Source organism: Castanea sativa, chromosome 8, assembly GCF_040712315.1.
Source record: "Castanea sativa cultivar Marrone di Chiusa Pesio chromosome 8, ASM4071231v1".
Classification (NCBI taxonomy): domain Eukaryota; kingdom Viridiplantae; phylum Streptophyta; class Magnoliopsida; order Fagales; family Fagaceae; genus Castanea; species Castanea sativa.
The window spans coordinates 44926446-45070624 of record NC_134020.1 but is presented as its reverse complement, the minus strand read 5'-3'; the positions used below and the strand labels follow the sequence as shown (position 1 = coordinate 45070624).

Below are 144179 nucleotides of genomic sequence, written 5' to 3'. Positions count from 1 at the left end.
GACTTAAGAGCCATTGATTTGGATTTGCTAGTCTTAGGTAGGTCCTACTCATAGGATTGAAGACATCCTACAAGTTCATCAACAGGGTTGGAGTCCACATCCTTGCTTTCAGTGATGACAGTTACTTTGGGTAAAAAATCTTCACTTAAAGATCTAAGCATCTTCCTAACAATTTTAGGTTGATCATGGATTTCACCCAAATCATAAGCAGAATTAACAATATCATTAAACTTAGCATAGAATTCATCAAAATTTTCATCATCAGATATCCTAATGCTTTCAAATCTAGTTGTTAACTGCTGCAGCTTATTAATCTTAACTGCCTTTGTGCCTTCATGCACAGTTTGGAGAGTATTCCAAGCAGTGTGAACAACCTCAATATTAGAGATCCTCTTGAATTCCACCATAGAAACAGCATTAAAAACAGCATTCATAGCTTTGCTATTAAAAGCGGCTGCTTCTTTCTGAGAAGTTTGCCATTCACTCACTGGAGTAGTTGGCTTCTCCCATCTGTATTCAACGAAGTTCTAAACTCTCTCATCAATAGATTTCAGGAATAATTTCATCCTTACTTTCCAATAAGCATAATTATTCCTATCAAAGTGAGGTGGGATCACAAGAGAGTGATTGTGTTCCATGACAACAGGGGTTAAAGATCAACTCTTAGATCAAAGGATCTAAACACAAGAGCTAACCCACTCTGATGCCACTTATACGTTTTTAGACCCCTTAAACACAACCAGATTAACCTAGTTAATTAGCCAAGTGATTACTTAGTCAAATTGAATAGATCTAGGTTAACACAAATATATCATATCATTGTAAAGTGCAGAAAAATAAAGAACACAACAATATGAAAACTCAAGAAAGCCAAACCGGTAAAAAACCTAAGGAGGATTTAACCTAACTATCCTCAAGGTAAAACAAATACACTATGAAAGAATTGAAGTTTACATAATAGCGACTTAGACCACTATAATCCTATTGCTACCTCAAGTAGGAAACTTACTACCACGACCACGTGATAGCTCCGAGTCCACGGACTACTTCTTTCTTGGATTCCTAGCAGGCACAAGCACTCCCGCTTGTATATCTTTAAGCTCTTGAATGAAACTGAATTGATCACCAAGCTCTTGACATCAATTTAGATCTTGATAACCCTAAGTGTATGTGAAGGCAAACATCTCTAGATCTCACAAGAGATTCATACATACAGCATAAAGAGCAACCTTAAAACGTGGCTAGAGTTTTCCCTTTTATACTTAAGAAAAAACATAAAACCTTACACGTCAAACGGGCTTGGGCTAAGTTGAAAATTTCTGCAGAAAAACAATCTGCACGAGCTTTGATCGATCAAGTCTAATTTTCGATATATCGAGCCAGGAAAATTTACACAGTAAATCCTACAAAACACTTGATTTCAACTTTACACTTAAACATACTTTGAGCAAGTCTAAAACAAGACTAAATGTTTTGATCATGATTTTCCAAAATTATAAATTGAAATTCTAATACATTTAAACCTAAAGTCTTAGAACCCAACAACTACTTTCATTGTTTCCTTCATTTCTTTATTTTTTTAGTCATCATATTTTTATAGGAGTAATATTTATACACTAGTTAGGGCAGCAAGTGCAAAGCACGTGCTTGCCATGGAAGAAAAGCAGTAATTGAGATCAATTTTAGATTTTATTTGTATTACAAAACAAAGATATGAATCATTTGATTTTTAAAGTATATATAGATTTACATTAATCAAAAGAGAAATTAATTTTAAGAATTTTGATAATTATGTCGCAAAAAGTTAATCTCATTCACTTAAGAATTTTGATCAACCACAAAGTTAGGGTAGCTATTTAACATATAAATATTTATTTAACTATAATAGTTTTTTAGTATCTACTTGCTAAAGACAATATATCTACTCTCTAAAAACTTCTAAGAATGATAACGAATATCATCATCTTCTAATAATAAACAACTGAGTTTTACTAAATTTAAAAAAAAAAAAAAAAAAAAGATAACAAAAGGCATGTGTCATCGAATTTTTCATTAGATGAATTATAAGTTTTGAAAATTTAAACCTAGAAAATCAATGTTCTTTAGATAACAAATAAAACACCTAATATCATCATTCTAACTTTCTAAGAATTTTTATTATTTAAAACTCAAAATATGTAAAGAAAATTTTTAAGATGTTAAAATTTAGCGGGACTAATTTAGAAATTACACAATAAAATATTTTAAGAATCATAAGCTTTCATTAGGGTTTAACTGAGAGAATAACAATATGACATATTGGCTCTTTTCCAAAATATTAAGGGAAAAATTGCTTGATTTTAAAGTTTAAGGAAGAATTGTAAACTACCTCAAACATAAAGGATGAAAAATGTTTTTTTCTAAGTTAGCCCAAGAAAATTCTATGTGGAATAGTGAATTTTGGCTCAAAAAAATTGATTAAACCAACAAAAAATTTCTAAAAATACAACAGAATGACGCAACATTTTCATAATACCTTTATAATTTTGGTATATTTTATTTTAACTTGTAAAGAATTGACAGCTCAGCAATTTTGAAAATATTGTGACAACATCAAGATGCCTTAACATTTTTCACACAAAAAAATATTATGTCCATGACATTTTCACAACAAATCTTAAGTAGTAGGTTACTACAAGTTGTTATTGGTGGGCAAAAAAGTAGTTTTATTGGTAAGTTTAAATTAGAATCAATAACAATTTACCATATTTGATTTGTTATGAATGTGTAGTAAAAATTATTGTGGATATAACACTTTTCTTTCACAATACTTTTATTTTTAGTTGTAACTGGTTATAGAATGATATTTTATTATTTTATTTTGACCAATAATGAATTAACATCTTAAAAATTGTGAAAATATTGTGTCGATTTGTGATGTTAATATTTTATTATAATATGAAATAGTGTGAATTGGACAAACCAAAAATAATATAGCAAATATACTACAACTTTATGCATTCACAAAAAAAAAAAAAATGGCCAGCAAAATAGTGAAAGTTGAACAAACCAAAACTACTGTAGCGAAAATACTGTAACTTTTCTCATTCACTCTTTATATATATACACACACATTGCACTTATAATGTAAATTTATATTGTAAACACATAAAAATTGGTAAATGCTGCACACATTTGCAAAATTTGTATATATATATATATATATATATTTGCAAATGTATATAATATTTGTTACTTTTTGTGTGTATATAATGTAAGCTTGCATTACAAGTAAAAAGTAAACACATAAAGATCTTTTAAAAGAAAAAGAAAAAAAAAACTCAAACCAAGTTGGTGAACTTGAAGAAATAAAAAATAAAATAAAAAGGGAAAGAGGAAACTCACTAAACCAAAAATACTGTTCATAAAGTAAAGGCGAAAAACTCATTTTAGTCCCTACATTTTCACGCGATTCCCACTTTGGTCCCTAACGTTTTTTCCACCGTTCTTAGTCCTTATCCTGGAAAATGCGTCTCATTTTAGTCCTTTCCGTCAGTGCCTTAACGACAAATTCCTACATGGCAGACAGAACAATTAAAAAAATTATACAAAATTTTATTTTGGCATTAAAAAATACCACATCAGCATCTAAATTAAAAAAAAAATTTAACTAAATAAAAAATTAAAAACAGAAATAAAAACTAAAAATCATACTAATTGAGATCTGTGTCTTGAACAAAAACAACAAGAACACAAACCCAAATCTTAGAACACAAAATTAAAATCCAAAAATCACAAACCCATAAAATAAGAAAAGAAAATTAACCCATTACCACGAGGAGCGAGAACCATACAAACAGTAACGGAACCACACTTTCTAGTGACCTTACAGGGCACCGTATGAGGCCTACCGATCTTGTTACCCCAGTATCCTCTCCTGACAGGAATGACAAAGAGATTAGCCAAAATGATAGCGCCATGAATAGCAATATCAACCTCCTTGCTGCACTTGACACCACAACTTTCGCATCAAAATCAAAACCAATTCCAATTTCAAATCTCAAATCCCAGAAAACTCTTTTGTTCTTTCAATTTCTCAAAAAATGTCTAGGTGTGGAAAGGGAGGCAAGGGTTTGGGCAAGGGAGGAGCAAAATGACACCGTAAGGTTCTTCACGATAACATCCAGGGGATCACAAAGCCTGCGATCCATCGTTTGGCTCGCAGGGGTGGAGTGAAGTGTATCCATGGTCTAATCCACGAGGAGACACGTGGCGTCCTCAAGATCTTTTTGGAGAACCTGATCCACGATGCCGTGACCTACACTGAGCACGAAAGGAGGAAGACCATGACGGCCATGGATGTCGTCTATGCCTTGAAGAGGCAAGGAAGGACTCTCTATGGGTTCGGCGGTTAAGAATCTTGAGATTATGATTAGATTTGTGTACTTAGTTAGTTGTGGTGGTTGTTGTAGATCTTGCCTCTAGATCTGGATTTCGTTCCTTGTTTTTAGGTTGTATTTCTGTAATTTGGCACTCTCTGATTCAAGTAATGGAATTTGCCGTTTTTGTTTTTTTTTTTTGTTTTTGTTTTAATTCTGTTTGTGTTGTAGTTATGGTTTTTCCTGTTAGAAAATCTGTTGCTTGGAAAGTGGACTAAATCTCTGATTAGAATAATTTGAATTCGGAAATTTTGGAGCTCAAGCTAATATATTGAATGTGTAATTCTACCTTTTAGTTTGGTTTATGATTTTCTTAGTAAGCAAGCAGAGAACTGGTTTATGATTTTGATCACCACAACTTTCTCTTTTTTGGGTTTGTGATTTTTGGATTTTAATTTTATGTTTTAAGATCTGGGTTTGTGTTCTTGTTGTTCTTGCTCAAGACACACTTAGATCTCAAATAACATGATTTTAGTTTTTATTTCTGTTTTTAATTTTTTTTATTTAGTTAAAATTATTAAATTAATTTTTTTTTAATTTAGATTCTGAAGTGGCTTTTTTAATGCCAAAATAAAATTTTTTATTATTATTTTAATTGTTCCATCTGCCACATAGGACTTTACAATTAGGGCACTGACGGAAAGAACTAAAACAAGACGTTTTTTTCAGGATAGGGACTAAAAGCAGTGGAAAAAAAAAGTTAGGGACCAAAGTGGGAATCGCGTGAAAATGTAGGGACTAAAATGAGTTTTTTGCCTAAAGTAAACATATAAAGATCCTATTAAAAAAAAAAAAAAAAAAGCTCAAACAAAGTTGGAGAACTTGAAGGAAAAAAAAGGGGGGGAAAAGGCAAGTCACTAAACCAAAAATACTATTCATAACATTATTTATGAGCCTATTCACTCTTTTTATATATAGAAAAAAGAGCACAAATCGGGAAAAAAAAAAAACGATGAACAGTATATATTGAACAAACCAAAAGTACTGCAACTTTTACATATTCACCCAACAAGTGTCACAACATTTTCACAAAACATTTATTTTCAGTTTTGGTTGGTCATAGTTTCGTATTTTATTATTTTATTTTGACTTATAAGAAATTGACACCTCAATAATTGTGAAAATATTGTGAAATTTGTTGTACCAGTATAACAATATGCGGGTTCTTATAAATATTTAAAAGGAAAAAAAAAGTACAAATGGAAGACTAAAAAAAAAATTGTTGTAGCTACAGTGCCACTTGAACAAACCAAAGTGGCATTGTAGCAACTGTTCAAAAAAAAAAATGGCTCACTAAACCAAAAGGGCACTATATAGGCATTGCCTCTTCTTATATAGTTAATAGATAAACCAAATTTCCATGGTTTTTTCCATGCATCTTCACATGCTTTCCGAGTTTCCGTGGTTTTTTTTTTCTTTTTTTGGAATGATTGCCATTCTCGTTTGTACATTACTAATCCAACCATAGGATGTGAAGTATTTGTAACAATTTCTAACCATCCATTGTACATAGATTACACTTATAATAGAGTACGGCTAATTTTCCTAAAACAAATTGTAAGGAATATTTTTCGTATACTGATTTCTTTCTTCTAATTAGAATAAATTCAATAAGAATATTTTATAAACCACACTTCATACGAGAAGGTATTTAGTATCAAATAATGTCACATCAGTTATATCAAAATACAATTATAATAAATAAGAGACATGTACTCGCCCTATCAACACCTTTGTCAGAGACATATTTTATGTAATTGGCTAATCTTTTGACAAAATACATTTTACTTGTAATTGGGTAGATCTAGGATGAGTTTAGGACTTTTTGAAGTTCTTAGTGCACAACAGAGGGGTTGAAATCAAAAAAAGGATGGATAATGGGATAAATCAATGGCAAGGTGTAGATCGGGGTGGGGGACCTGGGGAGTGAGGCTAGTCGCAGATGGTATGTTAGTCGGGACAGTCAGTTGAGAGAATGGGCCTAAAGAAGTAGGGTAAGTGGGTTCGGTAAGATTAATCAGAGTCCACACCAGAGGGAGGGACTAAGTGGAATCCATTTAAGGAGGCAAGTCCTGTAGTTCAAGTCAAGTGTTAAAGCCATGAAGATCTGACTAAGAAACAAGTGAAGAAAAGATGTTCATTAAATCTCGACAACAATCTCGATAGATCTACTTCTCTCTCGACCCAAACACTCTCCTCTCACTTTAATCTCCACTCCTTTCAAGATTTTGGCCTAATCAAGCTTCAATCTTATGGTATGAACTTCACATCCTTCCTCTATCTCATGCTTTTCACGCATTAGACCTAGGTTTTAGGGTTTTTGCTATTTTTGGGAGGGTTGTTGAGTTTTTTTTTTTTTTTTTTATGTGTGAATATTGTGGGTTGGGTTTTGTGTATCTGATCTTATATGACCTTGCATTGCATTATAACAATGTTTCATGCATATTTAGATGTGTGTGATTGATTATTGTTGTTGAATGCTGTTAGGTTTGAATTGGGTGACCCCCATGATGCTCTTAAATTCTCATGTCACATGTTCATGCATTTTTCATGCATACGTTCTTTACTTTCTTTCTATTTTGAACTTGGGTTGTGTTTTTACTCTCTCTCTCTCTCTCTCTCTTAGAACCTCCTTATGGCACCCAAACAGAAGAAATCACTCTAGCTCGGAACCTTCGTCAAGGTTCTAGGTCATCTTCGTCTCTTCCTTCTGTTCCATCTCACATCCGATTCTGTGATGAGAAGACCAAGACAGACTTCTTAGAGAACTTCCAAGCCTATGGTGTTCATCTGGAACGCCAGGTCATTCTATCAAATTTGTTCGATTTGAACTCGGGAATGAGAATCTCTATGCAAGAAACCCGTGCGTTGTCCTGTCGTGTTTATACAGAAGTTCTACTCCAATATACACGACATCGATACCTCTGTGCCTCAGTTCGCTATGCGATTCAGAGGTACACGTATAGTAGTTACCTCGGATCTTGTTGCTGAGGTATTACAAGTCCTTAAGGTAGTGCATCCGGATTACCCTGGTTGTGATCATCTCCGAACCGTATCTAGAGACGAACTTATCTCCCATTTTTATGGGACTCCTTCCATATGGGGTGGTAAGCTAAACACTCCATGCTTGGTTTTTGCAAAAGGCCCGAGATTTCTTAACATGGTGATGACTTTCACTCTCACACCATTGTCTCACTATAACTCCATCACTAAGCCGCGTGCTCGTTTTCTTCTTTCATTGATGGAGGATCTTTCCATTGATTTTCCCTCTCACTTCATCACATCTATTCTAGATGTGTATTTAGATACCGCAACTCATGATAAGCTCATCTTTCCTTCAGCTATCACACGAATGCTTCAGCACTTCTCCATTCCCATTCCTCTCTCTCTCCTTTCTTCACCATCATAGGTGCCATATATGATGGTTTTTTCTGGTGGAGCGAGGCTCAGCTTCGATCGAAGCGGCCACGAGTGGAGACAATCGATCTTGTAGCTTCCGTTGTTCCACTCTCTTCCTCGACTCCTTCTACCTCAGCTCCTTCCTTCTCTGCAGCTAGTGTCACTTTCGATGCCATCATGGAGCAGCTACAGCGGATGCATGCTGATTTTGGTGGTCGTCTTGACTCTCGCACTGATGAGATGTGTCAGATGAACACTAGGATAGGACACATTACACACCGACAGGCTCGCATTGAAGGATATGGACCTTTTCCCTTTCCTTCTCCATAGCGTCTTGTAGTTTCTCCTTCTAAGGATGATGAGGATGATGCTGACTCTCCCAATGATTACAAGATGACGACCTCTTAATGACTTCCCTTTGTCATTCGTGACAAAAAAGGAGAGTAGTTTTGGGTTTTGAGAGTAGTCTTGTACTTAGGGAGAGAGTTAGTATAAGAGTTTTTTTGTTAGGGGGAGTGTTTATAGTTTTTTTAGGGATGTAGTGAGGTTTACATGTATTTTTCTCTTTCTTTTTACATTAGCTTCTTGTACACTGGTCTTGTGACTATTTTATTACATACATTGTACTTCATTTTCATATATATGATGATGATGATGATGTATTTTTTTCTTCACCTATCTCTATATGTGTTCTTTCTTTTTTCTCTTTATACACATGTTTCTTTATGTATGCAATCTTTATTTCTGTTTCACACACGATGCTTTGATGAGTCTTGTTTAAGTGTTTCAGAAAGATAGGTTGTGAAAGTCCATCATGCCATGAACTCTTGTCTTGCAAAGTTTTTCAAGAGTTTGTAGTAGGGATAGATTTCTTATGTAATACAACAAGTGGTTATGAGTTTAGTGATTTAAGACTTCTCTCATGATTATTTGTTTTGTTTTGGTTTTGTCATGGATTGCCAAAGGGGGATATTGTTAGAGACATATTTTGTCTAATTGGCTAATTCTTTGACAAAATACACTTAACTTGTAATTGAGTTGATCTAGGATAGGTTTAGGACTTCAAGAAACATGTTGTTCAAGTTAAGTGTTAAAGCCATGAAGATCTAACCAAGAAATAAGTGAAGAAAACCTATTCATTAAATCTCGATAGCAGTCTCGACAAAAAGACTTCTATCGAGGTTTATAGTCTAAGCTCGATAGAAGCTCTACACAAGCTATTTTCGTCTAGACTTATGAAATTAGAATTTTTAGATCTAATTTTCGGCCCATGCTTGTATATTTTTATAGGTTTTATTTTCTCATAACCCTAGACATATATAAGGATTATTTTAAAGGTTGTCGTGCATGTAGAAAGTGTCCTAGTTCATTATTCTCTCTGAAAAAACTACTACGTCTTTACGCCTTGGGTTTTGTGACCAAGGAGCTTTTTGATCTCCTTCATTAATGAATTGAAGAACTTTGTAGCAAACAACCTCTTCAAGTTGCTGGAGTTAGTCACATATTGGGATCCGTGCACATTGGTTAGTCACATATTGGGATTCGTGCAGAGGAGTTAGTCACGTATTGAGATCTGTGCATCATTGGTTAGTCACGTATTGAGATCTGTGCATCATTGGTTAGTCACGTACTGGGATTCGTGCATTGAACGGAAAGATTGCAGCTACTGTGGGGAGTAAAAGGACTCAAATGGGCATATGGGCCTTTGGGCTATAACATGGAGGGCCAACCTGCTCCAGGATTAAACTCTATGAGTTGGCCCATACGCCGAGGGTCCGAGGATACAGCCGAGGACGAGTTTCTCCTCGGACAAGCCCTAGAGAATTCAAAGTTTCATTATGAAGGTCAAAGCACAACTCTGGAAAGACCAGTGGTTAAAAGGGGACATCCTGAATCTTCTAGATGCACCAGTATTAAAGAAAATATCAAGAGTAAAGGCTGCCACATCCGCATTAAAGGCTCTGCACCTACCTCCCTGGCCACATTAATGGGGAGGTGACCCCTGAACAGTGAGGTGGAAACTTCTAGTCACTGTTCAAAATGTATCAGGGAAGGAAGTATAAAAGGGGGGTAAAGGCCAAAGAAAAGGGGGGATCAGAAAACTAAGAAAGAAATTAAGAAATTGTAATCTTAAAGGAAGAAAGAGAAATAACAAAGAAGTAGTCCTCGGCTCGAGTCCGAGGAGATCCATTTGTCATTGTCGTTCGTTATTTACTTGTGTTTATTTACAAAAGCCTGTTGTTAAGCTCCTAGTACTTCTAACCTAGGTTCTAAGCCCACGCTCTACAAATTTTATTGTTTAAGGCTCATTGGGCCTGAGCCCGTGATTGTCTTTGGGTCCAGGTGCAATTGTGCACTTACAGCTACAATACAAGTCCAATTGGGTATTGAAGTAAGGTTTAACTGTTGGTTGGTATTTCGGGATAGGCCAAAGGATTTGGTAAAATTCCTTATACTTGTAATCACTTGTGATTGATAATAGTGGATTCTTAAGAGTAGTAACTTTAAAATCACCTGGTGGGGTTATTGCCTTGGTGATTTTCCCCATTCATAAATAAATCACCGAGTTAAATTTAATTTTCGCTGCATTTAGTTTAGTTGGTGATTTTTTGGTGCTACCACACCATTGCATGTAATTGAACCTAATTAATTAACTTGGGCAATTAATTAATTTGTAAGGGGTCAATTCATTTTAACCCATCACCCTTGAAAGTGATGATGGAATGTTAATATGGTTACTTTGCATACGCCTTTTAATTATTGAATTTTGATACAATTGATGTGGTATCATTTGATACTAATTATTTTTTCACTATTTTTCGTATATCAAAATACACTTATCCACATGTAAATGGTGGCGTATCTATTAAAGGATAGAGGGGGGTCTGAGGACCCCAAAATTTTTGAAAAAATAAATTTTTTTTTTTGTTGGAAATATCATAATTAATTTAAAAAATTTTAAATAACCTTATCATTTTGGCCCCTCATACTTGATAATAAGCATTGTCTACCCTTGAAAAAAGATTTTTGACCAATCTAAGTTTTTTTTTAATTTTTTTTTATGCCCAATAAAATTAAACTTTGGTCCATAATTTGGTCAACTTAACAATATATTAGGGCATTTCAAGCAAAAAGAAAAAGCCCAAAAAAAAAATTGCACATTACTATTTTACATTTCATACAAAAAAAAAAAAAATTACATATGGCCCTCCAAAGATAAATTTTTGGCTCCGCCACTGCATGTAAAATTCCCTCTTAAGTTTTATATCTTCTTAAAAAAAAAGGAAAAAAAAAAAGATAGGAACCCATAGATGACTCAATTCACAGTTCCCCAAGACTCAACTCTCTCTCTCTCTCTCTCTCTCTCTCTCTCAATTGGGTCATTAACTGGTTTCTCATCTCTTTTGTATTTTACATCAAGTATACTACTTAAGAGAGAAGTTTGCATGTGGATGAATGCATTTTAATAGGTGAAGCTTAATGATGTGGCTAGTGGAGGAGCAAGAAATTATATATATAAATATATATATATATATATATATATATATATATATATATATATATATATATATTCACGCTTGTGACGAGACTTTTTATATTTTGGGTTTTGTGTCATAACTTTTTATTAATCCCAATTTAAGATTAGTGAAAAATTATAATTCTAAACCTAAAATAAAAAAGAGCCTTATCACATGAGGCTAGTATCTATAAATAAACTATTCCAGTAAATTAAATCCTAGCAAAAAAAATTCTATGACTTGTAACAATATAATATTAAAAGGAAAATTGGAATAGAGAAAACTGTATAAAAAAGAAACACTATTTCGTTCAAGGTGGAATTCTAGTTCTCCCCATGATTTCCTCCGTTTGTGGAATAAAGAGTAGGAATAATTGATCTTATACTCTGTTGTTGTTGGTCTAGAGTTTCCAAGTCGGCAGGGCTTGATCGTAGCATACATTTTCAAAAGAACTAACCAAAAAAAAAAAAAAAGTGTTGAGGATTAGAAAAGAACCATATCAAATTGTCTATGTATTGAAGAAAGTAACTAGTATTTAGTGGGCCAAATTGGAAGAGTGCATCATTCTTGAAAGTGAAAAATAAGGAAAAATTAAAAGAGTGCATCATTCACAATTTTGCAAGATGACCAAATACTCACTCAAATGAACTATAAAATAATTAAGGCAAACTAAAAAATAATCGAGAGTTAAATGTGATGAGTAATAAATAGATAGTAATAATAGTACTAGAGGTTTGAAGTAATTAATTAAAAGTAAAAATAATATGAAGAGTGTAGATTTTATTTATGAAATGCAAAAGTACTTGAAAAAATTAGTATTCTCAAAAGAAAAAAGTACCTTAAAAAATTATTGTGTAGTACAGATCTTATTCTTCAAATTTCTCTAGGGAGAAATTGAGAGAGGAAGAAATGTGAAGATATATATTTGAGGCTTAACCATAATTCTTTGAATTTAAAGTTTTTATTAGAAGTAAAAGATAATTGAAGAAGAGTGGTGGTTTTTTTTTTTAGTTGTAATTGCACTAGATGATTTGGTAAAAAAATAAATAAAAATAAGAATAAAATATTTGTATTACCTCTTAAACTAAACGTGACAAAGTGGAGCTAGAATGGGGTTAGACTTTCTAACTTTTTATTTTTTGTAGAATTGAACGTGCATATGAGAGAGAGGTGAAAAAGAGTGGTGGATAAGCGAAAATTTATTTAACTACATGAGATAATTTAATAAACAAGTAAAAATAAAAACTACATGGATGATGGGATTAGGATCAAGGGAGTCAATCTCATACCGGAGGTTGTACTAGTTTGACCAGTAAAACGATATATTTCGGTACCCGTCAATACCGGTGTACCGTTATTTTTTATATTTATAAATATAAATATAAATATAAATATAAATATGTGTGTGTACATATATAAATATATTATAATAAATATAAAAATTTACCATAGAACATTACCTTAATTCAGAACAAATTATTCATGATTTTAGACTTTAGCATCAATTAAAAGAAAAAAAAAACATAATATAAAAAATAGAAAGCTTAATAAGTTAATTGTTCATTGCATACTAAGAAAACAAATAATACTAATAAGTTAATGCAAGTAAGTTACTATTCTGTTTTTACAAAAATTCAAAAATTACAAAACCAAAAATAAAAAAAAAATAAAAAAACTTTTTTTATGTACATAATAAATATAAAAGTTTACCATACAGCATTACCTCAATTCAGAACAAATTATTCATGATTTTAGATTTTAGCATCAATTAAAAGAAAAAAAAACATAATATAAAAAAAATAAAAAGCTTAATAAGTTAATTGTTCATTGCATACTAAGAAAAAAAATAATACTAATAAGTTAATGCAAGTAAGTTACTATTCTGTCTTTACAAAAATTCAAAAATTACAAACTAAAAAAAAAAAAAAAAAACTTTTTTTATGTACTGGATAGTATTGTACAGATACGGTACATACTGGCCAGTACCAGTACGGTATCGACCACATTGATATATATGTAGTCTGTCTCCATCAAAAGAAAATGTGTGAAATAAAAACCATAGACTAGAAGACCATTTTATATATACTATCATATAGTGAGTCTTTTTTTTCTTCAAACACTTAAAACAACTATTATTGTAGGTATGCTTTTTTTTTTTTTTTTTTAAATTCCGTAACTCTAAATTTATCTTACAAAATGTGGCACCTAAAATGAAGATTTAAATTAAAAATAAAGCGACGGAATAAAATTTTAATCTTCATTAAGTCTTTAAATATTGCAGAAGAACATTGAAATTATCCCAAGTTACCCTATCATCACAAAAAGAAAAAGGAAATGAGATAGGGGCGTGGGAGAAAAGGTAGGTAATAATGGTAGTGCACGATGGAGACACAGATATTACTTAAAATAATGAATATTTTTAGGAAAATGTTAAGTGGGTGATTTTGGGGCGAAAATGGGCAAATGCCCATTTCGCGCAAAAAAAAAAAAGGGCAAATGCCCCATTTTCTAAACAAATTAGGGAAATGCCCCTCTTTTGAAACTCGATTTTCTCAAAATTAAGTTTAAAAAAAAAACAATTTTTGGAGCCTTATAGCAACGTTTTAAGGAGCCTATAGTGACGTTTTAAGGACTTATAGCGACGTTTTAAGGACCTATAGCGGCATTTTGTAACTCAAGCTCCATGAACTCGAGCTCCATACAAGTTTTTCTTTTTCTTTTTTTACATATAAATCGAGCTCATGGAGGAGTTCGAGTTATAAAACGCCGCTATAGGTCCTTAAAAACGTTACTATAGGCTCCTAAAAACGTTACTATAGGCTCCTTAAAACGTCGCTATAGGGCTTAACTTGATTTTGAGAAAATTGAGTTTCAAAAGAAGGACATTTCCCTAATTAGTTTGGGAAATTGGGTATAATGCTATTTTTTTTGTGCGAAAAGGGCATTTGCCCATTTTGGCCGTGATTTTGGCAACTAAAATGTCTAAAACAACAAGGTGGGTGTCCCTACGCTCTGGTCTCGACAAGATCTACATTCTCCTCCTAATAAGATAGTGCTTCATTTGGCTTGACCTCTCTATTCACATCATAAAAGCAAAATAAAATATATCAAACTATTATTTTAAGTCTTACATAATATTTTCTATATAAATAAAAAGTCTTACATAATATATTATAGTTTAATTTTGTTTTTAAATTATTGATTATTTCAAATTTGACCATGAAAGTTTAGAAACAGTTTAGTAGGACTCTTGTCCTTACTTCTTACCAAAGTTAACTATATAAAGTTGTATAAATAATGTAGCATGTTTAGTTATTATTGTTTTTAAGATAATTTCAAATTATGGCATCCGCTTTTGATTATTGTTCTTTGATTTTATAGAGTAAATAAAATTAACTATATACATTACAATGATCATGAAAATTTTAAAATTGATTCGAACATTCAAATAACAAAATAATTTAAGTATAGCAATTTGATAGATATCACAATCACCACAATCGAATGCAATTAAGAAAAAAAAACACAAGGATTTAGGTGACAAATGAAAAGATTTTTAATAACTCTTTAGAAGAAAAACTACTCCAATGATAACCCTTCTCGTAGGAAATTTCACTATATATATAAAAAAACAATTACAAGTTGTCCATTGTTATGGACCCAAATATTTTAGTGGTTGTTTCGAGGTATTTGCGATCTCTAAATTGATAAATGGACTACTCTAAGGGAGTTTGAACCTTCACTAGCTAACAAATCATAACATAGAAATTCATGATTGTTCATTATTATTATTATTTTTTATACAAGATAGAAATTCTACTCTAACCTAATCTAAGTGTATATATGTGTGATGCTCTTTCTTAGAGACTTGAACCCCGGCCCTTGCCACCCACAGCCCATAAGTACTTATACTCGTAGAGTGACCATCGCACCAAGGATGTGCGGTGGTATGATTGTTCATTGTTAACTTCTTAATTTATACAAGACAGACTTTCAAATAAATAAAGATAAATAATGACTTCATCCAATCTAATGACTTCAATAAAACTAATTTTAATCCAAACTAATATAATTAATTAGTACCATAACTTTTGTTATAATCTTGATGTGACTGATTGTGAGTGGTGGAGAAAAAGTGATGGAATCTATATAAAAGTGTTAGTCTGCCACGTCAGAGTTGTGGCACAAAAATTGTTAGTCCAAGAAGAACTCATTTACATTTTAGGAAGTAGTTGCATTAACATGATGAAAGGAACCCAACGAGAGTAGCTCCAAGGATAAGCTAAAGCAACTGTTTAAAAGGTATTGGTGCAAGCACGATAAGGGCTTCAAAATTATTTTGTTAATGAACAAGCTCACAAAAATAGTACTCAGGGTTAGATGAATCATCCTTACTTTTAGGACATATGTGAATCATGTTAGAAACATATGTCATTTAGAATTGGCTAATCCTTTGAGATAACGTACTTTACTTGTAATTTGGTAGATTTAGGATGTGTTTAATACTTCAAGGAACAAGAGTTCAAGTCCAAGTATTGAAGCCATGCAAATCTGTCGAAGAAACAAGTGAATAAGTGCTTGATTTTAAAGCTCGACAGCTAGCTTGACAAATAGCATCTATCGAGGTTTAAAAGACTGCTTTTGTCTGATGCTCGACAGCTACTCGATAGATACCTTATCTATCGAGATTTATGAAAATCAGTTTTTCAGATTTGATTTCACTCCAATTCATGTGTACATGTTTAGGATTTATTTTCTCACAACCCTAAACATATATAAGGATTATTTTAAGGGCCGTCAAAAGTTGCGTGATTATAGAGTAGAGTTTTGTTCATGCAAATTGTGACAAGAGAAAGAATTTGCCCTAGTTCATCTTTCTCTTGAAGAAGCTACTATGTTTGTACGCCGTTGGGTTTTGTGACCAAGGAGCTTCGTGATCTTAATTGTGTTGATAAACTGAAGAACTTTGCATCCAACATCTTTCCCAAGTTGGTGAGTAAGCCACGTACTGAGATCTGCGCATCGATTGGGTAGTCACGTACTAGGAGCCGTGCATTGAAATGAGAGATTGTCACTACAGAACAAGTCCAATTGTGTATTGGGGTAAGGGTTCAACTGTTGGTATAAGGTACTGGGGTTCCTTTACTTGTAACCACTTGTTGTGATAATGGTGGAATCTCGGGAGTGGTGACCTTAAATTCACCCGGTGGGCTTTTGCCTCGATGGTTTTCCCCATTCGTAAACAAATCACCCGTGTCAACTTTATTTTCCACTGCATATTAACTTAATTAGTGATTTGTTTGTGCTAGCACACACTTTGCATGTTAATTGGATTAATTAATTCACTTGGCTAATTAATCGATTAATTTATCACAAGGGGTCAATACATTCTTGGCCTATCACTTATGTTCAACTTAAGCTTGATAATAAGGCTTGTTATGGACTAGATACAAAAACAAATTACAAATATCTAAGCACAGAACTCATTTCAGCTCATTTACAACTTCTATTTATGTGGAAATTAACTTTATATTTTATACCCTTAGATCCATTTTTTATTTTTTATTTGTCCCATTAACATGATTTTTTTTTTTGGAATTTTTTTTACACAAGATAATGGTTAGTCAAGTAATTTAGTTTGGGCTTAATTTGAGTATGTGTTCAACTTGATGGCTTAACTAATTAAGCATGTTAAGCTAATCTGAGTTTAAGCTACTTGAATTTCTAATGAGCCAAAACTTCAAAATTATAAATGAACTCAAATCAAAGCTTTGAATACCCTTTTAATCTTACCGAGTAGAGTTCAAACATTCAATAATCGACTCAATTACAACTCTTACATAATTGACTCAATTACAACTCTTACAATGTGTTTGGATTGAGGAGGAGGAGAGGGAGTAGAGGGAAGGAATGAGAAGGGCTTAATGACCCCTGTTTAAATGCTTTTTAAAAGTAGAAGGGGAAAAGGTTTGGTTGGATTTTGAGGAGTAAGATACCTCTCCAAACCCCTCAAACATTTTTAATTCTCCCAAAATAGGATATTTAGAATTACATTTATATAAAAAAAAAATTAAATATATATTCAATTTTGTCCTAATGGTGTCAATTTATATATCTACTTAATTAGAAAGAAAGAAATAATATAGATTTCAATTTATATGATGTCTTATCATTTTTTCTCATTCCAATTTTAATTTTTGAATTATCAAAAAATGGAGGAATATTTGTTCCATTTATTTCTCCTTAATTTTTAAATGATAAAGTTTAGTTACAAAATTGGTTGTAACTTAATACTACAAACTCACTCAATAAAATAAATATTACAATATTTTTTCAAAATCTAATTGTTGAATTGCATGTTCTTTATGCTCTTAATATACATGTCAAATTTTATGTCAATTGGATACTATTTACTATATGATCTATAAATTTATATTTTGTGCATAATTTTAAATTACAAAAACTTGCAATTTAAAAATTTGTTGATGACATAGCTATTGATCTCTAATTTTCTTGAAATTTTGCAAGCATAGAGGATATAAGAAGAAGATGTAATTCAGTGGTGAATTTGTCAAAATTCATCTCAAATAAAAAGATATTAAGTGAGTTTGTAGCCTTAAGCTACAACCAATTTTGTCGCTAAGTTTTGTCCACTTTTAAAACATCCAAAAAAGGAGAAGGTGTAACCATTTCCTCCCTCCTCTCCTCCTCCCCCTCCACCTACACTTCCTTTCCCATATTTATCAAGGTAATAGATTGTGATTAATGTAAATATGTAATTATTTTCACATATAAACATCATTAATATCATTTTTATTTTACACTAGTTACAACCTACCATCTCAAATCACAATAGCCATAAACAAATATTGAAATTTGTCGAAATTAGATTCATTGAATTCTTAAGGGTCACATAATAGTAAATTAGTCTCTTTTAGTTGTGTACGAATACGATGAACCGCTTGACAATTTAGGAATTAATAGACTTATGCCTTGTTTAAAGTCTACGGTTACATGAACTAGATCTCCACCCACCTGTTCACCAGAAGACAAAGTTCTTTTTCCCATCACAGAAGCTCAACATAACAAGTAAATAATGTAATGTGTATATTACTCCAAAAATTACCAAAGAATTTTGGATTTGATACCTGAAATTAGGGCTGTACACGGTGCGGTGTGGCCAGTTTTTGTGGCCGTTTCTGCACCGCATTGAAATCTTCGGATTCCTAAAAACCCAAGTCGCCGCCGCGCCTGAGGAACGGTTCTTTGACAACCTCGATGGCGGTTTGAGTCTTCGCGGTGGTCAGTGTCCACCTGTCTATCACACACAGAGAGGAAGAGATATCTAAATTCTAAAACCAAAATCAAACCCAGAAAACTCAAGGATTCAAACCACAAATCAAAACTTAGATCAAATCTAAATGTCAAAAGATTCAAACCCATTACAAACCCAAATATTAAACCCATTACAAACCACCTGTCTAAGTCTGACTGAGCTGAGTGATGGAGTGAGTGGAGTCTAAAAGACTGAGAGCAAAAGTCTAAAAATAGAGAGAGAGAGAGAGAGACAAGTTAGAGTGTTAGACAACTGGATACGTGTGTGGCTGAGAGTAAATAAGAAAAAAAAAACTTATACAGTGACTTTTTTTTTTATACTGAAGAAGTTAGAATTTTATTAAATAAGAGTAAAAGTACAAAAGTATAAAGAAGTAAAAAAAAAAAAAGAAAAAGAAAAAGAAAAAGTCCTGAGCCATACATGCCTACAACTGACTGGGCTCTAGAACAAGGACAAGCTAGCCAATATAAGATACTCCAAGCCAACTGTGACTTAAAACACTAACCAAATACGACACTAGTTTTTATTTTTTTTTATTATTATTTTTTTAAATGCTAGATAATTAGACAAGACCTGAGTGAGACTATTTAGACTTTAGGACTGACACACGTTAACATTTTTAATTTATTTATAGGCTTATTTCTTTTGACATCTCATGCGGGTGAGAAAGAAGCTAAGTCCTCATCACAAAAAAAATAAAAATAATAAATAAATAAAAAAAAATCTGAGAGACTGAGCACAGCGTGCTCAAGACGCCATACATTTTTAAACAGAGCACAGGCCACGACATGAGAAGCTGAGAGCACATCTCAGTTAAAAAAAACAAAATTATATATATATAAAACATACTCGGTGCAGTTCTGTTCTCGGCAGTGTGCACATCTCGGAGTGGACAGCCGCACTGGTCCAACGTCAAAACTAAAAAGATGCCGTCGACCACCGTGCCGAAAACCATTAGCGGAGCTCTGAAGGGGGCGGATCGGTGTGGTCAGATTGGTTTCAATCGATGTCGGTAGATTGTTGAACAGGCCTACCTGAAATGATCACCAAATGAATCCTTAATGGTTTTATATATATATATATATATATATATATATATATATATATATATATATATATATATATTTGTATGTTTTTAGAACCTTTAAACACAAACAGATTAACCTAGTTATTTAGCCAAGTGATTAACTTAGGTAAATTATTCAGATCTAAGTTAATACAAGTAAATCATATCATTGAAACAGTGCGAAAAATAAAGAACACAACGATATGATAACCCAGGAAAACCAAACTGGTAAAACACCTGGGGAGGATTTAACATAGCTATCCTTAAGGTAAAACAGATCCACTATGAAAGAATTGAAGTTTTACAATAGCGATTTAGACTACTAACATCCTATTGCTACCTCGAGTAGAAAACTTACTACCACAACTACGTGACAGTTTCGAGTCCACAGACTACTTCTTTCTTAGATCCACAACATCCACAAGTATACCACTTGTTTTTCTTTAAGCTCTTTATGCAGCAACTGAAACGATCACCAAGCTCTCGACATCAATCTCGATCTTCATAACCCTAAGTGTGTATGAAGGCAAACATCTTTAGATCTCACAAGAGATTCACACACACGGCATAAAGAACAACTACAAAACGCGGCTAGAGTTTTTCCTTTTATACTTAAGGCAAAACATAAAACCCTACATGTCATATGGGCTTGGGCTGAGTTGGAAATTCTACAGAAAAACATTCTACACGAGCTTCGATCGATTAAGTCTAATTTTCGATCAATCGAGCCTTGCAGAAATTGAATAGTAATTTTTTGCAATTACTTGATTCCAACTTTACACATACATCACTTTGAGTAGCCTAAATCTAGACTAAACGTTTTGATCATGGTTTGCCAACATATACAAATTAAAGTTCTAATAAATTAGTTCCTAATTTCCTAGAACCTAACAATCTCCCCCTTTGGCAATCCGTGACAAAACACATACCAAAAACAAAAATGCTCAAAGTTACAAAACACAGCCCATTACAACAAAATGCCCAAAAACAATTCAACCTAACTACTATGTATTAGTTGCCATTGTAGACAGTAGCACGACTGAATCAACTTGTATATTCCTGAAACACTCAACAAACACATAAACGCATGTGTGGAAAAATACAAGTAAAACAAAATAAATTCTTGACTTCACATAAAATAAAATAAAAGACATACATCATGAATAACCTCATAACATAAATCAATAGCCAATGCAGCACAATGTGAAACAAGAAACAGAAAAAAAAAAAAAAAAAAAAAAAAAAAAAAAAAAAAAAAACATAATGTCTCCCCCCTAACATATACATTGCATAGAAACTAAATACATTAGGATAAATACATCATAAGCCAAGAAAAATTACAAAACGAAGCAATTAGATACAATCTAAAGCTCCAAAACAAAATAAAAAAAAATCTCCCCCTATCTCCATCCATATGTACTCCCCCTTTTTGTGACGAATTGCCAAAGGACAATCAAGACTCATCATCAAAAGGAGGTGGTGGAGGTGACCGTCTAAAGCTCGCCAAATCTGCACGCAAAGTCTAAAGCTCTGTATGCACGTCCACCAAAAGCTGACCATGAGCCGCTTGAACGGTCATGATAATGTCCAACATACGACGAATGCTAGAATGATCCGAAGTAGAAGGTGGAGGAGCAACAGCAGCAGTTGGATCAACAAACTTCTCAGCAGTGGGATTGCCTGAAGAATAAGGAGAAGTAGGAGCAACACTCGAAGAAGACTCAACTCTAGGGCATTTAGAGTTAGCTCTCATCTGAGAAGCTCTTCGCCTAAGGAAGGTGGCACCAATATGAGCAATAATGTGTACGGGCTCAGAAGCAGGAAACTCATCTAAACCTAAATGTAATAAAATCCGATGAATAAAAATGGAAGAAAAGAGCATGTGTAGAAGAATTACTCCTATGAACCTCAACCAAGGATCCAATGAAAAGATGAGGAAAACTCATAGGAGCATCTGTCACAAGGGCATACAAGAATGCATAGCGCTTAATAGGAATGGTGTGAAGGTGAGAGATAGGCCAAATGGAATGACACGAAATCTGGAAAAACAAATAATGAATCTCAGTCAACTCATGAAAGGTAATCCAAGGATCAGTACCCCATTGAATGGAAGAACCAGTGATATATGATATAATGTCATCAAGTGGAGGGGTCTCAGAATAAGGGTAGACAGGCTGATGTACCAAGGGCACCCCAAGAGCAAAGTCCACTACCGAAGGAGTAATGACATACTCGTCACCCCGTATTAGTGGAGTGGACAAAGAGGTTTGAGTAGAACTCTCTTATCAAGGTAGCCAGAGGAGGATGATCTATATCCAACAAATGCAACCAGCCCCTATGCTCAAAATTCCTCCTAATTTTCAGATCAAGCTCATCTAAAACAACTTTTCTCTCAGCCCACACAGACCTGAGAATGTTCAGCTTCTCATAGGTCTCTTGGTTTTTCTCCCTGAGAGACCTCTCACTATCAAAAGCTGGAGTAGAGGAGGTGGATTTCCTATGGGCTCTAGTCTTCCTAACCATGATGCTAAGGTTGGAATAGGATATATATATAAATAAAAAAATAAAAATAAAAATAAAAAAAGAGAACCAAGGAAACAAAAACAAAGAAAAACCAAGGACAGATTGCATCAGACATGGTTAGAGCAAAAACAAATAGAAAAGAACAATTTAAATGATACATGAACAGAATAAACACATGATGCATGCTCTAATGCATTGAGAATAGTTCAATTATACTTTATAAACACAGAATTGGCTTGAACTCAGAGTTTTAGAACAAAAACCCAAACTTTGAAAAACTCAATTTCAAAAATCCCAACAAATTGATCAATTTATCATTACACAAGTTAGATAACAGTATATAATGACACAATTAATCAATTACACAAGCCAATTTTACAAAATTAAGCCCAATTGAACAAAATCCCCAATTTCCTAAATTTTCAAGCCCTAGAAATTTCAATTTGTTCCAAATCACAAAATTAACGAAATCAAAGCATGGGAATCATGTTAATAGCATCTAAGAACAAAAATCCAATGATTAATTTTGAAAGAAACCAACTCAAAAATCAAAATCCCAAATTTCTATAGGTTCGAAAATTACACCTAAAATGCATGAGAAATGCATGAAAAATGGAAATAAAATGAAAAAAGAAGGGGTAATAAGGTCCTACCAGCACTTGAAGACAAAAACCTTGAGAGAATTTAGGAAGAAAACGACAAAAAAATGCTGAAATTGGATCGGTCGAGCAAGAGAAGTAAAAGAGCTTTTGACAAAGGTATGAATAGTGTGATGAACACGTGAGAGAAAAACCTTTTTAAAAACTCATTGACCGATTTTCAATCGGTCAAAGAATAGATTCGATTGATCGAAAATCACATTCGATCAATCTGGCATCAATCGAGTAGCGATCGAGCCAGACAGATTGTAACCAAAATTTTTTATCTCAATTTCATTTGGTCAAGAGACAAATTCAATTGATTGAAAATCTGGAAAAATCAATTTTTTGAAAAACAGAGTTTTTAATGCAGAAACTCCTCAAAGCACGTTGTTTATGAACAAAATGCATGAGTATGAGATAAAAAGTTTTTCAAAAACCCTTGAATTTAACCCAGATCTTCCAAAAAACAAGATTTTCAATCAATTTGTCCTCAAAACACAAACTTTAAACATATTTTGCATTAAAATCTTGGAGTTTTTAATCTTGGATGGCCACAACAAGATCACACACAATATAATGTACTAAGTTTAGCAAAGAGTAACTTATGTAGTGTATGCAACTAGTAAAAACTTGAGATACATATGAGGTGATATGTAGATAGTAATTAATCACAATTTCTACAAAATTCATCACATAAATTTGAAAGAGACTATCACTTAAAGAGTTACATCATATAACTCCCACATATCATAGAAAACAAGCTTGCAATCATGTAAGTTTCTTATTTTTCCTCATAATGTACACACTAAATTTATTAGATTTGGAAATTATTGGAATAGTTAAGATAATGTACACACCAATTTTATTTCAATGTGAATTGATTATAGCCCAATAATGTACACACCAATTTTAACATTAATCCGATACTATACCTTATGTTTTTTTTGTGCATGTGCTACACTTTTTCGAGCACAAAATCTTACGATATGTACTAAGGTGTTCATGATTGACTAGTAAACAGTGGTGAGATAGTTATTTATGCCTTTCTCATTAAGTTTAAGTCCAACAATTAAAAGCATGTGACTTAAAGATTAAGATGAAGTGATCAAAAAACTATAAACATCTCCCTCACAACATGCACTACAAAGCTCAAACTAATAAAATGCAATAAAATAAGCTCATTTGAGCTAAACAAAGTACATAAACAAGTTATGTAAAGTTAATATAGCCAACCTTGATTTCAAATCCAAGAAAAATGACGTAAAACACCATTTTTCTCTTTTTTTTTTTTTTTTTTGAAAAGAATAACAAAAACAACCTAGCATGAAATGCATGAATGTTATGCAATGCAAATCCTAAAAAAAAAAACCAAAACAACAAAAGAAGAATGGTCACAAAGAATAGAGAGATAAAGCACAAGGACCATGTCAGAAAGACTCAATTAGATTGAGCCTTTTGCATCCAAAACTTCTTAGATGCAACTCTAACATTGGAGTTATTATTCTAATTAGAATGATGAGCAACTCTAGGATTGGAATAAAGGTTCAACACCTTTACTAACTCACCAATAAGTACCATAGGATCTTGTGCTTGAGGCATAGGTACTTTTGGCTTATTTGCATGTTTAACAGCTTAAAACTTGAAACAGTTTGGATGAATGTGCCCAGTCTTTCCACAAAAATGACAAACCCAAACAAGTCTATCATGCAACTTATCCTTAGGAGAGTTAAGGGTCTTAGGCTTAGATTTTTTAAGATCAACCCTAATCTTCCTAGGAGGTATAAATTCTATTGGTTTGACACTCTCTCTCACGGGAGGCTCAAAAGAAGGAACAAAATTTGTGGAATGAGTTTTAGACAAAGAGATGCTTTCTACAAAACTTAGACCAATTTTGTTTAAAGGAGACTTCTGAACACTCAACATGTGATCAAGTTTAGAACTAGCAGACCTATTAGTTTTTCTCTAGCAACAGATAATTCAAGTTCCAAGTTCTTAACTTTATCAAGCAATAACATGTTCTCAGTCTTCACCTTATGAAGCAATTCATTAGTATTAAACAGTTTCAACAACAAAATTTTCTTATCAAGTTCAAGAGAGTAATTTTCTTTAAGCCTAAATCAACATTCATAGCATCTTTTTGCAGCAACCTTGCAAAGCTTATTATATGCTTCTTGCAAATCAGCATTCTCAAAGAGTTTTCCATCAGAAGGGTTCTCATCAATCACAACGTTTTTATCAACTACAGCAGTAGCTATGAAAGCAATGAAGTTTCCATCCTCATCACTACCAAACTCATTATCAGAAACTTCATCATTACTAAGGGTTACAGCCATAGCCTTGCCCTTTGATCTCAAGAATGTAGGATATTCTGATTTCACATGACCATACCCTTGACAATTAGAACATTATTGACCCATAGAATTATTAGAGGATTGACCTACTTTTTCTTTAGGTTTTTCAGTATTGTTCACTTTAGTGGGATTATTCCTCTTAAAATTTCTAAGTTCAGTATTGTTTTTACCTCTTGCCCTTCTACTGTTGTTCCTAAGAAAATTTCTAAAGTTCTTGGCAAGATATGCAATATCTGTAGTAGAGAGTTTATCATCAAATTCATTCCCATCTACATCATCAATTGACTTAAGAGCCATTGATTTAGACTTGTTTGTCTTGGGTAGGTTTAACTCATAGGACTGGAGAGATCCTACAAGTTCATCAACATGGATGGAGTTCACTTCCTTACTTTCAGTAATGACGGTCACTTTGGGTCTAAAGTCCTCAGTCAAGGATCTAAGAATCTTCCTAACAATCTTAGGTTGATCATAGATTTCACCCAAATTATAAGTAGAATTAACAATGTCATTAAGCTTAGCATAGAATTCATCAAAACTTTCATCATCAGACATCCTAATGCTTTCAAATCTAGTTGTTAACTGCTGCAACTTATTGATTTTAACATCCTTTGTGCCTTCAGGCACAATTTGGATAATATTCCAAGCAGTATGAGCAACCTCAATATTTGAGATCCTCTTGAATTCCTCTATAGAAACAACATTGAAAATAGCATTCATGACTTTGCTATTAAAAGCGGCTACTTCTTTCTAAGAAGTTTGCCACTTGCTTACAAGAGTAGTCGGCTTCTCCTATCCGTATTCAACGAAATTCCAAACCCTTTCATCAATGGATTTCAAGAATGTTTTTATCCTTACTTTCTAGTAGGCATAATTGTTCCCATTAAAGTGAGGTGGAATCACAAGAGAGTGACCGTGTTTCATGACAACAGGGACCAAGGATCAACTCTTAGACTAACGGATCTAAACACTAGAGCTAACTGGCTCTGATACCACTTGTACATTTTTAGACCCCTTAAACACAAACATATTAACCTAGTTATTTAGCCAAGTGATTAACTTAGGTAAATTATTTTAGATCTAGGTTAACACAAGTAAATCATATCATTGAAACAGTGCGAAAAATAAAAAACACAACGATATGATAACCCAAGAAAACCAAACCAATAAAAAACCTAAGGAGGATTTAACCTAGCTATTCTCAAGGTAAAACAAATCCACTAAGAAAGAATTGAAGTTTTACAATAGTGATTTAGACCACTAACATCCTATTGCTACCTCAAGTAGAAAACTTACTACCACGACCACGTGACAGATCCGAGTCCACAGACTACTTCTTTCTCAGATCCACAACATCCACAAGTATACCACTTGTTTTTCTTTAAGCTCTTTATGTAGCAACTAAAACGATTACCAAGCTCTCGACATCAATCTCGATCTTGATAACCCTTAGTGTGTATGAAGGCAAACACCTCTAGATCTCACAAGAGATTCACACACACAGCATAAACAACAACTACAAAATGTAGCTAGGATTTTTCCTTTTATACTTAAGGCAAAATATAAAACCCTACACGTCATATGAGTTTGGGCTAAGTTGGAAATTTTGAAGAAAAACATTCTGCACGAGTTTCGATCAATCGAGTCTAATTTTCAATCGATCAAGCCTTGTAGAAATTGAACAATAATTTTTTGCAATTACTTGATTCTAACTTTACACATACATCACTTTGAGCAGCCTAAATTTAGACTAAACGTTTTGATCATGGTTTGCTAACATATAAAAATTGAAGTTCTAATACATTAGTTTCTAATTTCTTAAAACCTAACAATATATATATATATATATATAATTTAGGATCAACTCTATGTTACTTTTAATCTCTAACTTCTATTTATTTTTATTAGTTTAACTCTTAAACTCAACGTGACAAAGTGAGAATAGGGATAGAGTTTCCAATCTTTTATTTATTTTTTTTTATAGAATTGAATGTGGTTAAGAAAAAAAATAAAAGAGAAATATTTTATAACTTAAAATTTAGGATTTAAAAACTTAATAATTTTACTTAAATATGTAAAAAATAGTGTTGGATAACTAGAAATTCTTTTAATTATGGAATAATTTATTTAAAAAATTTACATGATGGGATAATTTAATAAAAATTACATGAACAGTATTTGGGCCAAAATGGACTTTTACCCATTTTTCACAAACTTTTCAGTAAAATGTCTCATGTCTGAAACTAATTAGGAAAATGCCCTTATTTTGAAACTCGATTTTCTAAAAATCGAGTTTTAAATGTATAACTCGATTTTTAGAATATCGAGTTATAACAAACGTGGACTTAGAAATTGTTTTTCTGAAACTCGAGTTCCACTTGAATTTTTTCAAGGAACTTGAGCTCCATGAACTTGAGTACTTCACATGCAACTCGGTTCCAGAATTTTTTTTTTTGAAATTTTCAATTCACTATAACTTGATTGTCCAAAAATCGAGTTTTAAACAAGGGCATTTCTCTAAATAGTTTCAGAAATAGGGCAAAATGCTGGATATATATATATATATATATATATATATATATATATATTTTTTTTTTTTTTTTAAAAGGGCAAAAGCCCATTTTCTCCCGGTATTTGTTTTTGTTTTCTTTTGCTTTTTGAGAAGGTGAAGAAAAAAAAAAGATTTTGAAAGCAAGTTTCTATCTTGAAAAAGAGATTTAAAGGAAAAAAAAAGGGTAGGTTATCATTTTTCGATATGAGTGATTGTAATAAATTTGAATTTTGGCAATGATTTAGTGGACAAAGAGGAATTCTTATTTTTATAAGTTGAGTTAGTGGAAGAGTAGTCCTTTTTTTGTAAGCACTGTTTTAAATAGAGTTAGATATACATTTTTATTAGGTTGTTCTTAATTTTTGTCCCAGCTTAAATATAGAGTGTAAAGGGTATTTTTAAACTATATAAAAGTCCAATCTAAGAAAAGAAATTTTATGGAGAATCTTTTGACCTTATTGATCCTATTCTCAAAACACTTGTAGGAGAAATCATTGATTATTGGATGAGATATTATTTACCTTGAAGAATATTCTAGATCAAAGAGGCGAATCATGTTATAGATAGTATAGAATCTACACACACACACACAAAGGTTTTTCCAATAAAAGAAAAGGTAGGTTTTTTCATTAAAAAAATGTAAGTCTTAACATGTCTAAAAATATGCAAGTCAATTTAAAAATCTATTATTATTATTATTGGTATACATTAAATACACTTTAATTTAATGAACTATGTATGATATAAGAATACTTAGAAGAAATAAAAATATATTAGTCAATTATGTAAATGTATTACATGTTTTTAGTAAAAATCTAGAGTGCCATTATTTGAAATTTGTGTTCAAATTTTTTCTAAACCAAAAATACAAGAGAGAGGGAGGATTTCAAAGTCAAGTCCCCTCTCCCTCCCTCCGCCCCTGAATGTACATAGTACACTAGGTGCTTATTTAATTTAATTTATTATCTTCTTCTAAATAAATTTAATTTATTGTCTTCCCACAACATATATTGACTTTCAGAACTCAAAAAGTCCAATTAACAACTACAACAACATTAATACTAAACAAATAAATAAATAAAAATTAGAATTTAAACGAATAAATGAATAAAAACTAGAATGTCAAAAATAGGGGCAAGGCACTAAGGCTTCCTAATTGCTTCGATCTCAAATTCTGTAAAAATAAAATTTAAGTAAATTTTTTTATATAATGGGTACAAACTTGATATTGGTATGATATCTAAAGGAAAATTATCAAGATTCCATAAATAAATTTTAAAAAAAGGGGCAAATTTCATTAGCATATCCTGAGGTTTGAGCTAATACCGACTAGCTCTAAAACTTCTCAAATTGACTAATTAAGTCCTTAGTACCTAAACAGCTAAACACGCTGACTCTCTTCTCTCTCATACCTCTCTCTCCAATACCTCAATTCTGATTACAGGGCTTCTAGCATGTGGATAGTGGATCACACCTTACTCGGTGGACATGCATGTAGAGCAATGGTTGGAACTGTCCTTGCCTTTTGGTCTTTGCTTTGACTTTTTTGCTTTTTTTTTCCCCCTGTGCTGGGTCTCAGATCATCACACACATAAAGCCTCACATCAAAATCCAATTTTGAAGAATGCCTAGTTGGTTTTTGCATTCAAAGACATGAAAACTCACACACAAATCATTGGTTTTAAATTTCTTTTTTCCACTAAACAACCGAAAAGTAGAGACACCTTAAATAAAATTGTTTCTTTTCAATTTTCTCAGGATATTCAATTGATTCTTGCATTCAAACACAATGAATCATTGATTTTAATTTTAACACAAAAACCAAATAAATGTTCCAGAATAAAAGACCCTTCAAATTTTTTATTTTTATTTTTAGATATAGTATTTTTCTCAAGAACCCAGTTGATTTTTGCATTCGACCAAATAAATCAGTGATTTTTTTTCTTTATACACAAAAATTCAATAAATGTCCTAGAATCTGAGACCCAGTGAGGGAAAAACAACAAATTTGGGAGAGACAGACTAGGGAATTGAATTCGTGTGAGAATTGTTCTAAAGAGAAGAAATTGTAGCTACAGTCTACACAAATTGATAGAACTTTGAAAATTTGGGGTAACAAAAGTATAAACAAGAAAAAAAATTTTCTAAAATTGAGAAGTAATTTATAGGCCTGAATGGAACCCCAAAAAATTTCAAAGGAAGAGGCTAAAAAACTGACTTGGTATTGCTGGAGAGAGAGATATCTTTGGATTTATTTCAATGAGAATTACTTTCCTCTTTCTCTTTTTTCTGAGTGAGAGAGAAGACTGTCCAAGAGAAGAGAAAGAGAAGTAACGGCGTGTTCAACCGTATAGGACTGTTAGCTTAAGGGACTTGATTGGTTAATTTTGAGAAGTTTTGGACTTTGTTGGTATTAGCCTAAATCTCAAAGCATGTTAATGAAATTTACCCTAAAAAGAATTTTTAAAAAAAATGATAGTGTAAATTCGGATGGAGGGGAAGGGAGAGGGCTGCAGAAGTTTAATTAAGTAATCACATGAGAGACGTACACGTGATCTGCTGGAGTGTGATACACCTCTCTACACATTGACTAAATTAGACTAGGTATAAATAAAGTTGTTAAATTTATATTTCAGCCTCCTAATAACAAACGGCTAGTTTAGGAGTTAGTTTAAAAACTAAATTTGGTTATTACTACTTATATATAATAACAGACACTTAATTTGTACATTTCTTTTTTAATTTTGAGGAATTGTACATTGTTTAATTAATTCAATAGAGAAGGGACTTCTCTAAGATAAATTTAGCAGGTGGCCAAGCTAATTATAATGAAGTTACACCTAATTAAACACCTCTTCTTGGAATAGGTTTTTGCAAAAATCTAACTATAAATTGGAAAAAGTCAAAGGCTACATTTTGGTCACACATGAGATAAACTAGGGATGTTTAAAGAAAAAAATCTGACTATAAATATAGGGACAAGAGAGAAAGCCAGAGAAGTACGCATACAATGGAAGAATCAAAAATGGTTCCAATTTGTATGCTCACTCTCTTCCTTCTGGCTACGCAGCTTCATTGGTCATTCACTCATGGTTCTAGTGACCAAGTTAGAAAGGTGAATAAATTTTTATAATTTGTATGAACACAGTTATTAAGTATATTATTTAAATTTTATAATTTCCATTCACTAATCATATATTTATTTTTCATTATCACATAGGCGTACATTGTGTATTTGGGAGAGGCACCGCGGTTAAGAAGCAATGCTGTTGTTCATCAACACAACTTGCTTTCTTCAGTAATTAAAGAGTAAGTTGGATGATAAAGTAGGGTTAGCTCATACATGGGTCAACGATTTGGTGGTAGGGGAGGGTTCCATAATGGTTAGCAACTAATCAATATGTATAGCATTAGGCTATTCTATGCATATAAAATTAGTTTTTAGGATATAATCCATACATGATATGAACTCACAGCTAGAATGCAACAAATTGTAACATTTGCTAGACAATTAAACCATCAAGTACTTTCATTTTTCAGTGAGAGTATTGCCCGACAAGCTAGAATACATAGCTACACCAAGAGTTTTAATGCATTTGCAGCAAACCTATTGCCAGATGAAGTTCAAAAACTAAAAGGTGCACACTAAAAACATCATGTTACACAACATTTTCTTCCTTTCTTTATCTTTTTTGCTCTTAAGGTGGTTGTCTTATGTAATTTATATATGTATATGTATCCTCTACAGAGAACAAAAATGTGGTGTCAGTATTTCCTAGCAGAGTACGGAAACTTCATACAACAAGATCATGGGATTACTTAAAAATGCCTCTCTCAGTGAAGAGAAATCTTAAAATTGAAAGTAATATTATTGTTGGAGTATTAGATACAGGTAATAAATTAAGACTTCTCAAAGAGTTTTGACTTTCTCTTCGTTACATGGAAAAAATTTCTTAACTTTCTTGATCTTTCCTTTTTCCTCCCCTTATTTTTTGGCAATTTATATGGATGCTAAAGAGCTTTGACTTTCTCCTTGTTACATGGGGAAATTTTGATAACTCTCTTAATCTTTAATTTTTTAGGAGTTTATATGGGTGCTCCAAGTTTTAACGACAAAGGACTAGGACCGCCTCCGTCAAAATGGAAGGGTAGATGCCAAGTAGTAGGCAACTTTACCGGCTGCAACAAGTAAACAATCTCAATCTCTCTCCTTGATTGTGACCAACCACAAAATATTATGCCTAGCAACACAATATTTGAATTTGCAACCTTCTTTTTTGCAATAGTTAATTCGATGGTGCACCATAAAAGTATGTCTAGTTGATTCTGAGAGTGACATTATTCCAATCATAACAAATCTTATCAACAATTTTAAAAAGAAAATATTATGTTTTTAACATTACTCCAGATGAAAATTAATTTTGAATACTACTTCTCTACATGCACGGATCTCTCATTTAATTTCCAAGCAATTCACCCTTTTATGCAGCAAGGTAATAGGTGCAACTTTCTACAACAACGACCCCAATTCTCCCCAAAGAAATCCATCCCCACTAGATGATGATGGCCACGGCTCTCACACTTCATCCACCATAGCAGGTGCCACGGTAGCAGGCGCAAGTTTGTACGGTTTAGGCAAAGGCACAGCTCGAGGTGGGGTTCCATCAGCACGCATTGCAATGTACAAGGTGTGTTGGGCCAGAGGTTGCAGTGATATTGACCTTCTAGCTGGATTGGATGATGCCATTGATGACGGAATTGACGTGCTATCAATATCTATCGGTGGGGCTGGAAATAGCTTCTTTGACGATCCCATTGCGATCGGTGCCTTTCATGCAATGAAGAAGGGGATTCTCACAGCATGTTCAGCGGGAAATAGCGGCCCATATGTGTATACAGTGCAGAACGCAGCTCCTTGGATAATGACGGTTGGTGCTTCTAGCTTGGATATGGAGTTTAGGACTCCAATTAAACTTGGAAATGGCAAGGAAAATGCTGTAAGTCGCTTCTTTCTTTTTGGGACGGTTTACAAAGTTTTGATACCGTTGAAATTTTAAATGATATAGCACTAGATTTATGATATTTAATCTATCCAAAAATATGAAAATATTTCAAAATGGAGATTATCCTAAAGCAACTTGGGGCATCAAATATGATATCCTTGCTTAGTAAAGGAGTGCTTCCATCTAGGAAAATGATTATTTTCCATTTCACTTGAAACAGATGGAAATCATTTCATAGTTAAGATTTTAATTTTTTTTATCTAACCATGTATAGAGTGTTACAATATTAAGATCTCAAATGGGGATGATCCTATATAAAACAATTTGTCTCATTTAGAATGTCACAATATTTAGTAAAGGAGTGCTTCCATCTAGGAAAATGATTATTTTCCATTTCACTTGAAACAGATGGAAAACATTTCATAGTTAAGATTTTAATTTTTTTGATCTAACCATGTAGAGAGTGTTACAATATTAAGATCTCAAATGGGGATGATCCTATATAAAACAATTTGTCTCATTTAGAATGTCACAATATTTAGTAAAGGAGTGCTTCCATCTAGGAACATGATGCCTTTTCATTTCACTTGATCATAATCACATTACATTTACTGGTGCATTGAATAACAGGGATTTTCCATCAACACATTCGCACCAAATAAGAAGCTGTACCCTATAACCAGCGCGGCAATAGCAGCCAGTAGTACTTTATCGCCAAATGTATCTCCCTGGTAATTAGAGAGCATTTTCTATTTCATGATTTATACTGTAATTGAAGATCACCTAACCTAATATATATTCAGAATATTAATATTAGTAGCACTAATCAATTAAAGAATTGGGCAGGGGTTGTAATGTAGGGTTGCTAGACCGGAAAAAGGTCAATGGAAAGATTGTGGTATGCAAAGAAGCAGCAAATGAAACTTACATCAAGTCTTTGGGTGGGATCGGGGTGTTGATATCTCTCATAGAGAAGACAGATACGAGCTTTACAGCTACCGTCCCTGAAGCCTATATTGATTCTAGTTTTGAGAACACAACTCTTACATATGTCAACTCAACCAAGTAAGTAAGAGGAATCAAATTTGTTATATAAAATGCCCCCCCACCCACCCCCCAATAGTGGGCGAGGAGAGTTGTCATTGATTAGGTTTTTCTTTTTTCTTTTTGTCATGACCAAATTAAACTATAATCTAGGCTCATACTAACACAAAGTTAGCATAGCTTTTACTTTTATACGTACCTTATTTACGGTTCATTATAACATGCAATTCTTCTATAAATCAAAAAATGGATTATGTTAACAAGCACCGTAGAGTGCCTGTTAACAATCAACTTTATGTCAGAATCTTTGTTAGCCATTCATTTTTATATTAGTATTTTGTTAGTTTTATAGGCTTTAGGGTTAGCTTTATACAATTTTTTCATTTATCCAATTTTTTAATTAATTGGACCCATATTATTTTAATCTTAACAAGCATTACACGGTGCTTGATGACATTTGCCTTAAATTACTTGATATATTAAACATTCTTTATGGATTTTTTTTTTCATTGGTAAAATATTCAGAGCCCCCCAAGCTGTCATATACCAGTCCAAAAGAATTCCCAATGCTGCTGCACCCTTTGTGGCTTCCTTTTCATCTCGAGGTCCGAACACGCAAAGTAGTGCAATACTCAAGGTAACCCTTTGCAATGATAGCCATTCTAGGCATAAATTTGTATGCTTTTTTTCTTAGCATATATAATAGTATGATGGTTTTAAATTATGTTTGATTTGCAGCCGGATATTGTGGCACCTGGGATAGATATACTTGCTGCTTACTCTAAACTTGTATCATTGACTGGGGATCCTGATGACAACCGGTTTGGTGTGTATAATATAATCTCTGGAACTTCAATGGCTTGCCCTCATGTGGCTGCTGCCGCTGCCTACGTCAAATCATTCCACCCTGACTGGTCTTCTTCTGCAATCAAATCGGCCCTAATGACAACTGGTTAGTCCCCTAAATCTCTACCATTTTAACTCATGATACGTTAAAGATTAGTGCCATTTTACAAGAACAGCCATTTGAATGGTGCCAATTAGAGGTTGTTAGTGTTTATTTCAAATTCTCCAAGGCCATCACATTGCTCATGGTTTACCAGCAATGTGGTTAATTTGCCAATTGGTTTAGACAAAATATTACCCATGTTAATATGTATCCAATGTCACGCGACAATCTGTAAACTTTTTGATTCAAAAATAAAATCTTAACTACGAAAAAAAATTTCTCCATGATTAATGGAGAGAATTACTTTCTAATAAGAAATGTTTGACATTTATATTATGAGTAATATTAGAGATATTACAAATTTTATTACATAACTCTTACAAACCTAAATGTCATTATTCACAAAAAAAAGTAATTTAAATATTTATTCATTAGTTATTGAAGTTCACCAATTGAAATCATATTGTCACTTTAGTTTGTAAGAAGTAAAGTTTATAATAATCTTAACATTTTTGTCTTCCTTCTATATAAACATATTGATCAAGATATCATCTCATATTTCCCTAAAATAACTTTAATAATATGAAAAAAAAAAAAAAAAAAAAAACGAGTCTTTTTGAGTGTTTTATAATGTATCTTTTTGATTGATGATCAGCAACTGAAATGAAAGTCAAGGATGGCCTTGCTGAGTTAGCCTATGGTGCTGGCCAAATTGACCCGACTAGCGCACTGCAGCCTGGTTTGATCTATGACTCGTCAACGTTGGACTACATCCGCTTCCTATGTAATGAGGGTTACACTGGGACAATTCTAAATTTGTTCACTGAAGATAACACCACTTGCTCAAGTGTCCCTAAATTTGGAGGATATGATTCCCTAAATTACCCAACATTGTATTATCAGTATGATGACCCTAACTCTACTATATCAGCCATCTATTATAGGACAGTTACAAATGTGGGCTTTAGAAATTCTATATACAAGGCAACTGTCACGGCACCGAAGAATCTCACGGTCACTGTTGTTCCAAACAAACTATCTTTTACTCAGTTGCACCAGAAAAAATCTTTCAAGGTTACGATAAAGGCGCCACCACAATTCCTCCAAACTTTCCAATATACCCATCGATCAGCATCATTGGAATGGAGTGATGGTAGACACAGAGTTAAGAGTCCCATATTGATTTCGCTATCTGCACCACGATAGGTGAAATTTCTTAGGCCTAATGTCTAATAATGCAGGTGTTCTGCTTCCCCCCCCCCCCCCCCCTCCCCCCCAAATGCATTTGTTATTTGTTATTCGATGGTTTTTATTTCAATGAAAAAGAAATAAACATACGAGTATTTGCTGTTTACCATTTTGTTGTGATATATAAACTAATTGATCGAAGAAACTAAATGAAATGGCCAGAAATATGTCATTGATGATGACCCTGACCTTATATGACAAAAGAGTGCTCTTACGAGAGCTCACTAGGTAACTCAATAGATCACTAAAAAGCAAAATAATTAATTATATCTCTCACAAACTACTCCTTGGCCGTTCATCCCAATAGAGCAATTTAGATTGCCATACTAGCATGACAACTCCCATCTTTACCTTGCTTACATAGTTGATCGCAGAAGTTTGGCACAAATCACCTTTAGCTTGGCCACTCAGTGCATAAAACTTGAAGCTCAAGTCTAGATGAGCAAAGCAATCCCCTTGTGTGATCCCATAATCATGAACACGTGAATCTTTCTTGGTTATAGGCACATGTTACTTTGATCTTGAAATTTCCTTCAACCTCAACTTGTATCGAGTTAGTGTCGTGAAGCCTTGTGATTGCAACACTTGGTATTATTTGATATACACCCTTCAATAACATTAAAAGACATCAACATTGTTCGCATATCAAAATGCACTCATCCACATACTCTCTCTCTCTCTCTCTCTCTCTCTCTCTCTGAATCGGGTCGGTGACTGGGCTCCCATCTTTTGTATTTTACAGAAAATATAATACTTAAAGAGAGAAGTTTGTAGGTGGATGAGTGCATTTTGATTGGTGAAGCTTAGTGATGTGGCCTGATATTATTGGAGGGTGTAAATAGGGAGATGTACACAGTACACCAGTTCCTTATTTAATTTATTATCTTCTTCTAAACTACCTTGTGTTGTGTGCATGCATTGATCTTTCCATAATAGATATTTACTTTCAGAAGTTAATAACAATAACAATAATAATAAATAAATATATAAATAAAAACTAGGATGTAAAAAATAGTGGTAAGGCTAATATCACTAATCTCAAATTCTGTGGAGTAAAGTTTTTGTAATGGGTACAAACTTGATATTGGTATGATATCTGAAGGAAAATGATCAAGATTCCAAAAAAAAAAAAAAAAAAAATCAAAAGAATGGTTCTGTCAGTTTGGATGGAGGGGGAAGAGAGAGGGGGCTATAGAAGTTACACTAGGTAGCTTGTCAATAAAGCGTGCGATGCATGAAAAATCTATTAAATATGAGTTAGAAGAGTGTTCCAATCACAAATACAATCTTCTCTTTTTTTTACACAATTTTCATAGTCTGCCAAACTCTGCCTCAGGCTTGAATTCAATATAATTTCATTTAGTTGAATTCGAATAAATGTATTTGTTTCCTATGTTAAGGCTACTTTGTTACTGTTAGTGTGCATTTCTAACAATTACCATGTTGTATTTTTAAAATTTGTCTATATCTGCCTTTATCCCATAACATTTACCACAAACTATATGATACATGTTAAAAAACATATAATTCATTGACCAAACATCCATTTAGCAAAGAAGAAAACAGGACCAAAAATCCAGAAAAAATCTATAATCATATGGGCAATCCAAGTATTTCAGCAATACAAATATTCACTCACCTAAAACCAATTCGAAAACCTTTTTCAAAACCCAAGCCCGTTCTTTTATTCAATATCATAAAGGTTGAGTGTTATTTCTGTTATGAAGAGTTTATTACAATCATATTACACTTCTAAGCTAAGCTGCTCGAGTAACAGACAGTTTGTTAGCCTTAACCATTTATGCTAACTACCTAACTCTAAAAATCAGACACGTGCTGGATATAGTACTAGATATAATGAGAACACGCCTAATTAACAATGGCAGCAACTGGTAAGGCAAAAACTTTTGCAAACCTGCCAGCCAATTTTTGAAAATCAATTAGTCCATGAAAGAATGATACCAAAAATCAAATAATTTACAATATAAATGTTTAAAAACCTAAGAATAAGTTTATCAAAAAGAAAAATAAAATAAGGACCACAAAAAAAAAAAAAAAATACCCAATTGAAATTAGAAGGAAAAGTTTCATGTACCTAGCATATATCTTATCAATCGCAAGTTCATGTTGTCTTTCCCACATTGCCTCTTGCATTTGCACATCCTTCTCAATACTCATTCTAAACTTGAAACAGAAGAAAGTTTTCAAAATTATTGCAGTCAAGCCAATAGCAATTGTTTTGTGGAAAAAAAAAAAAAGCAAAAAAACAAAAAGAAGCTAAACACTATGCTGGAACGGAACGAAATTCAGAACATTGTGCTGGATAATCAACCACTAATGGCTAACCTAGGCACTTTCTAAAGGGTAAGGGAGAGAATATTTTATTCAATTCAAAAACATATCAACACTAAAACCATCACCTATCCATGCATCTATACATTTAAGATTACAAAATTTGTTCAGTGAGAGAAAGAGTATAAACTTTGAGAAGAAGAAATCTCACATTTATATTATAGGGAACTTGCTTTTTTATTTTTCATCATGTGGTAAAGAAAGTACTAAGAAGAGCACTGGGATTAATAGGGTAAAAAAAAAAAAAGGCTACTAACCACTATGATTAGTACTATATGTAACATTGATGCAATGATTTAATCCAATGATGAGATTGGGGTGTGGAGATTAACGGGATTCTATGGCAACCCTGAAACACATAAGAGAATACAGTCACGGGAGCTATTAAAATGTCTAGGGCAACAGATTGACAAACCATAGGTGTGCATATATAGGAGATTTCAATGAAATTCTAAGTGTCAATGAGAAGGAAGGGGTGGGTGGACCGGTTTAGTAGACAAATTACGAATTTTAGAGATTGTTTAGAAAGTATGGGGCTGAGAGACTTGGGCTAAACAGGATCTTGGTTTACTTCAGCCGTGGATAGGAGGGATTATGGACGCATTAAAGAAAGAGTTAATAGACCTCTGGTCACAACGAAGTGGCGAAGGAAGTTCCCTAGAGCAAGGCTGTTTCATCTAGCAAATTTGGCCTCTGACCACTGTCTTATTGTTGAGATTAGACTTGCCCACACAAAAAACTAAAGGAACTGCCAAACTTTTTTGATTTAAACCTATGTGGCTTAAACATGATCAGAGCGAGGAGGTTGTAAAGGAGGTGTGGGAGGCGGGGATGCACATGGGAGGGGGCAAATCCAATTGAAGGTTGTTTGGAGAATTGCAGGGCTGCCTTAACAAGATGGAACTCACGGGTCTTTGGACACATGGGGCAGAACATATAACGTATGCAAAAGGAATTGCAAACATTGGAGGTACATGTTGTTGGTCTCTCAAACCAAGAGCAGATAGGAGAGACAAGAAACTAATTGAACCAATTGAAATTATATGTGATGGAGGAAGATATGTGGCATCAGAGATCACATAGTTGTTGGGCATAATTTAGGGATAAAAATACTCGCTGCTTTCATGAGCAAGCATCAAGTAGGAAACAGAAGAATACATGTCACACCTCAAACCCAAAAAGGTTTAAAGCATGAAAAACCAAGCCTTCGAGAGAACCTGTATGAGATTTTTTTTTTTTTCATTTACGAAGTAAATAAATATATGGATTTCTCCACAATACAAGTCAAAGCTCTATGACACATTTACAAGCAATACATACTACAAATCATGTGTCTCCCAAAACACTTAACAATCCAATGCTCCAAATAAAATAAACACAAGCCACAATCCTCTCTAAGGTATGCAACCTCAACAAAAATCTAGGCCTACAACACCCTAGGCTAACAGACCTCAAGTATCCAACCTCCAATAGAATTAATTATGATTTCTTTGAACTTTGTAAGATTGAGTCATCAACCATGAATGGCCCAAGTCTCCCAATTTAATATAGCACTCCAATCACCACCAATAATTAAGCTCCATGCTCGATGTGTAGCTAATTTATCTGAAAAACTATTGCAGATTGGGATAAGCTAAAGCTCAGTAAGTAGCATAATTAATGGGGGTAGGGGAAATGCAAGTTTCATGATTATAAACAATTTACAAAACATGTTTTAGTTTGGAAAATTGCTAACTGAATACTGCAAGATCTCTTTCAATAATAATGTAACAGTTTCTCAAAGTAATACCATGAAACTATATATTATAATCTGTGAGCACTAACAATATAATCTCCAAAGCCATAAAATCTAACATACGATAATTTTATCACAAATATACTATACTACCACATAGACTGGTCAGGGGATCCACCCATTCACAACTGGCATGATATTGTCCTCTCTGGTATGCAGACTCTTGGCCCCATGGACAGCAACCTCACACATACCCTCAAGGTTTTTCTTTCCCTCCATAGGCAGCAGAGAGAGCGCGTCAAATAGGACCTCTCTTGCATATGGTCTTTTAGCCCCATGGGTAGCAGCCTCACCCACATACAATCAAGGAACCTCTTCCCCCCATGGGTAGCAAGGAAGAATGCGTCATCCAAAGTGAAAGGGCACTGACCTTGATTTGATTCCATTGTCACAAAGACTACGAAAACCAAATCGGGTGATCACCAGGAAATCACACATGGCATAGGGTTAAAACCACATAAAGCTCACAGTATACATTTCCTTTCAAATACAGTTTATATCCAGGTAGTTTCAGAAAAACACTACAAAAAAACTGGCCTATTGTGGCGGGTGCGAAAACTGCCACTATAGGTCACCTATTGCGGCGCTTTTTCGGCCCACCGCTGTACATGAGATCTATTGCGGCAGGTCAATGGCCCGCTGCAATAGACCTAGTATATTGCGGCGTACTATTGCGGCGGGTGCAAAAACTGCCGCTATATGTCGCCTATTGCGACGCATTTTTGGCCCGCCGCAGTAGATGAGATCTATTGCGGCGTTTTTTGTGACCGCCGCTATAGGTAAAGTTTTTGTATAAAATTAAGTTTTTGTAGTTTACAATAACGCATAAAAGATGAATTTTGAACCCAACCTTATATTTCGTTATTCGATGTGAATTTTGACAAATCTACCGTTAGATTACATTATATTCATATAGTTTTCATGCTTAAAAAATTTCAAAGTGATCAAGAATTAATAGTCACATCATCAATCAATTGTTTAAATTCAAGTTTTTGTAATTGAAAAGAACACATAAAGGATGAATTTAAAGATCAAATGGTAAATTACATCCGATTGACATCAAAATTGGCATGCATGTTAAGAACATATAGAAAATATGATCCAACGGTTGAATTTTCAAAATATGAATTCAATAATAAGTTATTGGTTGGTGTAACATTTTTTAGAGTTACATCAAGCGTAACTTGAACCCAACCCTATATTTCGCAATTCGATGTGAATTTTGATAAATCTACCGTTAGATTACATTATCTTCATATAGTTTTCATGCTTAAAAAATTTCAAGGCGATCAAAGATTAATAGTCATGTCATCAATCAATTGTTTAAATTCAAGTTTTTGTAATTGAAAATAATGCATAAAAGGATGAGTTTAAAGATCAAAAGGTAAATTACATCCGATTGGCATCAAAATTGGCATGTATGTTAAGAACATATAGAAAATGTGATCCAACGGTTGGATTTTCAAAATATGAATTCAACAATAAGTTATTAGTTGGTGTAACATTTTTTAGAGTTACATCAAGCGTAACTTGAATCCAACCCTATATTTCGTAATTCAATGTGAATTTTGAAAAATCTACCGTTAGATTACATTATCTTCATATAGTTTTCGTGCTTAAAAAATTTTAAGGTGATCAAAGATTAATAGTCATGTCATCAATCAATTGTTTAAATTTAAGTTTTTGTAGTTTAAAATAACGTATAAAAGATGAGTTTAAAGATCAAATGGTAAATTACATCCGATTGGCATTAAAATTGGCATGCATGTTAAGAACATATAGAAAATGAGATCCAACGGTTGGATTTTCAGAAAATGAATTCAACAATAAGTTATTGGTTGGTGTAACATTTTTTAGAGTTACATCAAGCGTAACTTGAACCCAATCCTATATTTCGTAATTCGATGTGAATTTTGACAAAAATACCGTTAGATTACATTATCTTCATATAGTTTTCATGCTTAAAAAATTTCAAGGTGATTAAAGATTAATAGTCATGTCATCAATCAATTGTTTAAATTCAAGTTTTTGTAATTGAAAATAATGCATAAAGGATGGGTTCAAAGATCAAAAGGTAAATTACATCCAATTGGCATCAAAATTGGCATGCATGTTAAGAACATATAGAAAATGTGATCCAACGGTTGGATTTTCAAAATATGAATTCAACAATAAGTTATTGGTTGGTGTAACATTTTTTAGAGTTACATTAAGCGTAACTTGAACCCAACCCTATATTTCGTAATTCGATGTGAATTTTGACAAATCTATCGTTAGATTACATTATCTTCATATAGTTTTCATGCTTAAGAAATTTCAAGGTGATCAAAGATTAATAGTCATGTCATCAATCAATTGTTTAAATTCAAGTTTTTGTAATTAAAAATAACGCATAAAGGATGAGTTTGAAGATCAAATGGTGAATTAAATCTGATTGGCATAAAAATTGGCATGTATGTTAAGAAAATATAGAAAATGTGATCCAGCGGTTGGATTTTCAAAATATGAATTCAACAATAAGTTATTGGTTGGTGTAACATTTTTTATAGTTACATCAAGCGTAACTTGAACTCAACCCTATATTTCGTAATTCGATGTGAATTTTGACAAATCTACCGTTAGATTACATTATCTTCATATAGTTTTCATGCTTAAAAAATTTCAAGGTAATTAAAGATTAATAGTCATGTCATTAATCAATTGTTTAAATTCAAGTTTTTGTAATTAAAATAACGCATAAAGGATGAGTTTAAAGATCAAATAGATGAGTTTGAAACCATCCTATCCAATATATTAAATTAGTTTGAAGTATTAAATTAAATTAAATTTTGTTAAATTGAATTATTGAAAAATATTTTTATTAATTAATATATTTTATTTTATTAATTTGTAGTGTTAAATTATATTTTATTAATTTTAAGTATTATATTAAATCTTATTAATTATTAAATTATACTCAATTAATTGTAGTATTAAAATATATTTACATAATTGGAGGTATTAATTATATATTTATTAATTAGTAAATTATATTTTATTAACAATTGTAGTATTAAATTTTATTTTAGTAATTTGAAGTATTAAATTATATATTAGTTAATTTGTAGGATTAAATTATAGACATATACAAGTTACGTGTAACTTACGTGTAACTGATGTAAGGATATATTTCTCAAAATATTTTGTCAACCTATATGCACCTGAAACTTAATTTGTAGCATAATAATATTAAAATTTGAAGTTAAATTATATAACTAAGCTTATATTATATATATATATATATATATATATATATATTACTTACAAAATTTTAGGACTAAGAATAATTATTACGTCAAGAATATAAACTTCTATTATCAAATTTTTTTATAATTTTTTAAAGGTAATAACAACGTTGCCACAAATGGGTTGATTGAAACATTAGGTATTAAATTATGTTCTTATCAAAAAGGTATAAGAAAGAAAAAAAAAAGAAAAAAAAGAAAAAAAGAGCATGTCACTCTTTAGGAAAGAAAAAGAAAAAAGAAAAGTAGAAAACAAAGGAGGATCAGCACAAAAAAAAAATAAAAAATAAAAAATAATTAGAATTCAAAAAAAAAGATCAACGGATAAAAACAAAACATTAAGAAAGATCAACGGATAAAAACAAAAGGCAAAAGTTCGGGTTTTTTTACCCTATCAAATTTTCAGCCGCCCACTCTCTCTTCCTCATCCTCACCTTTGGGTCTCTCTCTCCCTCGCTTCGACAGCTCTCTCTTCCTCCCTCAGCCTCGCCTTGCCTCGCCTCGCCTCTCCCCTTCACCTAGCCGCACATCTCTCTCTCCCTCACCCTCGTATCTCCTGCTAGTATCGCCGCCGCCAGTGGTTTTTGGTATTTTTTCTTCTTAATATACAAACTGACCCCAAAACAAAGAGGGTATTTTTTCATTTTAGCTCACACACTCACCAGCCGCCCCACTCTCCTCTCCCACTCTCAATCTCACCCCCAGCCCAAGCTGTCACCGCTAGTATGTTCTGTAACTTCTGTCCTTTTTTTTTTTTGGGTGGATAAAATGGTCTGTTCTGTTCTATTCTTGCTTTCTCTTAAATTTTTTTTAATATATTGTATTCATTCTGAGATGTTTGTTTCATATGAATCCCATTTGCCAATCAAAGGTATGTTCTCTAAATTTTTTTTTTCCAAAACTCATCAATTTTTTATTTTGTTGATTCATATTATTTTTGTACCCAAACTGAGGCCCTGTATTCATCAAAGAGGGGCTTTGTTGATTCATATTATTAAAAAAAAAAAAAGATTAAATACGTTGATTCGCTAGCAAATTTGTAGAGGACCCGGAAATTTTCCGGGTCGGATCATTTTTTTTTTCTTTTCGAATATTTAGTAAAAGAATACAGGGAATACATCACCTTTCTACCCAAGCAATTTGTGGTAGAAACTAATAGCAAACTCTTGAACTTTGAGGATCCTTCACTCACTATCATACTTTTTTAGTCATATAAGCACCTAATTTGATTTTTTGCATTCCTAACTTTTAGAATTCTGTGGAAGTATGTTGTTTTGGGCCCAGCACTAGCAGTACTTAAACCTATGAAACAATGAAGCTTCTCCTTATCTTTCAGTAATAGTGCCTGCTGACCTGGGAGGAGAAGTCTTCTATGTACATCCTCTAGATCCTCTCTAGCTTTTTGGAGTTTTAATGGAAGACTCAACATTAAGCAACTTCATCTTCCTGCACAATCTAAACATGGGAACACCATTAATTTCTTTGCTCCAAACAGCTCTAATTATTTGCTTATGCTCCCTATTCCCTACTCCCTTAGTTGCTGTTTGCTTTTTGGTGCAAGAAACTTAGGATGATCTGTCCAGAAATCAAAGAACTTGAATGGCATAACTGATGACATTATAAGCAGAAGCATAGTTTCAACCCTGGTTTGGGGAAGATAGTCAAACCAATAACAATTAAGAAACACTTCTAGCCACTGAAATCCTTGACAAAACTCATCCTCAAACAAAAAAGATTTCTAACCCCAAATCTCTCCCCTGCACCCCTTACATTGTTTAAAATCACCACCAAGAACCCAGGGCTTCTTGCACAAGACATTTCGGGTTACATAAATCAAACCACAGTAGGCTTCTAGTATCTCCATTATTAGAACCATAAATGAAAGAAGCAGAAAAAGACCGATGAAACATATACAAGACCGATGAAAACACACACCAAAAATTAAAATTTGAAAAGAGAATCTAAAATGCTCTGAAATTCACATGAAATGGAATAGAACCATGATGCAATCCTCAATCACTCTATTTAGAGTACCAGATTTCTAAAATCAACCCCATTAAAATTTGTATGGGTAGGAATAAAATAGACAATCCACCATTCTTTTTCAATCCAAACACTCCAGTATCTCAGTGTCTCACTATTTCTGTTAGCTCCAACATTATGACACCAATAATTTGAAGTACCCACCAACCTTTTACCACTTCAGCACCAAAAACCAAACACAAATATTATATTACCTCAAGATAGGTAAAAACTAAACCATTGAAGTTTGCAAAGATCCTCAATTGATACAAACCCACCACTATAAATCTTTATTACCCTCTTTGTTTTATTAGAAAAAGAAAAGGAAAAAAACGCTTAAAATTGTTATCTTTGTTATTTTGTGATTTTCTTTATACCCTTTTTGTATTTGTTTTCGATTGAGTTCCATTTATGTTTTAATTTTTTATAAGGAATGTTGGGGAATACTTAACCCTTATTGATGCTTTGGTTTTGTCTCCTTATTATTAATTTCATATCATTGCTTTCTTTTGAGAATTATTGTGGGGGTATCTACTTCAATCTATGTTATAGATTGTGTTTGAAAACTGATCACGGTGAAAATCATGTAACATTGTAGTATCCGCTGAATTATTAATTCTACTATTTTCATTATTCTATTTTTTATTTGTTATGAATGACACAGTTGGTTTCATTGGGTTGAGAGAGACCTACAGATGATCTCCTATTGATTATTGTATCATAAAATTTTAGCATTGCAAAAGTGAATTTTTTTGAATAATTTAATGATGTAAGATCTACATGGTGCTTTTGTGGTCCTTTTATTTTTCTTAAGTAAATCAATCGATATGCTTGCATATTGCAGAATATTTTGAACAAAATTTTATGCAGTAGTATCTTGGGGGGGGGGGGGGGGGTGTGGAAAGAATACATCTTGGGGAGAATAAAAAAATGTCGAAGGAAATTTAGGTAGTTGGATGAGCAGCATTTGAATTTTTCTTGTCTTGCTCTGGATACAAAGCATTTTCAAGAAGTTGGGTTTTGGCTGCAAATCTAATCCTATATGTATCATCATGATAATATATCATATAATTGAATGGATTGGGTATATTATCCAGTGGTCTTGCTCTTGGTTGTAATGTGTAGGAGCTTTGTAAACATCACATGATTGAGTCTACAATCTTTGTAATATTAATTGCCAATGAGTCCCATTATTCTTGTATTTTAAAATTTTGAAGGCCATCCCTGATGAAGTGTGGGCTTGTGGACCTTCTGCAAGAGTCCTTGATTTGAGCAATAACTCTGTTCAAGATGTACCTGCTCAAGTTGGTTGTTTGAGTTCCATTCAAGTAAGCATCTTATTATTTGAGCAATAACTCTTGCATTCTTCTTATGTACTTTCATTATACCCCCTTGTTGCGTTTATGTCCCTTTGACTATATATGATTAAATTACCAAGCAATATATACAAAAGGATGGAACTTGCTGGATTTAAAGATTTGAGGTACTTTGTAACTTTATAATTGCTCGAATTTGATCTATTTATATTCATTTCAGCAACTAGTCTGCAAGGTTTTGTTTAGAAGGTCTAGTAATTAGTCTGGGTCAATTTTAAGCTGCAAGATGCTTATTCTTCTTTCTTTTTTTCATTTTTTTTTTTTCATTTTTTTTAATAAATGAAACTTACAAAAATTCCATACTAAATAATGTGGTAACTCTTTTAAAACACACCTAACACACGCTTCACCCCTGCATTTGGTATACATAATGAACTTTTGGTACGATTTATTAGCATGTATAACCGTGCTCACTTAAGCAGCCTTTCACCAGTCCCAAGTCTTAGCTTCACTAAACTAGCAAGATTGATTAGCTTCCCAGTTTTCTAAATCTCCAAGTGTTTCTTCTACCTAAATGATTGATTGGCATATTTTTAAGCACAAAACAATGACAAATTGCTTGATCCTTCTGGTACATTAGAATGATAACATGCCACACTTGTGTAAATACATCCTCCTTCAGCGTGAGGCCCAACAGTGTGTTGAAAGTTTGGAGGGAGCGTACCACATCAGCCATGTGAATGTGATAGCACCAAGGAATCATGCATCTTGCATGTTTTACATCTGTCACATTTCCCCACTTTTTTTTTGTTTGTATTGCAGAGCTAATCCTTTATTAATGACTCCTTATGTATATTTTTATTTGTTATATGTGGGTGTGTGTCTTGAGGGTGGTGGTGGGGTTGTGAAGGGGGTGCTCAATTATGTTTCTTTATTTGTTAAATTGGAAGTTTTGTGGTAGACAACTTGTTGAACTTGATTGCTTGGAACACACCTTGGTTAGTGTTTTATTTTCCTCCCTAAGAGCATTAGTATTGGGACTTGTATATGGTATATGTTGCCATATTTTAACATAAAAACACAAAAACAAGCATTACCTGGCCTCTCAATTGTAAATTGTTTTACAATTGTGCTATAGTAACCTCTTATATGTATGAGGGAACCGTAGCACAATTGTGCTACAATTGTGTTTTTTGTTTAATGGTGGTGGTTGAGTTTTTTTGTTTAATGTTGGAGGTGAGTTTTTTGTTTATTGTGATGTAAAGTCAAGGCAGGAGGAGAAGATAGATGAGCTCCAGGATGCAAAGTTAAGGCAAGAGGAGAAGATAGCCTTACAAAATATTCAAATAGCTAGCATCATACAATTTTTGAGGAGCAAGGGTTTCAATGACATTTGTGGCAGTGGGGGGGAGCTCATCTACTAACTAGAACACACCTTGGTTAGCATTTTATTTTTCTGCCTAATAAGCAATGTTTATTAACCTCTCATTGTCTTGGATATTTGTGGAATTTTGAGGTCTTACAAACATTTTTTGGTTGCAAATGGTTTAGGTCCTCTTGGATATTCTATAGATTTTCTTTATTTTGGACTGTTGAGGTACTATATTTCTTTGTCTCTATCTCTATTTGATTTTCGTTGTTTGGGTCATGTTTGTGTAGTATAGTTAGTTCTTGTTTCATTTGGTTATGTAATTTAGATAGCATAACTAGTTACGTTATTTAATTGGGTTTTCTATGGACATTTTCGGCATTGTCTTACTAATAGTTTCGGCTCTTTTTTTTTTTGGTACATCTTATCAGGGATATAGGTTTGCAATATAAATGGACTGAACTGTAAATCTTTTGTTGTTATCGGTAATTTCTCTAATCTTTTGTTGTTTTGGAGAACTTAAAGGAATAATGAACTTTGAAGCCATTAAAGGCATATTTGAATTCTTCTCTATAAATAGATCACTTAGTAGAGTTTTAGTATAAGCTTAGTGTTTGCCACACTAGTGATATTGAAGCTTTTAACATGTTGGGCAACGTATTCCTTGTATCAAACTTTATTTTTAAATTGGATTCATGATAGTAATGTCAATATATCAAATTTAGCTAAACTTTGGGCAATCTTGTGATTAGTTGTACAAGTAGTTGCTTCTTCCAATAGATACGGTATTTGATAATATATTTATATATTAATATTATGTTAGTTTGGAGACATTTGTGGTGCTGTTAATTACATTTGTGATATTGTGTTAGTAGAGCTAAAATTATTATAGGTTATTTGTAACAGGTCTGAATGAAAAGAAAAAAAGAAAAAGAAAAAAAAGAACCTATAGCGGCGGTCAATAAGCGCCACAATAGGTGCATATTTTATGTATTAAATGAAACTCTATAGCGGCACTTATCGCACGCCGCTAAAGGTACAAACATATTGCGGCTTTTTTACCCGCCGTTAAAAGTGCAATTACTCCGTTTTACTTGATTGCCTATAGTGGCACCATGTACCCGCCGCTAAAGGTAGACACCAATAGCGGCAGGCACAACCCACTGCTAAAAGTCATTTGACATGAATTTGAATGTTGTATGGCGGCGGTTTTATGCCCGTCGCAATAGACCAAAACCGCCGCTAAAAGGCGTATCCACAACGACGGGTTTTTGTACCGCCGCAATAGAGATACTGCGTCGCGACAAGGCTGGCGGGTAGAACCGCCGCAATAGCTCTCGCTGCAATAGGTGAAATGTACCTATAGCGGCGGTTTTTGGGGCTTTAGCGGCGGTTTTGGCCTGCCGCAGTAGGCCAGTTTTTTGTAGTGAAACCTTAAATAATCTAACTTCCACAAAGTTTGTAAGGTTTTCAACTTGATTCTTGTCAAAAAGATTTTTTTATCAATTTCCCACATAACAAGACAAGATAAGCATCTTAAATTTTCTAATATACCATAAAATCTATGATTTCCTTATCAAAGATTAAATAAAAGATGCTCATTTTTCCATATTAACAATTCATGCATTTTCCCAAATGCAATACCAAATATGATGCATTTTTATATATAATAATATATAATAGGGTCACAACACAACACTTTTAAGAAAACATATATCCATATATAATTTTCCAAAATGTGTTTGACCACTACATTATATATGAAACATGGTTATCTTAAAAAATATTCTATTAGGAAGCTACTTACCTCAAGAGACTAACCAATTTACCTCAATCGGGCACCACCACCTAAGCAAGCAATCCAATTACTAGGTCCATTACCAAGAATCTCGAAACCTAGAAACACAACGGTCAAGTCTATCAATAACAAGGCCTATCACAAAGTACCCTCAAACTTGTCTCCATAAATTGAAAATGGTCTACTAAAATCAAATCGATGGCCTAAAACCTAACTTGACTACCCCAAGGCACCAATTCCGAAGGGACATCAAACAAGCATCCAAGAACTCACAGTGCTGACACAACCAAAACATTTCAAATTCACTACCGTAATAATGTGCATCAAAAGATAATATAAAATACACATGAATCTCTTTGATTACTAAATAATATATATAAGCCAAGATAAAATCAACCGAGGTTTAGGATTAATTTCACAATTTCTCAACATTTTAGTCTTGCTTTCAGATTTAGTACATAGCAGGGCAGCCATTTTGTAAAAACCGTTTGATCTATGAAAAGTTATCCGATCAACTTGAAATTAAATAGGGATAAGCCGTTATATGTCTAGTATGTACCACCAAAAATTCAGCTTAAAATGATTTTTCTATAATTTATTAAAAATCATGCATTTCGGCTGACTCAAATCTATCATGACAGTTTTAGAAAATCGCTATAGTTGTAAGACTAGCACAATTTATTTGAGAATTTACTCACATTAAAATCACCAGATTTAATGCATATTAAAAATAAGGAATCAAACCCAAAATCTTATATAAACAACTAGTATTACAACCCATAACCTAAAATGACAACCATCACAACACAATTCAAAAAATTCAATCCCATGACTCATATAGGCAATTTATCAAACACTCGGCATGCAACAAGCATAATGTATATATCAATTAAACAATTTCATAGTTAATACCATCAACTATCTCATGTCAAAATCTTTCCCCAAAATGCAAGGAACTCACTTTCAAAAATAAATTCCAATCCTCAACATAAGTCAAAAACCATATGATTTCTCAAGAAACCCAACCCACATGGTTGCCAAACAAAACATCCAATTCACCTCATTAAATTAATAGCCTCCAAATAAACTCTTAAATGTCCCAACAACTCAATAAAACAACCCCCAAAACAAAACCCACAACATCAAAGCGCAATACATACAAAACAGGATAAATACCCATAGTAAAAACCAAATCATCCCATTAAAGCAAAAACCCACCAATGAACTGAAATTTTCGGATTTAAACAAAACAATTGCTACCCAAATCATCTTAACCCTCTAATCTTCCATTATTCACCAAAACCTATCAAGTATTCACCATCATAATCATTAAATAGCAAAACCCAAGGAATTTCATAGAAGAAATAGAGATAAAAGCTTAGGTTTTTACCTTGGGTTTAATCTCCACTTCAAAATCTCATGGAGTTTTAGCTACTAGGAAAACCAATAGAAACATAATCCTTCCTAATAGAGAGATTTCGACTAGAGAAGGGAAAGAAATGATGAAGGAGATGGGAGCTAGAGTGTGTTGTGTGTGTTTCGGTGGGTAGGTCAGATAGAAGGATAGAGAAATAGAGAGAAGAGGCAGCCGGTCAAGAGGGAGAGGGATTTTAACGTGAAATGAGGAAGAAAAGAGGGAGGGGGCTGACTTAAGTTGAAAAGCATAATTACCATTGTGCCCCAAAAATATCTTGAGTTTAATTACCACTACACCCTTAAGTTTCCTCCCATATTTCACCTAGCCCCATAAATCACTTAAGTATTCATAAGTCCTCCACAAAATAATTAACCACGCTGATTAAAAAAAATAAAGTCCAATTAGATATTATTTCTCTTCGGAAAAATTGCTTTAAAAATATTTGGGGTGTTACAATACAATCTTTTGCAGCTATTGCCAATATTATTGTAGGTACCATACATCACATGCAGTTGTTATGCCAGTTTGAAGTACGCCACACTTGGGAGAAGGAAATAAGGCAGTGCATGGATTAGCCAAGTATGCCCAATTTATGGATGATTTAGTAACATGGATGGAGGAAATTCCACCCATTATAAATTCTGAGACTGCTTCAGATGTAAACCAAAATTTCCAGTCATGAAGTAAATAGCTTCCACTAGATTTCCTATTAAAAAAAGAAAAAGAAAATGTAACATGCATGCTCACCAACTATATTTGAATATCTACCTTATCTACCACCGTCTAGATAATGATCAAGTTATTGATAAAGCTGTAGTTTCTGATGTTGCATGTTAACGTCTAAGACAATGATCAAGTTATTGGTAAAGCTATAGTTTCTTATGTTGCATGTTAAGTTCTAAGACAATGAAGATGAAAACTATCCAAGATGCAAACCAGTTTTCCATAATCATTTAATGGAACAATTTGAGGGGGGTTGATAAACCAAAGGTGAAAAAAAATTTTGGATTGAGAAACCAAGTAATATATATCTACCAAAACTCAAAATCCAAAGAAAAATAGAAAACTGAATTGCTGGTTTTCCAATGAGAGAAAGAATGAGAAAAGAAGGTGCTTGTGAAAGGGGAGATTGGTGGTGATTGTTGGACAGGCCTTGAAATTTCTTTGTTTCATGGTATCAGTATTGAGCTCAGGATCCAAAACCACAAACACAATCAAACTTAGCAGCTAAATCGATCCTCCAAATCAGACGACCACAAATAAAAAAGCTATGAAGTACAGAATTAGAAAACAAAAAGAGGTATGAGTGAACAACAAAAGCATAATTAGAATAAACATAACAGCCCAATATAAATAAAATACCAAAACAATTAATCTAGAAAGCTAACATACCTGCAAAGATTTCATCACGTTTGCAATTGATCATTTCATGCAATTCTTCCTTGTTCCAAGAGTTATTTTAGGATCACAATTTTTCACAGTTATCTTATGTTGTTGTGACTACCACATTAGAGTTGTGGCAAACACATTATCTTATTCCATTTGAATGGAAGAGTATAACATTGCACAATCAGGTTGGCCAAAAGATGTATTCGTGTGGCCCACCTGAGGAAGCAAAATATGCAACCCAAGCCAACCCTCAGTGTCACTACTAATCCTATTACTTGGCAAGACATGAAACTGCAAGATGATTGCCATGAGAACAATTCATTGGGCTAGGCTCATAGTTTAATTTGAAGCATCCTGAGTTGATTGGCCTTGGGGTTCTTAAATTCAAACTAATAGAGCTCATGTTTCCTAGAAATTTTAACAAACGTTTTCAGAACACATAAAGAAGCCTACTTGGAAGAATGAGTAGATCATATAATCAAATTTAAAAGGAATTTCATCGAAAATATGTCATGAAAAAAAAAAATCATGTTGTTTAAGATTTAAATAAATTTTATCAAAAAAATTTCTACTATAACCATAATATAGCTACTCAGATTGATCACAACATGAGGAGAAAAAAAAAAAGCTCAATGAAAAGATCTCATATGTCATGCAACATCAAAAGAACATGTATGGAATAAGTTAATACAAAGCAACCCAAAAAGATGATTCAAGGAAAAACACTCACCGTATCATCATCCCATCTAGCAATCAAGTTCCCAACAGATATGCCCATGAGTACAGAATGTTGGCCAACAGCTTTGATGCCCCCCTGAAACTGAAATTCTGCATTTTGATTCAACGATGAGAAAAACAGTATGAGACCCAAGATTTAAAAATAAAAAAACAAATTTCATCGAATAGTAGAGAGAGAAACCGAAATCAATCCTAAACAATATCATAATTAGAACACATGTAAAAGGAGGCAGAAGAGGTTTGAAGCCTACAAATGAATTGAAAGGCGATGAAGATTCGGGGTTCGAACAAATCTGACCATGGTTGCGAGGCTGAGGGAGATCTGGGGCGTTGCAAGATCTCTGACATTCTGACCCGCAACTGGAGATGACAGGGGACTGAGTGGAGACAGAGAAGGCTGGCATTTTACAATTTGAAAGAGCAAAGAGAGAAGCAGATGACAGATTCTTATGGCGAAAATGGGAAATTAGTAATAATTTCCAAACAATATAATTAATAGGCACTGTTACAAAACTATATTTTTTACTAACATCTCGAGTTTAAAAGACTTGATTTTGGGCCTAAAAATAGAGTCTTTGAGGGTCGATTTTAGTGTTCACATGACGTTTGCCTAGAAATCGAATCTCTGAGACTCGATTTATATTAGTAAAATACACTTTTCTTATTTTTCCTTTTTTTTTTCCTCCTCTGTGCCTTATTTTCCTTATTTTTTCTGCGTTTTTTCCCCTCCTCTGTGCATTTGTTCTCCGTGTCTCTCTCCTCACTACCTCTTCATCTACTTCTTTCTTCCTCCACACTGATCGGCACAGCCGCCATAGACCCATCGCCGCCAACCCACGCTGACCCATCTTTGTCACTCCTCTTTCTTTTTCTGTTCAGTGACTTCAATCTTCACCATTTCTATCTCCCATTTTTGTCACTCTGTCTTCTCCCTTTCTTCTTCTTTTTTTTTTTTTTTTTTTTTTTTGTGGGTTAACTTCGTGGTTCATGGGTGGCTCAGCTCGTGGGTCTCGCAATGGGTTTCGATGGGTTTTTAATTAGAGTTGCGGTGGTTTCTGGCAGGTGTTGATGGTTTCCGGCGGATGCGGCTAGGTCATTAAGTGCGTCACCTACGAGCAAACCCAAGACCATTCGCTGCCATACCTAATCTACTACGACCAGAGCACCGTCGTACCTGATGTGTTGAATGATGGGTTTTTTTTATTTTTTATTTTTTTTAAAAATCTGGATTTGAGGTGGTTGTTAGGGGTGGATTTGGTTGGATTTATGCTGAGTTGTTGGATTAATGCTCGGATTTGTGGGTTGTATTTTATAGTGGCTGGTCTGTGCTTATAGATGGTGGCTGATCTATGTTTGTGTTTTGTACTCCAACACTTGTGAAAATCTGTTAAGTGTGTTTTACAGATAAATCAAGTCTTAGAGACTTGATTTCCAGGTGGACGCCACGTGGAAAAAATGACACATCAAAAATGATTAGACCATGAAAATCGACTCTCAAAGACTCGATTTTTAGGCCAAAAATCGAGTCTCTTAGACTCGAGATGTTAGTAAAAAAATATAGTTTTGTAACAGTGCTTACTAATTATATTGTTTAAAAATTAATGTTAATTTCCCATTTTGACCGATTCTTATGGGTTTGAGAGTAAATATGAAACTTTACGTAAAAATTTTTTAGAAAGTGATGCGTAAAAACATGGGAACTTTACTTTTGGACAAAAATGTATTAAATTTTGCCCCGATTAGTTACGTGGAAAATTGGGGGAGCTTTACTTTAAACAAAAATTTAGAGGCACCTATCTAAATTAGATTAGGTGCAAGCTGTTTGGAATTATACTAGCATGTTCAATGAGGCATTTAAAAAAAAATTATTTTAAGTTTAGTCATAATTCTTCATTAATGAAAAAAGAAGAAGAATTTAATGAGTAACAAGATACAATTTATAAACATACATATTCTTAAAACACTTGTAGGATAATATATTGATAAGAGAAGCCATGCAGAGCGATGAGGTTTTAGGCCCCTACACCGATAGAAAGTGGTGTCACCAACTACAAATATATCGATATTCTCCCAATAGAATTCGGGCATGAAATGAACTTTATTTTTTGGTACAATGAAGTGGGAGAAGTGAGAAAGAATTGAAATGTGGCAACTAGTAACTGATCATTGATTATATTTTCTTCTTTCTTTTTTTTTTTTTCGTGATGGAATTATGGATTCATGATTTAGTAGGTTGGTAGTTTTTTATTTGTGATTTTTTTTTTGAAAAAATATTTGTGAATTTTTTAACTTTGAACAAATACTACTAATTGGAATAGTCATATCTTTAGAAATTGTGATTGAGATAATTGGGAACTGCCCAAAAAAATAAAAATAAAAGATATGCGGTAATGCCTGAATTTAAGGAATATGGATGAGAAGTTATAATAATGGTTTTATAGTAGAAGTGTTTTTTTTTTTTCCCTTTAGATTCAAAACTAGTCTCATCGCACGCGCTTTGCGCGTACAATGAGACTTTTCTTTTTTAGTGGTCTTATTTTGTAGAAAAAAATGTATTTAATTATTTTATATATATATATGATTTTTATTTTAAAAATCTAATTTATAAATGAATAAATCAATTTAAAAATTAATAGGAGAGTGGTCCTATTTTTTAGGCAATATTTTAGTGGGAGTTGGAGTTGCATTTTTACCGAATTATCTTTTAATTTTGTCTCTACTTAAACATAAAACTGTAGGGGCATCTTTGAACTAAAAAAATGAGTTTTACTGGATTATCCTTTAATTTTATCTCTATTTAAACATAAGACTGTAGGGGCATTTTTGAACTAAAAAAATAAGAATCCAAACAGGAGAAGCCCCTTAAATAGTAGTATAGATAAAGAAAATGAGATTTAAAAAAAAAAAAAAAAACCATCTAGTGAGAATGAATAGGGATTAAGGAAAATGAAAATTCAAAAAAACAAAACAACAGAAACCGGTAAATCTTGTTGATAATTTTTTTTTATAAGTGAGATATGGTGATTTTTTTTTAGTAGTCTTTTTAAAGACATGAGGTAATGAGAGAGTGGTCATATTTTGTAGGGAAGTTCTAGATGAAGTTAGAGATATAATTTTACTATGTTGTCCTCTAGTTTTGTTATGCTTAAACTTAGGATGTAGGAGTATTTTCTAAAAATATAAAAGTTTTGTTCAAAAAGGAGGATTTTATGGGGAATTTTTTGATGTTATTGGCCCTATTCCTAAAACATTTGTAGGAGAAATCATTGGTTAATAGATGAGGTGTTTTTGACCTTGATAAAAGTCCAAATCAAAGAGGGAAATCATGTTATAGATAGTTGTTGTGAAAAATAAACTCATTAATGCAAGATTAAAGAAGAGAGAAGAAAAATAGACATTAGAAATTTACATAGCACATTTACAAAACCCAAGCCCCAAATACACCATACACCCTTGGCTCTCTCACAAAGAATAGAGCACCTATTGTATTTGCGCTAATCTTGTACTATTTCTCCTATTCGGCTAACCCTTTCTCTAAGATACAATTAACTGAATACAAGAGAACCTATGCATATATATATACACTAGCATAGGTCGGATACAAGTCCTAAACCAAGTAGGACCTGGTTTCTAGTGCATATCATACATTGCCAAAGTAGTCCTATTACTACTAGGACTATGCATGCAAACTTACTTTGACCAAATAAATGCCACCGACTCAAGAATGGTATAGATAGATTTCAGGGAAAAAATCGAGCCAGTACACAAATCGAGCCATCATAACATCCTAGGAGTTGGTTTTAACACTAAATTTAGTTATATAAATAACAGACTCTTAATTTATACATTTTTTAAAAGAAATTTGAGGAATTTTACATTGTTTAATTAATTCAATACAGAAGAAACTTCTCTAAGAAAAATTTTAGTCTTTAGTCTCTGTTTTAACAGGTTAAAAGGCTAATAAGGAAACCGCTTGTAACTAATTATAATGAAGTTACATCTAAACACCTTTGCTTGCAATTGGTCTATGACTCTATGCAATAATCTAACCGAAAATTGGAAAAAGTCAAAGATTGCATTTGAGCACGAAAATTTCCACCAGATTAAGAAACACACATTAGAAAAACTAGGGATGTTTTAAGAAAAAATCTGACTATAAATATAGGAGCAAGAGAGAAAGGAAGAGCAGTATCGCATGCAATCAAAAATGGTTCGAACTTTTATGATCACCCTCTTCCTTCTGGCTACGCAGCTTCATTGGTCATTCACTCATGGTTCTGGTGACACATTTAGAAAGGTGAATATATTTTTATAATTTGTATGAACACGTACAGTTACTAAGTATTTTATTTAAATTTTATAATTTCCATTCACTAATCATAAATTTATTTTTCTTTATCACATAGGCTTACATTGTGTATATGGGAGAGATACCGCGGTCACGAGCCAGTGCTGCTGCTACGGGAGAGGGAGAGGGAGAGGGAGAGGGACTGCGGTCAAAAACCAATGCTGCTGATCTTCAACACAACGTGCTTTCTTCAGTAATTCAAGAGTAAGTTGGATGACTAAATATCTAAATATTGCTAGGATTAGCTCAATACTATAGGCAACTAAGGTAGTGGCCTAAAGGCTTCAAATTAAATAAAGCCCCCTTCATTACCCAGTAGAATATATTCTGTTAAGATATTCCTACCTTTCCAAAAAAAAAAAAAAAAAAATCAAGGCCCCAAAAATGGACTCAGCCAAAAGATTTCAATCAATAAAAGTTAATTTTTAAAACTCTCCCATATTAAGAAAATTTTTGAAATAAAATTTTATAAAAATAAATTAATATTATTTAATTAATGTTTAAATATAAAAAAAGGAACTTAAAATCTTGGCCTTAGGCACAAAACACATGTAGCTGTCCCTACACATTGCATGCTTACATCTACACATATTCAATTTTATACAATACTTGTTTTCCTTTTATTTCTTACATGAAATAGTTCTTTTTTTGGGTTGTAATTTATACATGGAATAGTTTATATATAAATTTATAAATAAAAAAGAAAAGAAAGAAAACATTAGTGTTTTCGTGGTTCGGCCTAATGACCTACATCTACAAGACAAGAGCCCAACTACATTTTCTCATACACCTTTCACGATGGTACATTACAATAATGGAATCTAATCCCAAGATTTTTCTAGTAATCAAACCCTTGATTTGTTGACCAATACCAAGATTTTCTATAGCAATCAATGTCTTGATTTGGTTTTCATTTTTATGGAAAATAAATTGTGTAGAGTTTAATTTATACATGGGTCAAAGATTTAGTGGTAGGGGAGGGTTTTATAATTGTTCGCAACCGATCAATATGTATAGCATTAGGCTTTTCTATGCATATAAAGTTAGTTTTTAGGGTATAATCCATATATAATATGACATCAGAGCGCATGCAACATATTGTAACATTTGGGTACACAATTAAACCATCGAGTATTGTCGTTTTACAGTGTTAGTACCGCCCAACAGTCCAAAATTCATAGCTACACGAAGAGTTTTAATGCATTTGCAGCAAACCTATTGCCAGATGAAGTTCAAAAACTACGAGGTGCACACTAAAAACATCACGTTACAAAATATCTCTTTCTTTTCTTTTCTTTTCCCCTCTTGGGGGTGGTTGTCTTATGTAATTTACATACATATATGCATCTTTTACAGACAATGAAAATGTGGTGTCGGTATTTCCTAGTAGAATACGGAAACTTCATACAACAAGATCATGGGATTTCTTAAGAATGCCTCAAGCATTGAAGAGAAACCATCAAATTGAAAGTAATATTATTGTTGGAGTATTAGACTCAGGTAAAAAATTAAGACTTCTCAAAGAGCTTTGACTTTATCCTTATTACAAAGGACAGTTTTGATAACTTTCGTAATCTTTTCTTTTTCCTCCTCTTATTTTTTAGGAATTTATATGGAAGCTCCAAGTTTTAACGACAAAGGACTAGGACCTCCTCCATTAAAATGGAAGGGTAGATGCCAAGTAATTGGCAACTTCACCGGCTGCAACAAGTAAACAATTTCAATCTCTCTCCTCAATTGTGGCCAACCACAAAATATTTTGACCAGTAACACTATTTGAACTTATAACTTTCTTTTTTCACAATGGTTAATATGGTAGTGCACAATAAAAAGTAGGTCTGGTAGATCTAGTTGAAAGTGATAAGATTCCAATCATAACAAATCTTACAACAAAAAAAAAAAAAAATCTATTTTTAACATTACTCAGGATGAAAATGAATTTTAAATAATACTTCTCCACATGCATGGCCCTCTCATTTAATTTCCAAGCTATTCACCCTTTTATGCAGCAAGGTAATAGGTGCAATGTTCTACAACAACGACCCCGCCACAAGCGAACCAAATCCATCCCCACAAGATGAACAAGGCCACGGCTCTCACACTTCATCTACCATAGCAGGTGCCTCAATAGCAGGCGCAAGCTTATACGGCTTAGCCCAAGGCACAGCTCGAGGTGGGGTTCCATCAGCACGCATTGCAATGTACAAGGTGTGTTGGCCCAAAGGTTGCAGTGATATTGACCTTTTGGCTGCAATGGATGATGCCATTGATGATGGAGTCGATGTGCTATCAATATCTATTGGTATGGAATCGAATGGCTTCTATGACAATCCCTTTGCGATTGGCTCCTTTCATGCAATGAAGAAGGGGATTTTTACAGCATGTTCAGCGGGGAATGACGGCCCAGATTTGTATACAGTGCAGAACACAGCTCCTTGGATAATGACTGTTGGTGCTTCTGGCTTAGATAGACAGTTTTTGACTCCGGTTAAAGTTGGAAATGGCATAGAAACTACTGTAAGTCACTCCATTCTTTTTGGGACGGTGTACAAAGTTTTGCTACCGTTAAAATTTTAAATGATATAGGACTAGATTTATAATATTTAATCTAACAAAAAATATGAAAATATTTCATAATGGAGACGATCCTAAAGCAACTTGTGGTATTGAATATGATGGCCTTGCCTAGTAAAGGAGTCTTCCATCTAGGAACAAGATTATTTTCCATTTCACTTGAAATGGATGGAATTCATTTTATAGTTAAATTTTTTTTTTTAATTTTTTTTATCTAATCAGAGTTACAAGATTTAAAAGATTTTAATTGGATGATCATATATAAAACAACTTGTCTCATTTAGAATGTCACAATATTTAGTAAAGAAGCGACTTTTTTTGTTGTTGATAAAGTTAATAAAGAAGTGCTTAGTATTTATGTGTGTGAAACTCCCTTCTGGAGATTTAAATTCTGGTCTTTGTCTACCACATCTCACAAGCATTTATATTTATGAAATGACCACTATACTAAGAGTATACGGTGGTAAATATGATGTCTTTTCATTTCACTTGATCATAATCATTATATTTACTGGTGCATTGAATAACAGGGACTTTCCATCAACACATTTTCACCAAAAAAGCAGATGTACCCTCTAACCACCGCGGCAATAGCAGCCAATAGTGCTTTATCGAAAGATTCAACTCCCTGGTAATTAGAGAGCATTTTCTACTTCAAGATTTTCTATTTCATGATTTATATATTCAGTCTATTAATATTAGTAGCACAGTTCAATATATTAGTAGCACTAATCAACTAAAGAATTGGGCAGGCTTTGTGATGAAGGGAGTCTTGACCCGAAAAAGGTCAATGGGAAGATTGTGCTATGCCAAGGAGGAGCAAGACTTAGTTACATTAAGGGTTTGGGTGGGATCGGGGCGATTGTATCTCTCCGAGAGAAGAGAGATACGAGCTTTATATCTGCTATCCCTGCTACCTATGTTGATTCTATTTTTGGTGACAAAATTCTTGCATATGTCAACTCAACCAAGTAAGAGGAATCAAATTTGTTATACAAAATGCGCCCCTCCCCCCCCCCCCCCTAATTATGGGCTAGGAGAGTTGTTATTGATTAGATTTTTCCTTTTTCTTTTTGTTGTCACCAATTTAAAGTATATTTCTATATACCTTATTTGGGGTTCATTATAACATGTAAGTCTTCTATTAATTAAAATATTACTTGATATATTAATATTCTTTATGGATTTTTTTTTTCCATTGGTAAAATTTTCAGATTCCCTCAGGCTGTCATATACAAGTCCAATACAACACCCAATGCTGCTGCACCCTTTCTGGCTTCCTTTTCATCTCGAGGTCCAGCCATGCTCTCTCGCACATTACTTAAGGTAACCTTTTGCAATGATTGCCATTCTAGGCATAAATTTGTGTACTTTTTTTAATGTTTTATACCATATATAGTTATATACTAGTGTGAAGGATTTAAATTATGTTTGATTTGCAGCCGGATGTTGTGGCACCTGGGGTAAATATACTAGCTGCTTATACTAAACTTTCATCAGTGACTAGGACTCTTGACGACGATCGGTTTGATGTGTATACTTTAATGTCTGGAACTTCAATGTCTTGCCCTCATGTGGCTGCTGCCGCTGCCTACGTCAAAACATTCCACCCCAACTGGTCTCCTTCTGCAATCAAATCAGCCCTAATGACAACTGGTTAGTCCCATGAAATTTTCCCATTTTAACTCATGATGTGTTAAAGATTAGTGCCATTTTACAAGAACCACCATTGGAATGGTGTCAATTAGAGGTTGTTAGTGTTTATTTCAAATTCTCCAAAGCCATCACATTCCTAATGGTTTACCAGCAATGTGGTTAATATGACAATTGGTTTAGAATAAATATTAGTCATGTTAATGTGTATCCAATATCACATGACAATCTGTTAATTGTTTGATTAAAAAATAATATCTTAACTATGAAATAAAATTTCTCCATGATTAATGGAGTGCAATACATTCTAATAAGAAATGTTTGATATCTATTTTTTGAGTAATGTTAGAGATATACTAAAATTTTTATTACATAACCCTTACATTAAATTGATGTATCATTATTCACAAAAAAGTAATTTAAATATTTATTTGTTAGTTATTGAAGTTGCACCAATGAAATTCATATTGTCACTTTAGTTTGTCAACATCTGATAGTCAAATTTGTAATAATCTTAACATTTGTCTTCCTTTTATATAAACACATTGATCAAGATATTATCTCATGTTTCCCTAAAATAACTTTTATAATATGAAAAATTAGTATTTTTCATGAGTGTTTTATAATTTTTCTTCTTGATAAATGATCAGCATCTGAATTGAAAATCAAGGCCGCTGTTGCTGAGTTAGGCTATGGTGCTGGCCAGATTGACCCTGTTAGCGCACTGCAGCCCGGATTGATCTATGACCTGTCAAAGTTTGACTACATCCGCTTCCTATGTAAAGAGGGCTACAGTGGGACAACACTACGCTTGTTCACTGAAGATAACACCGATTGTGCAAGTGTCCCTGACATTGGAGGACATGATTCCCTAAATTACCCATCCATGTATTATCAATTTCAAAACCCTAACACTAGTATAAACGTCATCTTTCATAGGACAGTTACAAATGTGGGCCTTAAAAATTCCATATACAAGGCAACTGTCAAGGCGCCGAGGAATCTCAAGGTCTCTGTTATTCCGAACGTACTGGCTTTTAGTCAGCTTAACGAGAAAAAATCTTTCAACGTTACGATAGAGGGGCCGCCATTGTTGCTCCAAACTAACCAAATTACCCATTTATCAGCATCATTGGAATGGAGTGACACTAAACATAGAGTCAGGAGTCCCATATTCGTTACTTTGGCAGAACAGATGTAGGTGAAATTTCTTAGGCCTAATGTCTAATAATGCAGCTATTCTGCATACCACCCCCCCCCAATTCATTTGTTGTTTGTTATTTAATGGTTTCTATTTCAATGTAAAAGAAATAAACATATTATTTTTTAGACAATGTTTAGCTACAAAATTGATTGTAACCTAAGGTCAATTGGATTGCATATTCTTTACGCTCATGTTAAAATTTGTGCTTAGCATATATTATTTACTATATAATCTATAAGATTATATTTATGCAGTTTTTGTAACTTACCATTTTGTTGTAATATATAAACTAATTGAACAAAGACACTAATTAAATGGCCAGATATATGTCATTGATGACTCCGACCTTATTTAAAATTTTATGACAAAAGAGTGTTCCAAGGAGCGCTCATTAGGTAGCCAGATAGAGCACTAAAAGCAAGAGATTTAATTAATTATCTCTTACAAACTACTCCTCAGCTGTTCATCCCAATAGAGCAAATTTAAATTGCCATAATGGCATAACAACTTCAATCATTACCTTACTCACATAGTTGCTCACATAAGTTAGGTACAAAACACCATAACAACTTCCATTGTTATCTTACTCACCAGTTGCTCACATAAGTTTGGCACAAAACACCTCTAACTTGGCGACTCAATGCATAAAACTTGAAGCCTTGAAGCTAAAGTCCATATGAACAAAGCAATCCCCTTATGTGATCCCATAATTATGAACACGTGAATCTTTCTTGGTTATAGGCATGACAGTCACTTTTATCTTGACATTTCCTTCAACCTCAACTTCTATTGAGTTAGTGTGGTGAAGCCATTGCAACACTTGGTGGTGTCATGGACTGATGTAGGTCGAGACCTACACGATAGGCTAAATAAAAAATTTAACCTAATGATACGATGAATAGTTTCGGGATGTCACTGAACCAAAGGTAGAGGATCTCACTCAATGCTACTAATCATGAATGTCACTCAACACGATCAAGTCACACACTTGATTGTTGGGAGGAATCACTCAACTCCAAAGCAAGGATACTTGCAAATAATTTTTTAATAGAAACCTTTTTTTTTTCTTTTTCTTTTTCTGAATAGAAACTTTTTTCCTTTTGATTTCTTATTGATAATTATAGGTGAATACATTGCATGTGAAATAAATGTAATTTACTAAATGCTTGGCAACTTTCAATACAGATGACAACTCCTTAGACTGACTTCATATCACCCTATGATCAAATTTATTAGGCTGGAACAACTACCAACAAGAATTATAATTAATTTTGACTAAATAATAAACATAAATAAAAGACAAATGGGCTCATAAATAAATGATAAATGTCACCTATGTGGCTATCACATAAGTTGCCACTTTGTTCCTACATCATTTGGATGTCCAATCATTCCTTTCCATTCCTTTTTCTTTAGCAATACAAATAAAGCCAACATGCTACTGAACATTCTTTTCTCGCTCATGATAAACATTGTTGAAAAAATTTTGATTGTAATTTGTTTTGCCAAAGTGTAGCACATGAAGCCAATGCTACAAACAAATCAACATACTCACCCATTAATCCAAGATTTCTGTCTTCACAAAATTGTTGTGGTTTTGTCCTTGTGAGTGTTGAACCCATTTTTATTACTTCACGTTGCACAAAATCTTCCCAAATAAAATCACCCATATTTTCTAGATAAGGAGCATTAGTGTTACTCCATTTTCAACATTGCTTCCGCCATCACAGCAGCCGCCGCAGCCTCTAGCCATTGAACCTTCGACGTCTTCCAGCTGTCGTCCTTGGGTTCCGGACCTATAGCTGTCGTCGTTGAGGAGTTTCACACTGCAAAGAACACTGCCCATTGCATCACCGCCGTGAATATTGCTCCGATTAATTTTCTGCAGGTACCACTGAGATCGTCTTGCGCCGATCTACAAACTCGTGGAAGCCTCGAAGTCATCAGAGACTACATGAGCCCCCATGCCCCGCCCAAAGGTTCTGTTTCGCAGATCATGCGCCCCACACACCTCCAAGTGCCACTGCACAGCTGGGTTATTGATCCACGTGCCTCCATGCGCTCTCATGCACTTTACGCGCCTCAACCCTCATGCTAACGTCATTCTATCACGTCATTTGTAGTTTACGTCATTGCTGACATCACTTGCTTTTGTTAGCCGCTGACGTCATCATTTGACTTCTGGTGGTTTGACCATTGACTTTTAGCTGCTTTGACAGTTGACTTTTGCTAGAGTTGACTTTTTTGCAGCCTAGGTACTCCTTACCCAGTTTTTCGCATAGATTTCATTTTTGCATATTTTGCTTCTAAATGAAGAATAAGAACATGTCTTCTTCCTTTTGCAACAATTGTCACCGATAATCCAATAAACGTTTTTGCAATTTTTGCAAACGTTTTGGCCATAATATTGAAACTTGCTATCAGCGCAATAAATCAGTTGTTTCCATTTCTACTGCTACTATTGCTAACACTAAGAGTGTCCAACCAATGGCTCCCGTATCTGCACAGTCTATGTCTTCAGGTCGCACTTTCATTATGACCACAGATAACCTTAAAAACATCATCGATAATGTCATTCGTATGGTTGGTAATGCATCTTATTCCTCTTCTCTCTCAGCTTTATCTGGTATGTCTCCTTCCTCTTGGCTTATGGATTCTGCTTATTGTAATCACATGACACCTCACTCGTCCTTATTTTTTGACCTTAAACCTGCACCACACCCTCTTAATATTTGCACAACAAAATGGTTCTGCAATGTCTGGTCATAATATAGGTTCCGTTTTGACCTTCAACCTTTCGATTCCTGGGGTCTTTAATGTTCCTGACCTTTCTTACAATTTATTTTCTGTGGGACAATTAACTGAGTTGGGTTATCACATTATTTTTTATTATTCTGGGTGTATTGTGCAGGATTCGAGGACGGGACAGGAGCTTAGGACTAGTCTTAGAGTTGGGCGTATGTTTCCCGTGGACAACCTTCGTCTTCCACTTATTGCTCTTGTTTCTGTTGCTGTTGCTGTAGCTGTTGCTGTTTTTTTTATTCCTTCCCTTGCACTTTGGCATGCTTAACTTGGTCACGCATCTTCTTCTCGAGTACAACAATTGACTTCTAGAGGTTTGTTAGGTTCAGTGTCTATAGAAAATTTTGATTGTATTTCATGTCAGTTAGGAAAACAACCAGCTTTGCCTTTCAATACTAGTGAATCAATATCCATTGATATCTTTGACCTTATTCATTCTGATATTTGGGGGCCTTCCTCTGTCTCTAGTATTCGTGGATCTCGATATTTTGTTATCTTTGTTGATGATTACTCTCGCTATAGCTAGATTTTTAATATGAAACATCGTTCTGAATTATTGCAAGTATATTCTAATTTTGCAAAAATGGTTGAAACTCAATTTTCCAAACGTATCAAAATTTTTCGATCAGATAATGCTTTTGAGTACACTCAATATGCTTTCCAAGCTGTTTTGCATTTCTATGGCACTGTTCATCAACTAACTTGTCTAGGTACCTCTCAGCAAAATGGTAGAACCGAACGAAAACTTCATCATATTCTTGACAATGTTCGTGCTCTCTTTCTCTCTACTAAAGTTCCTGCTCTTTTTTGGGGCGAAGCTGCTCTTCATGCTATTAATCGCATTCCTAGTCCTATCATCCAAAATCAAACTCCATATGAGCACCTTTTTGGGCCACCTCTAAACTATCACCACCTTTGCTCCTTCGGTTCTGCTTGTTTTGTTCTTTTTCAGCCATATGAGCATAAGGGGTATCGATGTTATGGCTTTGTTGTTTTCTTAAGCCTCGGTCAAGGCTTTGTTGTTTTCTTGGCTATGGCGAAACTCAAAAGGGGTATCAGTGTTATGATCTTGTTTCTCATCGTCTTTGTATCTCTCGCAATGTTGTCTTTTGGGAACATCTCCTCTTTGTTGAGCTCTCTTACTTTCGTGCTTCCCTATCTTCCTCTTCTGTCTTAGATCTATTTCCAGATGAGGCACATATTCCTTCTGTAGCTGCTCCTAATCCTCCTGCAACAGCTCCTAATTCTCCTGTAGACTTCTCTGTCCAACCTCGAGATATCCTTGATCCCTTTCCTAGTTCACCCTTTAATGAACAGGTGGAAGATGAACAAGTCGAAGACGAGCTACCCAACCCTGAGCTTGGGTCCCCTGCTCCTGCTCTACTTGAAGATCTTGCACAAGACATTCCACCTTGTCACTCAACTCGGGTAAGATCTATTCCTGCACATTTACTCGATTATCATTGTTACACTGCCCTTGCCACATTCCACGAGCCTCACACCTATCGTGAGGCTTCCACTGACCCTTTATGGTAGATTGCAATGAAAGAGGAACTTGATGCATTATCTAAAAATCATACTTGGGATTTGGTCACTCTTTCTCCTGGAAAATTTGTGGTTGGTTGTAAGTGGATCTACAAGATTAAGACTCGCTCTGATGGGTCCATTGAGTGCTACAAAGCTCGTCTTGTTGCAAAAAGTTTTACACAGGAGTATGAGATTGATTATGAAGAGACCTTTGCTCCGGTTGCTCGTATCTCACCTGTTTGTGCCCTCTTAGCTGTTGCTGCTACCAAGAAATGTGACCTTTTTCAAATGGATGTCAAAAATACATTCCTTAATGGGGATTTAAGTGAATAAGTTTATATGCAACCTCCTCATGGTCTCTCTGTTGAATCAAACAAGGTTTGTCACCTTTGACGTGAACTTTATGGCCTTAAACAAGCTCAATGAGCTTGGTTTGCCAATTCAGCTCTACTATCTCTCACTTGGATTACATGGCCAGTCATTATGATTCTACCTTATTTTTTCGTCGCACTGACAAATGTACTATTTTACTTCTCCTGTATGTAAATGATATGATCATAACTAGTGATGACCTTAGTGGCATTCAAGAACTCAATGATTTTCTTAGTCAGCAGTTTGAGATGAAAGATCTTGGACATCTCAGCTACTTCTTGGGTCTTGAAATCATTCATTCTACACATGGACTTTACATTACTCAAGTCAAGTATGCCTTTGAACTCTTGTCTCGAGCTGGACTCACTGATAGCAAGACTGTTAACACTCCAGTTGAGCTTAATGCGCATCTGACTCCCTTAAGGGGGAAACCATTGTCTAATCTCTCTCTTTACAGACGCTTGGTTGGCAGCCTAGTTTATCTCATTGTTACTCGTCCAAACATTTCCTATGCTATTCACCAGGTGAGCTAGTATTTGTCTGCTCCACGATCGACTCACTATGCTACTATTCTGTGTATTCTTTGATACCTAAAGACACTCTCTTTCATGGTCTTTTCTACTCTGCTTAGTCTCCTCTTATTCTCCATGCATTTTCTGATACTGATTAGGCAAGAGATCCCACTGATCACAGGTCTACCACTGGTTATTGCTTTCTTCTTGGTTCTTCTTTGATTTCTTGGTGATGTAAGAAACAAACTCATGTGGCCCGCTCCAGTACTGAAGAAGAATATCGTGCCCTTGCTGATACCACATCTAAGATCATTTGGCTATGATGGCTTCTCAAAGACTTAGGTGTGTCTACATCCTCTACTACTCATCTTTATTATGACAGCAAGAGTGTCATTCATATTGCTCACAATGATGTCTTCCATTAATGGACTAAACACATCGAGATCGATTGTCATTTTATCCGTTGTCATTTTATCCGTTATCATCTTATCCATGGTGCTCTCAAGTTGATCTCAGTCTCATTTACAGATCAACTTGCAGATATCTTCATCAAGTCACATCCTAAGGGACGCCTTTGTATTTTGGTTGACAACCTCAAGTTGGTCTCACATCTACCTTGAGTTTGAGGGGAGGCTGTTAACCTGTATAATGTTATGGCCTTTAGGCTCAACTAGATTACTTGTATAACACGCATTCTTGTACTACACTCTTACTTATACTGTACTCTTATGCCTCTTATATAAAGGCACTCATATATTCTTTCAGAAGAAATACAATACAATTATTTAGTATTTCTAATAGTCCCAAATTAATTTATTCTTGGCCCCAAGTGAAATCCTGATTCATGTTTTAATTTCTTTTTCCAAGGAAGTGTGCACTGATATGGAGGTTAGAATAAAAAATAATACAGAAGTCTTGGCCTGTTTTGCTATGGAAGCTCCATCTCCACCAACAAATCGTGGATCTTGGCACACGGGGCCATGTGGCCATGTGGGTTGCAATTTGATCAAATTTGCATGCATCAATGTTATCAAAATTTACTCACCTCATATTAAAATTTAGTATGCAACAACTTTTTAGCGTTGGCCAATTTTAGGATCTAGTTGAAATGATAAAAGTCGCACCAATTACATGCATGCATGCCAATTCGTGTGTTTTTAACCATCAGTACTTAATTCACAGATGCCCAAAACAAACAGTATGATGTATTACTTATTATTATTATTTGGACTTCTCAAAGTCAAAACACCATATTTGTTATAAGTAGACCCATAATCTGCTAGAGTGTGTTACAACTGTCTGTGTACACGTCTATTAGATTTTTATTTTAGGAAACACCCGTCTATTAGATTCGGTGTAAATAAAGTCGTTAAAATTCTATTTCAGCGTATATGGGCTAGTTTAGGAGTTGGTTAGTTTTAACACTCTGTTTAGTTATATGTATAACATATTCTAACTTTGTACAAAGTTTAAATAATTCAATACATAAAAATTTTGGGTGTTTATTCTCGGTTTTAACAGGTGGACAAGCTAATAAAGAAACCGTTTGTAACTAAATATAATGAAGTTACACCTAAACACCTCTGCAAACAATTCTAATTTTCCTATCATACCAAAGAAAGAAAAAATAAAACATTGCTTCTCTTTTATTTAAGTCTTGCACAATTAGAAACTTGTGAGATGGAGTATCTTTAATTAATTAGTCTATGCAAATTTTTTAACTGTAAATTGGAAAAAGTCCAAGATTATATTTTAGCATGAAAATGTTCACCATATTAAGAAAACACAAAAAAAAAAAAAGAGAAAGAACAACTAGGGATATTTAAAGAAAAATCTGACTATATATATAGGAACAACAGAGAAAGCAAGAGCAGTGTTGCTTGCAATACAAGAACCAAAAATGGTTCGAATTTGTATGATCACCCTCTTCCTTCTGGCTACGCAGCTTCATTGGTCATTCACTCATGGTTCTGGTGACGTAGTTAGAAAGGTGATTGCATTTTATAATTTGTATATTATTTGATCCATGCACCTCATATAATGGAGTTCATTCACTAATCAGAAATTTATTTTTCATTAACACATAGGCGTACATTGTGTACATGGGAGAGGCACTACAGTCAAAAACCTCTGCAACTAATCTTCATCACAACTTGCTTTCTTCAGTTGTTGGAGGGTAAGTGGGATGACAAAATATCTAAACATTGCATGCTTATATCTACTCATATTTTAATTTAAACAGTACTAGTTTTCCTTTTGTTTCTTACACGGAATAGTTTTTTTTTTTTTTGTGGTAATTTATACTTGGAATAGTTCGTGTATAAATTTGTAAATGAGATACAGAGAAAAGAAAAGGGAGAAGAGAGAAAACATTCGAGTTTACGTGATTTTCTCATACACCTCTTATGAAAGTAAATTACAATGGAATCCGAATTTATAATAGAATTACATGCAAAAGTAAAAATACATTCGTCACTGAAAATACATTTTGTTGTAGTGTCAATCTCATGATTTTTTCTAGTAATTAGTCCCTTAATTTGTTGACTAATCTCAAGATTTTCTCTAGAAATAAATGTCTTGATTTGTTCTCTCTTTCATGGAAAGTAATTGGGTGAAATATAATTCATACAGGGGTCAGAGATTTGGTGGTAGGGAACGGTTCCATAATAGTTAGGATTTTATTAATATGTATAGCATTGGGCTTTTTTGATGTCGTGGAAGCTACAAGAAAACAAATATTTTGCTTTCTGGATGGAAAAAGAAACTAAACATGTTATCTTTTGAATGAAAACCTCAAATCACAAGGTGATAAATGTCTAGAATCCACGAAAGAAAAACAATAGACAAATTCTGTATTTTTATAAAACTGAAAACTAAACTGTCTTGGAGGCTACAATATGTTTAAATAGTAAAAAGAAAACTCAGGACAACTAGCAATATGTTCAAAAGCCTAATTTGTGTTAATCACATAATTAGGTGGTAAAAAGCAAAATTTTTCCAAAAATAGAAAAATTGAGATAATTATGGAAATTGAAAATATTGTTTCTAAGAGACGTTCCAAATTAGACGAGACATTATTCTGATTTTTAAACTAAAAGTTATTAAAGAAAAATAAATATTACTAAAAATAGGAAAAACACTGTTTTTGGGGCCTTAACAAAGGAATTTACTTAAATTTAGGCGACCCTCAAGGATTAAGGCTCAAGTCTTTATCAAAGTGCCGTTTCCTTTCAACTTGTCAAATTTTATGCAATTTCAACATAGTCGCCCCAGTTGCTTTTACTAACACTCTCTTGATCTTGCTCCATGACTTCCATCGCTCTTGCTACTCTAGGAATTCCTGTACTATCTATTCTACATCATTTTCTATGTATATAAAATTAGCTTTTTGGGTATAATCCATATATGATATAACATCACAGCATGCAACAAATTGAGTCATTTGGGTAGACAATTAAACCATCAAGTATTGTCGTTTTTCAGTGGCCATATTGCCCAAAAGTCCATGATATATAGCTACACAAAAAGTTTTAACGCATTTGCAGCAAACCTATTGCCAGATGAAGCTGAAAGTCTACGAGGTACACATTAAAAAATTCATGTTACAGAACATCTCTTTCTTTCTTTCTCTTTTTCTTTATTTCTCTTGGGGTGGTTGTCTTATATAATTTATATACATATATGCATCCTTTACAGAGAACAAAAATGTGGTGTCGGTGTTTCCTAGTAAAATTCTAAAACTTCATACAACAAGATCATGGGATTTCTTAGGAATGCCTCCCTCAGTGAAGAGAAATCATCAAATTGAAAGTAATATCATTGTTGGTTTATTAGATACAGGTAATAAATTAAAACTTCTCATTGAGCTTTAACTTCCTTCTTGTTACATGTCATCATGGTGGAATTTTGATAACTTATTTAATTTTTTATTTTTCCTCCCCTTATTTTTTAGGAATATATATTGATGCTCCAAGTTTTGACGACAAAGGACTAGGACCTCCTCCATCAAAATGGAAGGGCAGATGCCAAGTAGTAGGCAACTTCACCGGCTGCAACAAGTAAACAATCTCAATCTCTCTCCTCAATTGTGACCAACCACAAAATAGTATACCTAGGTGCATAATAAAAAGTATGTTGGTAGATCTAAATGAAAGTGATTTTATTCCAATCATAACAGATCTTATCAACAATTCTAAAAATAAAATGTGTTTTAAACATTACTTAGGATAAAAATGAAATTTAAATAATACATCTTGTTGTAAAAGCAAAAGCTTTGACACCAATTTGTTGAGAGTAGAGAAAGTATAAAGATCTATTTGTTGTATGTATATCCAAATAGCAATGGGGTTATGAAAAAAAAAAAAAAAATCACACAAGTAACACAAAGACTTACATGGTTCGACTTTTGGCCTATGTTCACAGGCTGGGTCAAGGAGAAAGTTTCAATAACAAAGGAGAGTACAAAGGTGGTACCAAATGTACTCTCACAAAATCTAAGGCTCAAATACACCCAAAGAACTCATAGACACCAAAAGCACAAACAAAGTCACGACTTAGAACTCTACCAAACAATAAAGGAAACTTTTCTAATCACAAAAGTTGGTGCTCACTTTGATTACCACCCATCAATTCTAGAGGATATTTAGTATCAAATAATACCATATCGGTTATATTAAAATCTAGTGAGATACATTTGCAAAAAATAACTATCATGATAATAGTAAAAGACATGTGTTAATGAGTAATTATTTTTATATACATGTCTCTCGTTTACTGAATTTTGATATAGATGATGTGGTATTATTTGATTCAAAATACTATTTCCATCAATTGCTATTTATACAAGTACAAGTCAGTTAGGGTAAAAAGCAAAACCTAAGTCGGCAACCACAAGTCCTAATTTAAGTAAGACAAGTTCAATGGGATATTATTCCATGTGGCGCACATAAGGTGGTTATAAAGCACATGATTCAAGCTATTCACGCATGGATCTTTCATTTAATTTCCAAGCTATTCACCCATTTATGCAGCAAGGTAATAGGTGCAACATTCTACAACAACGACCCCGTCAGGGCCAAATTAGATCCAAATCCATCCCCAATAGATGATGAGGGCCACGGCAGTCACACTGCATCCACTGCAGCAGGTGCCTCGATAGCAGGCGCGAGCTTTTACGGTTTAGCCAAAGGCATAGCTCGAGGTGGGGTTCCATCAGCACGCATTGCAATGTACAAGGTGTGTTCGAACGGAGGTTGCAGTGAGATAGACCTTTTGGCTGGATTGGACGATGCCATTGATGACGGAGTTGACGTGATATCAATATCTATCGGAGGGGCCTCAAATAGCTTTTTTGAGGATCCCATTTCGATCGGTAGCTTTCATGCAATGAAGAGGGGGATTTTCACAGCATGTTCAGCGGGGAATGCTGGCCCATTATTGGGTACTGTGCAGAACTCAGGTCCTTGGATAATGACTGTTGGTGCTTCTTCCATTGATAGGCAGTTCAGGACTCCAGTTAAAATTGGAAATAACCTACAAACTGACGTAAGTCGCTTCTTTCTTTTTGGGATGGCATACAAAGTTTTGCTACCAAAAAAAAAATTTGATATAGCACTAGATTTATAGTAATATTTAATCTAACCAAAAATATGAAAATATTTCAAATGGAGATGATCCTGAAGCAACTTGTGGCATTAATTACGATGGTCTTGCTTAGTAAAGGAGTTCTTCCATCTAGGAACATGATAATTTTCCATTTCATTTGAAACAGGTGGAATTCGTTTATAGTTAAGATTTTTTTTTTTAAATTTTTTTTATCTAACCATGTACAGAGTGTTACATTATTTAAAAGATTTTAAATGGGGATGATTGTATATAAAACAACTCATCTCATTTAAAGTGTAATAATATTTAGCAATGGAGTGCTTTTATCTGGGAGCATGATCCTTTTCCATTTCTCTTGATCATAATCACATTACATTTACTGGGGGCATTGAATAACAGGGAATTTCCAGAAACACATTTTTACCAAGAAAGAAGATGTACCCTCTAATCACCGCGGGATTAGCAGCCAATAGTTCTTTATCTCCAAGTTCAACTCCCTGGTAATTAATTAGAGAGCACTTCCTATTTCATGATTTATACTGTAATTGAAGATCACCAAACCTAATATATATTCAGAGTCAGACTGTTAATATTTGTAGCACTAATCAATTAAAGAATTGTGCAGGTATTGTAGTGATGACAGTCTGGACGCGAATAAAGTCAAAGGAAAGATCGTGCTATGCAATGAATCAGCAAGTCAAACTTACATTAAGAGTATAGGTGGGGTTGGGGAGCTCATATCTCTCGTAGAGAAGATAGATACCTCCTTTACGTCTACCATCCCTGGTGCCTATGTTGATTCTAGTTTTGCTAACAAAATTCTTGCATATGTCAACTCAACCAAGTAAGAAGAAACAAATTTATTATATAAAATGCCCCCCCTCCCCCCAAATAATTGCTAGGAGGGTTGTTATTAATTTGAATTTTTTCTTTTTCTTTTTCTTTTTGTTGTGACCAAAGTATATTCTAAGTTCATACTAATATAGAGCCTAGTTACCATATTTAGGGTTCATTATAACTTGTAATTATTTGATTAATATTAAAAAAATATATAAAAAAAAAACTTGATATATTAACATTCTTTACGGATTTTTTTTTTTCATGGGTAAAATTTTCAGAAACCCTCAGGCTGTCATACACCAGTCCAAATCAGTACGCGATACTGCTGCACCCTTTGTGGCTTCCTTTTCATCCCGAGGTCCGGCCAAGATATCTCGCACAATACTTAAGGTAACCTTTTGCAATGATAAACATTCTAGGCATAAATTTGTGTAATTATTTTTAGCATATATGCTAGTATGATGGTTATAAATTATGTTTGATTTGCAGCCGGATATTGTGGCACCTGGGCTAGATATAGTAGCTGCTTTCACTAAACTAAAATCAGCGACTGGGTCTCCTGAGGACGACCGGTTTGGTGTGTATAATATACTCTCTGGAACTTCAATGGCTTGCCCTCATGTGGCTGGTGCCGCTGCCTACATCAAATCATTCCACCCCAATTGGTCTCCTTCTGCAATTAAATCGGCCCTAATGACAACTGGTTAGTCCCTTGAAATTCTCATGATGTGTTAAAGATGAGTGTCATTTTACAAGAACCACCATTAAAATGGTGTCAATAAGAGGTTTTTAATGTTTATTTCAAATTCTCCAATGCCATCACACTGCTCATTGTTTACCAACAATATGGATAATATGCCAATTAGTTTAATAGAAATATTACTCATCTTAATATGTTTCCATATGTTACGTAAACAGTTTGAGTCAAAAATAAAATCTTGACCATGAAATGGATTTTCCCCATGATTAATGGAGATGATTATTTTGTAATAAAAAATGTATGATATTCATTTTATGAGTAAAATTAGAGATACTAAAAATTTTATTGCAAAACCATTACAAACTGATGTGTCATTATTCACAAAATATATATATATATATATATATATATATATATATATATATATATATATTAGTTGTTGAAAATGCACCAATGAAATTCATATTGTCACTTTAGTTTGTAAATCGCTGGTAATAAAATTTGTAATAATCTCAACATTTGTATTCCTTCTATATAAACACATTGACCAAGATATCATCTCATATTTCCCAAAAATAAGTTTTATATAAAAAATTAGGCTTTTTGAGTGTTTTATAATTTTGCTTCTTGATTGATGATCAGCATCAGAATTGAAAACCAAGGATGACCAAGCTGAGTTAGCATATGGGGCTGGCCAAATTGACCCCATTAGAGCACTGCAACCCGGTTTGATATATGACATTTCAACGTCCGACTATGTCCGCTTCCTATGTAATGAGGGCTATTCTGGGACATTGATACGCTTGTTCACTGGAGAGATCACCAATTGCTCAAGTCTCCCAAACATTGGAGGACATGATGTCTTAAATTACCCATCCATGTATTTTCAGTTTACCAACGCTAAATCTAGTATATCAGCCATCTTTCATAGGACAGTAACAAATGTGGGCTCTAGAAAATCTATATACAAGGCAACTGTCAGGGCGCCGAAGAATCTCAAGGTCACTGTTATTCCGAATAAGTTGACTTTTAGTCAATTGAACCAGAAAAAATCTTTCCAGGTTATGATACAGGGACCACCACAATTGCTTAACCAAACGGCAGGTTTATCAGCATCATTGGAATGGAGTGACGGTACACATAGAGTTAAGAGTCCCATATTCATTACTTCGATTCAGTCAGGATAGGTGTTGGTGAAATTTCTTAGGCCTAATGTCTAATTTCTTTTTTTTTTAGAAGAAACGCCTAATGTCGAATAATGCAGATCTTCTGCTTACCCCTAGCACCCCCCCCCCCTCCATTCATCTATTATTTGTTATTTAATGGGTTTTATTTCAATGCAAAAGAAATAAACATATTTTTATTTGCTGCTTACCATTTCGTTGTATTATATAAATTAATTGAACAAATACATTAATTAAAAATGGCCAAAAATATGTCATTGATGATGATTATGACCTTATTTAAAATTTTATGACAAAAGAGTGCTCCAATGAGCGCTCACTAGGTAGCTATATAGAGCACTAAAAAGCAAGAGATTTAATAAATTATTTCTTACAAACTACTGCTCGGACGTTCGTCCCAATAGAGTAAGAGATTTAATAAATTATTTCTGACAACTCCCATCTTTACCTTACTCACATAGTTGCTCGCATGAGTTTGGCACAAAACACCTTTAACTTGGCCACTCAGTGCATAAAACTTGAAGCTCAAGTCCAGATGAGCAAAGTTATCCCCTTATGTAATCTCATAATTATGAACACATTAATCTTTCTTGGTTATAGGCATGATTGCTACTTATCTTCAAATTTCCTTCAACCTCAACTTCTATCAAGTTAGTGTTGTGAAGCTTTGTGATTGCAACACTTGGTGATGTCATGGACTCCCACTTAGTGCCTTCACCATCAAGTTATGAGTTTACCATTGAAACCTAGGGAAAGGTGGTCATTGGAGTCGTCCCAAATTAACGAATTCTTGGCGCCAATGAAGAGAGGGTGGATGTCAAAATTTTGTCTTCTTTTTATTTTTCTACTTCTTTTTATTTTTTATTTTCAATATGTCAATTTGAATTCATTATTTCCGTAAAAGCCATAGTTACTTTACATTATATTTAATTATGAAGTTTCTATGGTATGTCATAAATTTGATGGATGATTTAAATGATTTATTGACAAATTTTTTTTTAATAGTTTGATAAATTATGTTATATATCTTTAGGTTATTATTATTATCTATATATTTAAAACCAAAGCCTCTGAAGTTCTTACAATTTTCCACGTCATCACTATTTTCTTTTTCTCTTTATTTTAGATTCTTTTTATTTTAGATTTTATATCTTATATATTTATTATTTCTTTTCAATATGCTCCTACTTTTTTGCTAAGTTCTACAAATTTCCACGTTAGCATTATTTAAAAAAAAAAAAAATCTGATTTTATATGATAGATATTAGAAGATCATATTTAGATACATATAGTTAGATTAATGCCCCTTAGCAAGTTGCCATGTATTAAGAGTCCCATTAGGAATTGGATTTTTTTGGTGTGGCATGGAAGTCTCCAAATCATTTTTGTATGCAGTGCGAACTCCTTCACAGTGAAGGAGGTGCCGACTTACTCTCCTATATATGTATAAACCTATGTGTGTTGCCACAAACTATTCTTTTGTTACAAACACTTATTTCTCAACCTCAAGGTACGAAAATTTCTCTTCATAGCATTCTCTCTTTAGTTTTTGTATTCTTTCTTTAATAGTAGTTTGTGTATGTTTTTCCTTTAATGGTTTGTGTTTGTGTTTGTTTTTCCTTTGATAGTACCTGTGTGAGTACATTTCCTTCATATTCTATGTTTCCTTTTCGTTTGCTATCTCTTGGCTTATATTATAGATTGTATTGTATATATTCATCAATCAATTTAGTTAATTGGTTTTTACATCCTTAAACATCACCCGTTCATGCATGGAGATCCCATGCAATATACCACTAGGTTATTGCAAAATGAAATTCTCTCACAACAATTTTGACATTTTTACTTTTTTTTTTCAATTTTTTATATTCAAGGGTTTAGATTCAAAGTTTAAGAAGCAACTTTCAATCCAAACCTTTCAAAAAAAATTTCTGTTGATGAATTAAAGAGCTGGTGACTTTATTTCATAAAGACATTTTTTTTATTCTTAAGTAGAAAGGATAAGATTAAGAAAATGCAAAACTATTTTATAAGCGAGCTAATTCAATTGGATTTAGGAGAAGAAGCTACAGGTCAAATGGAAACCTAATTCAATTAGAATTAGGAGACAAAAGTTACCACATAGAATAGAAACCTAATTCAACTAAAATAGAAACCTAATTCAATTAAAATTAGTAGAAATAAAAGTTACCACATAGAATAGAAACCTAATTCAATTAAAATTAGTAGAGATAGCTAAGAACCTTGTATAATATAAAATCTATAATAGTGTTCCGTATTATATGTTAATATATTTATATTTGGTTTTGAAATTTGCTATTATTGTTTTAAAGTATGAATAATAATGGAAAAAATATTCCAGATTCAAAAGATACGCTTTAACCCTCTATTCCAAATGTTAGTTTTATTATTTTTACAGTTTTACTTAAACTAAGTGGTATTTGAATGTCGGTGGAATTTTCATAGTGAGGTTGTGTTTGAAATTGTAACTTTTAAATCAGTCTGGATTATAATAATTTTTCAATTACTAGTATTGTTTGGTTCCTTAGCATAATAGTTAGAACTTAGAAGCTATATGGGCTTGATCATAAGAATATGTTTGTCCTATTCTCTGCCTTGTACAACACTTCAATATATAACATTAGTTACACATTTTTGGATTGAATATTCACTTTAGGATGTTGATTATAATGAGAAGAATTTTGTGTAACAGGTCGCCTTCTTTGAACTCTACCATTGGGCCCAAATATTGGAAAAAAAAAATTTCTTATAGTACCTTTAATCCTTCCTTAACAATTGTAGTTGCTCTTGCATGTACTAAAATTTCCGACTTTTTAAATCAAAATTGTTTTCTTCTAAAGCCTGTGTTATTACCCAATCCATTAAATATCATTATCTTTGTTTTCATACTAAAAGTTTGTGTTATGATAAATTTATATCTTTGTGATGCGGAGTTTAATTAAAAGTTTTTAAAATCTCATATTCAATAGTTTTCCCGTGCATCACACGAGTTAGCGACTAATTATTATTATTATTATTATTATTATTATTATTATTAATGGTAGTTTACTAACTTATTTATAAATTTGTTACTTTCAAATAATTAAGTTTAACCATAAAATAATCATTAATAATATTCCAACACATTGCATGGGTTTGCGACTAGCTATATATATATATATATATATATATATATATATATATATATATATATATATATATATTAATAGGTAAAACTCAAAAAAAGTTCAATTAGAATTCTAAATTAGAGTCCAATTTTGCAAAATGCATCTAAATTTATGTGAGGACCACAACATAATTATCATTCTAGGTGTTTAATTAAAATTTGAAATTGAACTCCAATTTTGCTCCAGTACCTAAATTTATGTGGAGACATGCCATAAATATCATATTCAAATCACATACAGAATTAATTGTCTTAGAGGAACATATATAACAAATTTGCTTGACAGATTTTGAATTTTACCCTTTAACATAACATGCACACACTCTTTTTCGAGTATATATTAATAGACAAAACTCAAAGAAAGTCCAAATATATTTTAATTGGATTATTAATTTTGTGTCACGTGTTGCATTTAATTTTTAATTTTGTGCCAAGTAAATTATTAAATGTAAAAATTGAAGAGTCCAAATTCAATTTAGTTCTAAATTTGATTTTAATTAAAGTCCAATTTTCTGCCTTGTGTCCATTTAAGTTTTTAATTTCTGTAACAAGTGAATTATTGGTTACAAAAATCAAAGAGTCTAAAACCAATTAAATTTTAAATCATATATATATTTTGAAATTATTATATATTTTAAAAATGTATGGTTTTAAAAAAGTGTAAGCTAATACCATGTATAATTTGAAAATCTTCTCAAAAAAATATATAATTTGAACCATATAATTGTGATTATTTTTTAATTGTACCCCGTGTATATACACAGTGCTACACACTAATTTATATAAATAACAAACTCTTACTTTGTAAACTTTAATTTTCCGGAATTATACATTGTCTAAATAATTCAATACATAAAAATTTTGAGCCTATAGTCTCTGTTTTAACAGGTGGACAAGCTAATAAAGAAATAAACCGTATATAACTAATTATAATACCGTATATAACTAATTATAATGTTGTTACACCTAAACACCTCTGCTGGCAATTCTAATTTTCCTATCAAGCAAAAGAAAGAAAGAAAGAAAGAAAAAAACAGGAAAAAAAAAAAAAAGAAGAAGAAGAAAGAAGAAGAAGAAACATTTTATCTGTTTTTCAAGCCTTGCACAATTAAAACTTGTGAGATGGAGTTTCTTTTTTATTTAGTAACCTGCATCTAATCTCTTTACTCGTATCTTTGATTAATTAGTCTATGCAAGAATCTTAAATGTATATTGGAAAAAGTCAAACGATTATATTTTAGCATGAAAATGTCCACTATATTAAGAAAACACAAAAACAGAAAAACTAGGGATGTTTAAAGAAAAATCTGAATATAAATATAGGAACAAGAGAGAAAGCAAGAGCAGTATTGCATACAATGGAGGAATCAAAAATGGTTCGAATTTGTATGGTCAACCTCTTCCTTCTGGCTATGCAGCTTCATTGGTCATATACTCATGGTTCTAGTGACACAGTTAGAAAGGTGAATGTATTTAATAATTTGTATGAGTTGTTATCAAGTATATTATATGAATTTTATAATTGCCATTCACTTCAGATAATGGAGTTCATTCGCTAAGCAGAAATTTATTTTTCATTAAACATAGGCATACATTGTGTACATGGGAGAGGCACCACAGTCAAAATCCTCTGCTACTGATTTTCATCACAATTTACTTTCTTCAGTTGTTAGAGAGTAAGTGGGATGACAAAATATCTAAACATTGCATTCTTACATCTACTCATATTTTATTGAAACAATTCTAGTTTTTCTTTTATTTTTTACCTGGAATAGTTTCGTGTTGAAATTTGTAAATGAGATATTGAGAAAAGAGAAGATAGAAAAGAGAAAACATTAGGGTTTATGTGATCTGGCTTAATGGCCAACATCCCCAAGACAAGAGCTCAGAAGACTATATTTTCTCTTTAACCTTTCATGATAGTAAATTACAATGGAATCCATATTTATAATAGAAATACCTACAAAAGTAAAAACTAATCTTAATTTGAATTGCATGTTAAATATTTATTGTCTCAATCCCATTATTTTCTCTAGCAATCAATGTTGATTTGGTCTTCAATTTCATGAAAAGTAAATTATACATTCCAACAGTTCAACTTCATATGTAAATGTAACAAGGGTCAATGATTTGGTGGTAGGCGAGGGTTCCATAATGTTTGGGAACTTATCAATATGGATAGCATTGGGCTTTTCTATGCATATAAATTAGTTTTTAGGGTATAACCATATATGATATGACATCACAGCTAGCATGCAACATACTGTCACATTTGGGTAGACAATTAAACCATCAAATTGCCCTTTTTCCAGTGACCGTATTGCCAAACAGTCTAGAATATATAGCTACATAAAGAGTTTTAATGCATTTGCAGCAAACCTATTACCAGATGAAGCTGAAAGACTACGAGGTGCAGACTAAAAACATCTTGTTACACAACATTTCTTTTCTTTTTCTTTATTTCTCTTGGGGTGATTGTCTTATATAATTTGTATACATATATGCATCTTTTACAGAGAATGAAAACGTGGTGTCGGTGTTTCCTAGTAGAATGCGGAAACTTCATACAACAAGATCTTGGGATTTCTTAAGAATGCCTCTCTCAGTGAAGAGAAATCATCAAATCGAAAGTAATATTACTGTTGGTGTATTAGATACGGGTAATAAATTAAGACTTCTCATGGAACTTTAACTTCCTCCTTGTTACATGTCATCAAGGAGGATTTTTGATAACTTTCTTAATCTTTTCTATTTCCTCCCCTTATTTTTTTAGGAATTTATATTGATGCTCCAAGTTTTAACGACAAAGGACTAGGACCTCCTCCATCAAAATGGAAGGGTAGATGCCAAATAGCGGGCAATGTCACCGGCTGCAACAAGTAAACAATCTCAATCTCTCTCCTTGATTGTGACCAACCACAAAATATTATGCCTAGTAACACAATATTTGAATTTACAACCTTCTTTTTCACAATTAATAGTTAATACCGCGGTGTACAATAAGAAGTATGTCGGTAGGTCAAAATGAAAGTGATATTATTCCAATCATGACGAATCTTATCAATAATTCTAAAAATTAAATATTGTGTTTCTAACATTACTCAAAATGAAATTGAAATTTAAATAATACATCTTGTTGTAAAAGTGAAAGCGTTAACACCAATTTGTTAAGAATAGCGAAAGCGTAAATATTTATTTGTTGAGTGTGTGTATCCAAATAACAATGGGTTTATATAATATAGAAAATTGAAAAAGAAACAATCACACAAAGAACAAAAATAGTTACGTGGTTTAGTTTTTGACTTATGTCCACAAGTAGAGTTGAGAAGAAAGTTTCACTAATAAAAGAAGGTGATTACAGAGGTGGTAATAAAAGCACTCACAAAACCTAAGCCCCAAACACACCCAAATAGCTCTCCCACACCAGAAGCATGTGACTAGAGAAGCCTGAAAATCTCTAAAACAAAGTTAGAGCTTAAATCTCTACCGAAGAATAGAGAAAACCTATTCTAGTAAACAAAGTTTCGGCTCACTCTAATGACCTCTCATCAATTTGCCACATAACATATATATTTATACAAAGTAAAGTCAGCTAGGGTAAGAAGCAAAACCAAAGTGGGAGAATACAAGTCCTAATTTATGTAGGACAAGGTCAATGGGATATTATCCCATGTGGATCTGATTCAAGCAACTAATAACAAATCTCCACCTTAGCTTGAATTTAGTCAAGCTCCACAAATGAAACTTCTCCACTGCCAAACCAAAGGCCCCAAGGGCTATCACAAACTGTAAACACCAATCAAGTCCAAGAAATACTTGAACTTATGTTAAGGAACTAGGTTGATCATCATATCCGTTGGATTATTTGATGTAGCAACCTTTCTAACTGCAATGGTGCATTAAAATACAATCTCACTAATGAAGTGATATCTGACATCAATGTGTTTGGTTATCTCATGATACATCTGATTTTTAGTGAAATGTATGGCACTCTGACTATCACAAAATACAACTATATCATCCTACTGTAAACCAAGATCACCAACCAAACCCTTTAACCAGAAAGCTATCTTCACTGCCTTTGACACTGTCATATACCCTATCTCTATAGTTGACAAAACAATCATTGATTGTAATGTAGCCTCCCAACTGATGGCACATCCATATAATGTGAAGACATAACCTATCCAAGATCTCCTGTTATCACCAACAAAATCAGATTCCATAAATCTAACATTGCTATTACTATCTATAGAAACCCTTTTATACCAAGCCAACATCTGTAGTACCTTTCATATATTGAAGAGACTTAATCTTCTCACCCAAAGCAACAATCCACAAAGTTTTAACCTCAAGCTCCACTTACTCACCGACAACGTAGTCTTTGACTGTCCCAATAATCTCTTTTGACTGGTCAACAATATATAGCAGACTTATCAAATTTCGCATTTCCACTAATAATTAACACTTGGGATCCTAGATCTATACACCACAACCTATAACATTTTATCCCCAATGCGTAGCCTAGGAATATGCACTTATTTACCCTTGGTTCAAGTTTACCATCATTCACATGAGTATAAGTAGATTAACCAAATACTATCAAAATATATGAAAAAATGAGCCTTACATTCAATGACAGTTGATAAAGACCTATTTACCAAATAAGATGCCATATTTATTGCTTCAACCCAAAAGTCCTTAGACAAACCAAAATTTGAAAGCATACAACAATCCCTCTCCAAAGGAGTTTTGTTCATATGTTCTACAACCCCATTTGGTTGTGGTGGCTCATGAAGTAAGTTCTAGCACTATTGATATATGAATATAGTAGAATTTTTTATGTGCAGTGTCTCACTTTACCTTCATTCTTGCAGAACTCATCAAATTCACCTGAGTAATATTCTAAACCATTACCTATCCTGAGACACTTAATCTTTTTATTAGTCTACTTCTTAATAAGAGTCTTATATTGTTTGATGGTTACAAAAGCATTACTTTTAGATTTCAGAAAATACACCATAAATTATGCACTAAACTTAACCCTACACTGCTTGCCAAAGATGCAATGATCACAAAAGTCCAGCTTCCCAATTGTTTGACCATTCAACAAACCTTGCTTTCTTAATATTGACATGCTAGCCTCACTCATATGGCCTAATTACATATAAAGGAAGCGAGTATTATTTGACTCTAGATCTATGGATGAAGATATAGTTGCAACACCAACATATATGTTTCCCTATAGCATATAAAGTCATTCACCAATTTTCCCTTAATGAAAATTAGGGCACCCTTACTAATTATCAAAACTCCACCTTCACCGGTGTATTTGTACCCTTAAGAATCGAATATACCCAAAGACATTATATTTTTTCTCAAATCTGGCATATAATAAACATCAAACAAAGTTCTAACAACACTGCCATAAATCTTAATTCTCACGGGTCTTATCCCCACAACCTTAAAGGTCACGTTATTTCCTATTAGAACTTTACCATCACTAATTGACCTATAGGTAGTAAACCAATCTCTTCTAGGAGTCATATGATAGGAGCAAGCCGAATCGAGAACCCAAGCAATGCCAAAGCAACCAGTAGAAACTGATAGAACTATATCATCATCACCCTTAGAATTGACCTCTGCAAAACTAGCTACATTAGTAGTATTAGAAGTACACTCTTTCTCCTTTTTCTCTTTGAGTAGTGTGCATTCATTTGTCCAATATCCTTCCTTTTTACAGTAGTGATACTATCCATCTCTAGACTTTGATCTAGATTTTTCTCTATTACTACTAGAATTTTCATTGGATCTACTTCTGGCAACAAGATCATCAGCCCGATTTTTGCCCCAATTTTCATAAATCTTCTTTTTCAATTCCTTAGAGTTTAATGCATCTTTGACATCATCAATTGAAATAGAATCTCTTCCAAAACCATATAACGTGGTGTTGACAAAGTGCTCAAAAGAATGAGGTAACAAACAATTAAAAAAAAAAAAGGTTTGATCCTCATCATCTACTTTGCATTCAATATTTTTGAAATCAAGAAAAATTCTATTAAATTCATCAAGATAGTCAAAAACAAATCTACATTCTTTCATTCAAATGGTGTATAGTCGTTGTGTCATATACAAGTGGTTTGTAAGAGACTTGGTCATGTACCAACTCTCCAACCTAAGCCATAATCCTACAATTGTATCTTCCTCCACAATCTCTCTAAAAACCTCATCTGCAAGAGACAACAAAATTGCACTATGTGCCCGTTCCAAGAGATCTTATTTCTCTTCATATCTAATAGTGTTGTTGGCAAAGCATTATCACCCTTTAATGCTTTCCATACTCCTTGCTACACTAATAAAGCAGGCATCTTCACATGCCATAGACTAAAATGATTCTTCCTGTTGAATTTTTCAATCTTAAATTTTACTGTCGACACTACACAACCAAATACATCTAATGAACAATCTCGACCCAAAACAAATAACCCAGTTGCGGAGCTAAGATTTCAGTTTAGAGAGGGCAAAATTAAAAGTAAATCTAATATGAAAACTATTAGTCAATATTTATAACAAAATAAATAAACAATTGTAATTTGTAAACTAATGTAACTATCAAACAAGATCTAATATAGATGTAAATTGTAATATTTTTTGTCAATCAAAAAGTGTTAAGAGTATAGCAATATAACTACAAAATAGTATATAGGTTCACTTTTCTTGATTTCTTTATGTTAGTTTGCTTAGACCCCTAAATACACAAATTAGTTTAACCTAATGAATTAGCTAAGTATTCACTTAAGTTAAATATGAAATCTAGGTTAAACACATGCAAACATATTACTTGGTGCAAAAAGTTAAAGAATACAGTAATATGATGACTCAAGAAAACCAATAAAACCAACCGTTTTAAGGTAAAAACCTGTGGAGGATTTAGCTATCCTCAAGGTAAACAAATCCACTATGATTGAATGAAAGATTAGAAAAGATTTAAACTCTAAATCTAAAATTACCTCAAGTAGAACTTACTAACACGACTACGTGCAGCTCCGACTCCATGGACTCTTCTATCTTGGATTTTCTTAACATAAACTCCCCATTAATGACTTTGAGATCCCAGTCAAAAGCTTCAAATCACCATCAGTTGTTGATCTCGTAGTAGCAACTTTAGATCTACCTGTTCTAATGATGTGAGAATAATTTCTGGTAGTGACTTTGAAAGGAGAAAGTATGGTAGCTTTTAGATCTCACAAGAGCACCTCCAAAGTCTTCCAAGAGCTTCTAAAATGTAATTAGGGTTTTCCTTTTATACCTTGTAGTGTTGGAATGAAACCCTAAACATTTTCATGAGCTTGGGCCTGATTTAAATTCTACAGAATTAACTTATCTGCGATTTTTGATCGATCGAGTCTAATTTTTAATTGATCTAGCTCTACAGATGTCACACCCTAAACCCAAAAGGGTCCAAAGCATGAAAGATCGAGCCTTCAAGAGATATTGTAGCGATTTTTTTTTCTTTCCATTTGATAAAATAAATAAATATATTGATATTTTCACAATATAAGTTAGAGCTCTATGACACACTTACAAACAATACAAACTACAAATCACGTGTCTCCAAATATACACGAAAATCCAAAGCTCCAAATAAATAAACAAAAAATGACAATCCTCTCTAAGATACGTAACCTCAACAGAAAATCTAGGCCTATCATGCCCAAGGCTACAAACTCAAGAGCCCAACATCCAGTAGAATTAGCTATGGCCTCGAATAATTTAGTAAATTGAGCACCAACAATTAAGCACAAATCTCCCACTTAGCATAGTACTCCAATCACCACTAGTAACTAAGCTCCATGCCCGATGTAAAACTAATTTATTTGTAAACTATTAGAGGGTGGAATAAGCTAAAGCCTAGTAAGTAGCATAATTAGTGGGGGTGGGGGGAAATGCAAGTCTTATGATAATGGGCATTTTACAAAACATGTTATACTTTGGGAATTTCAATGAAGATCCAGCAAATTCATTTTCATTGGTAAAATGACAAGAATGATTAAAACTATGCAGCACAAAGCTTTCTTAAAATATCTCAACATGAAACTACATACTATATACTGTGAGCTATCAAAACACCATTCCAAAACCTGAAAATCCAACCCAACGCCACGTGACAACGCCATCACAAAGACGGAACTAATCTGCTGTCACAAAACTAGAACTCATCGCCGACACACAGCCAGAACTACTCTGCAGTCACAAAGACAGAACTATATGCCATCACAAAGATGGAACTAATCTGCTATGACTAAGATGGAAATCATCACTGTCACAAAGACAGAACCCATATGTCGTCACAAAGAAGGGTGCTAAGATACTAATGTCACACAAACTATAGTATCTAGCTAGGTAATCACCGGGTAATCACATGTCACGACACAAGGGTAAAACATAAAAAGCTCACAGATTACATGAATTCAAAACATAATTCTTTTCCGAGTAGTCTCACAAAACCTTTTAATATCCAAAGATATTCACAAGCTTCTCAAAGTCTTCAAACTCATTTCTTGTGAAGAAGTTTTTGTATCAATTTCCCCAAATATCACAAGTCAAGATAAAGCATCTTTAAATCTTTCAAATAATACACTAAATCCATAAAATCTACTCTTAAGAATTTAATCAAAGATGCTAATCTTTTTCATGCTAACAAATCATGCATTTCCCCAAATTCAATAAGAAATATGATGCACTTTCATATAAAATATATATAGTAGGGTCACAATACAACACTTTTTAAGAAAATATAGTTCCACAAATAATTTTCCAAAATGTGTTTGACCCAAAAACAACATTTATGCATCATAGTTATTTTCCAAAAAATCCTACTAAAAAGCTACCTACCTCGGGAGGCCAACCAATTTTACCTCAACCGGGCACCACCACTTAAGCAAGCAATCCAATTACTAGGTCCATCACCAAGAATTTTGAAACCTAGAAACACAATGATCAAGCCTATCAATAACAAGGTCTATCACAAAGTACCTTGAAACTCATCTCCATAAATCAAAAATGGTGCCCTAAAATCAAATCGAGGGCCTAAAGCCTAACTTGACTATCCCAAGGCACCTATTCCCAAGGGACATCAAACAAGCATACAAGTGATTCAAAGGACCATAACACAACCAAAGCATTTAAATACACTATTGCAAGAGATTAAACCAAACCATTATTAAAATTAACTAAGTAAAACACATGTCGAAGATAATTCAAGAATTTACAAGCCAACCCACTCAACTAAGGTTTCAAGTAAATTCCACAAAATCCCAACATACTTGTCATACTTTCAAATTCACTACACAACAGGTCAGCCCATTTTGTAAAAATTATTTGGTCCATGAAAATTTATCTAATTAACTTGAAATCAAATAAGGATAAGATCTTATTTGTCTAGTATGTACCATCAAAATTTAGCTCACAATAATTTTTCTATCATTCATTAAAAATCCTGCAGTGCATCTGACTCAAAAGAAAAACACTAAAATTTTAACACTATGCCAAAAACTTTGAGACTTTATTAACCATGTGTTAGCTCAAATTAGCAACTGGATTATAGCCCATAACCTCATGTAACAATTATCATGAAAACAAATCAAGCAATCCAACCCTAAAACTCATAGAGGCAATATACCAAACACTTGGCATGCACAGGCACATCCTCAAACCACCACGGCAAGTAATAGTTGACAATTCATCAACTTCTTACACATGACAAAAATCATTCCAAAAACTCAACTCAAAATAGAAATATCATCATAAAACACACAAAAGTAAGCTCCTCCTTCCTCCAATAAACCAAGTGCCCAAAGCCTCCATGGTTGAATACCATAATACCAACTATCACATACCCACACCTCAAAACCACACCCAAAAATAGTAGTTAACACTACCATATTGCTATTCCCAACCATTGGATCAACTCCACACAATCATTGAGCCATAAACGAAATAATCAAGGAAGTGGGTCAATGGAAAACTCACCTTAAAATCATATTTTAAGGTAGCCAAAGCTCATGGAAGATCATACTTGTTGGATTCAAGTTATTGAGGAGGTTATTTGAAGTGATGGTAAAGATATAAAATCTTCAATGGTTTGGCCATGGAGGGCGGTTAGAAACAAGTAGAGAGAAAAATACAAAAGAGAAGACAAGGGGGAGGAAGAGAATGTGTAGGCTTGGGAGGGGGGGGGGGGGGGGGTGGCTGACTTATGAGAGGGGCTTAATTACAACTTTGCACCAAAAATATCTTGTGCTAAATTACCACTTCACCCTTAAGGTTCCTCTCATATTTCATTTGGCCCCATAAATCACTTAAGTATTCATAAGTCCTCCATAAAATAGTTAAACACACAAATAAAAAATTAAATAAACTCCAATTTAGATATTATTCCATTTCAAAAGAAAATTGCTTTAAAGAAAAATATTCGGGGCGTTACAACAGAATTTGAGTTCTCCTTTCTGTAGCTTGAATGTTATTGAATCTTGATTTATACAATCTTGAGCAATGTCTAACACCTAATATAGACATGTTTTTGTTCTCGGTTTGCCAATATACACAAAATAAGAATCTAAACATTTAATCCAAAAATATAGAGAACCTAACACTTAAAATATATATATATATATATATATATATATATATATATATATATATAATTGAACATTTATTTCTACTCTTAATTACTAGTATTAAAATTTGAATTTATAATAAAAATTCAAAGTTTGAAACCACAAAAAAACCAAGATATGGAAGAGGGAAAAAAATAGTGATGGTTTTAGTGTCTTAAAGACCATCAAGTAACAAAGCCAAAAAAATAAACCATCAAGTAGTTTATTACTATTATTTATTATGTAAAAAATATGGGACCCACTAATTAAAAAAGTACAATAATGCTAGAGTCACAATTTTTTTTTAAATTTTTTATAATTGCTTAGGTGACTAGATGTTAATGGTAAATAAAAATAAAAATAATTAAAAAAATAAAAATACTATGTCCACAATATTTTCACTGTTATTATTGACTACTACAGATGAGCAAAAAAAAAAAAATTTCAATTGTGAGTTCAAATTAGAATCAATAACAACTTATCATATATGAATATAATTTGTTTTAAAAATATTATGGATATAACACTTCTCATAATAAATGGTGGATGAAAATAAGAACACTAATATTTACCAACCTTCTATTTAAATAATATTACCAACTTAACTACTATGATATAAAAATGGTTGTGCCTATAGTATTAACAAGATGGGAAAAGCAAGAAGTAGCGTGACTTTTAGTGAGAAAAGTAAAAAAACTGAAACCAACTTTTGACTTTTATGTGAGCTTTATGCTCCTTTTGTGTGGTGCTATTGCTAGCTTAGTTTTGTTTGATTTAACTTAGAATTGGAGAGTGTTGCTTTGTAATTATTTTATGTTAGGAGGGGCAAGACGTAGAACGAGGCATACATGAATAATGTTTTTTGAGCAGTCAGGGGGGCAGTTGCCCCCTCTTGCCTCTCGACTCCACCGTTGAAATAACCCAAGGCTTTGATACTAGTTTGTAGTAATAGCTGAAGCTTTAACAACAATTTGTTGAGAATAGCAAAAGTGTAAATATCTAATATTTGTTGTATGTATCTAAATAATAATGGGTTTAGACAAAATAGAAATAGAAAACAGAAAGAACAATCACACAAGTAACGCAAAGATTCACATGTTTCGGCTTTTGGCCTATGTCCACATGCAACATCAAGGAGAAAGGTTCACTAACAAAAGAAGGAGAGTACAAAGGTGGTACTAAAAGCACTCTCATAAAAACTATACCTCAAATACACCCAAAGAGCTCACAGACACCAAAAACACAAACAAAGTCACGGCTTACTCTGACTACTACTGATCAATTGTAGAGAGTATTTGGTATTAAATAATACCATATCAAGTCTAATAAATGAGAGATATATCTGCAAAAAAATAACTATCTCACAAACAATAAAAGACATGTCTTAGTGGATAATTATTTTTCCATATATGTCTCTTGTTTATTAAATTTTGATATGAATGACATGATATTTCCATAATTGCTGCATAACTTATATATATTAAAGTTACAAGTATAAGTCGGCTAGGGTAACAAGCGAAACCTAAGTCGGCAATCAAAAGTCCTAATTTAAGTAGGACAAGGTCAGTGAGATATTGTCCCATGCAGCGCACATAAGGTGGTTATAAAGCACCTGATTCAAGCTACTGACACTTCTCTACATGCATGGATCTTTCATTTAATTTCCAAGCTATTCACCCTTTTATGCAGCAAGGTAATAGGTGCAACATTCTACATCAACGACCCCATCAGTGCTAGATCAAATCGAAATCCATCCCCAATAGATGATGATGGCCACGGCAGTCACACTGCATCCACCATAGCAGGTGCCTCGATAGCAGGCGCGAGCTTTTACGGTTTAGCCAAAGGCACAGCTCGAGGTGGGGTTCCATCAGCACGCATTGCAATGTACAAGGTGTGTTGGAACGGAAGTTGCAGTGACATAGACCTTTTGGCTGGATTGGACGATGCCATTGATGACGGAATTGATGTGCTATCAATATCTATCGGAGGGGGCGCAAGTAGCTTTTTTAAGGATTCCATTTCAATCGGTGCTTTTCATGCAATGAAGAGGGGGATTTTCACAACATGTTCAGCCGGGAATGACGGCCCAACTTTGTCTACTGTAGAGAACACAAGTCCTTGGATAATGACTGTTGGTGCTTCTTCCATTGATAGGCAGTTTAGGACTCCAGTTGAAGTTGGAAATGGCTTACAAACTGATGTAAGTCGCTTCTTTCTTTAGGGACGGTGTACAAAGTTTTGCTACAGTAAAACTTTTAAATAATATAGCACTAGATTTATAATATTTAATCTAACAAAAAATATGAAAACATTTCAATGAAAATGATCCTAAAGCAACTTGTGTCATTAATTATGATGGTCTTGCTTAGTAAAGGAGTTCCTCTAGGTGGTCATTTTCCATTTCACTTGAAACATATGTGGAATTAACTTCATAGTTAAGATTTTTTATTTATTTATTTATTTTTTTTTTTATCTAATCATGTACAGAGTGTCACAGTATTTAAAAGATTTTAAATGAGGATGATCCTATAAATAAATAAATAAATAAAGAAAATTGTCTCATTTAGATTGTCACAATATTTAGTAAAGGAGTGCTTTTATCTAGGAGCATGATCCTATTCCATTTCACTTTATCATAATCGCATTACATTAACTGGGGCATTGAATAACAGGGACTTTACATCAACACATTTTCACCTAAAAGGAAGATGTACCCTCTAACCACCGCGGGATTAGCAGCCAGTAGTACCATATCTCCAAATTTATCTCCCTGGTAATTAGAGAGCACTTTCAATTTCATGATTTATACTGTAATTGAAGATCACCAAACCTAATATACTTTCAGAGTCAGACTGTTACTATTAGTAGCGCTAATCAATTAAAGAATTGGGCAGGGAATGTATTTATGGAACTCTGGACGCAAAAAAGGTGAAAGGAAAGATCGTGCTATGCAATGAATCATCAGATGAAGCTTACATTAAGAGTATAGGTGGAGCCGGGGACCTCGTATCTCTCGTAAAGAAGAAAGATTACAGCTTTGTGACAGTCATCCCTGGTGCCTATGTTGATTCTAGTTTTGCTAACAAAATTATTACATATGTCAATTCAACCAAGTAAGTAAGAAGAATCAAATTTGTTATATATAAAATGCCCCCCATAAGTGCTAGGGGGTTGTCATTAATTAGAATTTTTTTTTTCTTTTTGTTTTGACCAAAGTATATTCTAGGTTCGTACTAATATAGAGTTCGCCTAGAGCCTGGTTTTTACTCCTATATATACCTTATTCAGGGTTCATTATAACTTGTAATTCTTCAATAAATAGAAAAATAACTCAATATAACTTTCTTTACTGATTTTTTTTTTTCATTGGTAAAATTTTCAGAAACCCTCAGGCTGTCATATACAAGTCCAAAACAATACCCAATGCTGCTGCACCCTTTGTGGCTTCCTTTTCATCCCGAGGTCCGCCCAAGATCTCTCGCACAATACTTAAGGTAAGCTTTTGCAATGATAAACGTTCTAGGGATAAATTTGTGTTCTTTTTTGTAGCATAAATACTAGTATGATGGTTTAAAATTACGTTTGATTTGCAGCCGGATATTGTGGCACCTGGAATAGATATTCTAGCTGCTAACTCTAAACTTAAATCAGTAACTGGGTATATTGAAGATGACCGGTTTGATGTGTATAATATACTCTCTGGAACTTCAATGGCTTGCCCTCATGTGGCTGCTGCCGCTGCCTACATCAAAACATTCCACCCTAATTGGTCTCCTTCTGCAATTAAATCGGCCCTAATGACAACTGGTTAGTCCCCTGAAATTCTCCCATTTTAACTCAAGATGTGTTAAAGATGAGTGTCATTTAACAAGAACCACCATTAAAATGGTGTCAATAAGAGGTTTTTAATTAATGTTTATTTCAAATTCTCCAATGCCATCACACTGCTCATTGTTTACCAACAATGTGGATAATATGCAAATTGGTTTAGTATAAATATTACTCATGTTAATATGTTTCCATTGTTACATGACAATCTGTAAACTATTTAATTTAAAAATAAAATCTTAACTATAAAATAGACTTTCTCCATGATTAACGGAAATAATTATTTTCTAATAAGAAATGTATGATATTCATTTTATTAGATATGTTAAAGATACTAAAAATTTTATTTCATAACCATTACAAGCCAATGTTTCAATATTAACAAAAAATAATAATTTAAATATTTATTTATTATTTATTGAAGATGCACCAATGAAATTCATATTGTTTAGTTTGTAAACTTCTGGTAGTAAAATTTGTAATAATCTTAATATTTGTATCCCTTCTATATAAACACATTGATCCAGATATCATCTCAAATTTTCCCAAAAAAATGTTTTATTTAAAAAATGAGGCTTTTTGAGTGTTTTATAATTTTGTTTCTTGATTGACGATCAGCATCTGAATTGAAAATTAAGGATGACCAAGCTGAGTTAGCCTATGGGACTGGCCAAATTGACCCGATAAGAGCACTGCATCCCGGTTTAATATATGACATGTCAACATCCGACTACGTCCGCTTCCTATGTAATGAGGGCTACACTGGGACAATTCTACGCTTGTTCACTGGAAAGATCACCAATTGCTCAAGTGTCCCAAACATTGGAGGACATGATGCTCTAAATTACCCATCCATGTATTTTCAGTTTAAAGACGGTAACTCTAGTATATCAGCCATCTTTCATAGGACAGTAACAAATGTGGGCTCTAGAAAATCTACATACAAGGCAATTGTCAAGGCACCGAAGAATCTCAAGGTCACTATTATTCCAAATAAACTAGCTTTTAGTCAATTGAACCAGAAAAAATCTTTCAAGGTTGTGATACAGGGGCCACCACTGTTGCTTACAATTAACCAAACGACAAGTTTATCAGCATCATTGGAATGGAGGGACGCTACACATAGAGTCAAGAGTCCCATATTCATTACTCTGACTCCACCAACATAGATGTAGGTGAGATTTCTTAGGCCTAATGTCTAATAAAGCAGATCTTCTGCTTATATACCACCCCTCCCCTCCATTTCATTTGTTATTTGTTATTTAATGGTTTTTTTTTTTTTTTCAATGCAAAAGACATGAACATATTTGTATTTGCAATTTACCATATGGTTGTGATATATAAACTAATTGAACAAAATACATTAATTAAAAATGGCCAAAAAACCTTATTCAAAATTTTATGATGAAAGAGTGCTCCAATGAGCGCTCACTAGGTAGCTAGATAGAGCAGTAAAAAGAAAGAGATTTAATTAATTATTTCTTACAAACTACTCCTCCGATGTTCATCCCTATAGAGCAATTTAGATTGCCATACTAGCCTGACAGCTCCCATCTTTACCTTACATAATTGCTCGCATAAGCTTGGCACAAAACACCTTTAACAGTTTAACTTGGCCACTCAGTGCATAAAAGTTGAAGCTCAAGTCCAAATGAGCAAAGTAATCTCCTTATGTGAAATCATAATTATGAACACATGAATCTTTCTTCAGTTTCTTAGTTATAGGCATGACTGTTATTTGGATCTTGAAATGTCCTTTAACCTCAGCTTCTATCAAGTTAGTGTTGCGAAGCCTTGTGATTGCAACACTTGGTGATGTCATCGACTACCACTTAGTGCCTTCACCATCAAGTTTATGGGTTCACCATTGAAACCTAGGGAAATGTGGTCATTGGAGTCGTCCCAAATTAATGTATTCTATTCTTGGCGCCAATGAAGAGAGTGTGGGTGTCAAAGAGAATTCCTAGAGATTGGACCCAAGTGAAGTCCGGCTTCATGTTTCGGTTTCTTTTTCCAAAGTAGTGTGCAGTGATATGTAGCTTAGAATAAAAAAACAATACAGAAGTACTGGCCTCTTTTGCCATGAAGTAAAAACTGATTCCATCTTCACCAACAAATCGTGGATCTTGGCACACGGCACCAAGTGGGTTGCAATTTGATCAAATTTGCATGCATCAATGTTATCAAAATTCGCTTAACTCATATTATATATTTTCAAGACCTAGTGATAGATTTAGTACACAACAATTTGTTAGCGTAGGCCAATTATCGGATCTAGTTGAGATGATAAAAGTCGCACCAATTGTATGCATCCAATTCTTGGAAAATGTTAGAAGTGTTATCACCTGTTTTTTCAAAAGGCTTATAAAATGACAAGGTAACAAATTTGATTAGTGTTATTATCACTTCAATAATATAATAAATAAATTTTTGAATAAATTTTTTTATTTAATTCTTTACACACATGAATCGAGATATCTATTTCTATTAACTTGATCCAATAAGATTATCACATATAAGTTTTGGAAAATTCTTATGTTTTCATAAGCTTTCGAAATATGATTTTTTTTTTTTTTTGTCAACACAATTATTCTATAATAATTTGATATTTAGACTAACAAATACGGCTAATCTAAACAAAAATATGATGATAGACTAGTCCTTAACGAAGGATTAAAAAGAATCGCTTATTCAAAAAATACTTTTAGACCGAATCATATATTGATACTTGTTAGTTTAATTCCTAAAGACCAAAGTGTAAGGATATATAAATTCCCTTTAAAAAAAAAAGTATACAGATAAATTTACTACCTAACAATGATGGGGGCAATCACTAGGACAATTATGCTGCATGCAATAGCAGTGAGGGTAGTTCGATCTTATTCATTAGTCCAACTTTCTTTCCTTCAAAATTTGAAGCTAGGGGAGGTGGAGGGAGTGGATGTTGTTAATGGAAGTGGAGGTGGTGAAGAATAGATAGTCTTAGATAGGGGCGGAGCTGGTGAACAGTAAATAGTGGTAGAAGGTGGTGGTAGGGGTGAAGAATACATAGATAATTTCATGATTCCATCTATTGTAAACCTCCTTCTCTGTATATGCAAGGAATGACATGTGTCTAGTCACTCTTTTCATGTTTTTCTTGTAGTTGACGCTTATATTATAAAGATGTTATACCCTTTTCTTTCCTATCATTTTCTTTCAACTTGTTACATCTGCTCTTAATAATTGTTTTTTGTCATCAAACTAAGATACCAATTGATTTTTTGGTATAGAAGGAGGTTGAAGCCTAAATTTTTTATTCGACGATAAAAGATTTTAATTGCTAACAACATGCAGCAATTGGAGTTGATCACTTGCTACGTCATCAAGACCCATTCTTCCTGAAATTAAATCCCACTAATAAAATTTTTTTTTTCTTTTAGAAGAAAATGCTCCTAATACTTTAAAAAATATATATATTTTGAATTCCGTCTAGGATTTCTCAAGAAACCAAAACTAATCAAGTAACTCTCGTTTTATTTCAGTAAAACAGTACCTGCTGTTTCTTTTACAAAACTGATCTATAAATTGTCACTTATCTCTTTGAAGTTTGAATATATATTTCATCATAAAATTTTTTATTGTATTAAAGGTATTAATTTGACAATAAGTTTTTTATTTTATTTTTTATCCTCTATCATATGTATTTCAGACATTCTAAAGTTTGATTTCATATACGTTTATAAGTATAATACGTGTATACTAAATGACAGTATTAGGTAGGCACTCCCAACTACTCCTTTTCAACAAACTATTGATTGAATAAATTATTTTTATGTGATATGACACTGTTATAACATATAGGTAAATTGACAATTTTTAATATTTTCAATGAAGACATTTAAATTCAAATCTCTTTCTCTCCCTCTCTTTCCTAATTGTACAACAAATCTTAGGTGGCAGACTATTACTAGTTATAATTTGAGCCTATCCTTAACACATTTTTATCCATCAATAATAGCATTATCACCTAGGATTTGTTGGAAAATTTATTAAAAAGATATGGAAGTTTAAAATGGTTGATGAGGAGTTAGTGTGTGATCTAATTTGAAAGCTCACCTTCATAAGGAGAGAGGCTCGATATTCATTTATAAGTGTGAAAATTTAATGGGATTAAGTATAATGTAAGAAAAAATGGGCCACACGCGTACAAGGGAAGATGAAGGAAAGATGTATGAGAATTTGGTCCTCGGTCCAATCATGTTGAGATTGTTTAAATAGATTTTTTCTTTTTTTTGGTAATTTTTCATTGTATTGCACCACCAATACCTTTGGTCCTTAAATTTTCGGGTAAGTTTCATTTTGGCCTTTCCAAATTTTGTAGTATGTGTTAGGGTCATATTTATTATGTATCCTATGACAAAATGCACTATACTTATAATTGGGTAGGTCCAAGACATGTTTAGGATATCAAGAAGTGTATTGATCAGTCAAAACAAGTGATATCATTAAAGATATGAAGATTGAACCAAGGAACAAGTGAAAAAAAGCTAAAATAGTGAAGCTCGATACTAGTCTCAATATAAGCATCTATCGAGACTTAATGAAGAATTTTCAACACAAGCTTGACACTTTTCGATTTATCAAGCTATGCAAATCTGCAATTCTCAATTCAGAATTTTGGCCCATGATAACTTGGATTGCTAGGGTTTTGTTCACTAAATTCTTAAAGGATATAAAAACTTTATTTTAAAGTCATCAAAGATGCAGAGACTCAGATAAGAGAACTCATATATGCTTGGAGAAGCTACTGCGTTCTTGTACACTTTAGGCTTTTGTAGCCAAGTACTTCTAGATCTTTGTTAGGGTACTTTTTTTTTTTACACCTAATTCTATTTGAGTACCACGTGTTTATACCACTAACAAATTATTGGGTTTTCCCAAATATTTTTCCTCTATAATGAACAATACTTTAGATTCTTAAACCTATTACTATAATATTACAAGCTCATGGAATTTATGAATTATTTATTCTCAAAACCCATGGCAATCATCTCATAAAAGCCCACGGAAAGTTATTATTAGACCCATGACATTTATTTATTTCATGTTATAAACTCATTTTCACTATCTATCTTACGTCACAACATTCATAATATTTATTACCAAAACTCGTGGTAATTATTCATCCTACATGTCCATTATGATTATCTATAGAAAAACTCATGAGAACATCACATTATTCCATCAGATCATAGTAATTGTTACAATACTTATTTAAAACTCATGATAAATATTATTCTTAAGAAAAATATTGGAGGTCATTATTTAAAAAGCCACAAAGAAAATATTATTTACAAAATAATCCATAGCAAAAATTATGAGAAACTATACAAGTTGTTATTTGAAGCCCATGGAAATTAATACCCAAAATCTATCATAAATATTTATTAAAACTCATGGATTCATTTTATTTCTACTAACAACTAAAGCCCATGAGGAGTAAAAAACCCATGGCAAAGCATGTCTTTAATGCCCATTTTGTAGGACCAAGAATCTCATGGAGTAGGGAACAAGCCTAAGCAAAGAAAGAGTCATGTGGCCCAACTAAAAGTATTGAAATGGAGCAAAGTTCCAACCCAAAAAAGTCCCCAGCAAGGGGCTTGAGAGAGGGCAACCAGCCCTTGTTCATCCCTAACCAAAGAAACAACTAGAGGCCCCTACAAGAGAACCAAGCCTTTGAGGATGAAATAGGGGTTGTCCCATCAGTTTTCTGCCACCCTCTACCTGACATGAGTAGTGCCCAAGAGCTGTCATATCAGCTGAAGTCTAAAGGATGATGGGACTCCATCATCTTCCTCAAGACTGCACCTCCAATGAAAGGGGAGCTGAAATCAAATTATCCAAACTTCAACAAATTGACGCTACAAGTGTTAAAAACGTTCAAGACGTGATTCATGTGCCAGGCACATGAATCCTAAAAGGGAAAAATTGGGAACATGTGGTTTGGAGAGCATAAAGGGATCTCCAGCGGAACCTTCTGAAGTGGACTTAAACTTTGACACCTGGCTTGTAGTGTTGAATCCTACTTCCTAGAGTCAAAATCTCAGTTGCAACACTAGGTTTCTTCCTTAATACTTGCCTTAATTCCATTGGCTGAACACAATCTCAGCAAGCTTAGCATTTAATACAAGATTACCCCAAATACTACCCATATGTGACATTGCCCAAAAAAGCAAAACAACCCCAAAAGCAAATCTCTCTTTTTTAGGCCAAATCCAAGTTGTTACTTCAGCTGTCCTGCTCCCCTGAATCAGGCCTACGTTTTTTTTTTAGATTCTTGTTAATTAATACTTCTCTAAACTCCATTATAAAAGCATAAGCACTCAGCCCACAAACACAGCAATTACCCTCTCTGAAATTCTGGGTTTATTTGCTATCTTGCTCATGGTTTAGCCTCCCTCAAGCTCACCACTCATCATCCTTAGCCCACACTCATACAATCTCAAATGTTCTCTTCCCTTTTTCACACAAACACAGCCCATAAATGTTTCTCAACCAGTCATAAACAGACCACTCACTCAAAATAGCGCACATTCACCTCATTCATGCCTTATAATTATCCACTCACCAAAATCTTAGTTTAATACTTGCTGCACTGAGCTAGAGATCTTTCTCTCCCTTCATTCCATCCTATTTTTCCTCTTTTATTTGTAACTATAAAGCCTTTAATCCATGTTTATTATTATTATGATGAAGAATATAATGTATTTGTAACAATTGAATTTTTTCCTAACATTGATGTAATGATGGCTAAAAATACTATAAATTCCCCTAACCAAGACACACAAGGACCCCCAGGACTGAATATCTTCATAAATTTATTTAATCATTAACTTTTGGACTTTTAAGTGTAATTTCACATTTACCGCTGGAGGACTGATTTGAACTATGACGCTGTAAAAGAGATTAATAATATAACAAACTAACAGCAGTAACATGTTTATTGTGCTTTATTGTTGTCTTCTTGTTAGGGTGCAGCCTCCATCTCTTGCTTGGGCGGACTTACTCAACACCGAAAGCCTTTGGGCTTTATTTCAAGGGCCCATTGTCGAGTTTCAATTTGGCTACCCTATATTCTATTTGGGAACATCAAAATTTTACTCTCAACAATCTTCAATGTGCTTTGAAGTGCAGAACTTTGCATCCAATGACAAACATCAGTTGCTAGGAAGTCAGACACATATTGAGATTCGTGCAAAGGAAGAAGTCTCAATAATATCAGGTACAATTGGGTATTCGAATAAAGGTTCAATTGTAGTTTGGTATTTTGCAATAGACCAAGATAATAGTAAGATTATTTATACTTGTAACCGCTTGATTATTGATTAGTGGATTCTTAGGAGTGGTGACTTAAAAATCACCCAGTGGAGTTTTTACCTTGCGAGAGGCTTTTCCCATTTGTCAACAAATCATCGTGTCAAGTTAATTTCTGCTGCAATTTAGTTTATTTGGTGAATTTTGTGTGTCTTCACGATTTGCACGTAATCTAACCTAATTAATCAATTTGGGTAATTGGATTAATTAACCGGGGTCAATCTATAACCCAACAGTAAATATCAATTGAGTCTATACTAGTTTTAAACATGCTTTGATGTTGTTCTTACTATGATACCGCTCATGACGAGAATAATGTGTAGTATAAGAGATTAATTGACTTTAATTGGCCTGCATATGGTTTGACTTCTCCTTGTAGTGTTGTGCAGTACTAATAAGTAATATTAATCATAGAATTTATCAAGATGTAGTACCATGCTATCAATTAGGATGTATATATTGAAGTTTCTCAAAAAAAAAATAGGATGTATTGACTGTGAGAGATTTTGATCGCTGTCCACGAAAAAATTGTAGCATCTCCATATAAACCAAGGAAGTCAATCTCGTACTAGAGGTTGTACCGGTTTGACTATTGGAATGATATATTTCGATACCGGTCAATACCAGTGTACCGTTTTGGGTTTATCATTATTTTTTATATTTATAAATAAATATATATATATATATATATATATATTTATGTATGTATATGTGTGTGTGGGTGTGTGTGTGTGGGTGTGTGTGTGTGTGTGTGTGTGTGTGTGTGTGTGTATTGATAAATATAAAAATTTACCATAAAACATTACCAGAATAAATTATTCATGGTTTTAGACTTTAACATCAATTAAAAGAAAAAAAAACACAATATAAAAAATAGAAAGCTTAATTGTTCATTGTATTCTTAGAAAACAAATAATACTAATAAGTTAATGCAAATAAGTTATCATTCTGCCTTTATAAAAATTCAAAAATTACAAAACTTTAAAATAAAAATAAAAAAGTTTTTTTTTTCTGTACCTGCCGGTATTACCCAAAACCAGCCGGTATTTAAACCAGTACAAAACGTTGGTGTTTCGATACTGGTATGCATACCGGTACAATACATACCAGCCAGTACGGCCAGTACCGGTACGGTATCGACTACATTGATATAAACTGGTCCAAGTCTGAAAAACGTAATAGAATATAAGAGTTTTCGTTGGCACTATCCTCCTTGACTTGGAAATATAGACCCTGGCCCTCATTCCATTGTGTAATTATATAAATTCTGGTTATATATATACTGAAAGCTCAAATAGTATAAACCACTATAGCTTGTTTAGATCCCCAATTTCAAATTTAAGGCTAATTTGTTTTTACTCTAACTTAATTATCTAGGTCCGAAAACAGAGTAAATGATACGCAATAATCGAAACTACTCTGTAAGCCATAACCACAAGCAAGCAATGATAAATATAAAGCTTAAAGAGTAAGGGAAAAGAGATGTAAACACAAGATAACACCGAAATGTGTTATTGAAGAAGAAACTGAAATACTCAATGAAAAACCTATTTGCGGCGCCCCTCCAAGCTGAAATCAATCCAATAGTGAATAAAGTTGGAGTACACGAATATCAAAAAGACCCTCCAAGCCTAATCTATTCAATGTACTTGAACCCTCTAAGTTTCAGCTACCAACGAGCTTCACGAAGCCATGTCTTCACCAGTTATTTAGATTCCTCAATTAGTTCCAAATTGCATCCGCCAATCAATGTCTTCTTCCAATGCTTCTCATACACACCAAAACTTTTCTCAGCACTCAAAATAAGTGAGGTAAGTGTTTGGGCTAAGAACCTCTCAAGGATGTGTAAATGGAGAGGTGGGAGTAGAGGAAAACTTAAGAGAAACGGTGTAAATGATTGTGGGTTTACAATCTCTAACTCTCGAGTGTATAGTTAAGGTTTTCTCTCTCAAAAGTTCCTTGGAATAACTCCTTACAAGTTCATGGGTAATAGAGGCTTATATAGTGTTGGTAAAGGAATGAGATAAACACACTTTAAAAAGCTCCAGACAGTGAGTTTCATGGGTTACTCGCAACTTAGCCTGAGTCAAAAAGTGACTCGCGACTATTCAGATTCCAGCATGTGCTTCTCACATAGCGAGCTAGTCGCAAGCCACTCACAAAATCTCCTTCTTCGCAGATCTTCACCAAACTCTCACACACAATCCTTACATTAAATCTCACAATAAATACAGGGAAATAATTGAACAAAATTATAATCAAATTTGACACGGAATTAAAACCAACATAAAAACATAGTTGTAAATCACAACTTTACATACATACATACATACATATATATATTTCTTCTCTATGAATAAATAAATAAAAATGCTTCCAGATTTTTATTTGAATTCACTAATTTATATGTATAATAAATTATTTATGGTGATAAATGGAATAACAATTTTTGAGGTAATTCATTTTTGACGCCTTGGAGATCAGTAGCGAAAGCGAAAATCTCAGCAAGCACTCAAATGAAAAGCAATCTAAGAGGCAAGAAATTATGAGATCACGGTAACGTATCTCTTAATTTATTCAATGTATTGATACTATATAGTTAAAAAAGGAAATAAAATAGCTATGGCTCAAATATATGTGTGTCTATATATATAATTTGTGTCATAGTTATTTGTCAATTTGTATGCACATCATGTAATTTAATGTTATGCGTGTTGATATGTGTTTAATTTATTATTGGTAGTTGTTAAAGTCATTTGAGAAAAAATGACTTGATTTATATGGGTGAGATCTATTCCCATTAAGATAATGACATGTATCCACTTTTGGTCATGTGTCACCATCTCAACAGGTCTAGTGCACTAAATGCACTGGACCTAAGCCTCACCCTATTTATATGAACTACTATAAATATTAGAAAGGGATTTGTGCAAAATTAAGAATTCAATTAAAATCTAATTGGATTTTTTCTAAATTTTGGCTTTTAATATATATATCCCATGCTTACACACGAAAATTGTCAATTGTAATGATACTATTGATGTTAGTTTGGGTTATTAAACATATATATAGAATATTTGTTTGACCAGGACATTTAAAGGTACTAAAATGATTTTTCCTTGCAATTTTCATGATATAAGTTATGTCAAGTTTTTTATTACACTGCACAATTAAATTTATGAATAATCATAATTAAATATATAAAATTTTGGTCGAATATACACATTAATTTCAAATTTGAATTAGAGAATAAACTCTAACTATCATTAGAAAGAGCCAAATTATGTGCCTTTTTTTTATTATACATAAAAAGATACAGTAGGTTTTTGATGTGTTAAAATGACATATTTTTACAACACTTGATACTAATCTCTAAGAGGAATCCCTTAATGGCAATGCCTCATTAATGATATTTAAAGCCATATTGTTTACTATAAAAGAAATATGCATAAAAAAAATAAAAAATAAAAAAAAACTCATTCTTCCCAATTGCCAAAGGGCCTTGATAAGTCAAAATAGCATTGGGGCTGAAGCCTTAAAAGATTAAATTTTATAAGAATGTAGTGTAAAAACAAAGTTTTATTCCTCCAATTCCAACATGTCACTTCATCATGTTACATGTATTAAAAAATAGTCACAACTATACTCAATTAATTCTAATACCTATTTGATAATCCAACTTAACTGTGAGTTTAATATGATGTTATTATACGTGGTAGAATCTATTGAGTTTTAAGTAAAAAATTGATGTGACAATTTCTTTTTGGGTGGTGTAAAATATGGGTTTTACATCACATCCTTACCGAATTCAGACTCAACCCTTAAATCATCTAAGGATCACAAATATATTTTCTACAACCTACTTCACTAAAACGGATGATACAAAATTATAAACAAAAATAACCAAATACAAACAAAAGCCAAAACTAAATTTTAAAGTTACATTTATTTGGATCTAATAGATGAGAAATACCACCCAATAAGAATCATAGATGCGATATTGCAAATTGCATCAAATAGCAGTAAAAACAGCTTGATTATTTGAATAATTGATCGTAGATGTATTGAGTTAGATGCTTCATTAAATCTCTTGAAATCTCCCATGTCAAGTATGGAAACTGCTTGGAAAAGGCTGTAGCAATACATTAAACATATACTATCAACACATGGGAGTAGAAAATGATAAATCCAAATGATTCGTTTATCATACAATTGTAGGAGGCAAAATTTTAAGCCAATTATAAAATGCCACATCAAAATTTAATGGCAAATTATGAATTAATGTCATTAAATTAATTAAATCAAATGATGACATGTGTCACCCAAATTGATATTACGTTGACATATTGAAATTTGCCACGTATCATTTGGCCCACAAGATAAAGATTAATTTCCTATTCAAAATATATGGATAATTATCTTTATTAAAATAAATAAATAAAATAAAGATAAATTTCTATTCAAAATTGATAGATAATTATTTTTATTAAAATAAATTAAACAAAGATAATTATTTATCTTTGTTGATTATTATCTTTATCAATATATGATATAGATAAATAGAGATAATTATCTCTAAGAAGAATTTGAGCCAATCAAAAGCCTACTATATATTTTCAAGCATATCAATTCAAAGTGGAGTTTATCCTCTGAAATCATTATAAATAGAGGACATCCCCTCTCATTTTGGGGGACTAAGTTTTTAAGAGGCCCAAGCTCTAGAGAAAATCTGTCTCAAGAATCTTTGAAGAACTTGAAGAACATTCGAAGGGCTTGAAGAACTTGAAGAACAACAAATCTCTAACAAGCTTAAAGCCAGAGATTCGTTGTGAAGACCATTTGATCCATCTTTCAAGCAAATTGAAGAAAATTTCGCGTTTGATTCAAGACCATAAAGATGATAGAATCAGAGGAGCACTTTTTGTAAAAGAGTCAAAACAAAGATTGTAATCATTTCTTGATTAATATAAAAAATTATATTTGTGGAACACATTTCTTTTCAATTTTTTTGATTTTCTTCAATTGGAAATTTTGTGTTTACAACAATTTAGTGCATTGATCGTAGGAGTACTCAACAATTATAAACCATAACAATTGCAAACTAAAAACTTGTCGTTGTAAAAGTATAAAAGAAAAAGAAATGAAGACACATTCAAAGTAATAGGTCATACAAAATTAGCCCCAAAAAAGAAACAATATCTTCTACCGGTTACTCAAACAAAAATCATATATAATGCCCAAATTTAAAAAGTAAAAATTAAAAATGTACCAAAAGCTGTTTTAGCAATTTGATAGAGGCAAAAGGGTGATAAGTGGCAACCCTCAGATCTCTCTCTCTTGGTCTTTTTTTTTTTTTTTTTTTGAAGTGAAAATAGCAATAACTTTCATTACATAGAAAAATGGTTGAAGCTTAATCAAGCAATATGGTTGAAGTTATTCCATCCACACCTGAAAGGAGTCCACATGGCGAGCATATTAATTGAGCTAGTAAGGGAGCCATGGACTTACATGGGACAAAGCAAAACTACACATCTACACCCATCAAAACTCTTAGTTATGACCAAATTTAAATTTTCATCATATATGAATGTTGGAGTAGTTCAAGACATATATGGAATGGACGGAAAATCCCTTTGAATGTGGACAATGCCATTATATATAAAGAGTATCTTGTGGGACTTCATTACAATCATTACAAAAATGATCCTATAAAATACCTCGTCACAACAGTGCTATCTTCGTGGGTAGTGAATTAGTATTTGCTCACCACAACAATGTCTTCAACCTTGGCAGAATCTTGAGAGACCATAATCGATCTCACAGTTTAGACTGTTGTACAGAATCCCTAGTACTTGGCTGCCCTCTATTTTGTTCTTCCATAGCAGATTATAAGCAATATGTAATTATATACAAAGAACTGATCTTTTTGTGTGCCACTTCTTTCTTGGTCTTTAAGTTTTAATGCATTACACCCCTCGGTTTTCTAAGTGGTATAAAATCCTGCACAAAAATTAAAACAATCAACTCCTCATTTTTTGTACTAAAAAACTTATCTGACACTATTAAGAAGGTTTTATTCGGCCCAAAAAAACAACAACACAGCCTTTAAACATAAAATGCAGAATTCAAGACAGGGGAGGTTAACCTAATGTGTTATTCAGCAGGAAAAAGAACGAAAAAAAAAAAAAAAAAAAAAAAGGGGGAGCATAGCGTTGTTTTAATGAGAGTGGGCATTGATCGATAATTATAATGTGGTCCCACTAAAATTTAGATAGGAAGAGCAAAATTGGACTCCAATTTCATATTTGAATTGAACAATTTGAATGATAATTATGGTGTGGTCCTCACATAAATCTAAACACATGGCACAAAATTGGAACTCTAATTTAGAATTCTAATTTGAGTTTCTCTCAGCTTTACTTATTATTACTACTAGCATATAACCCGCACAATGCGTGGGATACTTCAATTCTTATTCAAGGTGGAAAATGAAAATTTAAACAATTCTTTGTTTCTTCCTTTTTGATTGTAAATTGAATTCCAATCTCAAAAATTCCTATTTTTGATATAAAACATTAAATTACTAAATGAAAAAATATCAATGAAACTTAAATTACAATTAACAAAAACACAACCCATAAACTTAAATTAAATCCAAACACAAACAAACGAAGAAAAAAAAAGTCTCATATTTACAATGACAATTCAAATATATTAGGAATTGAATTTTTATAGAAAAACACTAATCTTTTAATTAAGGAATTGAATTTTTGCTGTTGAGTATAAAGCTTGATTCGTACTGTTTACTAAATAATTAATATTGAAAAGGGTGCTCGTTTAGCTGTCACGAAAATATCCTATTCCTAATGAAAATAAGATAACCAAAAAATTAAATAAAAACTTATTCTTCACCATGACACCAAACCCACTAACGGGCCTAACCCCAATCATGGTTCTCGCAATTTAATTCCCATTATCCATGACAAATTATCCCCATTAGTCACTCACCTATATTAGTGCTTCCATATTCTATTTTCATTAATAACTTACAGCTGCTCCATGTGGCCTTATCAGGTGAACTTTAAAGTTTAAAGAAATGATAACTTCAACATGTGGCATTTTGCTAGGCCACACATTTATCTAGTTGCTGTTATTAATCAATACAAAGGCTGGGAAATGAACAATTTTATAGTACAAACATCTTTGCAACACAACTTGAGCTCTCAAACAAAGCATACAATATTGATAGACATTATAATGAGTAAAAACTGCACTTGATGTGGCTCACTACATAAGTAACAACATATTAATGCCCATCCAAATCATGCTTCAATGTTGTTTCTTCAGCTTGCTTAAACTGAAAATCATATCCAGTTGCAATCAGTTATTCTTAGCGCATAGGTAGAAAGTCAATAAATAAGCCAGACAAAATTTTTTTAAAAAAAAAGAAAAAAAGAAAAAAAAAGAATCTTAACTGCTCTAGAGTTTCAATCTTGTCTCTCCCACTACAGATCATATCAAATCCTCCCTGATAAAAAGAAAAAGCGAGCAAATTAAATATGACTATCTTATAACTTCAACATGCATGGTTACATCTATAGCTTATGACTAAATTACATATATAGTTAATAAAACTTTTGCACAGGTATGTTTGGCAAGCCCAAAACACCCAACTTTTTGAACTTATTTTGGCAGGCCTTACACTGAAAGAATCCTTTCCCCCTCCTTTTCTAGGGTACTATTAGCAAATAACCAATCAACAAAGAAATAATAGTCACTAACCCATGCAATGCATAGGCAAAATTCTTATGAAAGTATAATTTATACATAAAAAAAGCTTTCTAATTTTACATGAACTATATAATTGTAAAAATTCAAGAAGTGAACTCTCCATTGTAATGAATAATTCATGTTCGAAAAGTAGTTACAACATGTTAAAAATTCACCTACTTCTACTACTACTTTGGGCTTGGCTTTTTCTCAAACATCTTCTATACGTAAAGTAGCAAATAGGTTTACGTCCCTACCAAGTGAGCAAAAACAACCTTACCATGTGATTGAGGACCATTCTAAGCAGTCGAAAGTAGATAGAAGTAAACAAACCAAAATTGATGGCCTTTTTGTAAAAGAACCAAGATGCAAACTAACACCAAAGTTGACATTCATCAAATATTAATGTGTGTGTGTATATGTTTTCCCTTTTTTTTATTTTTTATCACAGACCACACATTATCATCAATAATAAGATCAAATTCAAAATCCCCAAATCAAGGCCTTCAAAGTAGAAAGGAACCTAAATACCTATACTTCCTATACAACAGTAGCTATTTAATTAATTGAGTCAAAGAAAACCCAAACTATCCAAACCCCAATTTTGCTTCAAAACCGAGATGGAAAAATAAATTTTCCACCTTAAATAGCTAGAACCTAAAGAAAGAAAAAAAAAAAAAAAAAACCCTTTAAATGCCGGCAAACCATAGGCCAACCATTCAGCCACAGCAACCCAAAACACCAAAGCTGATCATCCACAACCACAAACAAAATTCCATGAACAATTGAAGTGGAGAGAGAACAGTGCATAGGAAGTAATAGGCTTGCAACGCTAAAGAACATGTAACCACTGGATTGCATGTTCTTTATATTCTTAACACGCATGTCAAATTTCCTACCAATTCAGACTTGATAATTAATTCGATATGAAATAAGTTTTTTGGTAGAAAATGACATGTGCCTTAGCAATCAATGCACGGAATTTATTTTTCTGAAATTTCTTCAAAATTATAATCAAACAACACCAAGTTATAATTTAAAAAATATGCATTAAAAAAAGGAAAAAAAATAAGCTTAAAGAAGAGAGGATCACTTTGTCAAAGTCCCATGACTTATGCAATCATTGCACAAAATGTTTGCCCCATTTTAAACCTATAGTATCAACACTATCTATGCATTTGAGGACCACTTTTGACCTTTTAAAAAACATAGAGTGCCAAGTAAAACTGTAAATTAAGAAAAATGACCCGTAAAATAGTAAAATTAGGATGTTGCATAATACTACAGTTTTCCAAAGTACTATGAAATCACAGGTCTGTACTTTGGTGACACTTTGTGTAAAATTATTCAAGTTTTTGAAGTGCTACGTAAAATCACAGGTTCAGTCAAAGTTAGTCAATATCCTTAGAGAGAAATTAGTACCAATTCAGACTTGATAATTCAACATTTGTAATTTAGAAAGCAAAGATGAGCGAAATTAAAACTGGATAACCCATTTCACCTAAAAAATGCTCATATCCTAACACTAATCAATCTAAATAATATCTATATTAGAATTAAATTGTAGAGTATTGATTGCCAAATTCAAATTTATAGATGCCTAAATTATAATAATTCAAATTACTGCATCATGAAAGTTTGAGAAAGCTGTAAGGTGCAATGAATAAAAATGAAATTTCTAATTCTGTCAATGTGAATTAACTACATTTGAAATTACCTGAATTCTTTCTATCTTTCTCACAATGTCAAAAATCTTCTTAAGTACCTCTTTGTTTGATTTTTGATGCCCTTACAAAGACAAAATGACATTGAGCAACATTTAGGAATTCACTTAGTGAACGATTTTTAAAATTCTAAACAAAAAAAAGAAAAAATTGAAATCCAACAAACATGAGAATGTACTTGGTGAATCTAGTGGAACACACTTGCACAACATTACTATCCCTCCAAGATAGCAAGATATTATTATCACAAATTAAGATGCATCAAAAGGAAAAGAGCAAGAAACTAAATTCATATTAATGGATAAATAAGAAAGGATAATACATTAAAATTTAAAACAACTATTCCATAGCAAAAGAGTAAAAGGTACTTCAAAATTAGTTCCTATAATCTCATGCCTCAAAGGAAACAACAATTTCTGAAAATTTTATTGACTAAATTCTTTTAACAAACAGGTAGAGCGCATCATTAAACAAAAAATAGATAAATAGATATTGGGACTCAAAGCTCAAATATTTGACATATTAAAGAAGAAACAGAAATCCTATTCAGATGCAAATTTTGCAATATTAGCCTTGTTGATCAAATCTGACAAACCTCATTTTGGATGGGCAACAAAAACCCAAACTTTGAAAAACTCAATTTCAAAAATCCCAACAAATTGATCAATTTATCATTACACAAGTTAGATAACATTATATAATGACACAATTAATCAATTACACAAGCCAATTTTACAAAATTAAGCCCAATTGAACAAAATCCCCAATTTCCTAAATTTTCAAGCCCTAGAAATTTCAATTTGTTCCAAATCACAAAATTAACGAAATCAAAGCATGGGAATCATGTTAATAGCATCTAAGAACAAAAATCCAATGATTAATTTTGAAAGAAACCAACTCAAAAATCAAAATCCCAAATTTCTATAGGTTCGAAAATTACACCTAAAATGCATGAGAAATGCATGAAAAATGGAAATAAAATGAAAAAAGAAGGGGTAATAAGGTCCTACCAGCACTTGAAGACAAAAACCTTGAGAGAATTTAGGAAGAAAACGACAAAAAAATGCTGAAATTGGATCGGTCGAGCAAGAGAAGTAAAAGAGCTTTTGACAAAGGTATGAATAGTGTGATGAACACGTGAGAGAAAAACCTTTTTAAAAACTCATTGACCGATTTTCAATCGGTCAAAGAATAGATTCGATTGATCGAAAATCACATTCGATCGATCTGGCATCAATCGAGTAGCGATCGAGCCAGGCAGATTGTAACCAAAATTTTTTATCTCAATTTCATTTGGTCAAGAGACAAATTCAATTGATTGAAAATATGGAAAAATCAATTTTTTGAAGAACAAAGTTTTTAATGTAGAAACTCCTCAAAGCACGTTGTTTATGAACAAAATGCATGAGTATGAGATAAAAGTTTTTCAAAAACCCTTGAATTTAACCCAGATCTTCCAAAAAACAAGATTTTCAATCAATTTGTCCTCAAAACACAAACTTTAAACATATTTTGCATTAAAATCTTGGAGTTTTTAATCTTGGATGGCCACAACAAGATCACACACAATATAATGTACTAAGTTTAGCAAAGAGTAACTTATATAGTGTGTGCAACTAGTAAAAGCTTGAGATACATATGAGGTGATATGTAGATAGTAATTAATCACAATTTCTACAAAATTCATCACATAAATTTGAAAGAGACTATCACTTAAAGAGTTACATCATATAACTCCCACATATCATAGAAAACAAGCTTGCAATCATGTAAGTTTCTTATTTTTCCTCATAATGTACACACTAAATTTATTAGATTTGGAAATTATTGGAATAGTTAAGATAATGTACACACCAATTTTATTTCAATGTGAATTGATTATAGCCCAATAATGTACACACCAATTTTAACATTAATCTGATACTATACCTTATGTTTTTTTTGTGCATGTGCTACACTTTTTCGAGCACAAAATCTTACGATATGTACTAAGGTGTTCATGATTGGCTAGTAAACAGTGGTGAGATGGTTATTTATGCCTTTCTCATTAAGTTTAAGTCCAACAATCAAAAGCATGTGACTTAAAGATTAAGATGAAGTGATCAAAAAACTATAAACATCTCTCTCACAACATGCACTACAAAGCTCAAACTAATAAAATGCAATAAAATAAGCTCATTTGAGCTAAACAAAGTACATAAACAAGTTATGTAAAGTTAATATGGCCAGCCTTGATTTCAAATCCAAGAAAAATGACGCAAAACACCATTTTTTTCTCCTTTTTTTTTTTTTTTGAAAAGAATAACAAAAACAACCTAGCATGAAATGCATGAATGTTATGCAATGCAAATCCTAAAAAAAAAAAAAAAAAAAAAAAACCAAAACAACAAAAGAAGAATGGTCACAAAGAATAGAGAGATAAAGCACAAGGACCATGTCAGAAAGACTTAATTAGATTGAGCCTTTTGCATCCAAAACTTCTTAGATGCAACTCTAACATTGGAGTTATTATTTTAATTAGAATGATGAGCAACTCTAGGATTGAAATAAAGGTTCAACACCTTTACTAACCCACCAATAAGTACCATAGGATCTTGTGCTTGAGGCATAGGTACTTTTGGCTTATTTGCATGTTTAGCAGCTTAAAACTTGAAACAGTTTGGATGAATGTGCCCAGTCTTTCCACAAAAATGGCAAACCCAAACAAGTCTATCATGCAACTTATCCTTAGGAGAGTTAAGGGTCTTAGGCTTAGATTTTTTAAGATCAACCCTAATCTTCCTAGGAGGTATAAATTCTATTGGTTTGACACTCTCTCTCACGGGAGGCTCAAAAGAAGGAACAAAATTTGTGGAATGAGTTTTAGAAAAAGAGATGCTTTCTACAAAAATTAGACCAATTTTGTTTAAAGGAGACTTCTGAACACTCAACATGTGATCAAGTTTAGAACTAGCAGACCTATTAGTTTTTCTCTAGCAACAGATAATTCAAGTTCCAAGTTCTTAACTTTATCAAGCAATAACATGTTCTCAGTCTTCACTTTATCAAGCAATTCATTAGTATTAAATAGTTTCAACAACAAAATTTTCTTATCAAGTTCAAGAGAGTAATTTTCTTTAAGCCTAAATCAACATTCATAGCATCTTTTTGCAGCAACCTTGCAAAGCTTATTATATGCTTCTTGCAAATCAGCATTCTCAGAGAGTTTTCCATCAGAAGGGTTCTCATCAATCACAACGCTTTTATCAACTACAGCAGTAGCTATGAAAGCAATGAAGTTTTCATCCTCATCACTACCAAACTCATTATCAGAAACTTCATCATTACTAAGGGTTACAACCATAGCCTTGCCCTTTGATCTCAAGAATGTAGGACTTTCTGATTTCACATGACCATACCCTTGACAATTAGAACATTGTTGACCCATAGAATTATTAGAGGATTGACCTACTTTTTCTTTAGGTTTTTCAGTATTGTTCACTTTAGTGGGATTATTCCTCTTAAAATTTCTAGGTTTAGTATTGTTTTTACCTCTTGCCCTTCTGCTATTGTTTCTAAGAAAATTTCTAAAGTTCTTGGCAAGATATGCAATATCTGTAGTAGAGAGTTCATCATCAAATTCATTCCCATCTACATCATCAATTGACTTAAGAGCCATTGATTTAGACTTGTTTGTCTTGGGTAGGTTTAACTCATAGGACTGGAGAGATCCTACAAGTTCATCAACATGGATGGAGTTCACTTCCTTACTTTCAGTAATGACGGTCACTTTAGGTCTAAAGTCCTTAGTCAAGGATCTAAGAATCTTCCTAACAATCTTAGGTTGATCATAGATTTCACCCAAATTATAAGTAGAATTAACAATGTCATTAAGCTTAGCATAGAATTCATCAAAACTTTCATCATTAGACATCCTAATGCTTTCAAATCTAGTTGTTAACTGCTGCAACTTATTGATTTTAACATCCTTTATGCCTTCAGGCACAATTTGGATAATATTCCAAGCAGTATGAGCAACCTCAATATTTGAGATCCTCTTGAATTCCTCTATAGAAACAACATTGAAAATAGCATTCATGACTTTGCTATTAAAAGCGGCTACTTCTTTCTAAGAATTTTGCCACTTGCTTATAGGAGTAGTCGGCTTCTCCTATCCGTATTCAATGAAATTCCAAACCCTTTCATCAATGGATTTCAAGAATGTTTTTATCCTTACTTTCTAGTAGGCATAATTGTTCCCATCAAAGTGAGGTGGAATCACAAGAGAGTGACCATGTTTCATGACAACAGGGATCAATGATCAACTCTTAGACTAATGGATCTAAACACTAGAGCTAACTGGCTCTGATACGACTTGTACATTTTTAGACCCCTTAAACACAAACATATTAACCTAGTTATTTAGCCAAGTGATTAACTTAGGTAAATTATTTTAGATCTAGGTTAACACAAGTAAATCATATCATTGAAACAGTGCGAAAAATAAAAAACACAACGATATGATAACCCAAGAAAACCAAACCGATAAAAAACCTAGGGAGGATTTAACCTAGTTATTCTCAAGGTAAAACAAATCCACTAAGAAAGAATTGAAGTTTTACTATAGTGACTTAAACCACTAACATCCTATTGCTACCTCAAGTAGAAAACTTACTACCACGACCACGTGACAGCTCTGAATCCACAAACTACTTCTTTCTCAGATCCACAGCATCCACAAGTATACCACTTGTTTTTCTTTAAGCTCTTTATGTAGCAACTAAAACGATTACCAAGCTCTCGATATCAATCTCGATCTTGATAACCCTAAGTGTGTATGAAGGCAAACACCTCTAGATCTCACAAGAGATTCACACACACAACATAAACAACAACTACAAAATGTAGCTAGGGTTTTTCCTTTTATACTTAAGGCAAAACATAAAACCCTACACGTCATATGAGTTTGGGCTAAGTTGGAAATTTTGCAGAAAAACATTCTGCACGAGTTTCGATCAATCGAGTCTAATTTTCGATTGATCAAGCCTTGCAGAAATTGAACAATAATTTTTTGCAATTACTTGATTCTAACTTTACACATACATCACTTTGAGCAGCCTAAATCTAGACTAAACGTTTTGATCATGGTTTGCTAACATATAAAAATTGAAGTTCTAATACATTAGTTTCTAATTTCTTAAAACCTAACAATATATATATAATTTAGGATCAACTCTATGTTACTTTTAATCTCTAACTTCTATTTATTTTTATTAGTTTAACTCTTAAACTCAACGTGACAAAGTGAGAATAGGGATAGATTTTCCAATCTTTTTTTTTTTTTTAATAGAATTGAATGTGGTTAAGAAAAAAAATAAAAGAGAAATATTTTATAACTTAAAATTTAGGATTTAAAAACTTAATAATTTTACTTAAATATGTAAAAAATAGTGGTGGATAACTAGAAATTCTTTTAATTATGGAATAATTTATTTAAAAAATTTACATGATGGGATAATTTAATAAAAATTACATGAACAGTATTTGGGCCAAAATGGACTTTTACCCATTTTTCACAAACTTTTTAGTAAAATGTCTCATGTCTGAAACTAATTAGGGAAATGCCCTTGTTTTGAAACTCGATTTTCTAAAAATCGAGTTTTAAATGTATAACTCGATTTTTGGAATATTGAGTTATAATAAACATGGACTTAGAAATTGTTTTTTCTGAAACTCGAGTTCCACTTGAATTTTTTCAAGGAACTTGAGTTCCATGAACTTGAGTACTTCACATGCAACTCGGTTCCATAATTTTTTTTTTTGAAATTTTCAATTCACTATAACTTGATTGTCCAAAAATCGAGTTTTAAACAAGGGCATTTCTCTAAATAGTTTTAGAAATAGGGCAAAATGCTGGATATATATATATATATTTTTCTAAAAAGGGCAAAAGCCCATTTTCTCTCGGTATTTGTTTTTGTTTTCTTTTGCTTTTTGAGAAGGTGAAGAAAAAAAAAAAAAAAGATTTTGAAAGCAAGTTTCTATCTTGAAAAAGAGATTTAAAGGAAAAAAAAGGGTAGGTTATCATTTTTCGATATGAGTGATTGTAATAAATTTGAATTTTGGCAATGATTTAGTGGACAAAGAGGAATTCTTATTTTTATAAGTTGAGTTAGTGGAAGAGTAGTCCTTTTTTTGTAAGCATTGTTTTAAATAGAGTTAGAGATACATTTTTATTAGGTTCTTCTTAAGTTTTGTCTCAGCTTAAACATAGAGTGTAAAGGGTATTTTTAAACTATATAAAAGTCCAATCTAAGAAAAGAAATTTTATGGAGAATCTTTTGACCTTATTGATCCTATTCTCAAAACACTTGTAGGAGAAATCATTGATTATTGGATGAGATATTATTTACCTTGAAGAATATTCTAGATCAAAGAGGCGAATCATGTTATAGATAGTATAGAATCTATATATACACACACACACACACACACACACACACACAAAGGTTTTTGCAATAAAAGAAAAGGTAGGCTTTTTCATTAAAAAAATGTAAGTCTTAACATGTCTAAAAATATGCAAGTCAATTTAACAATCTATTATTATTATTATTGGTATACATTAAATACACTTTAATTTAATGAACTATGTATGATATAAGAATACTTAGAAGAAATAAAAATATATTAGTCAATTATGTAAATGTATTACATGTTTTTAGTAAAAATCTAGAGTGCCATTATTTGAAATTTGTGTTCAAATTTTTTCTAAACCAAAAATACAAGAGAGAGGGAGGATTTCAAAGTCAAGTCCCCTCTCCCTCCCTCCGCCCCTGAATGTACATAGTACACTAGGTGCTTATTTAATTTAATTTATTATCTTCTTCTAAATAAATTTAATTTATTGTCTTTCCACAACATATATTGACTTTCAGAACTCAAAAAGTCCAATTAACAACTATAACAACATTAATACTAAACAAATAAATAAATAAAAATTAGAATTTAAACGAATAAATGAATAAAAACTAGAATGTCAAAAATAGGGGCAAGGCACTAAGGCTTCCTAATTGCTTCTCTCAAATTCTGTAAAAATAAAACTTAAGTAAATTTTTTTATATAATGGGTACAAACTTGATATTGGTATGATATCTAAAGGAAAATTATCAAGATTCCATAAATAAATTTTAAAAAAAGGGGCAAATTTCATTAGCATACCCTGAGGTTTGAACTAATACCGACTAGCTCTAAAACTTCTCAAATTGACTAATTAAGTCCTTAGTACCTAAACAGCTAAACACGCTGACTCTCTTCTCTCTCATCCCTCTCTCTCCAATACCTCAATTCTGATTACAGGGCTTCTAGCATGTGGATAGTGGATCACACCTTACTCGGTGGACATGCATGTAGAGCAATGGTTGGAACTGTCATTGCCTTTTGGTCTTTGCTTTGACTTTTTTGCTTTTTTTTCCCCCTGTGCTGGGTCTCAGATCATCACACACATAAAGCCTCACATCAAAATCCAATTTTGAAGAATGCCTAGTTGGTTTTTGCATTCAAAGACATGAAAACTCACACACAAATCATTGGTTTTAAATTTCTTTTTTCCACTAAACAACCAAAAAGTAGAGACACTTTAAATAAAATTGTTTCTTTTCAATTCTTTTCAATTTTCTCAGGATATTCAATTGATTCTTGCATTCAAACACAATGAATCATTGATTTTAATTTTAACACAAAAACCAAATAAATGTTCCAGAATAAAAGACCCTTCAAATTTTTTATTTTTATTTTTAGATATAGTATTTTTCTCAAGAACCCAGTTGATTTTTGCATTCGACCAAATAAATCAGTGATTTTTTTTCTTTATACACAAAAATTCAATAAATGTCCTAGAATCTGAGACCCAGTGAGGGAAAAACAACAAATTTGGGAGAGACAGACTAGGGAATTGAATTCGTGTGAGAATTGTTCTAAAGAGAAGAAATTGTAGCTACAGTCTACACAAATTGATAGAACTTTGAAAATTTGGGGTAACAAAAGTATAAACAAGAAAAAAAAATTTCTAAAATTGAAAAGTAATTTATAGGCCTGAATGGAACCCCAAAAAATTTCAAAGGAAGAGGCTAAAAAACTGACTTGGTATTGCTGGAGAGAGAGATATCTTTGGATTTATTTCAATGAGAATTACTTTCCTCTTTCTCTTTTTTCTGAGTGAGAGAGAAGACTGTCCAAGAGAAGAGAAAGAGAAGTAACGGCGTGTTCAACCGTATAGGACTGTTAGCTTAAGGGACTTGATTGGTTAATTTTGAGAAGTTTTGGACTTTGTTGGTATTAGCCCAAATCTCAAAGCATGTTAATGAAATTTACCCTAAAAAGAATTTTAAAAAAAAATGATAGTGTAAATTCGGATGGAGGGGAAGGGAGAGGGCTGCAGAAGTTTAATTAAGTAATCACATGAGAGACGTACACGCGATCTGCTGGAGTGTGATACACCTGTCTACACATTGACTAAATTAGACTAGGTATAAATAAAGTTGTTAAATTTATATTTCAGCCTCCTAATAACAAACGGCTAGTTTAGGAGTTAGTTTAAAAACTAAAGTTGGTTATTACTACTTATATATAATAACAGACACTTAATATGTACATTTCTTTTTTAATTTTGAGGAATTGTACATTGTTTAATTAATTCAATAGAGAAGGGACTTCTCTAAGATAAATTTAGCAGGTGGCCAAGCTAATTATAATGAAGTTACACCTAATTAAACACCTCTTCTTGGAATAGGTTTTTGCAATAATCTAACTATAAATTGGAAAAAGTCAAAGGCTACATTTTGGTCACACATGAGATAAACTAGGGATGTTTAAAGAAAAAAATCTGACTATAAATATAGGGACAAGAGAGAAAGCCAGAGAAGTATGCATACAATGGAAGAATCAAAAATGGTTCCAATTTGTATGCTCACTCTCTTCCTTCTGGCTACGCAGCTTCATTGGTCATTCACTCATGGTTCTAGTGACCAAGTTAGAAAGGTGAATAAATTTTTATAATTTGTATGAACACAGTTATTAAGTATATTATTTAAATTTTATAATTTCCATTCACTAATCATATATTTATTTTTCATTATCACATAGGCGTACATTGTGTATTTGGGAGAGGCACCGCGGTTAAGAAGCAATGCTGTTGTTCATCAACACAACTTGCTTTCTTCAGTAATTAAAGAGTAAGTTGGATGATAAAGTAGGGTTAGCTCATACATGGGTCAACGATTTGGTGGTAGGGGAGGGTTCCATAATGGTTAGCAACTAATCAATATGTATAGCATTAGGCTATTCTAGGCATATAAAATTAGTTTTTAGGATATAATCCATACATGATATGAACTTACAGCTAGAATGCAACAAATTGTAACATTTGCTAGACAATTAAACCATCAAGTACTTTCATTTTTCAGTGAGAGTATTGCCCGACAAGCTAGAATACATAGCTACACCAAGAGTTTTAATGCATTTGCAGCAAACCTATTGCCAGATGAAGTTCAAAAACTAAAAGGTGCACACTAAAAACATCATGTTACACAACATTTTCTTCCTTTCTTTATCTTTTTTGCTCTTAAGGTGGTTGTCTTATGTAATTTATATATGTATATGTATCCTCTACAGAGAACAAAAATGTGGTGTCAGTATTTCCTAGCAGAGTACGGAAACTTCATACAACAAGATCATGGGATTACTTAAAAATGCCTCTCTCAGTGAAGAGAAATCTTAAAATTGAAAGTAATATTATTGTTGGAGTATTAGATACAGGTAATAAATTAAGACTTCTCAAAGAGTTTTGACTTTCTCTTCGTTACATGGAAAAATTTTGTTAACTTTCTTGATCTTTCCTTTTTCCTCCCCTTATTTTTTAGCAATTTATATGGATGCTAAAGAGCTTTGACTTTCTCCTTGTTACATGGGGAAATTTTGATAACTCTCTTAATCTTTCCTTTTTTAGGAGTTTATATGGGTGCTCCAAGTTTTAACGACAAAGGACTAGGACCGCCTCCGTCAAAATGGAAGGGTAGATGCCAAGTAGTAGGCAACTTTACCGGCTGCAACAAGTAAACAATCTCAATCTCTCTCCTTGATTGTGACCAACCACAAAATATTATGCCTAGCAACACAATATTTGAATTTGCAACCTTCTTTTTTGCAATAGTTAATTCGATGGTGCACCATAAAAGTATGTCTAGTTGATTCTGAGAGTGACATTATTCCAATCATAACAAATCTTATCAACAATTCTAAAAAGAAAATATTATGTTTTTAACATTACTCCAGATGAAAATTAATTTTAAATACTACTTCTCTACATGCACGGATCTCTCATTTTGATTTCCAAGCAATTCACCCTTTTATGCAGCAAGGTAATAGGTGCAACTTTCTACAACAACGACCCCAATTCTCCCCAAAGAAATCCATCCCCACTAGATGATGATGGCCACGGCTCTCACACTTCATCCACCATAGCAGGTGCCACGGTAGCAGGCGCAAGCTTGTACGGTTTAGGCAAAGGCACAGCTCGAGGTGGGGTTCCATCAGCACGCATTGCAATGTACAAGGTGTGTTGGGCCAGAGGTTGCAGTGATATTGACCTTCTAGCTGGATTGGATGATGCCATTGATGACGGAATTGACGTGCTATCAATATCTATCGGTGGGGCTGGAAATAGCTTCTTTGACGATCCCATTGCGATCGGTGCCTTTCATGCAATGAAGAAGGGGATTCTCACAGCATGTTCAGCGGGAAATAGCGGCCCATATGTGTATACAGTGCAGAACGCAGCTCCTTGGATAATGACGGTTGGTGCTTCTAGCTTGGATATGGAGTTTAGGACTCCAATTAAACTTGGAAATGGCAAGGAAAATGCTGTAAGTCGCTTCTTTCTTTTTGGGACGGTTTACAAAGTTTTGATACCGTTGAAATTTTAAATGATATAGCACTAGATTTATGATATTTAATCTATCCAAAAATATGAAAATATTTCAAAATGGAGATTATCCTAAAGCAACTTGGGGCATCAAATATGATATCCTTGCTTAGTAAAGGAGTGCTTCCATCTAGGAAAATGATTATTTTCCATTTCACTTGAAACAGATGGAAAACATTTCATAGTTAAGATTTTAATTTTTTTGATCTAACCATGTAGAGAGTGTTACGATATTAAGATCTCAAATGGGGATGATCCTATATAAAACAATTTCTCTCATTTAGAATGTCACAATATTTAGTAAAGGAGTGCTTCCATCTAGGAACATGATGCCTTTTCATTTCACTTGATCATAATCACATTACATTTACTGGTGCATTGAATAGCAGGGATTTTCCATCAACACATTTGCACCAAATAAGAAGCTGTACCCTATAACCAGCGCGGCAATAGCAGCCAGTAGTACTTTATCGCCAAATGTATCTCCCTGGTAATTAGAGAGCATTTTCTATTTCATGATTTATACTGTAATTGAAGATCACCTAACCTAATATATATTCAGAATATTAATATTAGTAGCACTAATCAATTAAAGAATTGGGCAGGGGTTGTAATGTAGGGTTGCTAGACCGGAAAAAGGTCAATGGAAAGATTGTGGTATGCAAAGAAGCAGCAAATGAAACTTACATCAAGTCTTTGGGTGGGATCGGGGTGTTGATATCTCTCATAGAGAAGACAGATACGAGCTTTACAGCTACCATCCCTGAAGCCTATATTGATTCTAGTTTTGAGAACACAACTCTTACATATGTCAACTCAACCAAGTAAGTAAGAGGAATCAAATTTGTTATATAAAATGCCCCCCCACCCACCCCCCAATAGTGGGCGAGGAGAGTTGTCATTGATTAGGTTTTTCTTTTTTCTTTTTGTCATGACCAAATTAAACTATAATCTAGGCTCATACTAACACAAAGTTAGCATAGCTTTTACTTTTATACGTACTTATTTACGGTTCATTATAACATGCAATTCTTCTATAAATCAAAAAATGGATTATGTTAACAAGCACCGTAGAGTGCCTGTTAACAATCAACTTTATGTCAGAATCTTTGTTAGCCATTCATTTTTATATTAGTATTTTGTTAGTTTTATAGGCTTTAGGGTTAGCTTTATACAATTTTTTCATTTATCCAATTTTTTAATTAATTGGACCCATATTTTTTTAATCTTAACAAGCACTACACGGTGCTTGATGACATTTGCCTTAAATTACTTGATATATTAAACATTCTTTATGGATTTTTTTTTTCATTGGTAAAATATTCAGAGCCCCTCAAGCTGTCATATACCAGTCCAAAAGAATTCCCAATGCTGCTGCACCCTTTGTGGCTTCCTTTTCATCTCGAGGTCCGAACACGCAAAGTAGTGCAATACTCAAGGTAACCCTTTGCAATGATAGCCATTCTAGGCATAAATTTGTATGCTTTTTTTCTTAGCATATATAATAGTATGATGGTTTTAAATTATGTTTGATTTGCAGCCGGATATTGTGGCACCTGGGATAGATATACTTGCTGCTTACTCTAAACTTGTATCATTGACTGGGAGTCCTGATGACAACCGGTTTGATGTGTATAATATAATCTCTGGAACTTCAATGGCTTGCCCTCATGTGGCTGCTGCCGCTGCCTACGTCAAATCATTCCACCCTGACTGGTCTTCTTCTGCAATCAAATCGGCCCTAATGACAACTGGTTAGTCCCCTAAATCTCTACCATTTTAACTCATGATACGTTAAAGATTAGTGCCATTTTACAAGAACCGCCATTTGAATGGTGCCAATTAGAGGTTGTTAGTGTTTATTTCAAATTCTCCAAGGCCATCACATTGCTCATGGTTTACCAGCAATGTGGTTAATTTGCCAATTGGTTTAGACAAAATATTACCCATGTTAATATGTATCCAATGTCACGCGACAATCTGTAAACTTTTTGATTCAAAAAAAAATCTTAACTACGAAAAAAAATTTCTCCATGATTAATGGAGAGAATTACTTTCTGATAAGAAATGTTTGACATTTATATTATGAGTAATATTAGAGATATTATAAATTTTATTACATAACTCTTACAAACCTAAATGTCATTATTCACAAAAAAAGTAATTTAAATATTTATTCATTAGTTATTGAAGTTGCACCAATTGAAATCATATTGTCACTTTAGTTTGTAAGAAGTAAAGTTTATAATAATCTTAACATTTTTGTCTTCCTTCTATATAAACATATTGATCAAGATATCATCTCATATTTCCCTAAAATAACTTTTATAATATGAAAAAAAAACGAGTCTTTTTGAGTGTTTTATAATGTATCTTTTTGATTGATGATCAGCAACTGAAATGAAAGTCAAGGATGGCCTTGCTGAGTTAGCCTATGGTGCTGGCCAAATTGACCCGACTAGCGCACTGCAGCCTGGTTTGATCTATGACTCGTCAACGTTGGACTACATCCGCTTCCTATGTAATGAGGGTTACACTGGGACAATTCTAAATTTGTTCACTGAAGATAACACCACTTGCTCAAGTGTCCCTAAATTTGGAGGATATGATTCCCTAAATTACCCAACATTGTATTATCAGTATGATGACCCTAACTCTACTATATCAGCCATCTATTATAGGACAGTTACAAATGTGGGCTTTAGAAATTCTATATACAAGGCAACTGTCACGGCACCGAAGAATCTCACGGTCACTGTTGTTCCAAACAAACTATCTTTTACTCAGTTGCACCAGAAAAAATCTTTCAAGGTTACGATAAAGGCGCCACCACAATTCCTCCAAACTTTCCAATATACCCATCGATCAGCATCATTGGAATGGAGTGATGGTAGACACAGAGTTAAGAGTCCCATATTGATTTCGCTATCTGCACCACGATAGGTGAAATTTCTTAGGCCTAATGTCTAATAATGCAGGTGTTCTGCTTCCCCCCCCCCCCCCCCCTCCCCCCCAAATGCATTTGTTATTCGATGGTTTTTATTTCAATGAAAAAGAAATAAACATACGAGTATTTGCTGTTTACCATTTTGTTGTGATATATAAACTAATTGATCGAAGAAACTAAATGAAATGGCCAGAAATATGTCATTGATGATGACCCTGACCTTATATGACAAAAGAGTGCTCTTACGAGAGCTCACTAGGTAACTCAATAGACCACTAAAAAGCAAAATAATTAATTATATCTCTCACAAACTACTCCTTGGCCGTTCATCCCAATAGAGCAATTTAGATTGCCATACTAGCATGACAACTCCCATCTTTACCTTGCTTACATAGTTGATCGCAGAAGTTTGGCACAAATCACCTTTAGCTTGGCCACTCAGTGCATAAAACTTGAAGCTCAAGTCTAGATGAGCAAAGCAATCCCCTTGTGTGATCCCATAATCATGAACACGTGAATCTTTCTTGGTTATAGGCACATGTTACTTTGATCTTGAAATTTCCTTCAACCTCAACTTCTATCGAGTTAGTGTCGTGAAGCCTTGTGATTGCAACACTTGGTATTATTTGATATACACCCTTCAATAACATTAAAAGACATCAACATTGTTCGCATATCAAAATGCACTCATCCACATACTCTCTCTCTCTCTCTCTGAATCGGGTCGGTGACTGGGCTCCCATCTTTTGTATTTTACAGAAAATATAATACTTAAAGAGAGAAGTTTGTAGGTGGATGAGTGCATTTTGATTGGTGAAGCTTAGTGATGTGGCCTGATATTATTGGAGGGTGTAAATAGGGAGATGTACACAGTACACCAGTTCCTTATTTAATATATTATCTTCTTCTAAACTACCTTGTGTTGTGTGCATGCATTGATCTTTCCTAATAGATATTTACTTTCAGAAGTTAATAACAATAACAATAATAATAAATAAATATATAAATAAAAACTAGGATGTAAAAAATAGTGGTAAGGCTAATATCACTAATCTCAAATTCTGTGGAGTAAAGTTTTTGTAATGGGTACAAACTTGATATTGGTATGATATCTGAAGGAAAATGATCAAGATTCCAAAAAAAAAAAAAAAATCAAAAGAATGGTTCTGTCAGTTTGGATGGAGGGGTAGAGAGAGGGGGCTATAGAAGTTGCACTAGGTAACTAGTCAATAAACCGTGCGATGCATGAGAAATCTATTAAATATGAGTTAGAAGATTGTTCCAATCACAAATACAATCTTCTCTTTTTTTTACACAATTTTCATAGTCTGCCAAACTCTGCCTCAGGCTTGAATTCAATATAATTTCATTTAGTTGCATTCGACTAAATGTATTTGTTTCCTATGTTAAGGCTACTTTGTTACTGTTAGTGTGCATTTCTAACAATTACCATGTTGTATTTTTAAAATTTGTCTATATCTGCCTTTATCCCATAACATTTACCACAAACTATATGATACATGTTAAAAAACATATAATTCATTGACCAAACATCCATTTAGCAAAGAAGAAAACAGGACCAAAAATCCAGAAAAAATCTATAATCATATGGGCAATCCAAGTATTTCAGCAATGCAAATATTCACTTTTTTAAAACCAATTCGAAAACCTTTTTCAAAACCCAAGCGCGTTCTTTTATTCAATATCATAAATTGGGAGGCATGGCTTGAAAGCTAAGAGAGCAAGGAATAAAGGTTGAGTGTTATTTCTGTTATGAAGAGTTTATTACAATCATATTACACTTCTAAGCTAAGCTGCTCGAGTAACAGACAGTTTGTTAGCCTTAACCATTTATGCTAACTACCTAACTCTAAAAATCAGACACGTGCTGGATATAATGCTAGATATAATGAGAACACGCCTAATTAACCATGGCAGCAGCTGGTAAGGCAAAAACTTTTGCAAACCTGCCAGCCAATTTTTGAAAATCAATTAGTCCATGAAAGAATGATACCAAAAATCAAATAATTTACAATATAAATGTTTAAAAACCTAAGAATAAGTTTATCAAAAAGAAAAAAAAAATAAGGACCACAAAAAAAAAAAAAAAAAAAACCCAATTGAAATTAGAAGGAAAAGTTTCATGTACCTAGCATATATCTTATCAATCGCAAGTTCATGTTGTCTTTCCCACATTGCCTCTTGCATTTGCACATCCTTCTCAATACTCATTCTAAACTTGAAACAGAAGAAAGTTTTCAAAATTATTGCAGTCAAGCCAATAGCAATTGTTTTGTGGAAAAAAAATAGCAAAAAAAAAAAAAAAAGCTAAACCCTATGCTAGAACGGAACAAAATTCAGAACATTGTGCTGGATAATCAACCACTAATGGCTAACCTAGGCACTTTCTAAAGGGTAAGGGAGAGAATATTTTATTCAATTCAAAAACATATCAACACTAAAACCATCACCTATCCATGCATCTATACATTTAAGATTACAAAATTTGTTCAGTGAGAGAAAGAGTATAAACTTTGAGAAGAAGAAATCTCACATTTATATTATAGGGAATTTGCATTTTTATTTTTCATCATTTGGTAAAGAAAGTACTAAGAAGAGCACTGGGATTAATAGGGTAAAAAAAAAGGCTACTAACCACTATGATTAGATCTATATGTAACATTGATGCAATGATTTATTCCAATGATGAGATTGGGGTGTGGAGATTAACAGGATTCTATGGCAACCCTGAAACACATAAGAGAATACAGTCATGGGAGCTATTAAAATGTCTAGGGCAACAGATTGACAAACCATAGGTGTGCATATATAGGAGATTTCAATGAAATTCTAAGTGTCAATGAGAAGGAAGGGGTGGGTGGACCGGTTTAGTAGACAAATTACGAATTTTAGAGATTGTTTAGAAAGTATGGGGCTGAGAGACTTGGGCTAAACAGGATCTTGGTTTACTTCAGCCGTGGATAGGAGGGATTATGGACGCATTAAAGAAAGAGTTAATAGACCTCTGGTCACAACGAAGTGGCGAAGGAAGTTCCCTAGAGCAAGGCTGTTTCATCTAGCAAATTTGGCCTCTGACCACTGTCTTATTGTTGAGATTAGACTTGCCCACACAAAAAACTAAAGGAACTGCCAAACTTTTTTGATTTAAACCTATGTGGCTTAAACATGATCAGAGCGAGGAGGTTGTAAAGGAGGTGTGGGAGGCGGGGATGCACATGGGAGGGGGCAAATCCAATTGAAGGTTGTTTGGAGAATTGCAGGGCTGCCTTAACAAGATGGAACTCACGGGTCTTTGGACACATGGGGCAGAACATATAACGTATGCAAAAGGAATTGCAAACACTGGAGGCACATGTTGTTGGTCTCTCAAACCAAGAGCAGATAGGAGAGACAAGAAACTAATTGAACCAATTGAAATTATATGTGATGGAGGAAGATATGTGGCATCAGAGATCACATAGTTGTTGGGCATAATTTAGGGATAAAAATACTCGCTTCTTTCATGAGCAGGCATAAAGTAGGAAACAGAAGAATACATGTCACACCCCAAACCCAAAAAGGTTTAAAGCATGAAAAACCAAGCCTTCGAGAGAACTTGTATGAGATTTTTTTTTTTCATTTACGAAGTAAATAAATATATGGATCTCTCCACAATACAAGTCAGAGCTCTATGACACATTTACAAGCAATACATACTACAAATCATGTGTCTCCCAAAACACTTAACAATCCAATGCTCCAAATAAAATAAACACAAGCTACAATCCTCTTTAAGGTATGCAACCTCAACAAAAATCTAGGCCTACAACACCCTAGGCTAACAGACCTCAAGTATCCAACCTCCAATAGAATTAATTATGATTTCGTTGAACTTTGTAAGATTGAGTCATCAACCACGAATGGCCCAAGTCTCCCAATTTAATATAGCACTCCAATCACCACCAATAATTAAGCTCCATGCTCGATGTGTAGCTAATTTATCTGAAAAACTATTGGAGATTGGGATGAGCTAAAGCTCAGTAAGTAGCATAATTAATGGGGGTAGGGGAAATGCAAGTTTCATGATTATAAACAGTTTACAAAACATGTTTTAGTTTGGAAAATTGCTAACTGAATACTGCAAGATCTCTTTCAATAATAATGTAACAGTTTCTCAAAGTAATACCATGAAACTATATATTATAATCTGTGAGCACTAACAATATAATCTCCAAAGCCATAAAATCTAACATACGATAATTTTATCACAAATATACCATACTACCACATAGACTGGTCAGGGGATCCACCCATTCACAACTGGCATGATATTGTCCTCTCTGGTATGCAGACTCTTGGCCCTATGGACAGCAACCTCACCCATACCCTCAAGGTTTTTCTTTCCCTCCATGGGCAGCAGAGAGAGCGCGTCAAATAGGACCTCTCTTGCATATGGTCTCTTAGCCCCATGGGCAGCAGCCTCACCCACACACAATCAAGGAACCTCTTCCCCCCGTGGGTAGCAAGGAAGAATGCGTCATCCAAAGTGAAAGGGCACTGACCTGGATTTGATTCTGTTGTCACAAAGACTACGAAAACCAAATCGGGTGATCACTGGGAAATCACACATGACATAGGGTTAAAACCACATAAAGCTCACAGTATACATTTCCTTTCAAATGCAGTTTATATCCAGGTAGTTTCAGAAAAATCTTAAATAATCTAACTTCCACAAAGTTTGTAAGGTTTTCAACTTCATTCTTGTCAAAAAGATTTTCTATCAATTTCCCACATAACAAGACAAGATAAGCATCTTTAATTTTCTAATATACCATAAACTCCATGATTTCCTTATCAAAGATTAAATAAAATATGCTCATTTTTCCATATCAACAAGTCATGCATTTCCCCAAATGCAATACCAAATATGATGCATTTTCATATATAATAATATATAATAGGGTCACAACACAACACTTTTAAGAAAACATATATCCATATATAATTTTCCAAAATGTGTTTGACCACTACATTATTTATGAAACATGGTTATCTTAAAAAATATCCCATTAAGAAGTTACTTACCTCAAGAGACCAACCAATTTACCTCAACCGGGCACCACCACCTAAGCAAGCAATCCAATTACTAGGTCCATCACCAAGAATCTCGAAACCTAGAAACACAACGGTCAAGCCTATCAATAACAAGGCCTATCACAAAGTACCCTCAAACTTGTCTCCATAAATTGAAAATGGTCTACTAAAATCAAATCGATGGCCTAAAACCTAACTTGACTACCCCAAGGCACCAATTCCGAAGGGACATCAAACAAGCATCCAAGAACTCACAGTGCTGACACAACCAAAACATTTCAAATTCACTACCGTAATAATGTGCATCAAAAGATAATATAAAATACACATGAATCTCTTTGATTACTAAATAATATATATAAGCCAAGATAAAATCAACCGAGGTTTAGGATTAATTTCACAATTTCTCAACGTTTTAGTCTTGCTTTCAGATTTAGTACATAGCAGGGCAGCCATTTTGTAAAAACCGTTTGATCCATGAAAAGTTATCTAATCAACTTGAAATTAAATAGGGATAAGCCTTTATATGTATAGTATGTACCACCAAAAATTCAGCTCAAAATGATTTTTCTATAATTTATTAAAAATCATGCATTGCAGCTGACTCAAATCTATCATGACAGTTTTAGAAAATCGCTATAGTTGTAAGACTAGCACAATTTATTTGAGAATTTACTCACATTAAAACCACCTGATTTAATGCATATTGAATCAAACCCAAAATCTTATATAAACAACTAGGATTACAACCCATAACCTAAAATGACAACCATCACAACACAATTCAAGAAATTCAATCCCATGACTCATATAGGCAATTTATCAAACACTCGGCATGCAACAAGCATAATGTATATATCAATTAAACAATTTCATAGTTAATACCATCAACTATCTCATGTCAAAATCTTTCCCCAAAATGCAAGGAACTCACTTTCAAAAATAAATTCCAATCCTCAACATAAGTCAAAAACCATATGATTTCTCAAGAAATCCAACCCACATGGTTGCCAAACAAAACATCCAATTCACCTCATTAAATTAATAGCCTCCAAATAAAGTCTTAAATGTCCCAACAACTCAATAAAACAACCCCCAAAACAAAACCCACAACATCAAAGCGCAATACATACAAAACAGGATAAATACCCATAGTAAAAACCAAATCATCCCATTAAAGCAAAAACCCACCAATGAACTGCAATTTTCGGATTTAAACAAAACAATTGCTACCCAAATCATCTTAACCCTCTAATCTTCCATTATTCACCAAAACCTATCAAGTATTCACCATCATAATCATTAAATAGCAAAACCCAAGGAATTTCATAGAAGAAATAGAGATAAAAGCTTAGGTTTTTACCTTGGGTTTAATCTCCACTTCAAAATCTCATGGAGTTTTAGCTACTAGGAAAACCAATAGAAACATAATCTTTCCTAATAGAGAGATTTCGACTAGAGAAGGGAAAGAAATGATGAAGGAGATGGGAGCTAGAGTGTGTTGTGTGTGTTTTGGTGGGTGGGTCAGATAGAAGGATAGAGAAATAGAGAGAAGAGGCAGCCGGTCAAGAGGGAGAGGGATTTTAACGTGAAATGAGGAAGAAAAGAGGGAGGGGGCTGACTTAAGTTGAAAAGCATAATTACCATTGTGCCCCAAAAATATCTTGAGTTTAATTACCACTACACCCTTAAGTTTCCTCCCATATTTCACCTAGCCCCATAAATCACTTAAGTATTCATAAGCCCTCCACAAAATAATTAACCACGCTGATTAAAAAAATAAAGTCCAATTAGATATTATTTCTCTTCGGAAAAATTGCTTTAAAAATATTTGGGGTGTTACAATACAATCTTTTGCAGCTATTGCCAATATTATTGTAGGTACCATACATCACATGCAGTTGTTATGCCAGTTTGAAGTACGCCACACTTGGGAGAAGGAAATAAGGCAGTGCATGGATTAGCCAAGTATGCCCAATTTATGGATGATTTAGTAACATGGATGAAGGAAATTCCACCCATTATAAATTCTGAGACTGCTTCAGATGTAAACCAAAATTTCCAGTCATGAAGTAAATAGCTTCCACTAGATTTCCTATTAAAAAAAGAAAAAGAAAATGTAACGTGCATGTTCACCAACTATATTTGAATATCTACCTTATCTACCACCGTCTAGATAATGATCAAGTTATTGATAAAGCTGTAGTTTCTGATGTTGCATGTTAACGTCTAAGACAATGATCAAGTTATTGGTAAAGCTATAGTTTCTTATGTTGCATGTTAAGTTCTAAGACAATGAAGATGAAAACTATCCAAGATGCAAACCAGTTTTCCATAATCATTTAATGGAACAATTTGAGGGGGGTTGATAAACCAAAGGTGAAAAAAAATTTTGGATTGAGAAACCAAGTAATATATATCTACCAAAACTCAAAATCCAAAGAAAAATAGAAAACTGAATTGCTGGTTTTCCAATGAGAGAAAGAATGAGAAAAGAAGGTGCTTGTGAAAGGGGAGATTGGTGGTGATTGTTGGACAGGCCTTGAAATTTCTTTGTTTCATGGTATCAGTATTGAGCTCAGGATCCAAAACCACAAACACAATCAAACTTAGCGGCTAAATCGATCCTCCAAATCAGACGACCACAAATAAAAAAGCTATGAAGTACAGAATTAGAAAACAAAAAGAGGTATGAGTGAACAACAAAAGTATAATTAGAATAAACATAACAGCCCAATATAAATAAAATACCAAAACAATTAATCTAGAAAGCTAACATACCTGCAAAGATTTCATCACGTTTGCAATTGATCATTTCATGCAATTCTTCCTTGTTCCAAGAGTTATTTTAGGATCACAATTTTTCACAATTATCTTATGTTGTTGTGACTACCACATTAGAGTTGTGGCAAACACATTATCTTATTCCAATTGAATGGAAGAGTATAACATTGCACAATCAGGTTGGCCAAAAGATGTATTCGTGTGGCCCACCTGAGGAAGCAAAATATGCAACCCAAGCCAACCATCAGTGTCACTACTAATCCTATTACTTGGCAAGACATGAAACTGCAAGATGATTGCCATGAGAACAGTTCATTGGGCTAGGCTCATAGTTTAATTTGAAGCATCCTGAGTTGATTGGCCTTGGGGTTCTTAAATTCAAACTAATAGAACTCATGTTTCCTAGAAATTTTAACAAACGTTTTCAGAACACATAAAGAAGCCTACTTGGAAGAATGAGTAGATCATATAATCAAATTTAAAAGGAATTTCATCGAAAATATGTCATGAAAAAAAAATCATGTTGTTTAAGATTTAAATAAATTTTATCAAAAAAATTTCTACTATAACCATAATATAGCTACTTAGATTGATCACAACATGAGGAGAAAAAAAAAAGCTCAATGAAAAGATCTCATATGTCATGCAACATCAAAAGAACATGTATGGAATAAGTTAATACAAAGCAACCCAAAAAGATGATTCAAGGAAAAACACTCGCCGTATCATCATCCCATCTAGCAATCAAGTTCCCAACAGATATGCCCATGAGTACAGAATGTTGGCCAACAGCTTTGATGCCCCCCTGAAACTGAAATTCTACATTTTGATTCAACAATGAGAAAAACAGTATGAGACCCAAGATTTAAAAATAAAAAAACAAATTTCATCGAATAGTAGAGAGAGAAACCGAAATCAATCCTGAACAATATCATAATTAGAACACATGTAAAAGGAGGCAGAAGAGGTTTGAAGCCTACAAATGAATTGAAAGGTGATGAAGATTCAGGGTTCGAACAAATCTGACCATGGTTGCGAGGCCGAGGGAGATCTGGAGCGTTGCAAGATCTCTGACATTCTAACCCGCAATTGGAGATGACAGGGGACTGAGTGGAGACAGAAAAGGCTGGCATTTTACAATTTGAAAGAGCTAAGAGAGAAGCAGATGACAGATTCTTATGGCGAAAATGGGAAATTAGTAATAATTTCCAAACAATATAATTAGTAGGCACTGTTACAAAACTATATTTTTTACTAACATCTCGAGTTTAAAAGACTGAATTTTGGGCCTAAAAATCGAGTCTTTGAGGGTCGATTTTAGTGTTCATATGGCGTTTGCCTAGAAATCGAGTCTCTGAGACTCGATTTATATTAGTAAAATACACTTTTCTTATTTTCCTTCTTTTTTTTCTGCGTTTCATTTTCCTCCTCTGTGCCTTATTTTCCTTATTTTTTTTGCGTTTTTTTTCCTCCTCTATGCATTTGTTCTCCGTGTCTCTCTCCTCACTACCTCTCCATCTACTTCTTTCTTCCTCCACACTGCATAGCCGCCACAGACCCATCGCCGCCAACCCACGCTGACCCATCTCTGTCACTCCTCTTTCTTTTTCTGTTCAGTGACTTCAATCTTCACCATTTCTATCTCCCATTTTTGTCACTCTGTCTTCTCCCTTTCTTCTTTTTTTTTTTTTTTTGGTGGGTTGACTTCGTGGTTCATGGGTGGCTTAGCTCGTGGGTCTCGCAATGGGTTTCGATGGGTTTTTAATTAGAGTTGCGGTGGTTTCTGGCAGGTGTTGATGGTTTCTGGCGGATGCGGCTGGGTCATTAAGCGCGTCAACTACGAGCAAACCCAAGACCACGCGCTGCCATACCTGATCTACTGCGACCAGAGCACCGTCGTACCTGATGTGTTGAATGATGGGTTTTTTTATTTTTTATTTTTTTAAAAATCTGGATTTGAGGTGGTTGTTAGGGGTGGATTTGGTTGGATTTATGCTGAGTTGTTGGATTAATGCTCGGATTTGTGGGTTGTATTTTATAGTGGTTGGTCTGTGCTTATAGATGGTGGCTGATCTGTGTTTGTGTTTTGTACTCCAACACTTGCGAAAATCTGTTAAGTGTGTTTTACAGATAAATCGAGTCTTAGAGACTCAATTTCCAGGTAGACGCCATGTGGAAAAAATGCCACATCAAAAATGATTAGACCATGAAAATCGACTCTCAAAGACTTGATTTTTAGGCCCAAAATCGAGTCTCTTAGACTCGAGATGTTAGTAAAAAAATATAGTTTTGTAACAGTGCTTACTAATTATATTGTTTGAAAATTAATGTTAATTTCCCATTTTGACCGATTCTTATGGGTTTGAGAGTAAATATGAAACTTTACGTAAAAAAATTTTAAAAAGTGATGCGTAAAAACGTGGGAACTTTACTTTTGGACAAAACTGTATTAAATTTTGCCCCGATTAGTTACGTGGAAAATTGGGGGAACTTTAGATTAGGTGCAAGCTGTTTGGAATAATACTAGCATGTTCAATGAGGCATTTAAAAAGAAATTATTTTAAGTTTAGTCATAATTCTTCATTAATGAAAAAAGAAGAAGAATTTAATGAGTAACAAGATACAATTTATAAACATACATATTCTTAAAACACTTGTAGGATAATAGATTGATAAGAGAAGCCATGCAAAGCGATGAGGTTTTAGACCCCTACACCGATAGAAAGTGGTGTCACCAACTACAAATATATCGATATTCTCCCAATAGAATTCGGGCATGAAATGAACTTTATTTTTTGGTACAATGAAGTGGGAGAAGTGAGAAAGAATTGAAATGTGGCAACTAGTAACTGATCATTGATTATATTTTCTTCTTTCTTTTTTTTTTTTTTTCGTGATGGAATTATGGATTCATGATTTAGTAGGTTGGTAGTTTTTTATTTGTGATTTTTTTTTTTGAAAAAATATTTGTGAATTTTTTAACTTTGAACAAATACTACTAATTGGAATAGTCATATCTTTAGAAATTGTGATTGAGATAATTGGGAACTGCCCAAAAAAATAAAAATAAAAGATATGCGGTAATGCCTGAATTTAAGGAATATGGATGAGAAGTTATAATAATGGTTTTATAGTAGAAGTGTTTTTTTTTTTTTTTCAAAATAAATAAAATGAGATTTAAAAAAAAAAAAAAAAAAACCATCTAGTGAGAATGAATAGGGATTAAGGAAAATGAAAATTCAAAAAAACAAAACAACAGAAACCGATAAATCTTGTTGATAATTTTTTTTTATAAGTGAGATATGGTGACTTTTTTTTTTTTTTAGTAGAGTTTTTTTAAAGACATGAGGTAATGAGAGAGTGGTCATATTTTGTAGGGAAGTTCTAGATGAAGTTAGAGATATAATTTTACTATGTTGTCCTCTAGTTTTGTTATGCTTAAACTTAGGATGTAGGGGTATTTTCAAAAAATATAAAAGTTTTGTTCAAAAAGGTGGATTTTATGGGGAATTTTTTGATGTTATTGGCCCTATTCCTAAAACATTTGTAGGAGAAATCATTGGTTAATAGATGAGGTGTTTTTGACCTTGATAAAAGTCCAAATCAAAGAGGGAAATCATGTTATAGATAGTTGTTGCGAAAAATAAACTCATTAATGCAAGATTAAAGAAGAGAGAAGAAAAATAGACATTAGAAATTTACATAGCACATTCACAAAACCCAAGCCCCAAATACACCATACACCCTCTCTCACAAAGAATAGAGCACCTATTGTATTTGCGCTAATCTTGTACTATTTCTCCTATTCGGCTAACCCTTTCTCTAAGATACAATTAACTGAATACAAGAGAACCTATGCATATATATATACACTAGCATAGGTCGGATACAAGTCCTAAACCAAGTAGGACCTGGTTTCTAGTGCATATCATACATTGCCAAAGTAGTCCTATTACTACTAGGACTATGCATGCAAACTTACTTTGACCAAATAAATGCCACCGACTCAAGAATGGTATAGATAGATTTCAGGGAAAAAATCGAGCCAGTACACAAATCGAGCCATCATAACATCCTAATAACGAGCTGTTAGTTTAGGAGTTGGTTTTAACACTAAATTTAGTTATATAAATAACAGACTCTTAATTTATACATTTTTTAAAAGAAATTTGAGGAATTTTACATTGTTTAATTAATTCAATACAGAAGAAACTTCATTAAGAAAATTTTTAGTCTTTAGTCTCTGTTTTAACAGGTTAAAAGGCTAATAAGGAAACCGCTTGTAACTAATTATAATGAAGTTACATCTAAACACCTTTGCTTGCAATTGGTCTATGACTCTATGCAATAATCTAACCGAAAATTGGAAAAAGTCAAAGATTGCATTTGAGCACGAAAATTTCCACCAGATTAAGAAACACACATTAGAAAAACTAGGGATGTTTTAAGAAAAAATCTGACTATAAATATAGGAGCAAGAGAGAAAGGAAGAGCAGTATCGCATGCAATCAAAAATGGTTCGAACTTTTATGATCACCCTCTTCCTTCTGGCTACGCAGCTTCATTGGTCATTCACTCATGGTTCTGGTGACACATTTAGAAAGGTGAATATATTTTTATAATTTGTATGAACACGTACAGTTACTAAGTATATTATTTAAATTTTATAATTTCCATTCACTAATCATAAATTTATTTTTCTTTATCACATAGGCGTACATTGTGTATATGGGAGAGATACCGCGGTCAAAGCCAGTGCTGCTGCTACGGGAGAGGGAGAGGGAGAGGGACTGCGGTCAAAAACCAATGCTGCTGATCTTCAACACAACGTGCTTTCTTCAGTAATTCAAGAGTAAGTTGGATGACTAAATATCTAAATATTGCTAGGATTAGCTCAATACTATAGGCAACTAAGGTAGTGGCCTAAAGGCTTCAAATTAAATAAAGCCCCCTTCATTACCCAGTAGAATATATTCTGTTAAGATATTCCTACCTTTCCAAAAAAAAATCAAGGCCCCAAAAATGGACTCAGCCAAAAGATTTCAATCAATAAAAGTTAATTTTTAAAACTCTCCCATATTAAGAAAATTTTTGAAATAAAATTTTATAAAAATAAATTAATATTATTTAATTAATGTTTAAATATAAAAAAAGGAACTTAAAATCTTGGCCTTAGGCACAAAACACATGTAGCTGTCCCTACACATTGCATGCTTACATCTACACATATTCAATTTTATACAATACTTGTTTTCCTTTTATTTCTTACATGAAATTGTTCTTTTTTTGGGTTGTAATTTATACATGGAATAGTTTATATATAAATTTTAAATAAAAAAGAAAAGAAAGAAAACATTAGTGTTTTCGTGATTCGGCCTAACGGCCTACATCTACAAGACAAGAGCTCAAAACACTACATTTTCTCATACACCTTTCACGATGGTACATTACAATAATGGAATCTAATCCCAAGATTTTTTCTAGCAATCAAACCCTTGATTTGTTGACCAATACCAAGATTTTCTATAGCAATCAATGTCTTGATTTGGTTTTCATTTTTATGGAAAATAAATTGTGTAGAGTTTAATTTATACATGGGTCAAAGATTTAGTGGTAGGGGAGGGTTTTATAATTGTTCGCAACCGATCAATATGTATAGCATTAGGCTTTTCTATGCATATAAAGTTAGTTTTTAGGGTATAATCCATATATAATATGACATCAGAGCGCATGCAACATATTGTAACATTTGGGTACACAATTAAACCATCGAGTATTGTCGTTTTACAGTGTTAGTACCGCCCAACAGTCCAAAATTCATAGCTACACGAAGAGTTTTAATGCATTTGCAGCAAACCTATTGCCAGATGAAGTTCAAAAACTACGAGGTGCACACTAAAAACATCACGTTACAAAATATCTCTTTCTTTTCTTTTCTTTTCCCCTCTTGGGGGTGGTTGTCTTATGTAATTTACATACATATATGCATCTTTTACAGACAATGAAAATGTGGTGTCGGTATTTCCTAGTAGAATACGGAAACTTCATACAACAAGATCATGGGATTTCTTAAGAATGCCTCAAGCATTGAAGAGAAACCATCAAATTGAAAGTAATATTATTGTTGGAGTATTAGACTCAGGTAAAAAATTAAGACTTCTCAAAGAGCTTTGACTTTATCCTTATTACATGGGACAGTTTTGATAACTTTCGTAATCTTTTCTTTTTCCTCCTCTTATTTTTTAGGAATTTATATGGAAGCTCCAAGTTTTAACGACAAAGGACTAGGACCTCCTCCATTAAAATGGAAGGGTAGATGCCAAGTAATTGGCAACTTCACTGGCTGCAACAAGTAAACAATTTCAATCTCTCTCCTCAATTTTGGCCAACCACAAAATATTTTGACCAGTAACACTATTTGCACTTATAACTTTCTTTTTTCACAATGGCTAATATGGTAGTGCACAATAAAAAGTAGGTCTGGTAGATCCAGTTGAAAGTGATAAGATTCCAATCATAACAAATCTTACAAAAAATTAAATAAATAAAAAAATCTGTTTTTAACATTACTCAGGACGAAAATGAATTTTAAATAATACTTCTCCACATGCATGGCCCTCTCATTTAATTTCCAAGCTATTCACCCTTTTATGCAGCAAGGTAATAGGTGCAATGTTCTACAACAACGACCCCGCCACAAGCGAACCAAATCCATCCCCACAAGATGAACAAGGCCACGGCTCTCACACTTCATCCACCATAGCAGGTGCCTCAATAGCAGGCGCAAGCTTATACGGCTTAGCCCAAGGCACAGCTCGAGGTGGGGTTCCATCAGCACGCATTGCAATGTACAAGGTGTGTTGGCCCAAAGGTTGCAGTGATATTGACCTTTTGGCTGCAATGGATGATGCCATTGATGATGGAGTTGATGTGCTATCAATATCTATTGGTATGGAATCGAATGGCTTCTATGACAATCCCTTTGTGATTGGTTCCTTTCATGCAATGAAGATGGGGATTTTTACAGCATGTTCAGCGGGGAATGACGGCCCAGATTTGTATACAGTGCAGAACACAGCTCCTTGGATAATGACTGTTGGTGCTTCTGGCTTAGATAGACAGTTTTTGACTCCGGTTAAAGTTGGAAATGGCATAGAAACTACTGTAAGTCACTCCATTCTTTTTGGGACGGTGTACAAAGTTTTGCTACCGTTAAAATTTTAAATGATATAGGACTAGATTTATAATATTTAATCTAACCAAAAATATGAAAATATTTCATAATGGAGACGATCCTAAAGCAACTTGTGGTATTAAATATGATGGCCTTGCCTAGTAAAGGAGTCTTCCATCTAGGAACATGATTATTTTCCATTTCACTTGAAATGGATGGAATTCATTTTATAGTTAAATTTTTTTTTTTTTTTTTTTTTTTTTTTTTTTTTTTTTTTTACTAACCAGAGTTACAAGATTTAAAAGATTTTAATTGGATGATCATATATAAAACAACTTGTCTCATTTAGAATGTCACAATATTTAGTAAAGAAGCGACTTTTTTTGTTGTTGATAAAGTTAATAAAGAAGTGCTTAGTGTATATGTGTGTGAAACTCCCTTCTGGAGATTTAAATTCTGGTCTTTGTCTACCGCATCTCACAAGCATTTATATTTATGAAATGACCACTATACTAAGAGTATACGGTGGTAAATATGATGTCTTTTCATTTCACTTGATCATAATCATTATATTCTTGGTGCATTGAATAACGGGGACTTTCCATCAACACATTTTCACCAAAAAGCGAGATGTACCCTCTAACCACCGCGGCAATAGCAGCCAATAGTGCTTTATCGAAAGATTCAACTCCCTGGTAATTAGAGAGCATTTTCTACTTCAAGATTTTCTATTTCATGATTTATATATTCAGTCTATTAATATTAGTAGCACAGTTCAATATATTAGTAGCACTAATCAACTAAAGAATTGGGCGAGGCTTTGTGATGAAGGGAGTCTTGACCCGAAAAAGGTCAATGGGAAGATTGTGCTATGCCAAGGAGGAGCAAGACTTAGTTACATTAAGGGTTTGGGTGGGATCGGGGCGATTGTATCTCTCCGAGAGAAGAGAGATACGAGCTTTATATCTGCTATCCCTGCTACCTATGTTGATTCTATTTTTGGTGACAAAATTCTTGCATATGTCAACTCAACCAAGTAAGAGGAATCAAATTTGTTATACAAAATGCGCCCCCTAATTATGGGCTAGGAGAGTTGTTATTGATTAGATTTTTCCTTTTTCTTTTTGTTGTCACCAATTTAAAGTATATTTCTATATACCTTATTTGGGGTTCATTATAACATGTAAGTCTTCTATTAATTAAAATATTACTTGATATATTAATATTCTTTATGGATTTTTTTTTTTCATTGGTAAAATTTTCAGATTCCCTCGAAATTTGTCATATAAAAGTCCAATACAACACCCAATGCTGCTTGCTTGCACCCTTTACGCTTCCTTTTCATCTCGAGGTCCAGCCATGCTCTCTCGCACATTACTTAAGGTAACCTTTTGCAATGATTGCCATTCTAGGCATAAATTTGTGTACTTTTTTTAATGTTTTATACCATATATAGTTATATACTAGTGTGAAGGATTTAAATTATGTTTGATTTGCAGCCGGATGTTGTGGCACCTGGGGTAAATATACTAGCTGCTTATACTAAACTTTCATCAGTGACTAGGACTCTTGACGACGATCAGTTTGATGTGTATACTTTAATGTCTGGAACTTCAATGTCTTGCCCTCATGTGGCTGCTGCCGCTGCCTACGTCAAAACATTCCACCCCAACTGGTCTCCGTCTGCAATCAAATCAGCCCTAATGACAACTGGTTAGTCCCATGAAATTTTCCCATTTTAACTCATGATGTGTTAAAGATTAGTGCCATTTTACAAGAACCACCATTGGAATGGTGTCAATTAGAGGTTGTTAGTGTTTATTTCAAATTCTCCAAGGCCATCACATTCCTAATGGTTTACCAGCAATGTGGTTAATATGACAATTTGTTTAGAATAAATATTAGTCATGTTAATATGTATCCAATATCACATGACAATCTGTTAATTGTTTGATTCAAAAATAATATCTTAACTATGAAATAAAATTTCTCCATGATTAATGGAGTGCAATACATTCTAATAAGAAATGTTTGATATATATTTTTTGAGTAATGTTAGAGATATACTACAATTTTTATTACATAACCCGTACATTAAATTGATGTGTCATTATTCACAAAAAAGTAATTTAAATATTTATTTGTTAGTTATTGAAGTTGCACCAATGAAATTCATATTGTCACTTTAGTTTGTCAACATCTGATAGTCAAATTTGTAATAATCTTAACATTTTTCTTCCTTTTATATAAACACATTGATCAAGATATTATCTCATGTTTCCCTAAAATAACTTTTATAATATGAAAAATTAATATTTTTCATGAGTGTTTTATAATTTTTCTTCTTGATAAATGATCAGCATCTGAATTGAAAATCAAGGCCGCTGTTGCTGAGTTAGGCTATGGTGCTGGCCAGATTGACCCTGTTAGCGCACTGCAGCCTGGATTGATCTATGACCTGTCAAAGTTTGACTACATCCGCTTCCTATGTAAAGAGGGCTACAGTGGGACAACACTACGCTTGTTCACTGAAGATAACACCGATTGTGCAAGTGTCCCTGACATTGGAGGACATGATTCCCTAAATTATCCATCCATGTATTATCAATTTCAAAACCCTAACACTAGTATAAACGTCATCTTTCATAGGACAGTTACAAATGTGGGCCTTAAAAATTCCATATACAAGGCAACTGTCAAGGCGCCGAGGAATCTCAAGGTCTCTGTTATTCCGAACGTACTGGCTTTTAGTCAGCTTAACGAGAAAAAATCTTTCAATGTTACGATAGAGGGGCCGCCATTGTTGCTCCAAACTAACCAAATTACCCATTTATCAGCATCATTGGAATGGAGTGACACTAAACATAGAGTCAGGAGTCCCATATTCGTTACTTTGGCAGAACAGATGTAGGTGAAATTTCTTAGGCCTAATGTCTAATAATGCAGCTGTTCTGCATACCACCCCCCCCCCCAATTCATTTGTTGTTTGTTATTTAATGGTTTCTATTTCAATGTAAAAGAAATAAACATATTATTTTTTGGACAATGTTTAGCTACAAAATTGATTGTAACCTAAGGTCAATTGGATTGCATATTCTTTACGCTCATGTTAAAATTTGTGCTTAGCATATATTATTTACGTACTATATAATCTATAAGATTATATTTATGCAGTTTTTGTAACTTACCATTTTGTTGTAATATATAAACTAATTGAACAAAGACACTAATTAAATGGCCAAATATATGTCATTGATGACTCCGACCTTATTTAAAATTTTATGACAAAAGAGTGTTCCAATGAGCGCTCATTAGGTAGCCAGATAGAGCACTAAAAGCAAGAGATTTAATTAATTATCTCTTACAAACTACTCCTCAGCTGTTCATCCCAATAGAGCAAATTTAAATTTCCATAATGGCATAACAACTTCAATCATTACCTTACTCACATAGTTGCTCACATAAGTTAGGTACAAAACACCATAACAACTTCCATCGTTATCTTACTCACCAGTTGCTCACATAAGTTTGGCACAAAACACCTTTAACTTTGCGACTCAATGCATAAAACTTGAAGCCTTGAAGCTAAAGTCCATATGAGCAAAGCAATCCCCTTATGTGATCCCATAATTATGAACACGTGAATCTTTCTTGGTTATAGGCATGACAGTCACTTTTATCTTGATATTTCCTTCAACCTCAACTTCTATTAAGTTAGTGTGGTGAAGCCATTGCAACACTTGGTGGTGTCATGGACTGATGTAGGTCGAGACCTACACGATAGGCTAAATAAAAAATTTAACCTAATGATACGATGAATAGTTTCGGGATGCCACTGAACCAAAGGTAGAGG

At 33.3% G+C, this 144179-nt stretch overlaps 10 protein-coding genes and 3 long non-coding RNA genes across 13 annotated transcripts; 11 read left to right on the top strand and 2 right to left on the bottom strand.

Moving 5' to 3' along the window:
- The first annotated feature begins 4082 nt into the window (after nucleotides 1–4082).
- On the top strand, nucleotides 4083–4449 carry LOC142606927 (histone H4-like). Its single transcript, XM_075778303.1, has 2 exons — nucleotides 4083–4127; nucleotides 4179–4449. Exons 1-2 carry the CDS (start codon nucleotides 4083–4085, stop codon nucleotides 4392–4394), a joined length of 261 nt encoding a protein of 86 aa, XP_075634418.1. The 3' UTR covers nucleotides 4395–4449.
- A 26385-nt stretch (nucleotides 4450–30834) lies between these two features.
- Nucleotides 30835–34804, top strand: LOC142605631 (subtilisin-like protease SBT4.15). Its single transcript, XM_075777061.1, has 10 exons — nucleotides 30835–30915; nucleotides 31021–31109; nucleotides 31341–31438; nucleotides 31549–31692; nucleotides 31883–31988; nucleotides 32290–32797; nucleotides 33434–33534; nucleotides 33650–33868; nucleotides 34373–34484; nucleotides 34586–34804. The coding sequence occupies exons 1-10, from the start codon at nucleotides 30841–30843 to the stop codon at nucleotides 34802–34804; spliced, it is 1671 nt and encodes a 556-aa protein (XP_075633176.1). The 5' UTR covers nucleotides 30835–30840.
- Nucleotides 34805–35459: 655 nt separating this feature from the next.
- Nucleotides 35460–36002, top strand: LOC142606410 (subtilisin-like protease SBT4.15). The gene has a single exon (XM_075777767.1). The coding sequence runs from the start codon at nucleotides 35460–35462 to the stop codon at nucleotides 36000–36002; it is 543 nt and encodes a 180-aa protein (XP_075633882.1).
- An 8326-nt stretch (nucleotides 36003–44328) lies between these two features.
- On the top strand, nucleotides 44329–49117 carry LOC142607922 (uncharacterized). The gene is made up of 3 exons (XR_012839394.1): nucleotides 44329–44346; nucleotides 46715–46825; nucleotides 48079–49117. It is a non-coding gene; the product is annotated as an uncharacterized LOC142607922 (long non-coding RNA).
- On the bottom strand, nucleotides 44761–51596 carry LOC142607923 (uncharacterized). Its single transcript, XR_012839395.1, has 3 exons — nucleotides 51371–51596; nucleotides 50012–50078; nucleotides 44761–45050 (listed from the first exon to the last, which is right to left on the bottom strand). It is a non-coding gene; the product is annotated as an uncharacterized LOC142607923 (long non-coding RNA).
- A 6135-nt stretch (nucleotides 51597–57731) lies between these two features.
- On the top strand, nucleotides 57732–63300 carry LOC142606409 (subtilisin-like protease SBT4.15). The gene is made up of 11 exons (XM_075777766.1): nucleotides 57732–57821; nucleotides 57931–58076; nucleotides 59021–59118; nucleotides 59229–59372; nucleotides 59477–59582; nucleotides 59882–60389; nucleotides 60977–61077; nucleotides 61199–61417; nucleotides 61661–61772; nucleotides 61889–62102; nucleotides 62750–63300. The coding sequence occupies exons 1-11, from the start codon at nucleotides 57732–57734 to the stop codon at nucleotides 63298–63300; spliced, it is 2289 nt and encodes a 762-aa protein (XP_075633881.1).
- Nucleotides 63301–66058: 2758 nt separating this feature from the next.
- On the top strand, nucleotides 66059–76847 carry LOC142606407 (subtilisin-like protease SBT4.15). Its single transcript, XM_075777765.1, has 12 exons — nucleotides 66059–66112; nucleotides 66215–66322; nucleotides 70604–70692; nucleotides 72000–72097; nucleotides 72213–72356; nucleotides 72469–72574; nucleotides 73547–74060; nucleotides 74520–74620; nucleotides 74746–74964; nucleotides 75239–75350; nucleotides 75450–75663; nucleotides 76303–76847. Exons 1-12 carry the CDS (start codon nucleotides 66059–66061, stop codon nucleotides 76845–76847), a joined length of 2304 nt encoding a protein of 767 aa, XP_075633880.1.
- A 4542-nt stretch (nucleotides 76848–81389) lies between these two features.
- LOC142608044 (subtilisin-like protease SBT4.15) lies at nucleotides 81390–94504 on the top strand. Its single transcript, XM_075779746.1, has 10 exons — nucleotides 81390–81494; nucleotides 81619–81707; nucleotides 82344–82441; nucleotides 82548–82691; nucleotides 82805–82910; nucleotides 92379–92892; nucleotides 93365–93465; nucleotides 93587–93805; nucleotides 94075–94186; nucleotides 94286–94504. The coding sequence occupies exons 1-10, from the start codon at nucleotides 81390–81392 to the stop codon at nucleotides 94502–94504; spliced, it is 1707 nt and encodes a 568-aa protein (XP_075635861.1).
- A 73-nt stretch (nucleotides 94505–94577) lies between these two features.
- Nucleotides 94578–95689, top strand: LOC142606406 (subtilisin-like protease SBT4.15). The gene is made up of 2 exons (XM_075777764.1): nucleotides 94578–94593; nucleotides 95139–95689. The coding sequence occupies exons 1-2, from the start codon at nucleotides 94578–94580 to the stop codon at nucleotides 95687–95689; spliced, it is 567 nt and encodes a 188-aa protein (XP_075633879.1).
- A 24615-nt stretch (nucleotides 95690–120304) lies between these two features.
- LOC142605637 (subtilisin-like protease SBT4.15) lies at nucleotides 120305–124086 on the top strand. Its single transcript, XM_075777069.1, has 10 exons — nucleotides 120305–120385; nucleotides 120491–120579; nucleotides 120811–120908; nucleotides 121019–121162; nucleotides 121353–121458; nucleotides 121761–122268; nucleotides 122717–122817; nucleotides 122933–123151; nucleotides 123655–123766; nucleotides 123868–124086. Exons 1-10 carry the CDS (start codon nucleotides 120311–120313, stop codon nucleotides 124084–124086), a joined length of 1671 nt encoding a protein of 556 aa, XP_075633184.1. The 5' UTR covers nucleotides 120305–120310.
- A 641-nt stretch (nucleotides 124087–124727) lies between these two features.
- On the top strand, nucleotides 124728–125270 carry LOC142606405 (subtilisin-like protease SBT4.15). Its single transcript, XM_075777763.1, has one exon. The coding sequence runs from the start codon at nucleotides 124728–124730 to the stop codon at nucleotides 125268–125270; it is 543 nt and encodes a 180-aa protein (XP_075633878.1).
- Nucleotides 125271–129077: 3807 nt separating this feature from the next.
- Nucleotides 129078–131957, bottom strand: LOC142608235 (uncharacterized). The gene is made up of 3 exons (XR_012839449.1): nucleotides 131732–131957; nucleotides 130360–130448; nucleotides 129078–129888 (listed from the first exon to the last, which is right to left on the bottom strand). It is a non-coding gene; the product is annotated as an uncharacterized LOC142608235 (long non-coding RNA).
- Nucleotides 131958–137666: 5709 nt separating this feature from the next.
- On the top strand, nucleotides 137667–143237 carry LOC142606404 (subtilisin-like protease SBT4.15). Its single transcript, XM_075777762.1, has 11 exons — nucleotides 137667–137739; nucleotides 137866–138004; nucleotides 138943–139040; nucleotides 139151–139294; nucleotides 139399–139504; nucleotides 139809–140315; nucleotides 140920–140983; nucleotides 141079–141362; nucleotides 141592–141709; nucleotides 141826–142039; nucleotides 142687–143237. Exons 1-11 carry the CDS (start codon nucleotides 137667–137669, stop codon nucleotides 143235–143237), a joined length of 2298 nt encoding a protein of 765 aa, XP_075633877.1.
- Nucleotides 143238–144179: the final 942 nt, after the last annotated feature.

Coding starts and splice junctions, on each gene's coding strand:
- LOC142605631 (XM_075777061.1), top strand. CDS start 30,841: ATGCTCACTCTCTTCCTTCTGGCTACGCAGCTTCATTGGTCATTCACT. Junction 31,989..32,289: donor AACTTTACCGGCTGCAACAA/GTAAACAATCTC, acceptor CCTTTTATGCAG/CAAGGTAATAGGTGCAACTT. Junction 33,535..33,649: donor TCGCCAAATGTATCTCCCTG/GTAATTAGAGAG, acceptor AGAATTGGGCAG/GGGTTGTAATGTAGGGTTGC.
- LOC142606410 (XM_075777767.1), top strand. CDS start 35,460: ATGAAAGTCAAGGATGGCCTTGCTGAGTTAGCCTATGGTGCTGGCCAA.
- LOC142606404 (XM_075777762.1), top strand. CDS start 137,667: ATGGTTCGAACTTTTATGATCACCCTCTTCCTTCTGGCTACGCAGCTT. Junction 137,740..137,865: donor GTCATTCACTCATGGTTCTG/GTGACACATTTA, acceptor TTTATCACATAG/GCGTACATTGTGTATATGGG. Junction 139,295..139,398: donor TGTTGGAGTATTAGACTCAG/GTAAAAAATTAA, acceptor CTTATTTTTTAG/GAATTTATATGGAAGCTCCA.
- LOC142606405 (XM_075777763.1), top strand. CDS start 124,728: ATGAAAGTCAAGGATGGCCTTGCTGAGTTAGCCTATGGTGCTGGCCAA.
- LOC142605637 (XM_075777069.1), top strand. CDS start 120,311: ATGCTCACTCTCTTCCTTCTGGCTACGCAGCTTCATTGGTCATTCACT. Junction 121,459..121,760: donor AACTTTACCGGCTGCAACAA/GTAAACAATCTC, acceptor CCTTTTATGCAG/CAAGGTAATAGGTGCAACTT. Junction 123,152..123,654: donor ACATATGTCAACTCAACCAA/GTAAGTAAGAGG, acceptor TAAAATATTCAG/AGCCCCTCAAGCTGTCATAT.
- LOC142608044 (XM_075779746.1), top strand. CDS start 81,390: ATGGAGGAATCAAAAATGGTTCGAATTTGTATGGTCAACCTCTTCCTT. Junction 93,466..93,586: donor TCTCCAAATTTATCTCCCTG/GTAATTAGAGAG, acceptor AGAATTGGGCAG/GGAATGTATTTATGGAACTC. Junction 94,187..94,285: donor TCTCTCGCACAATACTTAAG/GTAAGCTTTTGC, acceptor TTTGATTTGCAG/CCGGATATTGTGGCACCTGG.
- LOC142606409 (XM_075777766.1), top strand. CDS start 57,732: ATGGTTCGAACTTTTATGATCACCCTCTTCCTTCTGGCTACGCAGCTT. Junction 59,373..59,476: donor TGTTGGAGTATTAGACTCAG/GTAAAAAATTAA, acceptor CTTATTTTTTAG/GAATTTATATGGAAGCTCCA. Junction 60,390..60,976: donor GAAATGGCATAGAAACTACT/GTAAGTCACTCC, acceptor ATTGAATAACAG/GGACTTTCCATCAACACATT.
- LOC142606407 (XM_075777765.1), top strand. CDS start 66,059: ATGTCTGGTCATAATATAGGTTCCGTTTTGACCTTCAACCTTTCGATT. Junction 66,113..66,214: donor TCAACCTTTCGATTCCTGGG/GTCTTTAATGTT, acceptor TGTATTGTGCAG/GATTCGAGGACGGGACAGGA. Junction 74,965..75,238: donor GCATATGTCAACTCAACCAA/GTAAGAAGAAAC, acceptor TAAAATTTTCAG/AAACCCTCAGGCTGTCATAC.
- LOC142606927 (XM_075778303.1), top strand. CDS start 4,083: ATGTCTAGGTGTGGAAAGGGAGGCAAGGGTTTGGGCAAGGGAGGA. Junction 4,128..4,178: donor AGGGTTTGGGCAAGGGAGGA/GCAAAATGACAC, acceptor GGGATCACAAAG/CCTGCGATCCATCGTTTGGC.